General features: G+C 44.7%; 4 protein-coding genes and 1 long non-coding RNA gene across 18 annotated transcripts; 3 read left to right on the forward strand and 2 right to left on the reverse strand.

The window, feature by feature from the left end:
• The first annotated feature begins 902 nt into the window (after positions 1-902).
• Positions 903-63062, forward strand: SIN3A (SIN3 transcription regulator family member A). 4 transcript variants are annotated; one of them, XM_079914852.1, is made up of 21 exons: positions 903-1352; positions 18370-18591; positions 23881-24057; positions 28483-28589; positions 29263-29545; positions 30592-30843; positions 31419-31571; positions 31708-31866; positions 33772-33861; positions 36272-36390; positions 36968-37178; positions 37487-37603; positions 39969-40207; positions 41557-41740; positions 42807-43380; positions 45637-45806; positions 49848-50021; positions 54472-54564; positions 55483-55577; positions 57924-58131; positions 60442-63062. In XM_079914852.1, the coding sequence occupies exons 2-21, from the start codon at positions 18403-18405 to the stop codon at positions 60670-60672; spliced, it is 3825 nt and encodes a 1274-aa protein (XP_079770978.1). In that variant the 5' UTR covers positions 903-1352; positions 18370-18402; the 3' UTR covers positions 60673-63062. The 4 variants fall into 4 exon arrangements, with proteins under 4 accessions (XP_079770978.1, XP_079770977.1, XP_079770980.1 ...); XM_079914851.1 differs by having other exon boundaries at positions 903-1288; XM_079914854.1 differs by lacking the exon at positions 903-1352 and adding an exon at positions 15510-15528.
• A 619-nt stretch (positions 63063-63681) lies between these two features.
• Positions 63682-74887, forward strand: MAN2C1 (mannosidase alpha class 2C member 1). 4 transcript variants are annotated; one of them, XM_079914858.1, is made up of 26 exons: positions 63682-63982; positions 64237-64362; positions 64802-64925; positions 66081-66151; positions 67233-67410; positions 67724-67913; positions 69067-69173; positions 69356-69466; positions 69661-69753; positions 69881-69997; positions 70223-70318; positions 70415-70560; positions 70911-71034; positions 71395-71516; positions 71624-71709; positions 71826-71981; positions 72178-72288; positions 72432-72564; positions 72824-72928; positions 73030-73186; positions 73278-73421; positions 73809-73918; positions 74019-74098; positions 74233-74381; positions 74468-74577; positions 74650-74887. In XM_079914858.1, the coding sequence occupies exons 1-26, from the start codon at positions 63882-63884 to the stop codon at positions 74774-74776; spliced, it is 3174 nt and encodes a 1057-aa protein (XP_079770984.1). In that variant the 5' UTR covers positions 63682-63881; the 3' UTR covers positions 74777-74887. The 4 variants fall into 4 exon arrangements, with proteins under 4 accessions (XP_079770984.1, XP_079770983.1, XP_079770982.1 ...); XM_079914857.1 differs by having other exon boundaries at positions 72191-72288; positions 72470-72564; XM_079914856.1 differs by having other exon boundaries at positions 72191-72288; positions 72470-72564; positions 74019-74577; positions 74650-74790.
• A 343-nt stretch (positions 74888-75230) lies between these two features.
• On the reverse strand, positions 75231-82565 carry NEIL1 (nei like DNA glycosylase 1). Of its 8 annotated transcripts, XM_079913455.1 has the most exons (10): positions 82031-82460; positions 80085-80541; positions 78077-78196; positions 77917-77980; positions 77538-77637; positions 76984-77111; positions 76632-76659; positions 76386-76447; positions 76052-76217; positions 75652-75869 (listed from the first exon to the last, which is right to left on the reverse strand). In XM_079913455.1, exons 2-10 carry the CDS (start codon positions 80516-80518, stop codon positions 75799-75801), a joined length of 1173 nt encoding a protein of 390 aa, XP_079769581.1. In that variant the 5' UTR covers positions 80519-80541; positions 82031-82460; the 3' UTR covers positions 75652-75798. The 8 variants fall into 8 exon arrangements, with proteins under 8 accessions (XP_079769582.1, XP_079769580.1, XP_079769578.1 ...); XM_079913456.1 differs by having other exon boundaries at positions 75231-76217; positions 82379-82565; XM_079913454.1 differs by having other exon boundaries at positions 75231-76217; positions 76386-76555; positions 82379-82565.
• An 8480-nt stretch (positions 82566-91045) lies between these two features.
• Positions 91046-97688, reverse strand: COMMD4 (COMM domain containing 4). Its single transcript, XM_079913860.1, has 8 exons — positions 97629-97688; positions 93762-93833; positions 93493-93558; positions 93254-93293; positions 92842-92961; positions 92578-92658; positions 92092-92268; positions 91046-92003 (listed from the first exon to the last, which is right to left on the reverse strand). Exons 1-8 carry the CDS (start codon positions 97629-97631, stop codon positions 91963-91965), a joined length of 600 nt encoding a protein of 199 aa, XP_079769986.1. The 5' UTR covers positions 97632-97688; the 3' UTR covers positions 91046-91962.
• Positions 97689-97740: 52 nt separating this feature from the next.
• On the forward strand, positions 97741-101439 carry LOC307182521. The gene is made up of 3 exons (XR_013827189.1): positions 97741-97878; positions 100697-100810; positions 101094-101439. It is a non-coding gene; the product is annotated as an uncharacterized lncRNA (long non-coding RNA).
• The last annotated feature ends 39770 nt before the right edge of the window (positions 101440-141209 follow it).

Consider the following 141209-nt stretch of genomic DNA (forward strand, 5'->3'; position numbering starts at 1 on the left):
CTCATTTTGGTTATCTCCGCCCTCTTAGGACTTGCATATTCAGGTTTAGGGAGTGTCGGCGATAGAAGTATGCAGCCACCACTAGCTGCGGGCTGAACAACCCCTGGGGCTATTCCTCGATTTTGGTCTCCAGCCCTTAATCTTGTATTCTATACTTACTGAAAGGAGCTGTCGGCTGCTCCGTATATTTGTGTTTACAAGGAGGCAGTGTGCGGAAATGTAAATTGTAGAGAACTGGATGGGAATGATGAGGTTCTCTTTATCATTTTTTGTAAGGGGGTCCTGATGCTGCTGCCTCTCCCTTACAAATCCCAGGGCATCGAATTCCCGCTGCTGAGCTCCGCACCACCTCCTGTTTCAGGCCCTGGAACTCTCTGCGCTTCAGTCTCTAGTGTAAACATTCCACAAAAGGACTGCTAAGGTTCAGCCTCCTCGCGCAGGGCGGAGTCAGCTTCTTCCTAGACGGGCATCCTAGCCAATAGAGGCTCCTACCGGCGTCGAGATACCCAATCCGATGGTTGGGGGCGGGGCCTGGCCCGGCGGTGCGGTAGGAGGAGACTATCTCACGGACATTTTTACCCCACATCGGTTACTTACCTTCCTGGGGCAGCCAGAGAGCTAGGGGTAGCCTTCCAATGCAATGACTGGCGAGGGCGGGAGCGGAGTTGTTGGGCCTGTAGCTGAGAGGGCAAGGGGCGGGACATATGGAGTCCTCCAATGAGGCGTGAAGAGCTTCCCTGCCTCCTCCAATAGTGTTGCGGCTTGGGGGTGGGATTCAGCAATTCGTCTCCAATAGGCGGGGTTGAGTTAGGGAAGCTCCCCGCCAATAGGGGCGTGGAGAAGGTGAGCGGCTTTCCCCCCCCACTGCCCTCCCAGCCGGGGGGGAAGGGGCGGGTAGTCGGCAGCCAGGGTGCAGCGATTGGCTAAACCTTTGACAGGCGGATAGTACGGCCTGTGCGGAGCGAAGTTGAGTCTTCCCTCTGCGGGGCGGGCCGGGTGAGTGGGCGGGATTTCCCGGGTAACAGAGAAGCGGCCGCGGCGGTAGAGGCGGCGGAGACGGTTTCTCCATCTTCCCCCCCTCCCCTTCCCCCCTTGGAGTTTCCCTCCCTCCCTCCCTCCCTCCTTCCCAGTCTGGGCACTGGGGCCTGTGACCGCTTCGTTAGCGGAGAGGAGGCTGCCAGTCCGCTTTGGCGGGCCTGTGCCCCGCGCGTTTCTCGGGGCCTCCGTGCTGAGCCTGAGGCTCATGCTAGGAGGGACACGCAGTGAGAGCGGCCGAAGCAGCTTTGCGGTGAGAGCACGCCGGGCCGGGGTCGGGGCAGGGAGCCTGGTGGCGGGTAACGCCGGACTCGAGGGTGTGTATTTTTGGGGGGGACTGACCTCCTCGGCTTCCCGTAGAGCAGGCGGGCGGGAGGCGTGTGGATGTGTGAGGGGGGTGGGGGGCGGAGCGGGGTAGCTCTCGGTGCGGGAGGGGGAGGAGAGCGTAGTCCCGGTGCGCGCGGAGGGGGCGGGCTCTCGCGCCGCCGCTCAGGGGCGGGGCCGGCGCGCGCGTGCGATTGTGGAGAAAGGGGCGGGGCTGGGCCCTGTGCTAAGTGCTGTTTGCGGTCGACCACCCCTCCGGTCTTCCCGGGTTGGGCGGGGCCTCGGCTGGGCGGCCTTGCACTGGCCTGCTGGGGTGAAGGGACGGCCTGGGGGGTCTCCCGCTTGTGGCTTCGGGGCGCGGCAGGGAGGGGGCGTGAAGTCCGCCTTCCTCCGCCTTCCCGGGATCCGGTTGGCCGGAGGGGCAGTATGGAGCGGCGATGCCACTCCCCCTGGTCGTCCTCCCCCTTCCGCGGGTTTCCGCCTCCTTGGCAAGTGAGGCGGGGCTCGGGAAAGCCCGCTGTCCGGTCTGGCTGGGAGTCGCGGCGCCTAGATCTGCCCCGCCCTACGTCTCTTTGGGGTGGGAGGGGCCCCCAGACTGCAAACTGTGGAGATGTCAGGGCTTTCTCTTGTGGCTCAGCCATGCCTTTTGCCTGGGGCACGAGGGTCAGGTGCCAGAGCTGTTGTGTCTGCTTTTCTTGGTGCAGCATGGATGGCACCATGCAGCCTGGACAGTGGGATCGTGGTCCCCGCCCCTCCCCTCTCGGTTGTAATTATTGGGGCGAGGTGCTCAAGGTCCTTTCGTTGCAGTCTGCGGTCGAGTGCTGCTCGTGCTGAGACCGTGCTTCCGCAGCGGTGATGGTGGGGGGAGGGGCAGAGACTCATCAGAGACTAGAAATGTGGCCGGGGACAACCTTTCCTGGAGTTCCCTTGATGTTGGGTTACCGTGGCTGTACGGGGCGGGGTTTCCTCTGAGCCAATGGGATGGTGGGTAGTTAGACTTCGCCACTATTTCGGTGCCTTAGAACTTCAAACCCAGTTAGCCAAGAAAAGGATGTGCAAACTCCTCTTCCCAAGGCTGAAATTTAGAAAAGGAAGGGTTGGACTTACATTATATTAAAAAAATGATCTTTTATAGAAGATGGTGATTTTTTTTTTAAAACTCAGACTTTGAATGAAATACTCCAATTTCCTCAGTTTCTGCATTTTTGAATGCTTTAATTGTACTGGTGGTTCTGTTATTTAATTTCTCAAATAAATAAGTTGCAATTTAGGTAGCTTCAGGTGTTCTTGAAAAGTCTGCTTGTTTTATGTAATTCTGTTAGAACATCTAGACCACTTTCTATTTATATTCTATAAAACACTGTTCTTGCCCTATTTTTTTACAGAGAGTAGGGTGAAATCGAGGACTAGTGTAGCCTTGTGTATGTGACTTGTTGCCCTCCAACCTGTATTGGGAAATTGCCTTAGGACATTTCAAGTTTAATGAACCAGTTTAATTGAGGGTTTTGCTCTGAGTTGAGACATTATCTTTTCTTAAGAGAAATTACTTGTGTTTTCGATATTTTTCATGAGAAATTAAACAAGAAACAAATATGTTTATTTATGCACTAATATCTGAGCAAGCCCTCTGGCTAATTAGCTGAACTGAAGTTAAATTCTAGGTTTGTGCTTTGCTCAGTTGGGACTGAGAGCGTGGTGCCGTGTGCTATACTCATGTGAAGAGATTAAGCCTCACCTTCTTAGCTAAAGAAGTAGCAATGGCAACAGTAGCTTTTTAGTTTGGTTTATGGTGACTGTGGTAGAACTGGTGTGGAGGCAGAAAACCTGGGTGTTTTTCCTGATGCCATAAACTGACAAAGTTTGTGAAAAGAGTGGAGAATTTACCATTGGGAAAGTTTGGTCAACACATAATTGTACCTACCGTTTGCAATGCTGTGTGCTGGGAAACATAAAAGACCTAATTTATACCCTTAAAGAATATGTTGGGACTTCCCTGGTGGTGCAGTGGTTAAGAATCTGCCAGCCAATGCAGGCAACACGGGTTCGATCCCTGGTCCGGGAAGATCCCACATGCTGTGGAGCAACTAAGCACGTGCACCACAACTACTGAAGCCCGTGTGCCACAACTACTGAAACCTGCGAGCCACAACTACTGAGCCCACGTGCCACAACTACTGAAGCCTGCGTGTCTAGAGCCTGTGCTCCGCAACAAGAGAAGTCACCTCAATGAGAAGCCCGCGCACCACAACTAGAGAAAGCCTGCATGCAGCAACAAAGACCCAACGCAACCAAAAATAAATAAATAAATAATTTTAGTTATTTAAAAAAAAAAAAGAATATGGTGTCTGTTGGCGAACCAGAGTCAGAAGTCCCACATAGGCTTTAAGAATTCAAGTAAGAGCCTGGATATGCTGTATTAGGAAAGTTTTCATAAATGCTTGTTCTCTCTTCAAATATCAGTATCATATACTATAGTTTTGTCAGAGTCAGAGACCCTAGAGAGATTTGCATTTTGTAATTAAGATGTTTTCACCTAAAGAGTAAAAAAAAGCTTATTTTTTTTTATTTTTTAATTTTTTTGCGGTACGTGGGCCTCTCACTGTTGTGACCTCTCCCGTTGCGGAACACAGGCTCCGGACGCGCAGGCTCAGCGGCCATGGTTCACGGGCCCAGCCGCTCCTCGGCATGTGGGATCCTCCCGGACCGGGGCACGAACCCGTGTCCCCTGCATCGGCAGGCGGACTCTCAACCACTGCGTCACCAGGGAAGCCCCAAAATTTTATTTTTTTAAGGAAGGTGGTGTGTAGTAATTTGATAAAATTCCTGGCAAAGCATAGTCATGTTTACATCTTAAGTGCAAACAGACAAGATACTGGAGGGCTATTCGAGGCAGATATTAATGGCTGTGAATTTTAGTTGGAATTAAAAGATTATGTCCATGGCATTCAGTAATCTAGTGCAGTGCTTTCAAAGGCTTTCTTACTCTTCTGGATAACTCCATCAACCAAAAGTTTGTTAAGCTTTATTTTCTGTAGATTCTTATACAGATGATGTTAAATGCTTTTTCAAACTACACCCTCTGTCTCCTTGAATAATAATAAGAGAACTTAACATTTATCGAGCCCTTTACTACCCCCCAGGCACTGAGTTAAGTGTTATATATTTATTAATCTGTTTAATCTTCACTACAACCCTATGTAGTGGGTACTATGAAATCTATGTTTTAAAGGTGAGGAAACAGTGGGAAAGAGAAGTTAGACATATGCTAAGTGGCTAATCCAGAATTCGAACCCAGACATTCTGGTTCCAGAGTCCACACTCTTAATGCTATACTTCAGCTGCCTCTGGTCTAAGGGTAGTAAATGGAGAAGGAGCAGCGTGGGGTTTTTTTTTCCCCCACTTGTGGTAAAACATATATAATGTAAAATTTATGATTTTATCTATTTTTTAAATGTACAATTCAGTGATATTAAGTACATACACATTGTTGTGCAGTCATCACCATCATCCACATTTTGTTTATCTATTCATGTGTTGATAGACGTTTGGGTCGTTTCCACTTCTTGGCTATTGTGAGTAATGCGGCTGTGAACATGGGTGTATAAATATCTCTTCAAGTACTTGCTTTGAATTCTTTTGGATATATACCCAGAAGTGGAATTGCTAGGTCATATGGTAATTTTATGTTTAATTTTTGGAGGAAGCAGCAATGTGCTTTTTTTTTTAAATATTTATTTATTTGGTTGCATTGGGTCTTAGTTGTGGCACGCAGGATCTTTGTTGCCGCATGAGGGATCTTAAGTTGCGGCATGCAAACCCTTTGTTGCCGCATGTGGGATCTAGTTCCCTGATCAGGGATCAAACCCAGGCCCCCTGCATTGGGAGTGTGGAGTCTTAGCCACTGGACCACCAGGGAAGTCCCCAGCAATGTGCTTTTGAAAGCACATTGGGGGAAAAGATTGGGATTCAGGTTCTAAAGGTAAATTGAGTCAACATGCATTCTTTTTTAAAATTAATTTATTTGGCTGTGTTGGGTCTTAGTTGTAGCACGTGGGATCTTTCATTGTGGTGTGCAGGCTTCTCTCTGGTTGTGGTGCGCAGGCTCCAGAGCACGTGGGCTCAGTAGTTGCAGCGTGAGGGCTTATTTGCCCAGTGGCATGTGGGATCTTAGTTCCCTGACCAGGGATTGAATCCGCATCTCCTTTATTGGAAGGTGGATTCTTAACCACTTGACCACCAGCGAAGTCCCTCAGCATGCGTTCTTTTTTTTTTTCCTCTTAATTTATTTAATTAATTTATTCTTGGCTGCATTGGGTCTTCGTTGCTGTGCATGGGCTTTCTCTAGTTGCGGTGAGCGGGGGCTACTCTCCGTTGCGGTGCGCGGGCTTCTCATTGCAGTGGCTTCTCTTTGTTGCGGAGCACAGGCTCTTGGCGCGTGGGCTTCAGTAGTTGTGGCTCGCAGGCTCTAGAGCACAGGCTCAGTAGTTGTGGCGCATGGACTTAGTTGCTCTACGGCATGTGGGATCTTCCCCGACCAGGGCTTGAACCTGTGTCCCCTGCATTGGCAGGCAGATTCCTAACCATTGCGCCACCAGGGAAGCCCTCAACATGCATTCTTGACCACCTTTTTTTTTAATTGAAGTATAGTTGATGTACAATATTATGTAAGTTTCAGGTGTACAACAGAGTGATTCACAATTTTAAAGGTTATTGAGCATCTAAAATAGCTCTGGACTGACACAGGAAGAGTCTCTGTTCCCAAGAAGTTTACAGTCTTAGAAGGAAAGGTAAATATACATATAATATGATTTTACTACACATCAGTGTAGGTTGAGTGCATAAGAGTCAAGTGCAAAGAGCTGTAAGGAATTCAGAGGAGAGCCCACCTTTTGGTGGGAAGAGGAAGAGGGGACACTGAATGAGAAACAGGAGGGAGGAGTCTGAAATCATACATCTAGTTTAAGGGAGTTGTTAGGCTCAAAATACCCCCAGAGAGTGCTTTGGAATGTTAGAAGGGGTGGCATTGTATTGAAAATGGCACATGAATTGTCTCTCTTCCAGAGTTTGTGCATCCTGTTCTCTTCAGTTCGCAGATGTGATTGCTTCTACTGCTTTGGAAGGTAGTTAAGAATCACAGTGAAGAAATTATGGACTTGGCATAACTTGTTGCTGTTACTCTGTCAAGCTGAAGATATATTATTAATATGGTCAACTATTATTTCCTAATACTTCTTTTCTTTCACATGCCTTCCTGTTTCTGCTACTTTAATAAGTGAGTAGTAGAGGTAATACCTTAGGATTTTAATCTTTTTCTTGTTACAGTTTAAGTAATTAATTCTGGGTGTTTGTTTTTTGTTGAGGTTAAGGTCAAATAATGAAATTCATCTAGCAGCATACTTGGGTAGTCTGAATCAGGGTTCTGCCATTATTACATTATATTCTTTCCAAATGTCTCAAGGAGTTTTGTTTTTCTGACAGACATCTTTCTTTTTAAATATGAATTTTAATTGTCTTTATACAGTTATCTGTTCGATTGTCTTTTAACAACACATTACAAAAAAAACTTTGACTTTCTTTAGTTTTGTAACTTTCTTTTGGGATCTTTCTTCAAAAGACACGCCCCCCCCAAAAAACAAAACAAAACAAAACAAAAAATCACACAAAAGACATGCCCAGTGGGATTTGTTGTCAGTTATAACCAAATGCAGATTTTTTTTTTTTTTTGTCCTTGTATATTTGCAGGTCAACAACCTGATACTGGTTTTCATCAGGGAGAGCTATACAGTGGCTCACAGTTCATCTAGATTGGGACTTTACTTTCTTGATAGCCTCAGTGCCTAGGACAATGCTGGCACACAGGTGATAGATAAGTAGTTTACAGCCTGAACTCTGTTGGCATTTTAAAGTTTGCTAACTAGAGGATACCTCTGTTTAGTTGGCAGTTGGCTTCAAAATTAGTTAGGCGTTTATTGGTAGCAGTTCCTAACTGATACATCTCTTTTTTGCTCCTCCCTTCTTTTGCTTTTGTACTCCTCACCCCCTCTTCTGTGTGTGTGCCTGCATGTTACTTGTATTTATCAGCTTCGTGGCAATGGATGTTTCCTCAGTCCTGCTGGTATCCTCCAGGTGCCAGGCTTATTGACTTGCAGGCTGTTGAAGGATATATGGAGCCACAGTCTCTTGTCTGCAGCTCTGAAATGCAAGAATTTTTGTTTGTTTGTTTTTTGGTAAGTTTGGTTCCACAACTAATTTAGGGGGACAACCTGTTCTACGCTGTCCCACTTGGTACAGAAATGTGAACGTGCGTGATTATAGAGAGCTACTCTATGCGCCGTATTAGCTTTCCAAAATCTAAACAATACTGATAACTCTCAAATTTCTGTCTCTCCCTGGGGACCTCTCCTTTGTACTGTAGATGAACAAATCCAGTGGCCCACTTCATATTTCCTCTTGGATATCTAACAGGCATCTTTGACTTCTCTCTTTTTCACACGTGGTCTATCAGCAAATAAATACTATTTGCTCTCTATTCAAAATACTATCCAGAATTTGACCAACTTGATACCACCCCCTAGCCCCCAACTACAGCAGTGAGTGCCACTAACATCTCTAGCTTGGGTTATATCAGTAGCACCTTAACTGTTCTCTTTGCTTTGTTATTGCCCCTCTTCAGTCTGTTCTTAACATATTGATAGCAACCCAAGTGATTCTCTGCTTAAAACCCTCCAACGGCTTCCCATTTCAGTCTGAGTTCTTATTATGACCTACGAGAACAAACACGGTATGCTCCCTATCTACTACCCCCAACTCCATTACCTCTCTGACTTCATTTCCTACTAGTCTCTCTTTCCTCCATTCTGCTCCAACTACGTGGCCTTTTTGCTTTTCTCGGAAAATACCAAGCACATATGTATATCAGAGTCTTCGTGTTTGCTGTCCCCTCTGCCTATAATGGTTCTTCTACTGATTTCTACATGGGTAACTCCTTACTTCATTTACTCAAAAGTTACTTTATATTAGTGAGGCACTCTTTGGTCACCCTTGTCTAAAATTTCAAAAATCTTCTGCTTTTTCTTCTTAGCACTTGTCACTGTCTGATATTCTGAACACTGTTTATTATCTTGTTGTCTATTTCTCCCACTAAAATGTAAACTTCCTGAGGGAGGAGAGTTTTGTTTTATTTACATCTATATCCCTAGCTCCCAGAACAATTCCTGGCACATAGTATGTGCTCAGTAAATATTAGAGGATGCATGCATGTGTGAATGAATGATTTGGTTTCCATCACAGCAAAGCACTATGCTAAGCACGGTGGAGGATACAAAGATGGTTAAAAGTTTGTGTGCCCATGTCTGTGTAGGGGCAGAAATATAGCTAATAGGATAGAGGCGGTATGAGGTGAGTGACACATCTGTCATCTTAAGAACTACCTTGCGTTCTATTCTTTATAATGCTTTCTTTATAGCTTCGGCTAGTGTATCTTCTGTTACACTTAGTCTTGTTTTATACCATTCCTAGTTAGTTTATAGAAACCTTGTCACACAAACTAAATGTTAATGTCCTTGAGAATAGGTATACACCATGATTTCCTTCTTTTATATTCCCCTACTATTATACTTAATTTTTAAAAAACTTCAAAAAAATTTATTTATTTGGCTGCGCCAGTTCATAGTCGCAGCACATGAGATTTTTAGTTGTGGCATGCAGGATCTTTAGTTGTGGCATGCGGGATCTAGTTCCCTGACCAGGGATCGAACCCGGGCCCCCTGCATTGGGAGTGTGGAGTCTTAACCACTGGACCACCAGGGGAGTCCCTAAACGTTTCATTTTGAAATAATTTTAGGCTTAAAAGAAGTTGCAAAAAATAATACAAAGAATTGCCATAGTACAGTGATCAAATCAGAATGTGAACATTGATATAATTATTAATATCTTTTGAATTGAACCAGATATTTTCTTGTCCATATTCTACCTATAACATCAGTGTCAGTTAGACCCAATATTAGTTTTTGAGTTTCTTTTTGAGCAGTATTAACTACTTGTAAAGATTTATATTTAATGACTTTATTCTTTATTAGAGGTCTTCAGAAGAACGAAGAGAAAATTTACTTATTTTCTTTTTAATGGAATAAACTCATTTTAGTTATTACCGCTTATACATCTGACCTATATTGTAGGATATTGATGATCTTAGTTATCCTATATCTTGAAATGTTTTGGTCTTTTATCATCTTAGGAATTACTTTAGCATTACTCATCAATTATTCCCAACTGTGCTAAAAAAAAAAAACTAAAATAATAAGAAAATGGAAGAATGATGAATTGCCTAGAAGGATGATGCAGTAGTAAAATAAGTCATCACTACTTCAATTTTCTTACTGCTTTGCCCAAAGCATTACAGCATCTTTCAAGAAAGTGTACAAGAAGTTGGGGGATGCCATCTTAAACATTATGTAAGATGTTACACCATTTGGGGTGAAAAGGATATGAAAGTTCTTTATACTACTGTTTTTACAGTTTTTTTACATTTTCATTCAACATGTTTGATAACCCGTAATCTTTCGTTTTCCTCTAATAATGGCAAAGACAAGAAAACTAACAGGAAGACATTTCACAGTTATTAGAGGAACTAATAGATGAAAGCAGTGCAACTGATAGCAACACTGTAGGCTGTAATGATGATGGTAGAATTGATTGTATAAGCCAAGCTGCAGACTTTGAGTCTTCAGATGACAGTATCCTAGATGAATTTTCTCAAACTGAAGAATTTATGAGTGGACAATATACTTCTGAGGGCGGGGTGTGGGCGGGGAGTATGATGTCCTCATCGAGGAGTCATTCAACAGGAAGGACTTCAGAATGCAATATTTTCTTTCTTTCTTTCTTTCTTTCTTTCTTTCTTTGGCTGTGCCGGGTCTTAGTTGCAGCATGCGGGAATCTTCATTGTGGCATGCAGGATCTTCGTTGTGGCATGTGGGATCTAGTTCCCTGACTAGGGATGGAACCTGGGCCCCCTGCATTGGGAGTGTGGAGTCTTAGCCACTGGACCACCAGGGAAGTCCCCAGAGTGCAATATTTTCAAGAAGAATCCAAACCATTCCAATTTGCTAAAAGCATGTACAATGGTGTTCTTTCATCTTTTATGATGTTTTTATACCAAAACTTACTTGATGTGGTTTGTAAGTGGACAGATGCCAAAGACAGGTGTGTGTACGGAGGTGACTGGAAGGAAACATGTAGAAATGAAAAAGAAAAATCATTGGATTGATAGTTTAATTGGTATTTATTAGTCTAAAACTGAGAACGCTTGCATTTGTGGAGCGTAGAAGATGATCGTCCTGGGCTTCCCTGGTGGCGCAGTGGTTGGGAGTCCGCCTGCCGATGCAGGGGATGCGGGTTCGTGCCCGAGTCCAGGAAGATCCCACATGCCACGGAGCGGCTGGGCCTGTGAGCCATGGCTGCTGAGCCTGTGCGTCCGGAGCCTGTGCTCTGCAACGGGAGAGGCCACAACAGTGAGAGGCACCGCAAAAAAAAAAAAAAAAAAAAAAGATGATCGTCCTCTCTTCAGCAAAATTAAGAAGTAAGTTTTCAAAGTTGTGTTTGATCATGTGAGGGGGGGAAAAAAAAACCCAAGAGTGACAGTAAGCTAGAACTTTACTTGAGATTTACGTGAAATCTAGAATCAAAGTTTATAGAATGGCTATGTTCCAAGTTCATCCATGACAGTTGATGACTAGTCAGTTGCATTGTAAAGAATAGTGCCTGTTTTGGGTATTTATATCTTCAAAACCAGGAAAATACGGAATAAAAATTTGGATTTGCTGTTTAAATTCTTTTTTTTAATTAACTAATTAATTTATTTTAAAATTAATTAATTTATTTTTGGCTGTGTTGGGTCTTCATTGCTGTGCACAGGCTTTCTCTAGTTGTGGCGAGCGAGGGCTACTCTTCTTTGCGGTGTGCCGGCTTCTCATTGCGTTGGCTTCTCTTGTTGCGGAGCACAGGCTCTAGGCGTGTGGGCTTTGGTAGTTGTGGCGCACGGGCTTAGTTGCTCCGCGGCATGTGGGATCTTCCTGGACCAGGGATCGAACCCGTGTCCCCTGCATTGGCAGGCGGATTCTTAAACACTGCGCCACCAGGCAAGTCCTAAATTCTTACTAAAATTTCTAATAAAGGTATTTTTAGCCCAAATGATAAATGATAATGCAATGATAAGTTTTTGTGGTATACTGAGGGTTAAAGGTGAACCACATGTCGTAAAGAAAGCAGTGTTATTGTCTGCATATACAAAATAATTGTCCTGAGTCACCTTGTTAAAAATTGTTGTTACACTGTAGTATGACGTAACTCCACCAAAGTTCACAGAAGGTATATGTCAAATGGGATTGTCATTATATTATATCGTTTCTCAACCTTGGCACTACTGATATTTTGGGCTGAATGATTCTTTGTTGTGGGGGGCTATCCTGTACACTGTAGGATGTTTGGCAACATCCCTGGCCTCTATTCATGAGATGCCAGTAGCACCCCTCTCCTGGAATTGTGACAACCAAAAATGTCTTCCAACATTGCCAAATGCGCCCTGGGGGCAAAATCTCCCCAGGTTGGGGGACCACCTCATCAGAAGAATGTGAAACTACTTTCAGGGGAGGCTTGGGTATCAGATATTATGGTGTTTTGAGAAGAATGGGTTGTTAATTTTGTTGAGTGATTATTCTGAGTAGTATGGGAAATATAAATAGATTGACTTTTTCATTCTGGAACACTTTTTTCATTTTCTAGCAGATTTAAATCCAGAAGTGGATCTTTGGACAGATTTTGAAGTAGACTGTGGCAGGCAGTTTTACTGGGTTGAAATAATTACATTCACTTAATGCTTTGATAAAAATTTCTTTGCTTTTGAAGAGAAGCCTTCCATTTTTTCAAGAGTATTCATTGAAATAAACTGACCAGGGCACAATTTTATGTGATTTCATGTGATGTTGACCACCAGGAAGAGAATAATTTCAGATTTTTTTCTTATATAAATAAAAGAACTTTAAAGTGTGCCTAATTCAAGATAATATCAACACAAAATCAAGAGGCACTAAAGGGTCAACCATAAATTAAATGCATTTCAAAAAGAAAGCGTGTAGACTTAAAACCCTCTGTAATAAGGTGGTTTGTTCCATACACACTGTTACTTTGAACTTATCTTGACTGAAATAATTCTGTTGTTTCCATTTAAGCCAATTTGTGAAATTTAATTTAAATGAAAATATTCTTTAAAGTTAGATTTTCCATTTGGATTCTAATAATTATGGAGAGATGTCTGGATATTTAGGAGGCCAACTCTTTATTGTGATTAAAGACATTTAGGTTGTAAAACTAGAAAGTTGGTTTTTATTTTTCTTGTTCTGAAAGGATTAGCTTTTACCTCTGCCCTTCTAACATTTGTCCGAAACGTGTCACATTCGCTCGTCAGTTGTCTTGCCCTACTCCAGAATACTCCCCTGCAATATCAGAATTATCCTGCTCTAGTTACTTTATTTGGGAATTATGATTTCTTTGCCTGATGATTTGGAGCTATTCCCACTTTTTATTATAACGCATGGCCAGATGACTATGTAGTGTTCTGTGCCATTGTTTGTTCACATTAGTCTCTCTTTACTAGTTTCTGTCCCTCAAAGTGCCTTTATTTTTGGCTTTTTAAATTCCATCTTCTTAGACTAGTGTTTTGATAACAGGGTAAGCTTCAGATCTGAAACAGTTGGAGACTGTAGTGGCAGACGAAAATCATGTCAGCTGAAGCAGGACTTGAGAGTAGTTTTCTGTCTTGTGGCTCCATCATTTGGCATTCAGATACTTACATTTCTACTCCAGATTGATCATGTATTCCAAGGAGAAAGGGTCTATCTACCATCTTGTTCCTTTAACCAGCTATGTGACCTTGAAAACGTCACTTAATTTCTTTGAGTATTAGTTTGCCTCTAAATAGGAGGCTTCTGGGTGTGCTCATGTGACAGGACAGTTGTGAGGAGCACATCAACTGATAGCAGTTAGATATGGAAGACTTGATTGTTGTGGATCAGGAAATGTCCTATTCAGTGCTGGAGCCCCAACACTAAAGCACAGGGCCTGGCACTCGGGAATTATTTGTGGGGCGAATGAATTGGCAAAGATTTTAAATAGCTGTTTATTGCCTGTAAGTCCAAAGTTACTGTAATATTTTAATTTCATCCTGTATCCCCCATGCCCTAATTCATCCCTAATTTTCAAGATATAACTAAACATTTACCTTCTCCGTAGACTCTTTCTCACTGTACACACTTCTTCTCCCTTCCAAGTTTCTAGTGCTCATTAGTACCACTTGTGAACTAGTTTGTATTGTTAGCTTATCCTTCCAAGATTTGATATAATTTTATAGTTGACACCCATATATGCACACTACCTGGATTTTACCATTACCATTTTTACAGTACTTCCTTTATCATATCCATCTATCCATTCTTCCATCTATCAATCCAAACTGATTTCTTGATGGTATTCTAAGTACATTTCAGACATTAGTACACTTTCTTTTTTTCAGGCCCTTGAAAGTGAAAGCGTGGTGTCCTGGCCACTGGACCGCCAGAGAATTCCTTACACTTTCGTCTAAGTACCTGAGCATGCATTTCCTTATCTAGAGTTCAATGCTTGTTTCTAGCCTTTTCCTTTTGATGCAGATTTATATACAATGAAATGCACAAATCTTAAGAGTACATTGTGTATGTGTTGAGATCACCCTGTATATATTCTGTAGCTTATTCTTTTCACTTATTATGTCCAGGACAGCTTTCCTTGTAGATGAACCCTGATCTTTCTAATTGCTACATAGTTTTCCTAATATGGATGGATCAAGTTTATTTAGCTATTGATAGACATTTAAATTTTTTATACTTTGCTGCAGTAAATATATTTGGCAGATGTATAGTATAGAGACCTAGAAGTGGAGTTGCTAGGTGATTAAAGGGTATGCACATTTTCAATTTAATTAAAAAATTTAATAAAAGCCTGCAAGTTGCCAACCAAATAGTCTATAACAATTAAAACTTACACCAGTAGTGTTTCCCTGCATTCTCACCTACGCTGAATATCATCATTCTCTTAATTTTTGGCAGTTCCTTTGGGAAATCGTTTTACTTTATATTTCTTTGAATACTAGTGAGGCTGTATATGGTCTTTCCAACTAGTTTTTAAGCTTTTCTAGGGCAAGGGCTGAGATCATCTACCACCTTCATATCTGCTCCCTGAGTATTTGCTAACTGAATGGATGAGTGCTGCCAAAGCATTCCTGCTGTTGGGTTGAGGCTGAAGAAGGGATGAATGAGCTAAGTGTGTGAGACGTTAAAGCTGAAGTTGCTCAATGCATGTGTGTGTTAAATAAATAAAGGAACTCTTCTTTCCTCCTTGTTTTCTCCTCTTCTGTGTGAGGCAGGATAGTGAGGTAGTTAAGAATCCAGGCTCTGGGGACTTACCTGGTGGTCCAGTGATTAAGACTCCACGCACCCAATGCAGGGGGCCTGGGTTCGATCCCTGATCGGGGAACTAAGATCCCACATACCGCAACTAAGCCCACATGCGCTGCAGCTACTGAGCCTGTACGCTCTAGGGCCCTCGTACTGCAACTAGGGAAGCCCGCACGCCAAAACTAGAGAGCCCAAACACCACAATGAAGAGCCAGTGCAGCCAAAATAAATAAATTAATTAATTTTTTAAAAAGGATATACTTCTGTATTCAATTAAAAAAAAAAAAGAATCCAGGCTCTGGAGACAGATTTTGTGGATTCATATCCCAGCTTTGCCTTTTAGCTGTGCAACCTTGGGCAATTTTAATCTTTGTGTTTCAGTTTTCTCATTTATAACATAGAGAATAGTAGTACCTTGCTTATAGGGTTGTTGTAGGCATTAAATTATTATTGGTAAATTGTATAGAATGGTGCTTGGCATTCAGTATATGCTGTTATTATGTTAACTATGTTATCTTTCCCTTCTGCATGTACAGTATTTGAGCATCTGTGATGAGTGTCTGGAATGTGACAGTTGAAAAGGACTCTACCTTGAAGCTTATAGACTTGAGGCTTGTTTAGGGGAGTGGGAAGACACTTGACAGGCCTGGATGATAGGGTGGGGACTGAAAGGATGTAATTGGTAAGTTAAATTGTCCCCCCAGTGAGTAAGGAAGAATTTTGAAGGCGAAGTTAAGGAATTTAGGTTGTTATTGTTGTTTTGTTTTGGGGGGTTTTTTGTTTGTTTGTTTTTGGGTTTTGGGTTTTTTTGGCTGTGCTGCGCGGCTTGAGATCTTAGTTCCCCGACCAGGGATTGAACCCCAGACCCTCAGCAGTGAGAGTGCCGAACCTTAACCACTGGACCACCAGGGAATTCCTGGATTGTTTTCTTAAGTGATGGGAAGCCATCACTTAAGATGATGGATTTACAGCTGGATTGGATTTGCATTTGAGACCAACTTTTTTTTTTTTTAATATTTATTTATTATTTATTTATTTTGGCTGCGCTGGGTCTTAGTTGCAGCTTGCAGGATCTTCACTGCGGCATGCAGGATCCTTAGTTGCGGCACGCATGCAGGATCTAGTTCCCCAACCAGGGATCAAACCCAGGCCCCCTGCATTGGGAGCGCGGAGTCTTACCCACTGGACTACCAGGGAAGTCCTGAGGCTGACCATTTTGAAAGCAGTGTAGAGGGTAGACTAGATGGGAGAGAGGCTGGAGGGTGTTGGTAACAATTGAGGTAAGGGATGATAAGGTCTTGAAATGAGGGTGTGTCTGTATGGCTAGAGAAGAAGCAATTGATTTGAGAACCACTTCGGGAATAGAATTAAGAGTGGTTATTGTTAAAGAAGTAAAGTACAGTTCAGAGAAAGTGCAGACCCTGGGCGGTCTCTATAGTGTCATAGAGATGGTCTGGAAGGCAAACTCTGTAGAGGCAAATGAAGTTAAATACTTTATAGAATCACAGTCACTTTATAAAACAAATGATATTTTAATAGCTAAAAGATAGGACATGATCTCAGAGTAAAGCATAGTTCTTTAATACTTAACCTATGAAAAACTCACTGCAATCCCCTCTCCCCCCGCTCTTTTTCATTTTCCTATAGACTTCTCCACAGACCAGCATTTGGCAATCACTAGAGTAGTCTAATTACATCCTTTTGCAAGTAAGGAAGCAGGACCAAAGTTATACAGCTTCGAGTCAGAGTTTGGACTAGAATCCAGGTCTTGACAGGTACTTTAGTTTTTTTCCATAGTCCTATGCTGTGCTCTTCTGATCTAAATTTGGTTTTCCATTTATGAGGTATTGACTGGCTTTTGGTTCCAGAGATTAATCTCAGATGTGTTTAAGCATCTAAGTTTCAAGCCAGTGGAACCCAAAAACAAACTGTGATCTAGATCATGGGTATACATAGAAGTAGCAGCCAAAAAGTCTTTAAGACTTTTCAGTCTTGTCCATTTATTAGACTTATCCCCAAGTAGGTTGAGATTGAGTGTTCATAGAAATTTGGGAGACTTAGTCCTTTGATCTAAAGTTATAGTCAATAGGGACTTCCCTGGTGGTTCAGTGGTTAAGACTTTGCGCTTCCAATGCAGGGGGTGTGGGTTCGATCCCTTGTAGGGGAACTAAGATCCCACATGCCGCACAGCGTGGCTAAATAAATAAGTAAATAAATAAGTTATAGTCAACAGAAAGGATATTTATAGCTTGTGATTTACAGAAAGATAACATTGAAAATAGCTGGCTTGCAAATGAAACAGTTGTGCTCCTGTGTCAGAGTCTAACTTAGGTTTGTAAGGTGTGAGAAAAACCCAAGACACTATTTCAAGGCTGAGCATTCGAGTGGCAGGCAGGTTGAGGATGATGGCGAGGATGATGGCGAGGATGATGGTGAGGACGGAGAAGGGGTGAAGCAGCCTTGAGGAGTCCTTGTGAGGACTGCTTCCCCTCAGAGCATGCACGGTCCCAGGGAATGAAGAAAAAAGGTATGGGTGGATGTAGAAAGTAGGTAAAAGCCCCCCACCCCCAGTCTTAAAAAGAGCCTTACTTTAGGTGGAGAGGGAGTGGCTTGGAGATCTGTTACTGTATTTTTAATCTTACCACAGCAGTGGTGTCTTTTTAAAGTTTTTTTTGTGACCAAAAATTGGTAGGCCTTGGCCCTATTTTGTCTTCGGATGACTGGAGCATTCTTTCGTATTGATATGCTTATGTTAATGATACCGATGTTGGAAAAGCTCTGAGAAGACCCATCTGGATTCCTGGCCATAGTGTTTATTAGACTTTTTGTGTGCTGCAGGAAAGGAAGTGTTCCCCTACAGGGAGATGATTAAACTAAGGGATTCTGGAATCCCTTTAGGATTAAAGAATGTTAGAATCAGGAGAAACCTTAGCAATGGTCTATTTCAATCTTATTTTATTTTCGGAGAAACAAACTCACATGGAACGAGGAACTTGTTGAGGCGTACATAGTTTCTTAAATTGCCAAGTCTAGAACCATCGTCTTCTTACACCTGGCCTAGTGTTCTTACCATGATACCATTTAATTGTTGAAACAATTCATATTTTAAAAAGTAGACGGGAATTATAGTACTTGCTTTTGAGAGGAGTTAGGAAGAAACACTTGAATGTTTTTATAGCATGTGAATAATATAATTAATGTTAGGGATGATGACGCTTGACAAAACCAGAGAATGAAGAAAGGTGTATCTTTGTGTTTTTAAATTGGAGGTTATTTTTCAACTCTAGTACCAGAGTAATTCAAACTATGTTATTATTTAAATTTTGTCTTTCAGTTATAATAATCTGTCCACTGTTGGGAGTGTGTGCACCAGCGTGCACAAAACTACCCAGTGATTATCTCTAGGATGAAGTAGATAATCATTGATTCTGGGAGTTGAGCTTATACCAGTTTGGGTGACTGGTTGTACACATTGTATTGGAGTGCGAATTGGTTTGCATGTCATTGCTTTTCATTTCTGCAGGTTTTGTAGTGCATCCCTGAGCATGAGTGCAGAATGAAGCGACGTTTGGATGACCAGGAGTCACCGGTGTATGCGGCCCAGCAGCGTCGGATCCCTGGTAGCACAGAGGCTTTTCCTCACCAGCACCGGGTGCTTGCCCCTGCCCCTCCTGTGTATGAAGCGGTGTCTGAGACCATGCAGTCAGCCACAGGAATTCAGTACTCTGTGACACCCAGTTACCAGGTAAACTGGAGCCCGTCAAGGGACTAGGGGTGAAAGAGGAACACTGGTGATTTTACCCAATTAAAAAATTTTTATTAAACATTCAGATATTAAAAAACTTATTTATGGGGGCTTCCCTGGTGGTGCAGTGGTTGAGAGTCCGCCTGCCGATGCAGGGGACACGGGTTCGTGCCCCGGTCCGGGAAGATCCCACATGCCGCGGAGCGGCTGGGCCCATGAGCCATGGCCACTGAGCCTGCACGTCCAGAGTCTGTGCTCCGCAACGGGAGAGGCCACAACAGTGAGAGGCCCGCGTATCGCAAAAGCAACAACAACAAAAAAAAATTTATTTATGAGATATATGTAAGGTATAAAAAATAATGTAAACAGTGTACACTTGTGTATTTACCATGCACATTTTTAAAAAAAAAATGTTGTCATGACCTTTGAAGTTCACTGTCTCTCCCTGATCCCTTTTCCTTTTCCCTCCCTTTAGAGGTAGCCACTAATCTGAACTCTGGGTTTATTATTCCCTTGACTTTATTTCGTGTTTTAAAATCATTTATTTATTTTTGATTGATTGGAGTATAGTTGATTTATAATGTTGTGTTAGTTTCAGGTGTACAGCAAAGTGAATCAGTTATACATGTACATATATCCACTCTTTTTTAGGTTCTTTTCCCATCTAGGCCATTACAGAGTATTGAGTAGAACTCCCTGTGCTATATAAAATCATTTTGTTTATACCGCTAGACAATAAAGTTGTTTAGTTTGGGTATTTTTGAACTTGTATATAAATGAAAACATATATTTTCTTCTTTGACTCACTTTTTTTTTCACTCAGTGTGGTTCCTAAGACTTACCCATATTTAGTATGTGACCAATTGAGTGAGTCATTCTCATTTAGTTATGAATTATATTAATATATCCAATTAATTTATCCATTCTTCTGTTGATGGACTATCAGGCTGTTTCCAGACTTTTCCTGTTAGACAGGAACTGTGGTGAACGTTCTTAGGTTCTCCTAGTGCAGTGGTACTCACAGTGGCAATTCACAGTGACAAGACAAGCTTGCAACAGAATGTAAGTCAATGCACTACGTTTTTTATCAAGAGGGTTTTGCTATAGGAATTTAAAACGGCAGTGGAATTAAACAGTGTGCTTAGTTGTGAAGCACAACTGTGTGAAGTAGTTGGTTTACATCCTGGTGCAAGCTCTTTGTTTTTGCAGACCACTCAGTGGGTCTGAGGGCACGGTAGGAAGTTTCTTGAGTGCCTAGGAGACGGATTACTGGGTCATAGGGTGTGCACATCTTCACCCTTAGCAGGTAATGTCAAATTGTTTTTCAAAGCTGTACCAGTTTGTTGTTGTTGGGTTTCTTTTTGGTGCATTGGGTCTTTGTTGCTGCGCACGGGCTTTCTCTAGTTGTGGCGATCAGGGGCTACTCTTCGTCGTGGTGCACAGGCTTCTCATTGTGGTGGCTTCTCGTTGCGGAGCATGGGCTCTAGGTGCGCAGCCTTCAGTAGTTGTGGCACGTGGGCTCAGTAGTTGAGGCACGCGGGCGCTAGAGCATGCGGGCACCAGTAGTTGTGGCACGTGGGCTCAGTAGCTGTGGCTCTTGGGCTCTAGAGCGCAGGCTCAGTAGTTGTGGTGCACGGGCTTAGTTGCTCTGCGGCATGTGGGATCTTCCTGGACCAGGTATTGAACCCGTGTCCCCCTGCATTGGCAGGCAGATTCCCAACCACTGCACCACCAGGAAGTCCCAAAGCTGTACCAATTTATTTATATTTACATAGCACTCTATATTGCTATCATTGCATATCCTGATCAACAACTGATCATTCATCTCTTGTCTGTTCACTCTGTTCTGTAAAAATGGAAGAAATTTGTGTTTTGCCTTTTTTTTTTTTTTTTTTTTGCGGTACGCGGGCCTCTCACTGTTGTGGCCTCTCCCGTTGCGGAGCACAGGCTCCGGACGCACAGGCTCAGCGGCCATGGCTCACGGGCACAGCCACCCCGCGGCATGTGGGATCTTCCCGGACCAGGGCACGAACCCGTGTCCCCTGCATCGATAGGCGGACTCTCAACCACTGCGCCACCAGGGAAGCCCTGCCCTTTTTAATTATATGAAAATAAATATCACCATTTAAAGAAAAATGATATAATGTGACTTCTGACCCCTCAGACTTTATCCCACTGGTGCATTTCTCGGGTATCCAAAATTTTGTATGCATATACAAGCATATATTTATTTACCTGCCTAATTATTTAGATTCACTTCTCTCTTCTCATAATTTGGACCATACAGTGTATACTGTTCTACTGTTTGTTCTTTTCACTTAATATATAGTGGACAACTTTCCACTTGAATGTGTGTATAGATCCAAGTAAGTTTTTAAAAAATCATTGCATTTATAATATTCCATTCCAGGTCAGTCTGAACCATAATTTATTTAACTAGTCTGGAGAGGCCTTCTTCTACCTAAGTTATTAGTGACTTTTAAAAAGGTTTGGCTGGCACGGGAGTTTCCTGGTGGCCTAGTGGTTAGGATTCTGGGCTTTCACTGCTGTGAAAGCCTGGGTTCAGTCCCTGGTCAGGGAACTGAGATCCCGCAAGCCATGTGGTGTGGCCAGAAAAAATAAAGTAAAAATTAAAAAAATAAAAATAAAAAGATTTGGCTGGTACTGGGAACATAAATTGGCATAATCTTCCTTGAGAGCAATTTGACAGTTTGTGTCAGATTCTTTAGTTATTTTTTTACCTAGAAATGGAATTTCTAGGAATTTATTATAAGAAAACAATCAAGGAAGAGGGAAACCCAGGTGAAATAGGAAATGGTAATTCCTTAGGTGTCACTCTTCCTTTGGAGTCCCCCTTGAAGCAGTATAGTGCCTTCATATGGGACTGGGTGCAGCAGTCGGAGGACTGCTACAGATCAAATCGTTAGGTTAGGACTTAGAGGAAAGAAAAGTTGCGTGTTTCCCTTGGGTGATTACTTTTTTTTTTAAGATTTATTTATTTTTTTGGCTGCGTGTGGTACGCTGGATCTTTCATTGCAGTACATGGGCTCTTCGTTGCAGCGTGTGGGTTTTCTCTCTCTAGGTGAGGCGCACGAGCTCAGTAGTTGTGGCACACGGGCTTAGTTGCCCCGAGGCATGTGGGATCTTAGTTTCCTGACCAGGGATCAAACCTGCGTCCCCTGCATTGTAAGGTGGATTCTTTACCACTGGACCACCAGGGAAGTCCCTGGGTGATTACTTTTATCTGAACTAGTTCAGGACTTTTTCCTACACTGGGGATAGTTACATTTATTCCTAAACTGGAAGCTATAATGTGCTCTTATAAAACCAGCCATCTCAAATATTTATAAACTCCAATTAAGTCTTGTAAAAACCTGTCCAGCACATGCATGTTGGAATATAGAAGCTCAGAATAATAACTCTTCTTGCGAGAGATATATTAGAGCTTTTAGAATTGTCTAAATAGTTTCTTTTTACTCCTAAGGTTTATTGTTTCTGTGGATTTGTAAATAGTTGCTGTATTTCCCACCCTCCGCTCTGCCCAGGGTAATCTTTATAAATCTGTGGGGACTTGGGAAAAAAACATTCTCTCTTAAGTTGTAGTACACAGCTTACATTGGTTTTTTTTGTTTTTTGTGGTACGCGGGCCTCTCACTGTTGTGGCCTCTCCCGTTGTGGGGCACAGGCTCCAGACGCGCAGGCTCAGTGGCCATGGCTCACGGGCCCAGCCGCTCCACGGCACGTGGGATCCTCCCAGACCGGGGCACGAACCCGTGTCCCCTGCATCAGCAGGCGGACTCTCAACCACTGTGTCACCAGGGAAGCCCTGCAACTTACATTGTTTTAAGGTGTCATGTTATTCGGTCTCCTTGTTTTGGAGATGTGGCAACTCAGGTATATTGTCCTTAGTTGTCTTCTGCAGTGATTAACAGTTCTGAAATAGGAAAATTTTAAAAGCTTTGGAAATTTTATATAGCATTTCTTGCAACAGAAATAGAAGGAAAGGGGCTTGTGCTTTTATTTTACTCTTAAACTTATAAGAGGACAAGAGAGAATAAAAAAGAAATATGTTTGAGGCCAAACCACCAACGATTTGGAAGAAATTTTAAAATTTTAATTTTAGAAGTAGCAAATAAGGGAGTTCCCTGGTGGTCCAGTGGTTAGGACTCAGCGCTTTCACTGCCAGGGCCCAGGTTCAATCCCTGGTAGGGGTACTAAGATCCAGAAAGCCGTGCAGTGCGGCAAAAAAAAAAAAAAAAAAATTAGTAGCAGGTAAGGATAAGCAGCATAAATAAAACAAAATAAAAATCTTCTCTAATCCTACTACCACAAGATAAAATGCTAACATTTTACTATATATTTGTTGTCTAGGATTTAAAATCTTAATTGTATTTTTTTTCTGAGTGTTGACTAAGAATTTTTTTATTCTAGTATAGTTGATTTACAGTGTTGTGTTAGTTTCAGGTGTACAGCAAAGCGCTACAGAAAAATTATATATATATATATATATATATATATTCTTTTTAAAATTCTTTTCCATTATAGGTTATTAAAAGATACTGAGTATAATTCCCTGTGCCATACTGTAGGTCCTTGTTGGTTATCTGTTTTATATATAGTATGTGTACATATTAATTCCAAACTCCTAATTTATCCTTAGTGTATGTATTATATATACTGCTTTGTAATGTGCTTTTTAAAAAATTAAAAGTTTAAATCCATATGCAACACATAAGTACATTCAATTTATGGATTGTGAACATTTTTAAATGTTAAATGATATATATGCATCTATATCAGTGCTATTCAAACTGTGGTCCACAGATGGCTGATGTGAACACTTTCATACTAGTCTGTAATGAGATAAGTACAGAAATGAAGCATGTTTAGAAACTTTTATAGCAGTTGGACATTGTAATTTTATATTTGTAAAACCTAGTAATGAAAATTATGGGCTTATGTATTTTTTATCTCACTTTTCTAGTAATTCATTTTTATTGTATTTTATAAAAGTAGTGGTCCATGATGGATTGGAATTTAAGAAAAAAGAAAAACTTGTCCTTTACCACAGATAGTTTGAGATGTGCTGAGCTATATAATTTTTAATAGCTGCAGAATTCTGTTGTAATCTGGGTGGGCTATAATTTATTTCACCACTTCCCTTTTGTGGGAAATTTGAGTTTCTGATTATCTTTGTGTATGCAAAGATATGTGTGCATGTTCTTTAGAGGCATCTGGGGAAGAATGCGTAAAGCTTGAAGCTTCTTATCTGTATTTTGTCCATTCCAGGTTTCAGCCGTTCCACAGAGCTCCGGCAGTCATGGGCCCACCATAGCAGCAGTTCATAGCAGCCATCATCACCCAACAGCTGTGCAGCCCCATGGAGGCCAGGTGGTCCAGAGTCATGCTCATCCAGCTCCACCAGTTGCACCAGTGCAGGGGCAGCAGCAGTTTCAGAGGCTCAAGGTGGTATTCAACTCCTTCCATTTCTCTCTTAGCAAGTAACATTGGCTTCAGCCTATTGGTAGTGGTGTAACAACTTTTAACAGTAGATTGGGGGCGTTGAATCACAAGAAGTTTTACTTTGCTTTTGTTTTGAAACCTACTTAGATTTCCTGTCTTAGCACCAGTGCCTGATCCAGAAAATACATTCAAGAAATGTTTTTGGAATGTATGAATGCATGGTATTCAAACGTTCCAGGACTGAGGGGCTATTTTCATATGAAATAAAGTCCATTTTTTGGATGCCTCCTTCTGAACTCTTAGTTCTTAGCGTGGAATAAGGTTTTATTAACATACACATAGTTGGCTACAGTCCTGTATAGTTAATGGGCCCGGTATTATGGTTTAATCTTTTTATTCTTGTTTATGACTAGCTAAATTGGCTGGGATCATCAAGTCCATCCTTAGTAAAACACATGCTCCTTTGGGGGAACCTTTATGAAGTTTGGGAAAGGCTGTTATTGTGAATGAAGTGTCAGTGTTTTCATCTGATCTGCTGAGTATATGCTGTAGGTTTTTACCACTTTGAAATTCATGAGGCATCTGTGGAGAAGTGAAGCTTGTACGCCCAGCTAACCTTCTCTCTCTGTTGAGTGTTACTTTTCAAAACGTGTGATTGTGGTAACAAGTTTTCCAGATTTCATTTTCTTCTAGTTTTACATTTGTATAAAATTTAGAATCTAGTGCAAGAGATATAAAATTAAAGAACTATAAAGAGATAAGATGTTGGATCTTTATTTGGTCATACCAGGCTAATTATATCAAGTAGCTTGTAAGTAGGAATGAACAGTATATCCTTGAAGTATATATTTTTGTAGCAAATATTTCGGCCCTCTCTTTTCCTTGATACTTAATCTAGTTCTCCCTGACTCCTGCCCTCGTTGGTTTGGGTTCTCGGGAACTTCAAAATTGGCCTATGGAAATTAAATGTTACATAAATAAAAAGCACACCAAAGCTAAGCTATGTAGAGGGATTTTGTAAAAATTTACTCTGTCTATATTAGCTTAAGTAATTAAGAGTTGATTATACATAAGCATAGTTCTTAAAGAGAGTACAAATTATTTGGGCCTGTAACTTTACTCTGGGCTCTGTCTTTGGGAAAATATTTGTAAGTTATATTGATGTTTTCCTTAAAACATTTTTACTCTCTGCTTGTAGAGTGATGGCTGTGTACCAAAATGTATTATTGCTATGGACTTAGCACTTCACCAAGTCCTGAAAATATTTTTTTTTAAGTTGGTTTGGTGTGACTTAATTCCATATTAATACTGTATTCAGCACTTAATACCTTAATGTTGCAAAAGAGCTTATAAACTTACTGTTAAAACTAACAAAAAAATATATTTATTTCTATATCCCTTTTCCAGTCAGTCCTATCAAAGGTATAACACCTATTTTATTCTCTTTCCTCACTTGTGTATAAGTATATAGAGTGTGCTTTGTATGTTTTACAGAAGCTGTCAAGGAAGCATGAAAGGGCTTTAGAGTTGGGGTTATAGAGTGAGTCAGGTAGAGTTAGGTCTTTTTGCTCTGTTCTTTAGTCACAAGCTCTTGAGTGTGATTCCTGGGCATAATAACTTGTTGAATTTCCTTTCTAATGAGGAGAGGTAAAATGCTTTCTTGTGCCTCCATGTAATTTCATTCAGTATTCTCACATTGTTTGCCGTTTTTGGATCAGTCTTAAAATGCTTTATAAGCATTTGAATCAACTTCAATAAATCATTTATATTCTATAATAAGGAAGTGTTCAGTGAGAATACTTAGGTTATTTCAAGCATCAACATTGTCTGTACTTTCTTTGTCTTTGGCAGATTGATGACAAGGAAGATTTGAATAATTTGAGGCATGTTTGGTGTGATTTCGTTATTTGTTGAATGCCAGTAGCATACATATTTGGCACATATTTAGCAAGTCCTCTTTAGAGTTGTTTGTGTTTGTCTCCCCAACAAGACTGTGGACTTTAGGAGGTTAGGGACCTTACTGATAAACGCCTGTTGAAATGAGCCAGGAAAATTCATCAGCAGAATTTGAGCCTCCCCAAGTGCCTCCTTAAACTTGCAGCTTTCAAATGACTAGTTCCAAGTTGTTTTTTTCTAAGCTGTGATTCCTAGAACGTATATGTGCTTTTATAAAGAGTTGTACTACACTTCAGGTAACTAGAGGATTTCCTCACTGTTCTTACATGCAGGTTTCTATTTATAATGTAGGTGTCGTGCTGGCTTTTTTAAGTGTAGTGTTATTTTATAACTAATATTTAAACAGTGGTTCATTATGACCTGTACCTTTTTCCTCCAAACACACACACATCACATATAATTTCCTTCCTTCAGGTTTCAGCACTTTTTCCCTCTGTGTATTAATTATGTTACACCATAGAGTGCTTTTTTTTGTTTTTAATTTTTTTGTGTATTTATTTTTGATAACTCCTCTGTTGTGACTGTGAATGCTATTCTTAAATATCTTCCATAGTCTTTGTTTCTTCTGCAAACTTAGTTTTAAGTTCCATCAATTTGGTCATTAATGAACCATTTCAATATGGAAAATTCTGAATATGAATTAAATAATCCATTGAATTTCAACAAAAATTGTCAAGTTATTTCTAAACTACCAAAAGACCAACTATCAAATGAGTGGGTATTGACCAAGTATACACTTTTTTCTCTAGCAACACTGAAATGCTCTGATTAACCATGGCCATAGTGGAAGTTTGGGCAACTCTTGGAATACTGTTTAATGGCTTATTTGAACATAAATGTTCTATTTCACGATATATCACAAGAGTAGTGCTTATCAAATCAGATGTTTACTTGTGAAACTTTCCTAAACTTGATGTTTTATATAATTAAAATAATCCCAGAGTATGTAAGGTACACCTAGTAGGCAGTTCCCTTGGATATCTCCTGAGTAACTAACACTTAAGCTGTCCTAAATCACATTCATAACTTCCTAGCCTTTCAAACTTGTTCCGCTTTGTGAATGCCCAAATAATTTATAATTTAGTGAATGCTCCCTCTGCCTTATCTCCCATATCCAATCAGTCAGTCCCCAAACCCTGTTACTTCTATCTCCTAAAAAGCTTTTCTGTCCATTTCTCTCTTTTCCTTTGGTCAGTACTATAATGTATGCCACTCGTGTTCACACATGAGTTAGCCTTATACAATGACTGGTTTTACCTCCTTTTAATCTATTCTGCCTTGCACCAACTCGTTCTCAACACTGTAACCAAATTGAGTACACTAAAGTGCAGATGATAAAAATCTAAATTGCTTTTTAAAAAATTATTTATTTTTGGCTGAGTTGGGTCTTCTTTGCTGCGTGTGGGCTTTTTCTAGTTGTGGCGAGCGGGGGCTGCTCTTCGTTGTGTGGGCTTCTCATTGCGGTGGCTTCTCTTGTTGCAGAGCATGGGCTCTAGGCGCACGGGCTTCAGTAGTTGTGGCATGCGGGCTTCAGTAGTTGTGGCTCGCTGGCTTTAGAGCACAGGCTCAGTAGTTGTGGCGCACGGGCTTAGTTGCTCCACAGCATGTGGGATCTTCCCAGACCAGGGCTCAGACCCGTGTCCTCTGCATTGGCAGGCGGATTCTTAACCACTGCGCCACCAGGGAAGACCTAAATTGCTTTTTAACAAGATTTACAAGACCTTTCAGGGTCTAGGTCCTGCATCCTCTCCTGTGTTATCTCTTGTCACTCTTCCTACCACCATTTCTCCTTTTCACCACAGATCCTCTAGCCAAACTGAACTGTTTTCAGTTTTCCAAATGTACCAGATGGTGTCCAGTCTGGGATGCTGCTTCCTCTGACTTTCTTCATGGGTCTTCACTTTTGCTAATTAGTACTCATCCTTAGGACTTGGTTTAGACACCACTTCTGGGGGAATCCCTCCCTATGTCCCCATAGGGTTTTTTTTTTTAGTGTGTGAAGGGGTGCCCTTCCCATGTGCTCTCTGGGCATTTGGTGATTGCCCACTTGCCCCACTGTGTTATGATTTCCAACTGGATGTGAAATGAATTTCTGTAGAGCAGGGACTGTGGCTTATTTGTCATACTCCTTAGTACCTCTCATTGGGCCTGGCCTGGCATGTTGTTGCTGCTTAGTAGATATTTGTGAAATGAATCAATAAACGAATAAGTGAATGATGTATTAATGTGACTGTTCTTCACTAATAATGCTATGCACAATTATCCAAAGCAAGGCTTCAGGTTTTATGAGTTGATTTTTATTTTAAGCTTGAGTTTTATTACTGGTAACATACTAATTTTTAATATTTTTATGTATGTTTACTATATATTTCTATTTCATTTACTATGCTGATTTTATTTAGGCATAAATCATTTTTTAAAAAATAATTCTTGACTTTCTTTTTATAACCTTGAGATTTATCCCTGCCTCAGGTGGAGGATGCACTATCCTATCTTGACCAAGTGAAGCTGCAATTTGGTAGTCAGCCTCAGGTCTACAATGATTTCCTTGACATCATGAAGGAATTTAAATCTCAGAGGTAAAAGATATACACGGTTGTACTCAAGCTTTGTGCTTGTTATGTTGATTTTGGAAGGAGGATATAGCTTATTCTTATCTGCTGAAAGATAAAGGATGCTCTTTTGGGGGGGTTTATGCTTTTATTTTCATGGGTCGTGCTTTTATATACTGCTTTATGAAAATTGCAGGCCCTAGACCTTTGTTTTCTGCATACTGGTAAATTTTTCTTAAGTAAAATTTTTCTTAGTACTTCACCTCAATCAGGGAAGTAAACTGGTAATGATTAGGCTACTTGCTTTTTGGATTGATTTAAGATACACTAATATTGTGGCATGGTTCATTATTATAAAAGAGTAACTGGTCTGAACAATGTAGATAGATACATTATGATTTATACTGGTGTATCAGAGGTTGTATCTTCCACGGGAATTGAAGTTTTAGACTTACTGCCTGAGTATCTGCTTGATAGGACTGTTACCATGCGTGATTGTATATTCTGTTTAAATTGTGACCAAACCTCTTTGATTATGAAGCTAAATGACTTTGGAATTTCAGAGTTCTTTGTGTGTTGTTAATTTTGTAATATTCAGGTTGATTTTTAGTTTCCTGTGTAGAGAACCTAGTGGAATGTGATTTTTTTCTTGCTAGGGTGCTTGTTAAGCTTGCCACTTTAATATTTGTTTTTCCATCAGCATCGACACTCCAGGAGTGATTAGTCGTGTGTCCCAGCTGTTCAAAGGCCACCCTGACTTGATCATGGGCTTCAATACCTTCTTGCCTCCTGGCTACAAGATTGAGGTGCAAACCAATGACATGGTGAATGTGACAACTCCTGGCCAGGTTCATCAGATTCCAACCCATGGCATCCAGCCCCAGCCTCAACCACCACCCCAACATCCTTCCCAGCCTTCAGCCCAGTCAGCCCCAGCTCCTGCCCAGCCAGCTCCTCAGCCCCCACCTGCCAAAGTCAGCAAGGTGAGCACTTGGAAAACTCTGCACCGCGTGAAATCCATCCCTAGAAAGCACCCTCCTTTGACATTTTCCCTTAGTATAAGACTTAGATAGATCACACAAGTTAAAATTTCATCGGAGGAGATGCAGTAGTCGCATCCCTGTAAAGTGGTTCACATTTACATACCACATATTTATGTATCTGTTTAAATCAACACATCAACAACCTACAAGGACTCTTTTGCCCCCAACTTCTGCTTTTTGAACCATGAGCGTCCCAACAGATGGCAGCTTTGTGTAGTAGTACTTGGATAGCACAGGCAGAAATGGTCATCTTATGATCAGATTACACTGTTTTCCGCACGGTCATCATTTTACAAAAGTTACTCCATTTACCAGATTAGGTCGTATCAAGCTAAGCAGAAGATCTTGTTGATGACGATGATGATGGGGTGTTCTTAGTCTAGAAATGTATTGATACCGTAGTCATTAATCACATATGTCTATGTTTAAATTTAAATTAATTAAAATAAATTTTGTTTTTCGGTTGCACCAGCTACATTTCAAGTGCTCAGTAGCCTCGTGTGGCTAGTGGCTATTGTGCAGGATAGTGCAAATAAGGAACATTTCCATCACCTCAGAGTTTTCTATTGGGCAGAGCTGGTTTAGAAGACTTTTTTTATGTGAAGTTAACTGCAACAATTGAATTGTCTTTTTTGATATTAAAGATCTATGTAGAATGAGGGTTTTTTTCCTATTCTATTTGCACCTGTTCAGCAAGTGAGCTTAAAAATTGCATATGAAAATTCTTCCTTGTAGTTGGAGACATAGCCCACTTTTAAGGTTGTGTTTAGAAAACTGGAGACTGGAACTTTTATATTAGAATATGTGAACCCTCTACACTTTCCACCCCTACCCAGTGTGATTTGAGTTGGGCTAAAGTGGCCTGGCCAGAGTGAATAAAGTATTATATATGTTGATCAGGCACCTTGTTTCTCTTTACTTTGACCTTTCTTTCATATGTTAAACCATCTGTGTTCCTGAGGAGAATAACGACTTTTTCCTTTTAGCCTTCCCAACTACAAGCACATACTCCAGCCAGTCAGCAGACTCCCCCACTCCCACCATATGCGTCCCCACGTTCTCCACCTGTCCAGCCTCATACACCAGTGACAATCTCGTTGGGAACAGCCCCGCCCTTGCAGAACAATCAACCTGTGGAGTTTAACCATGCCATCAACTATGTCAATAAGATCAAGAACAGGTTCCAGGGCCAACCAGACATCTACAAAGCGTTCCTGGAGATTTTGCACACGTACCAGGTAAGACAGTTGCCCTTTCAACCTGTCTTAACCAGGTTGCTCTCCGGGGATGGCTAGTCCAAGAAGACTTGAATAACCATTATTGTGTCCACTGATTCTTACTGGAAATTAACCAGTTAGAAACTGTGATGTGTGTTTATAAAGCCAGTGTGATTTACCTGACTTTAATTGCCTTGTAGCAGCCGGTCAGGATTTTTAAAGTCACTGCTCTGTGAAATGAATGCTTATTTATCTGGAAAGTTTAAAGAATGATTTAGGTAATATAGTTAACCTACAATAGAAGGAGGAATTTCTCTAATACTTTGTGTTTTATCAGTTGGTAGTGGTCCCCTGAGCATTCACATATACTGCCCTGGTTTTCAAAAGGAATTGTCAGCCACCATCTTCCACTCCTTTCTCAACTACAAAGTTTGAAGCCAAAACAGGTGCTGAGAACATAGACTTTCCTCTTAAGTGCAGCCCAAATAGATAACATACAAAGCCCCTACCAGACATCTCAGAAAGTGTGCAAAAGTGAGTCACTCAAAACAGTGGCCTTCTAATATGATCTCTTCCCATTTGCAATTTCCCATCAGAAAGAGCAGCGGAATGCCAAGGAAGCTGGAGGAAACTACACTCCAGCGTTGACTGAGCAGGAGGTGTATGCCCAGGTGGCTCGCCTTTTTAAAAATCAGGAAGACCTGTTATCAGAGTTTGGACAGTTCCTACCAGATGCCAACAGCTCTGTGGTAAGTTTTATTTAGAACTACACTGTTGAGAATGGTTATCTTAGATAAGTTAGGAAGCTGGAATCAGGAGACTTTTTCTAAATGAAACTTACTTGCTTTAATAAGAGCATTCATCTCTTTCATGTGTCTTAATTAGCTTTTAAGCAAAACAACTGCTGAGAAGGTCGATTCTGTGAGAAATGACCATGGAGGCACTGTGAAGAAACCTCAACTGAACAACAAGCCGCAGAGGCCCAGCCAGAATGGCTGCCAGATCCGCAGGCACTCTGGAACGGGAGCCACCCCTCCAGTGAAGGTAAGAAGGGCACAGCTGCTCATTTTGACTTTGCGGGGCAATACTAGTGGACAGTGCTCAAGGGTTGACAGTTGGATCCTGGGTATTGGGAGTTAGTTGGTGTATGTCACAGAAACTCAATGCAAAGCTTTTTATCTGGCTTGTGAAGGAATGTTAGAATAGTGCTAATTGCTCAGATTACTGTACTTTTGAGTTCTTACTGGTTTTCTTTATATTTTCCCTCTTCTTTGCTGGTAGCTCGAATCTGTTTTTTTTGTTTCCTGCCAAGGATTTCTGAGACTTAATTAATTTTTCCTGCCTTGTGCTAAGAAAGAAGATTTTTAAGTTTGATAATTGTTTCCTAAACAAGTCAGTAGTCTCTGAGGTCCTCTTGTGAAAAGCACATATGCTCTGTGGGATCTCTTTGGTCTAGAGGCCTATCCTGTCCATGGTTCTTTGTTGGGTTACCAGATCTTATCTGTATCATCTTAATCTCCAAGGAAGGACCTTTGGGCTGCAGCAGAGGGCAGGAGTCTTCAATTCCTGTTAGTGACCTATCACGTGATGTTTCTTGTTAGAGTAAACACTGATGGTCTGCCTACAGAAAGCTGAGCCCACTCCCTTCCTCTTTGACGTGGGGCAGCTGTGCTAGGGAGTGGGCTAGGTGTATGTATTGAATGTTGCTTCAGTGAATCCTAAAGCTGTATATAACGCTGAAGAGATGTGTTGGCAGAATTTAGTTAAAAAATAGCAAAAGCTAGTGGAATTTCTTATGGTAAGAAGTGACTGGTAAATAAGCAAATGACCACAAAGACTGACCTGTTAGGTGTTGTTGACACTTTTGAAGTACTACTGAAGAACTATTTTTCAGTGTTTATAATGGTTTCTCCTTTTGAAAGCAAGTTGAACATAGTAATAGATTATATTTCTTCACTTTAGTAAGGAGTGTTACAGGAGTAGCAGGAATCAGGTCAGCAGATAGAGGCCAATGTTAGTCTCCTCCCACGCTGGATTACCCACAGGTGGAAACCCTATATTGGGAGATTAGGATTCCCTATCTACCTTCTCCTTATGCAGTGTAAGCAGAGGCTATGGCTCCTAAGAGAGTGTACTGCAACGTGGCGAAGGTAAACGTGCTGCTTCTCCAAACATTTATGCATTTCTTCACAGGTAGTTGAGAGGTGGCTTTTTTAAAGTAAAATTTTTGCCTGGTAGTTACGTATGGCCAATGCATATGCTTTGAAAGAGCAATCTTAAGTTGGTCTGAGTGGATATTGCTCACAAGGTGGTTATTCCTCCTGTTAGGAAAATAAACTTTTGTTTCATGAATTTTTAAATTGAACGATTAAAAGGTAAAGGTTAAAGATTGATTTCTGTGTATTCCAGCTATTTTTACAGTCTCTTCTGCCTCCACAGCTAGGAAGACAAGGCAATGGCGTTAGGTTCCAAATAAAGTTACTTTTGGCCCATGGAAAAAAGTGAGGATATTAATTCTAACGTCACAGTAATGCTGTGACCATTTATAGAGAGAGTATTTGGGAAGTAGAATGATCTGTGAACCTCTGGGAAAAAAACTGACAGGCAATTTAAAATAGAGAATCTAAAATAGAGGAGTGGAAATTTTTTAGGATGTAAAGCAAGTCAGTGGCTTGAATTCTCTCATTTGTTGCAAATTAGTAATCAGTGGTGGTCAGTGATGGAACCTTAGAACAGAGACGAAAATAAAATTCAGAGAGGGAATTCCCTGGTGGTCCAATGGTTAGGACTCTGGTCTCTCACTGCCAGGGGCCCAGGTTCAATCCCTGGTTGGGGAACTAAGATCCCATAAAGCCAAGAGGCTCAGCCAAAAAAACAAAAAGAAGAAAATAAAACCCAGAGAAACCCATGCTTTGAATCTTACATGTTTGTGTTTTTCCTTTTTTGCAGAAGAAACCCAAACTGCTCAGCCTCAAGGATTCTTCTATGGCAGATGCCAGCAAACATGGTGTAGGAACGGAATCATTATTTTTTGATAAGGTGAGTAATGAGTGAATTGGATTTAAAATTAGCTACTAATGCCGAAAGAAAATCACCCTGTCCCTAAGAAGATTTTGTTTTAGAGGCATCAAGCTGATTAGGACTTTCTACTTTTTAATATAGTTTTCAAATTGTAGGTCCTTTCAGTCTATGAGAACTATTAGCACAGCTGGAGAAATGGTAGCATTGTTTGCTTCAGTTTTGTGAAGTAGCTACCACAAAATACAGCATTTGCTATGGTGGAAGAAAGCTTTAAAAGAAATGCATGATATTACTCTCAAAAGATATCTGGGGGCTTCCCTGGTGGCGCAGTGGTTGAGAGTCCGCCTGCCGATGCAGGGGACACGGGTTCGTGCCCTGGTCCGGGAAGATCCCACATGCCGCGGAGCGGCTGGGCCCGTGAGCCATGGCCGCTGAGCCTGCGCGTCCAGAGCCTGTGCTCCGCAACGGAAGAGGCCACAACAGTGAGAGGCCCGCGTACAGCAAAAAAAAAAAAAAAAAAAAGATATCTGGAACTCCCTGCTGTAGCTATCCAGATCTGTATAGTGGGGAGTGTCAGTGCACCAATTGTTGAGGACTTAAGTTGACTTTTAACCTTCTGATTGCTTGTGATACTTATTTGTGGTATCGCATATTGGGTTCATGGGAATTCTGATTTAACTGTATGTTTTCAGAGCTCCCCAGGTGATTCTAATGAGCAGCCAGAGTTGAGATTACTGGTCTGAACGGTGTTGTGTGGTATGTGCCTGACTTCCTCCTTGGGGTCAACTTGATTAGCAGACTACTTTCATCATGGTAGCTGGCAAACATCAGACTTCTCACTGGCAGGAACCAGCCTGGATTGATCTGGTGGTGACTTAACCTGTCTTGCACCTCTGGGGTTTTTTTTTGTTTTTTTTTTTTGCGGTACGCGGGCCTCTCACTGTTGTGGCCTCTCCCGTTGTGGAGCACAGGCTCCGGATGCGCAGGCTCAGCGGCCATGGCTCGCGGGCCCAGCCGCTCCGCGGCATGTGGGATCTTCCCAGACCGGGGCATGAACCCATGTCCCCTGCATCGGCAGGCGGACTCTCAACCACTGTGCCACCAGGGAAGCCCCTCACCTCTGTGTTTTTGCAAAAGGGCAAATGATTTAGCATCTCCATGATTGGTGCCTCCCGATTGTTCTCTGCCTGTGTGAGCTGTGCTGCAAAACAGTTAAGCATCCCTGGCTCTGACTTGAACCATTTCTGAGGGCAGCCCGGTCATTGGTGCTTTTGAGACAAATGTAGAAGTCCAGGTCACAACCAACAAATGGTAAGGAAAGGGTGAGGGATGGGGGACCGAGTAAGTTAATTTTTAAAAGAGTGGTGGTATTTTTTTTGGTCATTTTTGAAGTACTTATTTCTTAGAGATACATACTGAAGTGTGTGTAGATGAAAAGTCTGGAGTTTGCTTTAAAATTCAGTGGTGGGGGAAATGGGCATAGATGAAACAAAATTTACTATGTATTGATCATTGCGGCTAGGTGAGTACAAGAGGTTCGTTAGACTATTCTGTCTGCTTTTGTATATGTTTACAAGTTAATAAAAATTAAAAGTAAATATTCGTCATTTGCTCTGAAGGTACACATTCGGTATAGTGTCTACTGATGGATCGTTATGAAAAGTATATGGGAGCCTGGAGAAGGGGTTTTTGATAAACTGCTTGGCTTGGTGTGAGGGTCTCCACCCCCCACAATACTAAGTACATATCTATATATGAAATTAAAGTCCAGATTGCTCATCTCGCCAGGCTAGTATTACTTTGTCTATGCCATTTTTTTAAGCATTTTGGATATTAAAATTCTCAATATTATAAATGGAGAAAGGAAAAGAATCAGGTCAGAGGACAAAAAGTACCTTATTTTAAAAGGTCATTATTCAAGATTACCAGAGTTCGAAAAGAGTGTTGTCAAAGATTCTTTCTGTACATACCTGTTAGGAGAGGCAATAAAAGCTTGGGTAACTCTGATATGGTCCAGAGAATCAGGCATGTGAGACGGTGAATGTCTTCTTTACTCCAGGATCTCTTTTTCAGAATTTTTATTATGGAAAACTTTAAACATGTAAAATTAAAGTGAACAGTAAAATGACTCCTCATGCCACCGCCATCTAACCTCAGCGGTTCTCAATTCCTACCCCGTGTACTTGTTTCATGTGTACTCTTATTTGGGGACAAATCTCAGATAATGTATTATTTCATCCATAAGTATTTTACTGTTTCCTTTTTAAATGATACCTTTTTTCAAGCATAAGCATTAACACATCTAAGAAAACCAACATTGATTCCTTAATATTGTCAAATACAGTTCAAATTTCCCCAGTCTTTTAAAAGCAATCCAGGATCTCTTGATTCCTTGCTTAATTATTTTTCTTTCGGCTGTCTCCATAAGGTCCGAAAGGCTCTGCGGAGTGCAGAGGCCTATGAAAATTTCCTGCGCTGTCTTGTTATCTTTAACCAGGAGGTGATCTCTCGGGCGGAGCTTGTGCAGTTAGTCTCTCCGTTCCTGGGGTAAGTGGAGTCAGGAGCTTAGCCCTGATGTGTGATATGGAGGTGAAATAAAACTTAGTTTGTGGGAGTATGTGATAGGCAAAATTAATTTGATTGTGGTGGGTCAGTTGACTCATAAAATGTCGGTGTCAAGAGAGTCCTCTGGGAAGTCTTCTAGTTCAACTTCGGAGATGAAAAAATAGGCAGAGAGGACATTGGCCAAGACTAGTGGTCTCCTGATCCCCTGACCAATGTTGGAGGTTTTATAGAGACCAATCTCTTCCAGGGTTCTAGAATCTTGACTTTGACAACCTAAGAATTATCTGAACATTGAAGCAATATTCCTGATTAGAAAATGGCTTGTTATTGCCTGGTACAGTTCTTCCATCACCACCTTAATTGGTCTTAGAGCACTTTATAAGAAAAGGAGAAGCCAGGTATTCAGAAGTACTGCTTCTTAGGCAGGAAATAATAATTGTCATTGGAATTTGTCCAATGGTAGTAGAGTTCTGAGCCAACACCAGATAGTGGTAGTCACACCTCAGGATTACTGCATCATGCTTCTAATTGCTCACCAATTTTTGGTTTGATTCTTCAGGAAATTCCCAGAATTGTTTAATTGGTTTAAAAACTTTCTGGGCTATAAGGAGTCTGTACATCTGGAAACCTTTCCAAAGGAACGAGCCACAGAGGGCATTGCCATGGAGATAGATTATGCCTCTTGTAAACGGTTGGGCTCCAGCTATCGAGCCCTGCCAAAGAGTTACCAGCAGCCCAAGTGTACAGGACGGACTCCTCTCTGTAAAGAGGTAAGACCTCCCTGAGAAAGGATCAGCCCTGAATCCGCAGCTTCCTCCAGAAGGGAGTGGTACCTGGGATGGAGAATTTACATGAATGAGGAAATCAAAATGCTTTTCTGTCTTTTTTCAAAAGAAAATGTTTTATACCTTTATTGAGGGCCTTTTTCTTACTATCTTTTTAAACTTGCTAAAGGTGAAAATTGTAATGTTAACTGTTTCTTCCCTCCCCTAAAGTGTTGTCTTTTTTTATTGAGAACGCTGAATCACCTGAAAACTTTGTTACACTTTTGTTTCAATTTCTCTTCTTTTACCCAAAGGTTTTAAATGATACCTGGGTTTCCTTCCCCTCCTGGTCTGAGGACTCTACCTTTGTTAGTTCCAAGAAAACTCAGTATGAAGAACATATCTATCGTTGTGAAGATGAACGTTTTGAGGTACAAGCTCCTTTATCATTTGAAATTTGGGGAAATGGGTGATTTGGAACAAGAGGATATCTTAAATACCTACCTGGGAGGGTTGGTTTTTTAAGACAAAGGAGCAAGAGGCTCACGTTCTTCTGTGGTAAATGCTTATTGTATTTACCATGTTTTACGACTTTGTCAAATATATTAGTAATATTTTTATGACAAATGTTACTTACCCTTTGTAACTGAAATTATCCATTGATGGCTGAATAATACTCCTTTGAATTTTCAATAGCGTTTTAAAGGTTATTGTGTCTACATGGTATGTAAAATCAGTATCTTAAGACCTAGTGGGCTTTCTTGCAGCTGTTTTAAATTATTTATCTTAAAGTGTGTATTATTTTTAGCAGGTATCTTAAAATGGTTAGCAAACCAGCTCTTCTGTGAGAACTGGAACTCCTCTTTCATATTTCTGATATTGATTTGGCTCCATTTGAAAGAAAGTTGAGTTAGGGACTTTATTTTAAAGTAGTTGGGAAAGGAAGAGCTGGAGTGAAGAAATGAGCTGGTAGACAGCCCCAGTACCAGGAGTGGGAGTACTGAAAATGGACTCAATTCTCAGTGTCTAGTTCACTGATAGCAACAAAAATGGAATGTTAACTGTGTCTTGAGAGGTAAAATTACGTGCATCCTATTTAATGTATTTATTATATAAAACCGACTGCCCCTGCTCATTCATACGGATGGGAGATATTTTGCTCCTTTTTTCATCCATACTGATTTAGCTCTCTGCCAGTTATCCCCCTTCATACTTGCTTCATCTGTTTCTGGCATGTTTTGAATGAAGAGCCCCATGTTGCTTGGCCACTGGCAGGTGGTTGGCCATCTCTGCCCCAGCGTTTATGAGGAGCTTCAACCATTTGCAGAAAACTCAGTCGTGACAGATGTTAACTTCTATAGAAAGTTTTATCAAGCTAAAGAAAGCATTTCTTTTTTACCTATGTTTAGTAAGTTTAGATGATGTGTGAGAAAGCAGAGACTGGCCTCTGTTTTTGACAGGATATTCCTATTCTTGACTAGTATGCCTGCAAATGAGAGGCAACAGCCTCATTTCCCACTTGCAGAGAGTTAAGACGCAAGAAATGTGTGTGTGTGCACATGCACATACTTAGGATTGGATGGGATGGACTAGTTTGAATCCTTTATACATCAGTATAGGTTAACATTCCTGCAATACAGACAACCCCCAAATCTCAGTGGCTTATAAAAATAGATTTATTTCTTCATCATACTACATGTGCATGATGTTTAGCAGGAGATTCTGCTCATCAGAATTACTTGGGGACCTAGGCTGACAGAGTGCCACCATCTTGAACAGTGCCAGTGACTAGAGGGAAAAAGAGCTCAGATGGATCTTGCACCCTTAAATGCTCTAGCCTAGACGTAATAGACATTACTTTGACTCACCTGTGCAAAACTCATTTGCTAGAACTAGTTGCATGGCCCTATCTAATCACAAGGGAGCCAGGAAGTTCAATCCATCATTTATCCATAACTGGGGAAAAGTGGGGGGACAACCAGAAATATTTGACAAAATGACTGCCATAGTCCTGAAACTACAAAAATTAGGAAACACACAGACATTTGGTCATAGACCTTTGAGACTGCTCATTTATTTCATTTTCTTTTTCTCATCTGGAGAATTTTGTGTTAAGCCTTGGAAAAAAGTTAACTCAAAGGTTGCTAGTCATATCCTTAACCAGGTCAGGGCTAAGCCCTTGCCAGAAAATAAAATGCCAGAAATTCAGTAAGAATTTAAATGGTTACCCACAGATACGACATTGAAGTCCATAAGGAATGATAGCCACTGCTCTTATTATTACTAGATGGGGAACAAGGCTATTAAATATTTAAACATTTCAAGTTACCCTGAAAAACCTTACTCATGAGACTGATTGGTAATCTTGAATGGTCTTTTTGGGATTTCGTTGTAGTGGTTGTTATTGTTTGTAACATCTTAGTAATTCATGAAAGTTCAAGGTTGTTTCCTATTAGGTCCCTCTGGTGTGGGGGCCGGGGGCCAGTAGTCCTAAGTAAAGCACACTGGTGGTGGTACAAGTATTAACTACCGCTTAGCCATCATTTATTGGATGTTTGTTGCATGCCTGGCGTCATGCTAAATCCTTTACATGGATTGTACTGTTAAATCCAGAAAACAACCTTATGAGAGTAGGTGGTGTTATCCCTGTTTTACCTATAAGGACACAGTTTTATATGGCTATGGTATGGCAGAGCCAGGGTTCAAATCCAAGGAGTTTGACTTCTTCTACCATATACGCCTGACAGCTATTCTGTTCTGGTTGGGGTCCTGAACATGCTTTGTCTTTTTCTTTAGCTTGATGTAGTTTTAGAGACTAATCTGGCAACGATCCGGGTTTTGGAAGCAATACAGAAGAAGCTTTCCCGCTTGTCTGCTGAGGAACAAGCCAAATTTCGCTTGGACAACACCCTCGGGGGCACATCAGAAGTCATCCATCGAAAAGCCCTCCAAAGGATATATGCTGATAAAGCAGCTGACATCATTGATGGTCTGAGGAAGAACCCCTCCATTGCCGTCCCAATTGTCCTTAAAAGGTACCTGAGTGAATATGCCCTTCATGCTTCAGTGTGCTCCTTGACAGACTAGTGTCCCATTAAATAAGATTCTCCTTTTCGACTTGGTTATCCCATGAGACCTCCATTTCTCCCCAACCCTGGTTGTGGGAAATCAGGTGGAGTGTGGGGTAGTGGAGCTTCCCGATAGGCTTCTGTGTAGCCAGCAGTGGAGAACAAACCTTTAAAGTCCATAGTGGAATGCTCTGTGTGTTTGAGGTAATATTTTAAAATAGAGAAAAGAACAAAGAAGAAAACAGCCACCCATGTTCCTGTCACTCAGTACTAACCAATGTTCACATCTTTGTTTTTTAATAAGAAAAATCACGTTGTCTTTGTAAAATTGATATGTGTTATTAAAAAAGACTTAGCTTGCCATTTTTACCAAGAATGTCTTCTTTCTCATAACAAAACTTCAGCCTGAGGTATAGAGGGGCTGTTGAACCCACCTAAGGCTGGGTATCATGGAGGAGGCCAGGGCTGAGCCCCAGGCTCCTCCAAGCACATGGCACTCTGTACTACACTATGAATCCCAGCTAAGATTCATAGGGGCCTCTGTCTGTATCACCTGGTGAAAACTTACCTGCTGCACAATGCACAAGTGCCCAGATTTTATTGTTCCTCCCTAGTCTTCTCCTCAAGAGCTGGCACAAGCTGTTCCTCTCCTTGCCAGTAGCATTTAACTTTTGTCTTTGAGATGGAGGATATTCTGCAGTTCTAGTGCTGGTTTTGATTTTACTCTCCTCTCTTCTAGAGTATCAGGATCAGTCGTTCTCATTAGAACTTCCAAACTGTGGCCAGAGGAACGTTATTATGCAAGTTCTCTGCTCTTAGACTTTTGCATTTACATTAGCATAATAAATGTTCTCAGAAGTCCTGAGCAAAGAAACTCGTTTCACTTTGTTTTAGCTGGCCAAGGAAGAGAACCTCCTTTTCTAGGGTATTCTGTGGAATGTTGTTTGAGAAATAACTATTCTTGGCAAGATTTCTGACTTTGGGACAAATTACTTCCCCAAAGTAAGTCTTGAATGAGTAAGTTTCTCATGTATCAGAGTTCAAGACTGGTTTGAATAAAATTTACCCCAAAGTAAACAGTTGCCAACAGTTTTGGCAGATCTGCTATATCTTTTGACCTTCGAAATAAAATAAACCTGACGTATTTCTTGCTTCTAAACCCTTATGAGATTAGGTGCTGTTACCCCTATTTTACTGATAAAGAGACAGTCTTATATGGCTAATACAGCAGAGCCAGGATTCCAGTATGACTCCCTGCCTTAAAATTCCCTCATCTCGATTCCCATGTCTTGTTTTTCCACCTTCCACTCCACTAGGTTGAAAATGAAAGAGGAAGAATGGCGAGAAGCTCAGAGAGGCTTTAACAAGGTGTGGAGAGAGCAAAATGAGAAATACTACTTGAAATCTCTGGACCACCAAGGCATCAACTTTAAACAAAATGACACCAAGGTCCTGAGGTCTAAGAGCTTACTCAACGAGATTGAGAGTATCTATGATGAGGTGAGCTGGAGGTCTCTACATCTGTGCGACGTCCCCAGTCTGTATGTTCAGCGTAGCTTTGACTGCTGCAGATTACCTTTGTTATATGAATGTGAGACCCTCCAAAACTTGTTGATTCTTGCTTCATAGCATAGACTTCTATTCTCGATTCTACCATTTTAAATCTAAGCCTCACTAAGCTGTTTTACTAGTTTCCCATCCTGGTTTCAGTTCATGCCCACTACCCCCCTCTCCCACTTCTCTCCCTATCTGTTTCCTTCCAACAGTACCTTATATTCCTTCAGGTAGCCCATCTCAACTTCCCACAGCTTAAAATACTATCATTGATCCCCAGACTTTTTTTTTTTTGGCCGCACTGTGTGGCTTGTGGGATTTTAGTTCCTCGAAGCTGGGCCCTCCACACTGAGTGTGTGGAGTCCTAACCACTGGACCGCCAGAGAACTCCCCCTAGACTCTTCCTAATCCTTGTTTATTCGGCATCCTTACCAGGATTATATAGAGTACTGGGAGCTAGGATACAGAGATGAATAAGAAATTAATCCTGCTTTCTTTGAGCTCACAGTCTTAGGGGATGGATAGAAACAAATACAGTGTGATTGAGAATTCCTAGAAATGGTGTGATCTTGAATTTGAAAAAACTTTGTATTATGAAACTATCAAACATACACAAAAGGGGAGAGAATAGTAAAATGATCTCTTACATAAACTTAATCACCTCTATTTTGCCAATTTTGTTATATCTGCCACCATCCATACTCCCACCCCAGAAGGATTTTAAAGTAAATCCTAGACTTCATATCGTATCCTCCATAAATACTAATCCGGAATTTTAAAAGATGATCCCAGTTCTGTCCCATTGTCTCTTATAAGTCTTCAGTGTCTGGAAGGCACCGATCATTTTGTTATCAAACCACATCTCGCACATCATCTTTTTGTTTCTGGAAGTTTTGGGTTAGAAAATAATGGCCACTGTGGTTAATAGAAAGTACTGCTGGTGTAGTCTCATAGGTCTGTTTGTTGTTCCTGTATGTACATCGCGTAATACTTTGTCTCTCTCTCCTGTTAGAGGCAAGAGCAGGCTACGGAAGAAAATGCTGGTGTACCTGTTGGCCCACACCTCTCACTTGCCTACGAAGACAAACAGATTCTGGAAGATGCTGCTGCTCTGATTATCCACCATGTGAAGAGGCAGACAGGCATTCAGAAGGAGGACAAATATAAAATCAAGCAAATCATGCATCATTTTATTCCAGATCTGCTCTTTGCTCAGAGAGGTGATCTCTCGGATGTAGAGGAAGAGGAAGAAGAAGAGATGGATGTAGATGAAGCCACAGGGGCGGCTAAGAAGCACAATGGTGTTGGGGGCAGTCCCCCTAAGTCCAAGCTACTGTTCAGTAACACAGCAGCTCAGAAGTTAAGAGGGATGGATGAAGTATACAACCTCTTCTATGTTAATAATAACTGGTATATCTTTATGCGACTGCACCAGATACTCTGCTTGAGGCTGCTGCGGATTTGTTCCCAGGCTGAACGGCAAATTGAAGAAGAAAACCGAGAGAGAGAGTGGGAACGGGAAGTGTTGGGCATAAAGCGAGACAAGAGTGACAGCCCCGCCATCCAGCTACGTCTCAAAGAACCTAGTGAGTGCTTAGATTGTCAGTCTACAGAAGATGTGAGGGGTTGGGGACCTCAGGGCCTAGTTAGACTCAGGACTGCTTTCTTTTATACATAGAGCACAGGCAGGCCTTAGAGGCTGGCTAGGTTCAAATCCTAGCACCGCAGTTTACTGGTTGTGTGACCTTACTTAAACTCTGTGAACCTGTTTACCTGTAAAATGGAGGTACTACTTGTCTCTTGGGGTTGTTGGGACAATTGGAGAAAATATGAGAAGCACCCTGTGCACTGCTTGGATCATGGACACTCAATAGCTGGTACTATGGACACCAGGGAAGTGGGTGTCAGTTACTGTCAGTTTCCCAAATGGCAGATCTCTGGGTTATTGCAAAGTGTTTGAAAGGACAGAGACGTGACTCAAACGTCATAGTTGGTTTCATTCCATGACAGAACATAAATTCCTAGTTGTTCATGCCTGAGACAGATGCAAAAGAGGAGATGGGGACTCAAGAGATGGTTTGAGACAGCAGAACAGGCAGAGCAGGAATGAAGATAGAAGACTCAGGAAAAGGAAAATAAATGAGGATTAAGGAAGCCACCATATCCTCTAAGTAATTCTATGCTGCTTGCTTCTAGATATCTCTTCAGGTCATAAGTTAGGTACTTAAGCTGTGAGCCAAAAGCTTTTTTGTGAAGCCTTTCTTCTGTGCTCTTTAGGAAATAGCCAATCTTTGGAGTGAATTATCCTTTCTTTTCTTTTCTTTCCTTTTTTTTTTTTAAAAAAAAAACCGTTACTGGTGTAAGAAGCCCATTTGAAGCCCTGGCCTTCTATCTGTTGAAGAGCTAATGAACCTGGGAATTAATTCTAAAAGCCTTTATCTGGATTAATACTAGCTTGAGAGACTTCAGTATAGTGATTCCATCTGCTTGGGTAGAAATGAGACAGAAGATGACCTAATCCTGGCTTGACCGTTGACTTAACCTGGTTTGAGGCTTACAGTTTGTTCTTGAGTAATAATGTCAAGCCTCACACTGATCGTGGGTCATGTGGTTTGCGCTAATAGCACTCAGCTTTATTCTGACATGAAAGCATTTTTTCATGGCAGTAGCACAGCCCGTTCCTATGCTGTGGATCCGAACAAGGTAATGTTCTGTAATGAAACTCAAGCCAGTTGCTTCTTTTAAACAGTAGTTGTCCTGTTTAACCTGTCTTGAATGAATCCATCACACTTCAGATAAATGGAAATGGACTCAGCTTTTGCTCTCAGCCTTTTTTCCCCTATATTTTACAAAGAGGTAACTAAATGTCAAAGACAAAGAGTTCTTGTTGTAATTTTTTTTCATTTCAGTGAACTTTTTATTGAAGTGCAAAACATAGACAGAAAAGTATACACATCCGAATTGTGTAGCTCAGCGAATTTTTACAAAGCAAACACACCTGATAACCAGCACCCTGATCAAGAAACAGAACATAACCGGTAGCCCCGTCGTGCCACAGTCTTGATTGCCAGCGCTGGAGATCAGAGTTGCCTGTTTTTGAGCTTTATGTAAATGGGTCTTATTTTAGTAAACTAAAGGCGGAGTCCTTTCACCTTTCCTTGTGCACACTGCTAGTTGCCAGACATCTCTGTAACAACTGATAAGATTCCAGCTGGTGGTTGAAGTGATTCATATGCAGCAAGTACAAATCATTTAATGTAATTTGTGAAGTACAATATTGGGAATCCATTTTTAAACAAAAGGACTTTGACAAATGCAGATCACTTCATTATTCATAGAGGATTTAATTTGCACTCCTCTTTTTCTGTTCCCGAGAGGTTTCCTAGTGCTAGAGTATGGTTCCGCCTGCCTTTTCTCTTCAGCCCTTGATGCTCCGTTGAAAGAGCTGTATGAGCAGGCGACCTGTGTGAGGGATGCTCTTTGTAGGCTGCGAGAGCAGGTTCCTGTCTTAGCAGGGGAGCCAAGAACTTTTTGACGAAACTTCTTCCCTGGGATATTTTGCTCTCCTGTCACGCATAACCAGGCCATACTGTAAATAAGTGTTTTTCAGGCACAGTCAGTCGGAGTGTTAGAAGCCGCTGTTAAAGTTGCAGAGTCACTCTCCTTTAATAGACAGTGCTGGGGGTTGTAGCCACCTGTCAGATCTCATCTCTCTGCAGCAGACTAAACACCTAGGTTTGTTCTGTTAAGAGCTCTTTAGGCCAGCTGTGGGATTTGCCCTGCCTTCTCTTCCAGTCTTTTCTTAGCAGGGTAAGGCCTCATCTCTCCCATCTCTCCCACAGTGGACGTTGATGTAGAAGATTATTACCCAGCTTTCCTGGATATGGTGCGGAGCCTGCTGGATGGCAACATAGACTCTTCACAGTATGAAGATTCGCTAAGAGAGATGTTTACCATTCATGCCTACATTGCCTTTACCATGGACAAACTCATCCAGAGCATTGTCAGACAGGTGAGGGCATGGCGGAGGCTAGGGTTGGTGAGGGAGAAAGTCTACAGATGGATTCAGGAAAGAGAAAAGGCAAGATTTCTGTTGGGAAAGCAGTCAGTTTCCTCATATAATGATGTTTATGAACGCATGGTTCTGTAGAGGGGAGGGAGAGGTTAATGTGATGTGATGTCGGATTTCTCCTGTTAACAGAGTGGGAGTACTTCAGCCATGTGGTTGACTCCTTTGCTTTGCTCAGCGTGCCCTGGGAGTATGAGCCTACCTGAGACGTGATGTTTTACCCCCAGCACTGGTCCTGACCCCCTGCCCTACCCTCCCAGCTCTTACGTCAGGTACCAGGCGTGAGCTCAGTTTCCTCTTCTTTAGGTGTTGGTAATTCTATGGACTTTCCGTATTTAACATTTGAAATTCTTTTTACAGGAAGGGTTTCATACAACATCTTTTATACTCTGTCCACCTCACTATCTGAGATTCCCTCTGAGTTAGATTTGTAGTTGGTTTTTTGGTTTATTCTTGTGGCACCCTAGAAGTTTGTAAATATGTTGTTCTTTACAACAATAATTTTATAGCAAATAACATGTAATAGGTTTCCATTCCTTTGCCTTTAGTTCTGAACTTTTGAAGGGATCGGAGTCTGTTGATAGTGCACCACTTTCTTTAAAGTGGAAACTTTTTTTTTTTTTTGTGATACACGGGCCTCTCACTGTTGTGGCCTCTCCCATTGCGGAGCACAGGCTCCGGATGCACAGACTCAGCGGCCATGGCTCACGGGCCCAGCCGCTCCGCGGCACGTGGGATCTTCCCGGATTGGGGCACGAACCCGTGTCCCCTGCATCGGCAGGCGGACTCTCAGCCACTGCGCCACCAGGGAAGCCCAAAGTGAAAACTTTTAAAAAGACAATTCTAATTCTAGAGTCCACACCGCTACCGTGGAAAGAAAAGCTTGTTCAGTGTTTTCCTCAGATAAAATATGGAATCCTTCGCAAAGTACTCATGCTTTTACCTTGAATTTAGAAGGATGCATGGCTCTGCACCCCTCTCACGGGATCTACTCAGAGTCAAGGAATGTTGCTTCACATAACTGAATCTTGGCATCTTCACAAAAGTTGTAAGGCAGAGAGCTGAAAGTTGAAGTGGTTATTAGGCCTTCCCTTAAGGGGTCTTAATGGTGATGGACAGAAATCTTTACATGTATACAATCAGCTATGGTCATAATTTTTTTTTTTTTTTTTGCTATACGCGGGCCTCTCACTGTTGTGGCCTCTCCCGTTGCGGAGCACAGGCTCCAGACATGCAGGCTCAGCGGCCATGGCTCACGGGCCCAGCCACCCCACGGCACGTGGGATCCTCCCAGACCGGGGCACGAACCTGTGTCGCCTGCATCGGCAGGCGGACTCTCAACCACTGCGCCACCAGGGAAGCCCTGGTCATAATTTTTGAGAGACTAATGCCTGTTAATGTCCCCTAGATTTACATAAAAGACTTCAGTTACCATGTGCTTATGTTTCTGTTTACAAGTTTGCTGTTGCTACAGCTAGAAATAAAGTCTTTCATACTACCAGTACAACTTTAAAAATCTAATACAACAAGGCTCAGCGGCCATGGCTCACAGGCCCAGCCGCTCTGAGGCATGTGGGAACTTCCCAGACCGGGGCACGAACCCGTGTCCCCTGCATCGGCAGGCGGACTCTCAACCACTGCGCCACCAGGGAAGCCCGCAAGGTTGGTTTTTTAAATAGATATAATTAGTCTATTTACTAGAAGCACCTGGTTATGATTTTGAGTCAATAATACATAAGGTCCGATCTTTTTTTATGGAGACAGGTTTTATCCAGAAATCTGAATCCATTGTTTTTAAAATACGTTTATGCTCCTCAGCTTAACTCCTGAATTGGAGGCATAACATTTCTTACTCTCCTTATCTCCTTTGCTGTTCTCCAGAGTTCATTGCTGACTGGAGGTAGAACATATATTTCAAGGTCAAACCATATATTTATCTTACTTTTCTAGACTAGTTTAAGAGGGTTTTGTCTTAAGAATACAATAGGCAGTCTCACAGACATCTGGTGTGGGACTCAAAATATGGCCAGACCATCTAGGGGTTAGACTGGGGAGGTTTTTTTTTTCCCTCTCCTGCATGCCTCCTTTCTGGACATCTCCCCCATCCTCATGCTTCTCTCTTCAGATGAACACTCAGCACGTATTCAAGGCTTCTCCAGCACCTGAGGCTTTCACTTGCCACGGCAGTGCCTCTGGCCCTGGCATTACCAACCATCCAGGTGCTCCTCTGTAAAAAGTCTACCAGACACACTCATTGTGTCATTTCAATTTAGCAGGAGAGAGAATCTAACCAGCCTAGTGTGGGGATGAGAGTTGCCTAGTTGTCCCTGGATTTATAATGCTGCCCTTTCCAAAGACTAGAAGGGGCCAGATATCCAAGGAGAGGGTGCGGATAGGGAGTCGGTGACGTGGTCTCCTTTTACAGGAAGGTATAAAGAAGTATCTACATGATAGAGACCATGCTTTGGACGTGCACTGCTTTTTTTCTCTCTTAAACACTGTATTTTAAGCCTTCCCCCGTATTAGCAAGTTATCATAAGCATTATTTTAATGGTCACATTAAAAGCCGTTGTATAGACTAATTGTAATTTAACGACCTCCAGTTGCTGGCCTTTCTACCACCATCAGGTCACTCACCCTTCTGACCTTGCACCTTGTCCATTTATCTACAAATACACATACTTGTCACTTAAGAGTTTTTTAAATGTTAAAAATAAGTAGTTGTCATAGTTACTAGCACTTCAAAAAGAGTGTATCTTCCTAAAAATAGAATGGCTTAGTGGTTATGAGAATTTTAAAGTAAAATAGACAAATTGATACTGCAATTAACATTTTGCTTTCTTGTATCTGTTTTTCACATTCTCTGGCATTTTAATGGGTAAAGTTTCATTTGAGAGAATCTTTATTTCACAGTAGATATATCGTCATGACCTATGAGAATAGAATCTCTGAAAGATTCAACTTTCTAGTCATCAGATAGTTTAATAAGATAGTTTCAGAAGTTACCAGTAGTCAGTCGTGATTGACCTGTGTTGAAAATGAGTTAATTTACCTACAATTTTAAATACTATACTTTTATTATCAGATGTGGAAAAATAGAGGATGTGTTAGAAAGAATATTAGTCCTAACTCAGCTCCTTCAGCTGAGCACCCATGACAGATTAATTCAGTAACAGCTTCCTCAGTGCCTATTGAGTTTCAGACTTTGTACTAGGGCTGTGAATGTAGACATGGATCTTGCTTTCATGGTTCTCCGAAGTCCCTCTCCTCACCTTAGCACACGTGAGTTTTCTTATCTAACATGTAAATTTGTCTCATATATCAATATAGTAGGGTACCCTTCTCCAGCCTGCTTCCCAGGGTAGTTGTGTGGATCAACTGAGAATACGTATGAAAGGAAATTGTAAATGGTAAAGAAGTGCCATAAAATTAGGAAGCCATGGAAATTTTCTTTCATGTAAAAAAATTTTTCTTAAGTTCCTTAGAACTTTAAGTGAGCAGCACATTAACCTGAGTTGCTTATGGTTTTGCTTTTAAATATATATGAACATTTTATTCATGGACCAGAGATATGGTTGAAGATTTTGGCTTGGTTATTCTCCAAGAAAATAAGATAGTGGTTTTGTATGATTAATGTTCTAAAATGATCAACCAGAAAACCCTTCTTTTTTTTTCTTTTTGCGGTACGCGGGCCTCTCACTGTTGTGGCCTCTCCCGTTGCAGAGCACGGGCTCTGGACGCGCAGGCTCATCGGCCATGGCTCACGGGCCCAGCCGCTCCGCGGCATGTGGGATCTTCCCGGACCGGGGCATGAACCCGTATGCCCTGCATCGGCAGGCAGACTCTCAACCACTGCGCCACCAGGGAGGCCCTGGAAAAAACCTTTTTGAGCTGAGTGATTGGAACCACCAAAGGGAGGCTGAGTGTGTGACAGGGAGAACTATATTTTTGGTTCCCTGATGACTTGCCTTTGCTTGACTCCAGCTGCAGCACATCGTGAGTGATGAGATCTGTGTACAAGTGACTGACCTGTACCTGGCGGAAAACAATAATGGGGCCACTGGAGGCCAGCTGAATACACAGACCTCAAGGAGCCTCCTGGAGTCAACATATCAGCGGAAGGCTGAGCAGCTCATGTCAGATGAGAATTGCTTTAAGGTGAGAGGTACTCAGGTAGTCAGGGACCATGCTGACGACAGTGTGAGCTGTTGGGGCTCTCTCCACCAGAAGTCAAAGCCATACCAGGGTACTTTGACCCAGTGATTCCACTCCTAGACCTCCTTGGAGAGCCTGTGAACTCACTGGAATAAATGCAAAAAAACATGGAAAAGTAAAGTCTCTTGTGGGTAGTCTGTTTCTTGCCTTTTAAAAAAATTAGCTCTTACATATGATTTTTATAATTTTGTATTCTTCTTCGCTGAACATTTATTTGGGTATTAAATGCTTCGTAAATATTATTGTTTAAAAGTGTAATCCATGGTCGTTGTAGAAAAGATAGGAAACGCAGAGAAAAGAAAAACTAGTCACCTACAGTTCTTCCCAGAAATAATCATTGATGACATTTCTAAACTTTTCTATGCTAATATGTATTTTGAAAAAGATTATACTGGGCAAAATGTTCTGGAACTTATTTCGCTCAATTAGCAACACCTCTGGGTCTTCAGCATCTTTTTATGACTATTTGATATTTAATTTTATAGAAAATTATGCCTGTCTAGTTGGACATTTAGGTTGTTTCCGGTTTTCTACCATTATAATAGCTAATTAGAAAAGCAAATAGCTGGAAACAGTCTAGGTGTCCAACCCTTTACGGGAATGGTTAATGGCAGCCTATTGTGTGAATGCTGGATGGCATATTTTGCAGCTCTTAAAAGTTAATTATAAATTATAAAAATACTGAAACAAATAAAGGACACAAAATTACGTGTGTTATGATTGCATCTATGTAATAAACGTGTATAGTTGAACAAAGCCTGTATGTATTAATGTAAGCACAGGTTTAGGTGGCCCAGAATAAGGTTTGTAGTTGGCCTAGCAGAGAGAGCTAAGCTAAATAAAAGTTTGACCTTGGTGGGCATGTTCCATGTACTTTAATGATCTGACCCTCAAATTGTTCACTTCTATTTTCAGCTATTTCTTTAGTTTCTGATCTATCACCTGTACTGTTGGCTTAATTTAGAATCAAAGACCTGGAAATGAGTTTTCTAGTTCAGTCACAGATCTAATGTTCTACTATCCGAGGACTTTCCCACTACAGAAGAGATTTCCTAAGCCTTTCAGAGTTTTAAATCTATAAATGTTTATTATGAGTTTAGTGGGTGTTTACTTTCATGGTGGACAGAATTATCATCCCCATCTACAATGAGTTAACAGTGTATTAAATTGTGTGGTGAGGGCCTATGAAGGAATGGGTAGACTCACCCAGTAGATAAGAATAGTTGTCAGAATAGCAGAGGGAATAGCAGGAACAGAAGGCTTGGTAACCAGGAAGATCGTGTCATCACAGTGACCTTTTTCTTTCAAATGTTTATATAGAGAATAAAAGTCCATATAGTATTAGCATTAAGCTAAGAATAAGCAGCCCTTCAAATCCTCTGCCCAGCCCCACCTCCCGCCTCCTCTCCCTTCATTTTTTTTCTATGCATATTCTACAGTGCTTTTTTAAAAATCAGGCATGTTTAGCTCTCTGTGTATCCATTCAGACCCTTTTCTGTGCATTTGCATATATTGACACATAGATGTTTATATAGAAATTAATGATTAGATTTAGATTGGATTAGCGTATTTTACATCTGGCTTTTTTTTTTTTTTTTTTTACATGTCTTAGAATTTGCTCTATTTTGGTTTACATAGATCCAGCTCATTTTTTCAACTGCTGTGTCATACATAATAGTATGAATGTACCATAGTTTTTTGCGGGTTTTTTTGTTTGTTTGTTTTTGGGGGTTTGTTTTTGGCTATGCCACGTGGCCTGTGGGATATTAGTTCCCCCACCAGGGATGGAACCTGGGCCCCCAGCAGTGAAAGCGCCAAGTCCTTAACCACTGGACTGCCGGGGAATTCCCTGTACTATAGTTTTTTTTAAAAAAATCATTGCCTGATGGGTAAACGTTTTAAACTATTTCCATTTTTTACTATCTCAAATAGTGCTTCATTGAACCGCATTTTGTATCCTTGCGTGCACGTGGTAGTGTTTGTTTAGGGTAGAGGCAGAGAAATGAAATTACTAGGTTAAATGGTATGCATATTTTAAAATTTAAACTTTAATGGGTATTCCCATTTCACTCTCCAAAGTGACTGGCTATACCAGTGTGCACTTTGATAAGAGCATTTATTTCCCCATTCTTAGTCAACACTTAGTATTATCAAACTTATTTTTGCCAATTAGATGATTAGAAAAATATTTTAATTCACATTTCCCTGGTCGCTACTGTTTCCTGTTTTTCTCTTCTGTGTATTGCCTACTCGCATCCTTCACCTTTTGCGGGGGAGAGGGGTCGTAGTTTTTTTTGTTTGTTTTTTTGTTTTTTTTTTTTTTTTCAGTACACGGGCCTCTCACTGTTGTGGCCTCTCCCGTTGCGGAGCATAGGCTCCGGACACGCAGGCTCAGCGGCCATGGCTCACGGGCCCAGCCGCTCCACAGCACGTGGGATCTTCTTGGACTAGGCATGAACCCGTGTCCCCTGCATCGGCAGGCGGACTCTCAACCACTGTGCCACCAGGGAAGCCCTGTAGTTCTTTTTATGTACTTTTTCAAATATGATTTTCTTTGTCATGATTTCTCTGAAATCGATTGGTCTTCCTCTATGTCCTGTCCTTCAGTGCTCAGCTGAGTGTCACTTCAGTGAAGTGAAATCTTTCTCATCTCACTGAGGGGGGATAACATATTGTGCATGTTTCTAGAGTAGTACCTTTGTAGTTATTTTGTTGTAATGTAAATATAGCTATTTGTATCCCTTTTCCTTCACTAAATTGAGCTCCTCCAAGCAAGAAACCATGTTCTCTTCTGCGTGTGCCTCTGCCTAATAAATGGCAAACATTCAGTGACTGTGTGTTAGTTGAATGAAGCCTAGGAGATTGGTAGAGGAGGCATGGAGAGGAGGTGGGGGTGTCCAAATGGTAGAGGATCTTCACAGCCATAACTAAGGAAAAGGTATGAATTTTGTTGTGGTTGGCGAGCAGTGAAGCATTTTTAAGGACTAAATATTCCACTGGCTTTGAGCTTTCAGGAAGATTAGTAACACTGAGTAACGAGGAGGGGAGGAATCAGAGTCATGTTTACAACTGGAGGCAGTTACCAAATTTGGGTGATGTATGTGGGCAATCTAATAATAAAGTTAGTCAAGACTTGGAGAGTGGTTGCAGAGGTCAGAGAGTTGGGGTGAACACATGGTAAAGGACCTAACAAGACAGGTGTCAGGCGAGGAGCCTGTTGGGATGAAATTGAGTTCAGTTTTAGGCATGTAGAGGAGACTTGTCTTCTCAATATTACTTTGAAGAGTGGTTTCTTTACAGCAGTGGGACAAATCTCGACACTCTAGGTTTTTTCATCCTAAATCCAGGGAGGTTTAGCAAACTCCTAGGAGCAGTTTTTTTCATATCTATTTTGGAAGTAACTATGTTTGTATGTGTGTATGTTATGTTCTTGTTACTTTTTAAATTTTACTAGCAAATAGGAATTCTTCTTCTCCAGAAGAACTGTGAACCAGAACTGGTTTCTGGTCCTGTTTGCTTACTGACTAGCTGTGTGGCCTTGAGAAATCAGAACTTCCTGAATTTTAGGTTTTTCCCTATGTAAAATGAAGAATGTTGAAATAAATGATTCTCAAGCTTTCTTCTAATCGCTGATCTTCACCATTGATTCCTATAGTGATCTGGTCTGCAGCGAGCCCTTAGGATCAGGGCATTGAGAATCCTGGGATTCCAAAAGGGGAGATCTGTGTGCCATCACCATTTGATACTTCTTCTGTGCAAAATGTGACTTGGTTTTGCCTCTATCAGTGTACTGCTTTTAAATATGATTTTTTTTTAAAAAATCACACAAGTAGTATTAGCAGAACTCAGTTTCAAATATGATTGGTACCATTGCAGCAGATCACTTCTTATGTTGATGTTTTGTGTTCCTTACCTCATGGTATGTGTGATTTCTTGGGTAGTCTTTATTGTGGTGGAAATGTGATTGCTGTTTTCTGTTTGATGTTTTCCATTTCACTTTGGTATGAGAAGTTTCCTTTTTTTTTTTAAAACACTGTAGGCTTGTTTACATCTTTGTATCAAGTCCCATAAATGGGATTATCAAGTGAAATGGCATTGACATTTTATGGTTCTGACTTTTGAGCACTCTCTGATATTGATTACTGTTTTAGCTAATTCAAGAAGTAAGAAACATGAAATGGTGCTTCTTGCTCTAACATTTCATTTTGCTGGTAGCAAGATTGGACCTTTGCCTTTTTATCACCTGCTAAGCTTTTGAGTTATCTTCCTCATCTCTTCAATTGGAGCAAAATTTTTTTTATAACTTTATTGCCTCCCCACCTCTCAACCCTTGAGAATCTGTTTACAGCTTTGGAGATGGTCTTTTGTTTACATTCAGGTTTCTTATTTGCAGCTTATGTTCATTCAGAGCCAAGGCCAGGTTCAGCTGACCATCGAGCTTTTGGACACGGAAGAGGAGAACTCGGATGACCCTGTAGAAGCAGAGGTATGGATGAGTATACTGCAGAAACTGGGGAGAGTATGTCATGTTCTGAGAGTCTGCCCAGTGAGTGTCTTCTAGAAGCCCAACCAGTGTTAGCCTGTTTAAGGGTCAGGACCTGACACTTAAGTACAGGTCATTTCAGCCATATCTTCAGCTGAAGAAAAGGACTGCCTGGTGGTAAGATATTTAGGATTGATGGCAGTCTCATCTAGCTTTCAGGAAAGCCCTCTCCTCTGAGGAAGTCTCATGGTTGGCAGCTTTCTTGTTTTTCTCCTAAAGCACAAGAAACAACAAATGAGGTGCCATCTGCCCGGTATCATCTTGACCCTTTGTGTCATGTTTACTTTTTATTGGGATAGATGGAGCCAGGAGTTCTCAACCCCACGGGGTAGACAGAGTGAGTTGGTTATCATAGTTGGGTCTAGCGGGTAATATTAATGAGAAATGCAAGCCACATGTATGTATGGTGCTGAGGGCATATGGAGGGGAGGAGATTGTTGTTTTATGGGAATATTGGCTCGTGGTTGCCAAATCTTAAATTTTTTTAAAAGAGATGCCAGAAATTTAGATTTTGATGTGAAAGATACTGATTTTCAAACATTTGCCACTATACATTTTGTTCTTTAACAAAACCCTCTGTAGGGAAATAAAACTTGTCAGTGAGCCAGCTTCTAACCATTTATGACTTCTGGTAACTGTTAAGTATCTCAGAGAAACTTTCGGTTTTGCATTCTCACAGATTTTTTTAAGCTGTGTTTTAATACCAAGTAACAAGCATGTCATTATGGAAAGAGATTTTTTTGATCTTGTATTTAAATATTTCAGACATTTTAGTCATAGAATTTGCTAGACAACCTGATGAGGTTGGAGTTCAGTTTTTGTGCTCTCTCCCCCACCCCCATTTTGTGTTTACAATCCTAGCGCTGGTCAGACTATGTGGAGCGATACATGAATTCTGATACTACCTCTCCTGAGCTTCGTGAGCACCTGGCACGGAAACCAGTGTTTCTCCCACGGTGAGTGAACCAACTCATGTATCGGCAGCATAACACTAATGCACAGTCCAGGAACGAGGAGTTAGATGACTTTCAGTTTCTTGGTTTTCACTTATTCTGTTGTTCTGTCTACTGAGGATGCTAATTCAGGGTTTGTATGGTGTTACACCATGAGCTTACCTGGAGCACGTGCCAAAGCATCAGGGAGGCAAGAGTTTTAGGAGTCAGTAGTAACTTCCCTTCAGGAATGTGTGTCAGAGTCTCCAGGGTTTGATGATTCACTTGGAGGACTCAAGGACTCAGCATGTAGGCATACCCACAGGGATGGTTTACTGTAGCGAAAGGATACAAAGCTACATCAGCAAAGGGAGAAGGTGCCTGTGACAAAATCAGAGGATGCCAGGCGCAAGCTTCTAAGGGGCTGTGACTTCCCCTGGAGGCACAAGGACACTCTTCATTCCTCCAGCAGCAAATTATGACAATATGTTTGAGATGCTGCCTACCAGAGAAGCTCATTGGAGACTTGGTACTGGGGGTTTTATTGGGTGCTGCTCCTGCAGGCACCCTCTGCCTAGCTTGTACCAAAATTCCAGACTTCCAGAAGGAAAGCAGGTTTTCAGCATAAACCATTTATTTTGTACAAACAGTTTAGGTACAGTGAGGCACTCTTATCATTCAGGGAATGGGGGAAACTCTCCCAAAATCCAAGATGCCAGAACCCAGCCAAGGGACAACCTTGTAAGCACGGTTTGCAAAGGATAGCAGTCTTAGGCCTGCTATGTTAACTCTCTTCATGGAATTTTAAAAATTTCCTGGGCTTCCCTGGTGGCGCAGTGGTTGAGAGTCTGCCTGCCGATGCAGGGGACGCGGGTTCGTGCCCCGGACCAGGAAGATCCCACATGCCGCGGAGCAACTGGGCCTGTGAGCCATGGCCGCTGAGCCTGCGAATCTGGAGCCTGTGCTCTGCAACAGTAGAGGCCACAACAGTGAGAGGCTCGCGTACTGAAAAAAAAAAAAAAATTTCCTCCCCATATATGGGCAAATTGTATGCTGGACCTCTGTCTGAGGATGAAGACAGAGTTTCAGAAGTAGAAAATAGATTTTGCTGTAGTAGATTGGCTTTTTTAAAAGAGATGTGAACTAACGGCCTTATCAATAATAAGAGATGTTATTGTTTCATCAAGGACATTCTTAAGTCAGAGCAGCTTTCCTTTTTGAATTGCCGGTGTGTGGCCAGAGAAAGTACAAAGATATCTAAGGACAGATCGGTGCCATCACCAATTGGTTTTTTTCTAATAGTCACTATTATTTTTGCACTGCCAATGCTAATGTTAATACTGTTTTTTTTTTTTTTAAAGAAAGAAAGACACTGTTTTAGTATTATTATGACAGTACTTTTGATCTTACAACTTCCTAAAAAGCATCGTGGGGGCCCCAATAGTCCTTGGACCAAAGAACTGCTGTCCTACGGAAATGTGTGTACACAAAGATATTCACTGAAGCAACGTTTTTTTTGTTTTGTTTTGTTTTGTTTGCGGTACGCGGGCCTCTCACTGTTGTGGCCGCCCCCGCTGCGGAGCACAGGCTCTGGACGCGCAGGCTCAGCGGCCATGGCTCATGGGCCCAGCCGCTCCGCGGCATGTGGGATCTTCCTGGACCGGGGCACGAACCTGCGTCCCCTGAATCGGCAGGCGGACTCTCAACCACTGCGCCACCAGGGAAGCCCTGAAGCAATGTTTTTAATAGCAAAGTGTAGGAAACAGTAGAACTGTCTAGCTGACAACCTTTCTCTGCTTGTGTTGGAGGGAATTAAGCCTGCCAAGGCATCCACTAATGTGAATTATCTTCTTTCCTAGATGTGTAGAATAGCACTAGTTATGTACCATCTGTGGGAGAATTGAAAAAAATAGACATTTAAGTAATTTTCTGTGCTCTGTGGTTCAGATGAAGGACCTGATTAATTCCTGTTAAGGAATTGTTCAATTAAGACACATTCCTCTGTAGCAGTTAAAGAGAATGACACAAATCTATCTGTAGTGAAATGAAAAAATCTTCATGACATTAAGTGAAAAGTTGAGAGAGACCTAGAAGATTTTAAATGAAAACTGCTAACAGTGGCTACCTGTGGCAAGGCAAGTGGGATTTCGAGAATTGGGGTAGGGGGTTAGTTGGCAATTTCTTTTTATTCTTTATATCTCTGCAGTTGAAAAAAAATTTTTTTTAACAATAAAACCACTGGACATTTAAAAAATGTATGTAATTAAAATTGTGATACGTGCTGTGAAGGCAAATAAAAAACTTTTGGGGCAGTCATGGGAACCTGCACCTGGAGGAGCTCTCATCCTGCAGGGCTTTGCTGCTTTGTAGGAATCTGCGGCGGATCCGGAAGTGTCAGCGTGGTCGAGAACAGCAGGAAAAGGAAGGGAAGGAAGGGAACAGCAAGAAGACCATGGAGAATGCGGATAGCCTGGATAAGCTGGAGTGTAGGTTCAAGCTGAATTCCTATAAGATGGTATATGTGATCAAGTCAGAGGACTACATGTATCGGAGGACTGCCTTGCTCCGGGCTCATCAGGTGAGAACCAGTAACTGGAATTTCTCCACATTTCTCCCTCCTCAGCCAGGACCAGGCCTGCCCCAGAGGCTTCTGGTTGTTTCTCTCCCTTTGTGAAAATCTCTTGGATTTGAGAATTGTTGAGTAAGGATGCCGTAACAAAGTCCCACAGACTGCGTGGCTTAAACAACAGAAATTTATTGTCCTACAGTTCTAGAGGTTGGAAGTCCAAGGTCGAAGTGTTGGCAGAGTTGCTTTGAACCTTCTGAGGGCTGTGAGGGAAAAACTATTCCTTGCCTTTCCTAGCCTCTGGTGGTTTGCTGGCAATCATTGGCATTGCTTGGCTTGCATATTTCTGCCTTCATTTTTACATGGCATTCTCCCTAAATGCATGTCTGTGTCCACATTTCCCCCTTTTAAAGAATGCCAGCCATGTGGGATTATGGGTCCACCCTACAACAGACAGTATGAGCTCACCTTAACTAATTACATCTGCAACAACGTTATTTCCAAATAACATCACATTCTGGGGGGTGGAAGCTAGGATTTCAACATATGAATTTGTGGGGACACAATTCAGTTGATAACAGCTGGTCGCACCTTCCAGTGAAGCTACTCCTAGCATTTACATTTCAGGTAGTATTGCTTGTGTGAATCCTGTCTGTTTTCACATGCTACCTGAATTGTGAAAGTCCTAGTGCAGTTATGTACCAAGGTATTATGCCAGGCCCTGGGACTACAACCGTGAGGTAGAGCATATAAGGTAGTGTGATGATGTGCACTACCAAGGAGAGAAACTAGGTGAAGTGATCAAGGGTAACTGGCAGGCAGGGCCCTGCTTTTGTTGGGGAAGACCTCTCTAAAGAGGTGACGCTTGAGGCCTAAACAATGACAAGGATCCAACCTGGTGCAGAGTTGGGGGTTGGTACTTTTTAGGCAAAGGAAACAAGCAAGCACAAGGCTGGGAAGGAGGAAAGGACTTGGCATTTTCAAGAAAATGAAAACATCAATGTGGCTTGCGCCATAGGGAAAGTAGGGTGCATGAAGTTGGGAGGGTGGGCAGAGGCTACATTACTTATTCTCTTAGGCTGCGATTTGGATTTTGTTTGAGGTACATTGAGACATCGTTGACAAAGACATAGACTGATGAGAGCGAGTGAGGGCACCAAGTTGGAAGGGCAGAGACCACTCGAAAGACTGCTTTCATTCATATGAGATGTGATGTCTATCCAGACTACCAGGGTTGTAGAGGAATTATAATTAGATTGGAGGGACTTCCCTGGTGGTCCAGGGGTTAAGATTCCACGCTTCCAATGCAAGAGGCGTGGGTTCAATCCCTGGTCGGGGAACTAGGATCCCATATGCTGCGTAGCACAGCCAAAAAAAAAAAAAAGATTGGACATATAACTGTCAGGATGTGGTAATGTTTGGATGTAGGGAGGTTAAGAGAAAGGGGAACATTAAGGATGATGCCTGGTGGTTTTTGTTTTTTGGTTTTGTTTCTTTGCTCATTTTGCTTGAGTAAATGGGAAGTTTAGGGGTACATCTGTTAATAGGAAGGGGTTACCAGGTTTGGGAGGCAGATGAAAAGACTACAGAACATTCAAGTGGGAACCATAGGTTGGGCGATTTTTAATGTACTTCTCTCATGGTGCTGTGTGTTGTATGCCTGCATGTTTCTGATTCAAATGATTTGGGGAGCTGGGCAACACCTAATTTATCTTTGTATCCCCTTCTCTGCCTTGCTTGTGGGCACTAATAAATATTTACCAGATGTATAGGTAGGAACAAAAACCTCCACTGAAGATCTGCTATGCCCAGCACTGTGCTGGGCAGGGTGGGGTAATAGCGGGAAGGGAGAGTGGGTTTTAAGCCCTTTACCTTGTTTTACTTAGAAGTGGATTGCCACGCTGACAGAAATGACTAACGGCCTCAACTCAGTGTCTCACTCCGGGTATGTTAGAATCAGCTGGGTTGCTGGTTTAAAACTGCGGATTGATCAAGTTGTTCTCTCCCCACCCCCGCCCCCCTATGTGATAATGATGCAGGAGGCTAAAATCGAGAAGCACTGAGCTAGTTCTGCCCAGACCCTGTGTTGGTATTTCTTTGGGAGCTTTTTGAATTCCAACTCCTTAATGTGTTCTAGGTTCTTAATCTTCAATTCTTTTCTTTAAACAGACTCCTAATTTTTTTTTTTTTTAACTTATCAGTGGTATCAGCACTGATAAGCCCACATCTTTCTTCTGGCACTTTAGGAGAAAATTGGGCTTTGTATTTGAAGGTTTTTAGTCCTAGTTCATGGGTTTTTTTCTTCTTCATTCTATTTTGCAGTCCCATGAGCGGGTAAGCAAGCGGCTACATCAGAGGTTCCAGGCCTGGGTAGATAAATGGACCAAGGAGCATGTGCCCCGTGAAATGGCAGCGGAGACCAGCAAGTGGCTCATGGGTGAGGGGCTGGAGGGCCTGGTGCCCTGCACCACCACCTGTGACACAGAGACCCTGCACTTTGTGAGCATTAACAAGTACCGTGTCAAATATGGCACAGTGTTCAAAGCCCCATAACTGCAGAGCCAGAGCAGATAACTTGAGGGGTGTGTGTGTGTTGGGGGGGGCACGTGTACTCGCACACACTGAAGAAACAAGGAAGATGCCTTTCAAGCCTCACTGGGCCTCTCTGGGACATGGCCACCTGATCTGTGTGTGGCTGGTGCAACCTGGCACCAAGTGGGCTACATATAAGGAACGTGGATACCTTACAAAGCTGGAGCTGGAACTTTTCCCAGGGGTTTTGGGCATTACCCTGCCCTGGAGGGGAAGAAATCCATGCAAGCACAGGGATATGCAGCTTGCTTGCACACACCAGCAGAGCTAAGACTGCAGCCTCCTGGGGCCTGACCTTCAGTGAGGGAACCGGATGCTGTTCACACCGTGATTGGATGGGCGAGCATTGACTGACAGACTGGGGAAGGACTCAATGCTTAGATGGATTGTAACTCTGATGGTCACTGCTCCTTTCCTCTTCCCCCCCAAAAGGAAAAAAAACTGTATTGGATTTTTTTTTCCTGGTCACTTGAGCACATCTAGATCACCCATTAAGATTTTCTCTGGGACCTGCAGTTTGGCTTTGGGATTGATCATCTTGTGGATTTGATTCCTGACGAATCCCTTGCTGCCCACCCGTTATTCTCTCCTCTGGTTCTCAACCTCAACAAGTTCAAATCAGTCGTCCTTTTTAGCTCCCGTGGAACTGTTTTGTACCTGCTTCTTTACTAGTCTACCCTAGTGCCATCCACCAGCTTTACTCACTCACACACACACACACACACAAACACACACACAGTTTTAACTTGGTTTTTCTTTTTTTTTTTGTAAATAATGTACATACTGTCAATTTTTTATTAAAAGAAATATGCTTTGATGTGCTAGCATAACTGCTCTAGCTTCTTGTGTACCATAGTTCTATGTGGCTTCAGATTTAGTACCTATGAACAGATGTACAAGACATTTATTACACTTTTTACCAAAGGGAGTTACCGTTGTAGTACTTTTGTGTAAAACTTGTCTTCCCCTTGCCCCAACTTTTTTTTTTTTTTTTTTTTGTAAATAAATAAAGCTTGGTTCTTACTTAAGGAATAAACTCTCAACCCAAGTCCCTTGTCCTCACCAGAGAACTACTGTGAAGCAGGGATTTTGGCTTCAGTTCCTTATCTACGGTACAAACAGGATTTTGCTTTAAATAGTTAGCAGTCAGTTGTATGTGTTCCAAATCAAAATATCTTAAATTTTTTAAATAGAATTATTCATTCTTTTAGTACGTGTTTTCCCCCCTTATTTCAGCTGTTTGGAAATATTTTATATTTGGGTAAGTTGTGCAGCTATGTAGTTTGTACTTTTCTGTATTTTTTCTTATCCTTATTGGAAATGGGAGTGAACAGCTTAAATACCAAACCAGTGTTTGAAAGAAGTGTGTACAGAGTGTGTGGTATAAATGGGGCTGGGAGGGAGATTCAATACATTTCGTTAGCAACTGCAAATGGAATATATACATATATATTTTTTTAAATTACATAAATTTAAACTGGCAGATATTTAAACTTGACTGATTAGGATTTTTATATGTGGTCAGCCTGGACTTTCTGAACAAAGACCAACTGAGCCCCTCCCAGTACTCTGGTGAATTTTTCTCCAGCAACCATTACCCTAGTCATAGCTGTAAAGTAACCAGCAGTGATTTGTGTGGTTTTGTTTGCTTTTTAATTAAAAATTCCCAACATCACCACCACAAAACCACAAATTTTTTGGCTCTGGACTTTCATAACACATGGTAGACTTTTCCGATTTTAGAGTTTTTTGTTGGGTGTGGTGGGGAGCAGTGGAGGGATGGGACAACTACAGGAGACTCAGAGCCCAAAAGTGTAGGGTGGCAAAAGAACCTTGTGGGAGGAGATTCTCTGGTGAAGCTGGGGCCAATGCCTGACTTGGGAGATGGAGTGATACTGACTGGGGGGGAAGATCTTCAGGTTTTCCCAGCAATAACTCACCTCTGCTTGCTTAAGACCATGTTGAATTGGAATTACGGCCGGGGTGGGTTGGGGGGGAACTGATGGGACCTGACCAGGGGCAGCCCCAGCTGTTGCTGTCTCTGCATAGGGTTACGCCCAGAGCAGCTGCTTGCAGGTCAGGATAGGGTTTCAGGGCCAATAGAGGAGAAAACCCCATCCTACCAGTGCAACCAAAAGAAGGGGGAGCTTCACTGACAGCCAGGGTTTCACAAACAGCATTTATATCCCTCCTGCCATCTGAGCTCCAAGCTCAACTCAGCCTGTCTTATAGCAGGAAGTTATATTTTAAATCTCGTTCGGTATTCTGTACTTAATCACCTTTCCCTATGATTTGCATTTGAAATGTTGTAAACTTGGTCAGTATTTCTATTAAAATATCAGGGCTCATGTTGTGTATATACTTTTCTTCCTAATGATTTTATAGACAAGGACTTCATAGCATTCCCAGGAGGGGGGAACAAGCTGCCAACAGATTACCAGAGAAACGTGAGGATGAAATTGGAGGTGTTTCTGGCATTATGGCTCCTCTGAACTCTTCAGTCCCGTGTAGGGAAATACATTATTCTGTTAGGATCATGAATTCTATGTCTGTGATCTGCAATCTCAAATCAAAATCTTCGGAGTTTCTGGCGATGGGCAGCACTTAGCCATATACATAAAATAAAACATGTAGTAGAGGAAGCTGAGGTTACTGGGGTGCAAAGCTCTATTTAACGCATGTCTGCCGATTGGCTTTAAAGCACCGGTCCTGGCGCCCCGGCTCTTGCCACGTTAAGCGGACACGGGTGTTCGAGATAGCCAGAGGGCGGGCTGGGACCAGAGGGCAAGGAGGTTCCCGCTTGCAGCTTCTGAGACTAGGTGACCTGCGTCGGCAGCAACCCAGGCTCCCACCCGTCGTGCCTAACGGCTTGTGTCTGTCCCAGGCCTTTTGCAGAATCAAAGCGTCAAGCTTCCTATTTTATTTAGGGATTTGCCCTAAACGGCCACCAGCTCGGACGAGATAAGAGGAGAGCATCGGAAGTGCGGCTTTTAGCTTTCAGCTCCCTGCTCAAAGTTCAGAGCAGCGAGACTTCACAGAGCCGCTGGTGTTCCAAGAAAAGCTGTCCGGGCCTGGAAGGCGCCCTTCGGACGCCGGAACCTTTGGTTCCAGGCCGTGGACCGCGCCGGCAGGGTTTGGGGCCTTCCGGGGAGAGGAGAGAGCGCGCGGCGATGGCGGCGGCGCCGGCCCTGAAGCACTGGCGCACTACGCTGGAGCGGGTGGAGAAATTCGTGTCGCCGCTCTACTTTACCGACTGTAATCTCCGCGGCAGGTGTGGCCACCTCGTCCATGACGCCGGCCGGCCGCATCCACGCGTCTCTAGCCTTCCCGTCCGGGGGGAAACCCAAGCTTCGGCCACCTGGGCCGAGGGACAAAGTGCCCGCCGCGGAAAGGGCTGGGGCCCAGGAGGAGGGATGGGGGGAGACTGAGCTGTGAGGCAGCCCTCCCGGCGGTGGATCGAGGGAATGCGAGTCCCCACCCGCCGGCTGGCCCAGTGGCGCGTGCCCACCTGCCCCTCCCGCCCAGGCTCTTCGGAGACAGCTGCCCAGTGGCCGAGCTCTCCAGCTTCTTGACGCCCGAAAGGCTTCCCTACCAGGAGGCAGTCCAGCAGGATTTCCGCCCCGCGCAGGTCGGCGACAGCTTCGGACCGACGTGGGTAACGCTCCAGAGGGAGGGCGGGGCCGACAGGGCCCCGCTCCCGGCTTACTCGCCTCCCCTAAGGGCCACACCTCCATTGTCGGCCCTGTGCCCTAGACCGTCACTTGGGGCAGAGCAGCACCCTCTGCTGGGAGCAGATCCCTGATCCCTCAAGACTTAATGGGAGAATTTTCATTTCCCCCCCTTCTCCCAGTCCCTGGACATCCCTTAGGCAGGACACTCTAGGACAAATCACAGACCCCTGATTCTCTGCCTCTTTCCCTCACCTTGCTGTACACCCCGTTGCTCCTTGCTTGTGGATCAAAGCTGAATACCTTGTGATGCTGCAGATACTTGGTGAAAGTCTCAAGCCCCTGCTGACCCTTAGTCCAAGGAAGTATGTCGAAAGGAAAGGGCTTTGACCCCTAGGCCCATCTTAGTGGTTCTGTTGCAGATGGTGGACCTGTTGGTTCCGGGTGGAGCTGACCATCCCAGAGGCATGGGTGGGTCAGGAAGTTCACCTTCGCTGGGAAAGTGATGGAGAAGGCCTGGTGTGGCGTGATGGGGAACCTGTCCAGGTGAGGAGCCCTGCCCTAGGTCAGGTATGGCCACATTTCAGCCCTGGTCTCTGGAGAAGCCACAGCTGAGTGGCTATGCCTGCAGGGTGGTATCAGGATTTCAGGACTGGACAGGTTGTTGCTTGGGCCCCGGTGTAATTGTTCCTTCTCATGTTTGAGAGGATCGCTGAGGGTCTCAACATAATTAATACTAAACCAACCCTGCCACTGACTGGTCACCCTCCCATTCTGGGATGAAACTAGTTATTAATCAAGTACAATAATAGGTACAGCAGATCCATTTATTAACCCTTTACTAGGTGCCAGACTAGTGACTTTGCAGACTATATCACTTTCTATTTTTAGTTTTAAATAAACTGGTTTTTATTATATGGAATATGTGCTTATGGCAGTCGGGGAGGGAGACTTCGAAACAGTTCTGGATAATATAAAGTTTAAAAAGTCCTCTTCACCTGAAATAATGGATATCTCCCTGCTACCTCACCCACAGTTCCCCAGATATAACCACTATTAAGTACCTTGTTTATGCATCCAACCTTAACAGGTTTAACCTTTAAAATCCTATGTGGTAGGTCTTTATGGCCATTTACAGACTAAGAAACAGATATATAGATGTTAACACACTTGTTCAGGTTCACACAGCTTCCATTTCAGTTTGACTAACCCTCAGTCTCAGGTCAGGACTGTTGTTCTTCCTGTACAGAAAGATGGCAGACCCCTCCCTCCCTCCCTTCACTGGCTCAGCAGGATGTCTCCTGAGTGCCCTCTCTGGCAGGTCCCTGTGCTAAGCACTGGGGATATAGTGGGGAATGAGGTAAACCTGTCCCTGACTTCAGAGAGTTTCCCTTCAGATGCTTATTCAGGGGTACAGAGGCCACCAGAAGCCACCAAGGACCTGATACCTCCCCAAGACTCCACAAGACCAGTGGCTTTTCTGCTGGCAGATAGGTGCCATTTGGTGGTCATGGCACTGACTGCCATGGGGGTTGGGGCACCTGCTACCAGAGGTCCCTGATTTGTCAATCTTGGCCTTGTCTGGGAGAGAGGAGCCAGTGCTAGGGACCCGGTAGAGGGGCCTGGCCTCCCTCAGCTTATACTTCATCTGAGCTGTTCACAAGCCTCAGGTCCTGTCTCTTTCACTGCACTCCCCACCAGGGTTTGACCAAAGAGGGGGAGAAGACCAGCTATGTCCTGACTGAAAAGCTGGGGGAAGAAGACCCCCGGAGGTGAGTGAGTCCCTGTGCTGTGGTTGACCAGTGCTGTAGGGGAGGGAGCATCAGTGGGCAAGGAGGAGCTGAGGCCCAGAGCCATCTGAGAAACACACCCACTTTCAATACAACCATCTTCAACTCTCATAGTTTATTTTTGAAAAGCAGGATTTCTCTGGCTATAAAGATAGTGTTTTCGTTCTTGGGTTAAATACAGAAAAGCACAAAGAAGTAAATAACTCCCATTATCCCATCACTTAGTGATGTCCATTATTAACATCTCAGCATTCTTCTCGGGAATTCTTTCAAATGTAGTTTTTACTAGTTGAGGTTGTATTTCTTTGATATTTTGAATCCTGATTTTTAAAAAATCCATATTATAACATGCATTTTATGACACTATCAAAAACTCTTCTTAGGTATTATATTTATTGAACATTGTGTATCTGATGTTTCCAGGCACTGGGACTGATGGTGAATGATGTGATTCTTGACAGCAAGGGCGACTCACATATACTTAATAATTGCAAAACTGATGAGGGCTTTGAAAGAAAAAACTTTCAACATAAGAAATTTGTTCTAGACTAGGGAGAGGGATAAGAGGAGAGTCATGGAAGGCTTCCCGAAGGAAGTCATGTTTGCTCTCTGAAGACTGAGTAGAACAGCACCACAGCCCACCATGCTCTCCAAACAGTGGCCTGCCCATATTGGCCGATGGATCTTTGTTCTGAAAGACTGGACCTGGGAGATCCAAACATGTTTTTAATGTGCAAAGAGGGTTCTGAGACCAAGGCAGTGCATTGTAAAGACAGCTTTGGAAATAAAAGTCTAAACAACAGTATAATTCACATGGTTCCAAACTTGGCTACTTATTCACCCCAACCAAGGCAGAACACTCATCAGCAGAATTTGGTGTAGTCTGTTGTTTCTACCATGACCCTCTCTTACACGCACCTGACATAACTGTGAGATCCTCTGGGTGGTAGATCCTGGGGGTGAATAGGGAGGGGTCTGCTGGATGCCTCTTTGGTCCTCCCTCCCCAAGCCCCAGAGTCCTCTGCCAGTCCCTTGGCCTGAGGCTGCCTCCCCGCATTTGTAGCCTGACCCTCTATGTGGAAGTAGCCTGCAATGGGCTCCTGGGGGCCGGGAAGGGAACCATGATCGCAGCCCCTGACCCAGAGAAGATGTTCCAGGTGAGCCGGGCTGAGCTGGCCGTGTTCCACCGGGATGTCCACAAGCTCCTGGTGGATCTGGAGCTGCTGCTGGGGATGGCCAAGGTACTCGACACCCCTGCGCCACCTGCTCACACTCTAGAGCCCTGTTCCATCCAGGCAGGCTGTTTCTTGGGTCAGATAGTTGGAGCTCTGGGAATCCAGAATAGGGAGGATGTTTCATGCCTGCCTGAGTGTTGAGAGGATTTCCCTGTGTAAAGGGGAGGAAGGAGACAGTGCTGAGCAGGGGGGCCAGCAGGAGCACAGGGTTGGAGGTAGGGAGGAGCTCTGCTGAGAACCCGTGGGAGATCAGCTGGGGTCTAATTTTGGAGACTCTGCTTGCTTGAGATGGGGATTAAGGGACAGAACCCTGCTGCAGGGCCTCGGGGAGGACAACCAGCGCAGCTACCAGGCCCTGTACACAGCCAACCAGATGGTGAACATATGTGACCCCGCCCAGCCGGAGACCTTCCCAGTGGCCCAGGCCCTGGCCTCCAAGTTCTTTGGCCAACGTGGGGGTGAAAGCCAGCATACCATCCATGCCCTGGGGCACTGCCACATTGATACAGGTAGGGCAGCAGTTGTCTGGGCTGGTTCGGGGAGGCAGGAGTGGCCTCGAAGACCTGGCTGTGCCCTGGAAGCACTGTGTGATCCACATCGAGTTCTTGCCCCTCTTGGACCCCAGTTTTCCCTGGGGAAAGGGGAATGGGCTGTAGGCTCTGCTGGATGTGGCTTCGTTTATTCTTTCAACAAAATCTGATGCCCCGTGTGGCCCCATGCTAGATATTGGGAGGCTAGGACTACAGAGACTGGTGATCACAAAATAGGCAGACACAGTTGCTGCCAGGATGGAGGGAAGGATCGGGGGCTGGGGAGCGCAGAAGAGGCATTTAACCCAGCTGGGTCTGGGGGATTCAAGAAAGGTTTCTCAGAGGAGATGACCTTTGAACAGAGTGAGGATGAGTAAGAATTTGACAAGTGCCCAAGTCCTCAGATAGGAGTGATGTGGAAGTAGTTGAGATGGGGACTCAAGCCCAGGGGGAGGTTTCCTGGGGAGGATCAGGAGGTCAGTTTTGAACCTGGTTAAGTCTGCAGTGTCTGTGAGGCTTATGGGAAATTACATTTTTAAAAAACTCCCCAAAGTATTGATTCTGATGCAGCTAAAGTTTCTGAACCACAGAACAAGGGCTTTCTCTGCTGTGCCAAAGCATGGGATGTAGAGTTCTGGGCTGGTAAAGAAGGAACTGAGGCCTAGAGGTTGCAAGAGGCTGTAGTGCCTCACGCGGGACAGCTGGCCCAGGCAGGTCCATCTCAGGAAGCTGTGCCCTCTGTTCCAGGCTGTCCTTCAATGTGCGTGCAGGGGAAGGGCCAACCCCCACTGCCTCTTACAGGATCCTCTCAGGGGTGTCTGAACCTCAGAGTAAGGCTATTCCAGGGACTGGGGCCTCCATTTCCTGATGTAAAATTGATCCGATAGGCCCAGCCAACCTCCTTTCCCCAGTCCCTACTCCTACCTTGCAAGAGTGATGTAAAGTGACAGCTCAGGAGAGATGCCACAGGACTTTGCAGGGAAAGGGCCTGGGATGGACGGAAGGCTAGGATGACCCTCTGGAGGCCCAGGCTGGGCGTGGTTGGATGCTGGGGGGCAGGGGTGCGGCTGGAGATCTGTGAGGAGCTGGGGACCTTGCTGCTCTCTTATCCTCCACCCTCCTCCCCGTCTAGCCTGGCTCTGGCCCTTCAAGGAGACCGTGCGGAAATGTGCCCGGAGCTGGGTGACAGTCGTTCAGCTCATGGAGCGGAATCCTGAGTTCATCTTTGCCTGCTCCCAGGTCAGAGGGACGGCTGTGCGGTGGTACCTGGAGCCCAATGGGGGCTAGTGTGAGGTTCCGAGGGCTTCTGGGGCCTGAGGGGCAGGGCTACTCACCCTCAGCCACCCACTGGGCCCCAGGTGCTCAGCCCTGGATGGGGTTCTTGTCCCCCTGGCCCAGCTCCTGCCTCGTCTGCCCCACAGGCACAGCAGCTCGCGTGGGTGAAGAGCCACTACCCTGGCCTGCATGCCCGGCTCCAGGAGTTCGCCTGCCGTGGGCAATTTGTGCCCGTCGGGGGCACCTGGGTGGAGATGGTAAGTGCAGTCCACAGCCCTGGCCCCAGAAACCTCCCCTCTGGCAGACAGACAGGTGGGCCTGTGAGGAGATGGACACTCCCTGGGCACTGACTATAACCCAGTGTCACAGCCCTGGCTGCTCCTGTCCGGGTGGTTGGCCTGAGCTCCACCTGGTGCTGACCCCGGCTGCCTCCCTGTTCCCTCACTGCCAGGATGGGAACCTTCCCAGTGGAGAGGCCATGGTGAGGCAGTTCCTGCAGGGACAGAGCTTCTTCCTGCAGGAGTTTGGGAAGATGTGCTCTGAGGTAGGCTGGGAGCCGGCTGCGCCTGCAGGCGCATGGGGCTGGAGCTTGCCCTTGAGTGATGAGGGGCAGAGGCTGTGGCCGTGCTGCCGAGCCGTGGTTCCCGTGCCCAGAGGCCCTTTCCCTGCAGTTCTGGCTGCCAGACACATTCGGCTACTCAGCGCAGCTCCCACAGATCATGCGCAGCTGTGGCATCAGGCACTTCCTCACCCAAAAACTGAGCTGGAACCTGGTGAACAACTTCCCGGTGAGCAGGCCCCAGGGAACCAGGCTCAGAGTGGGCCTGGGTCCCACCTAGCCCATACATCTCCGTCCAGGCTTACTGAGGGGCCCTGGACAAGCCACCCAACCCCGACCCAGAGAAGGCATGCCTCCCCCAGGGTCACACAACAGGAGGGGCAGGTCTAGGAGGCCCGGCTCTGCCTCAGCCCTGACTCTGCCCTCTCTCTTCTACCTGTTTCCCTGCCTGCAGCACCATACCTTTTTCTGGGAGGGGCTGGATGGCTCCCAGGTGCTGGCCCACTTCCCGCCTGGTGACTCATATGGGATGCAGGGCAGTGTGGAGGAGGTGAGAGGGCACCTAGTGGCCAAGGTCGGGGATGGGAGGCAGGCTGGAGAGGGCTGGGTGTCCTGTTCTAAGCTGACCCTGAGCCCACCTGTGCAGGTGCTGAAGACTGTGGCCAAAAACCGGGACAAGGGGCGTACCAACCACAGTGCCTTCCTCTTTGGCTTTGGGGATGGGGGTGGTGGCCCCACCCAGACCATGGTGGACCGCTTGAAGCGGCTGTGCAATACAGATGGGCTGCCCAGGTCAGGCCTGGGCTCACTCAGCCCTACCCTCCACCCTTGCCCTTAGTCCCTTCTGCTCAAATATTGCGCCCGACACCTCCCCTAAACCTTGTCCCCCTCCAATCCCAGACCATGGGCTCCTCCCAACTTCTACCCTGGTGGTAGGGTGAGGGGAAAGCTAAAGGTGGGACGGGGCTTAAACCTACTAGAGAGAAAACTCTCCTGGGGTGTCCAGAACTGGCTTTGTGTGGACAGGGAGCTTTCTGGGCGTGGCTCCTTTCTGTCGGGACTGGGTCTCTTGTCACCCTTGCATGGAAGAAGGGTGAATCACACGGCCAAGCTGGGAGACCCAGGCTTGCAGTCTCCCTCAGGGTGCAGTTCTCTTCTCCGGAGCGACTCTTCTCGGCGCTAGAGGGCCACTCGGAGCAGCTGTGCACGTGGGTCGGAGAGCTCTTCCTGGAGCTACATAATGGCACCTACACCACCCATGCCCAGGTCAGGAGCTGGTTGCTGAGCCAAATGGGGAGGGCGTGCCCTTGAGAGGCCCAGAGGGTCAGAGGAGGAAGCAGGGGACAGAGCCCAGCCCAGACCTGGGGGAAGAGGCTTGTGTTCCACGGAGGAGCCGAGAGGAGAGAAGTGCAAGAGCCGGGTGGTCAGGAGCCTGGAGGAGGCAGGACTGAGCATCCCTGAGGGAGGAAGGGCTTGGGCTGAGGGGGGAGGAGGGAGGCATCTGGGGTAGATAACTCACAAGAGGCCCTGGGGAGCCACCAGGGGTTCTGAGCAAGGGAAGGCTTTGGAAGGTGTCCTGGGATGCTTGAACAGACTCTAGACTGATTCTCCCTACCCTGGGCTCAGATCAAGAAGGGGAACCGGGAGTGTGAGCGGATCCTGCATGACGTGGAGCTGCTCAGCAGCCTGGCCCTGGCCCGCAGTGCCCAGTTCCTCTACCCGGCCGCCCAGCTACAGGACCTCTGGAGGTCAGTCTGTCTTCTGCCCCCCTGCCACCCACTAACCTCACCCCAGACACCTCTGCGGCTGCCCCTCCCTCCCAGCCTTCCGCAGCCCTGCCCTTGGCCCCCCGCAGGCTCCTGCTTCTGAACCAGTTCCACGATGTGGTGACTGGAAGCTGCATCCAGCTGGTGGCAGAGGAAGCCATGTGCCACTACGAAGGTGAGGCTGACAACATTTCCGCTGCTCTCCAGCACCCAGGGCAGAGTGTCTCCTGTGGGACATTCAGGGGTCACCCAGACCCACTGCCCACCCATGACCAGCCAGTCTCTCCCCAGACATCCGTTCCCGTGGCAACACGCTGCTCAGCGCTGCAGCCGCAGCCCTTTGTGCTGGGGAGCCAGGTCCTGAGGGCCTCCTCATTGTCAACACACTGCCCTGGAAGCGCACTGAAGTGCTGGCCCTGCCCAGGCCTGGTGGGGCCCACTGCCTAGGTATGAGCTGGGGAGAAGGGTGGCTACTGTAGCAGGAGGGATCAAGGCCAAATCGAGAGTTGGGGACATTCCCCTGGAGATCTCTGCCCCGGGTTGCCCCAGGCTAGAGAGTACTAGTAATGCTCACCCCCTCCAGCCCCCCACCCCGCCCCGAGTATGGTTCCTGGAAGGTGAAGGAGGCTGTGCTGATGCCCAGGCCTCATCCCCAGCTCTGGTGACAGTGCCCAGCATGGGCTATGCTCCCGCTCCCACCCCCACCTCGCTGCAGCCCCTGCTGCCCCAGCAGCCTGTGTTTGTAGTGCAGGAGGTGAGTGCTGGCACATCGCCGTGGGCGGGGGCTGGCTGTCCTGGGCTGTCCCTGACAACGTGGGGGTTCTGAGCTCCCCAACCTGGAGCAGGTGGCAAGGCAGGGCTGGGGCTGGGGTTGGGCGGGCTGTTGGTGGCGGGAAGCCTCTGCAGACTTAGCCTCAAGGCCCCCTCCCACCAAGACTGACGGTTCTGTGACTCTGGACAACGGCATCATCCGGGTGAGGCTGGACCCAACTGGCCGCCTGACGTCTCTGGTGCTGGTGGCCTCTGGCAGGTGCTAACCCCTCACTGCCCTCTCCCAGTGCCTGGCAGGGGACCCCAGACCTCTCATTCCCTCTGTCCCCTGGCCACAGCTGACCACAGTAGCCCACAGGTGGCTCAGGACTGGGACCCACACATGGAATGGGGCCGGCTGGGTTAGGAGTCTCCTGTCCTCTGGGCCTACTCACCCTACCTCCCACCCCACCCACCTCACTCAGCTGGAGAGACTGCGGTCATACAGTTATAAAGCGCCAGTCTCCATGTCCTTCCAGGGAGGCCATTGCTGAGGGTGCCGTGGGGAACCAGTTTGTGCTGTTCGATGATGTCCCCCTGTACTGGGACGCGTGGGACGTCATGGACTACCACCTAGAAACACGGTGCGGGGTGGGCAGGACTCGGGGGCGGCGTGGGATAGGAGAGTATTGGGCCCCCTCCGCCAGGCCGTCCTGGCTCAGCGCCTCCCTCCCCTGTTCCCCAGGAAGCCAGTGCTGGGCCAGGCAGGGACCTTGGCCGTGGGCACTCAGGGTGGCGTGCGGGGCAGCGCCTGGTTTCTGCTGCAGATCAGCCCCAATAGTCAGCTCAGCCAAGAGGTGGTGCTGGACGTCGGCTGCCCCTATGTCCGCTTCCACACCGAGGTAGCAGGGGGCAGGGCGGTGGGTATCTTCCCTGGGTGTGGCCGGCGAGGAGGGGTCCCTCCCCTTGCACCTCTACCTCCACCCCCGACAGGTGCACTGGCACGAGGCCCACAAGTTCCTGAAGGTGGAGTTCCCTGCCCGTGTGCGGAGCCCCCAGGCCACCTTTGAGGTCCAGTTCGGACATCTGCAGCGGCCCACCCACTACAACACCTCTTGGGACTGGGCCCGATTTGAGGTCTGACGTGGAGTGGTGTGGGGCGGGGTGTGGTGGAGGGTTTGGATCCTCCCTGGCTGGGGAGAGACTCGTTGTGTGGTATGGGGTGAGGAGGAGGAAGATGATGGTCAGCATTTGCTGGTTCCTGACACGTATGCCAGGCATGGTGCTAAATGCTTTCTGTTTAGTCTGATATTCATGCCCATTTGGTGGGGTAAGTACCCTTATCCCCCTTTCCCAGATGAGGAGCCGGGGCTTAGACAGGTTGTGTGGTGTGCGCAGGGCCTCCTGTAGTGAGAGCTGGCATTCAATCGTGTGGTCCCAGAGCTTCCCTCAGTCTACTGACAGGAGCTCTGGAGCACGAGGAGGCGGCGGGGCCACCAAGTGGGTCTCCGATCTACCCTCCAGGTGTGGGCCCACCGCTGGATCGATCTGTCAGAGCACGGCTTTGGGCTGGCTCTGCTCAATGACTGCAAGTATGGCGCGTCAGTGCGAGGCAGCGTCCTCAGCCTCTCCCTGTGAGTGGGGTGCCTCCCAGGGACGGGTATGGGAGCGCGGTCTTCCCAGGACAGAACTTCGGCGGCTCCAGCCTGGCCCTTACCACCCTCCCCACCCCAGCTTGCGGGCGCCCAAGTCCCCTGACGCCACGGTTGACATGGGGCGCCACGAGTTCACCTACGCGCTGATGCCGCATGAGGGTGAGTGCTGCGGCCCCGATACCTCTCTGCCCCTCTCAGCCTCGGTTGCACCAACGGTAAGTGGGGAGCACTCCAGCAGTCCCACGCCCCTACCCTCATTTTCCACCACGCGTCCCTTTCCGGTCTGCGCCCAGGGTCCTTCCAAGACGCTGGCGTTATTCCCGCTGCCTACAGCCTCAACTTCCCCCTGTTGGCGCTGCCCGCCCCAGGCCCGGCACCCGCCGCCGCCTGGAGCGCCTTTTCAGTGTCCTCGCCCGCAGTCGTGTTGGAGACCGTCAAGCAGGCAAGGGCCGGTGGGGTGCGGGGAGCGGGCCGGGGTCCCGAGCTGGGCCCGCCCTCGGCCCCGCCCACCACCACCTCCCTCCGTAGGCGGAGACCAGCCTCCAGGGCCGCAAGCTGGTCCTGAGGCTGTACGAGGCCCACGGCAGCCACGTGGACTGCTGGCTGCACATGTCGCTGCCGGTTCAGGAGGCCGTCCTGTGAGTGGGGGCGCGGGGTGGGAGTGGGAGTCCTGCCCTCGCGGGGCCCTCATGGTCCCTCCTGTTCTCCAGCTGTGACCTCCTGGAGCGCCGTGACCCTGCTGGCCCCCTGCCCCTTCGGGACAGCCGCCTGAAGCTCACCTTTTCTCCCTTCCAAGTGCAGTCCCTGTTGCTCGTGCTGCAGCCCGCACCGAGCTGAGATGAGTCCCTGAGCGTGGGGTTTTGTTTGTGGAAGGCTTTGGGGGCTCCTCATTTCTGCCTCTCAAGCCTGAAGCAAGGATAGTTACCTCTTGAACAATAAACGCTTGGCTTAGGAACCCTGCTGGTAGCCCCTGCTCAGTCCCCTCAGGTCCCAAACTCAGGCATTGAGGGGGGAAGTTTTTACCCCAGGCATCTGGGGACAGGGGCAAGATCTAAGGTTATCTGTGCGCGCAAGGTCTGGATTGCAGGCCCCATGACAGAGACGGGGGATATCGGTGACCATAAGCTGACTGTAAGACCACGATATAAGATGCTCTTCTGGGACTTCCCTGGCGGTCCAGTGGTTAAGACTCTGAGCTTCCAATGCAGGGGACGGGTCGGGAAACTAAGATCCCGCATGCCATGTGGTGCGGCCGGTGGGGTGGGGGGAAAAGAAGCAGCAGCAGCTCTTCCCCTGTGTCCACAGGCAGAGGGCCTGGGGCTGGGGAGGAGGCCTGGTGGGTGGGTTCTGGCTGGTCCCCACTAGGAGGGGAGCATTGACTAGTCTGGACTAGGCTAGGGGAGCAGCCACATGAGGAATCCTGGACTGGAGGAGCTGTAGAGCCTGGGCTGCCCCGGGGGACGGGGTGGGTCTCTGCACCACCTTTGAAGGGCTGTCCCTGCAGAGGCAGACTGTCCTGAGAGCCAGGGCCTTGAGGCCTGGGATGGGGCTCAGTCTGCCATGCTGAGGCAGTGGCCCTCCTGTCCCCAGGGCTGGGCACCAGGCCCTCCACATTCGGCTTTCCCAGACCTTCTGCAGCCAACCCAAGAAGTTCAAGGTTTATCAGTTTACTAAAAATTACAGCCTTTTTCACGTGGGCTTAAAAAATGGGGACAATGGGTACAATTAAAAACATCATAGTTGTACAGGGAATGGCCACAGGGCCAGGGGCAGCCAGTCCCCTGCAACTTCCAGGAAGCCACACAGGCCCAGATCCAGGGCAGCAGGAAGGGGTGGATGCAAGCAAGGAGACCCTCCTGCTAAGAGACTGAGGTCTCCTCAGGCTCCGAGGATGGGGTGTCAGCCTTGATCTTTTGGGGTCTGCGGCGGCCTGTGGGGAGGACAGGTGAGGTGGCAGCTCGGACCCCAGGCTGAGGACTCTGTCCCAACAGCCTCCCTGCCACCTTTGTCGACGTGTTCCTCCCACCCGCACTGCCATCCCTTCCTCTCCTGGAGAGCCCGTTTTGGTGGTGCCCCTTCCCTCCCTAGAGGAAGATGCTGAGGAAGGCCCACCTGAGGTCGCTGGTTGCCTCCTCCTCTTCCCTTTCTCAGGGACGCAGGGGGCTTCTGGGTCCCGTTGGAGGCTGGTCCCCTCGGGCTGCTGGGCCGCAGTCTGCTCAGGAAGGCCTCTCCGTGCCCTTCGTGTCCTTGAAGGGGCCTTGTTTGGAGATGGAGGATTCTGGGTGGAGAAGACACGGGTCCCTGAAGAGCTCAGCAAGTCACAGGTTGGTTAGGACCCACCATTGCCCTCCATTGTCAAGGGAAGGAGCTGCCCAAGAGCCTGGCCTGGGAGGTACAGCCAGGACAGGAGAGGGTACAGGGAGGGGGTAGGAGCAGGGAGACATACCTCCACTTGGTCCTCAGAACCCCTCTGTGCTCCCTTGGATTTCTTCTTGCGGGACTTGCCCCCTGCAGGATACTGTTGCTGATGGGGTTGGAGGGTCTTGTGGCCGCAGCCCCCTTTCTCTAGACTCCCATGCTCCCACTCTGGAGTGCCTCCGAGGGTTGGGGTGGGGACTGGGATGGAGAAGGGTGCTGTAGCCCTTGCAGGCAACTAGTCCTTTTCCCTCTCATTACATTAGGCATAGCTTACCTTTGGGCGCCAAGGGTCCAGGATCCCCCTAAAATGGAATCAGGAGAATTCAGGAGTCAATCTGGCAGGGGTAGTTTTCCTTGGAGAGGCAGAACTCACACCTGTCCTTCCAGATCAGTGAAGCCCCTCCCCTAGGAAGCCTCTCTGACCGTCCCCTCCCCCCAGGTCAGAGCCAACAGCAAGGTAACCCTGCCCTGGGCTGCTCCACTAGCTGGGACCCTGGGACTCCGAGGAGGGGAGGGGCATAGCACAGGGAAAGCTTAGATCCTCAGGAACAGTGCAACCCCAGGTCTTTCCATCCCACCAGCTTCCTTAGGGCTCCATTTGCCTGTGTGAGCATTAGAGCCCAAACCTGGAACCAGATGGTGCGGCCATGCCGGTCCCGCAGGGAGCTCATGCCTGGCGTGCCATAACACCGCAGCCAGGCTCGGAAGGCAGCAAAGTCCTCCTCCGTGCTCTCCGGCCCATAGCCTTTGCCCCCTGTGGGACAGAGGAGCCAGGCGGAGGTCAGAGGGCTGACTTAGGCTGGGAGCGGGGGGAGCCCAGTTAGACCTGGCTCAGACCTCAGCTTTACAAGCTGATGGACTGAGTCAGGGGGCCAAGGCTCTCCCTCCTCCAGCTGTGTGACCTCAGGCTGGTGTCTTCCCCACTCTGGGCCATGGCTTTCCCATCCTGGAGTTGAGTTAAGAATCCTTGCCCTGCCTGCCTCATGGGGCAGCTCAGGGGACATAGACACCCGACACGTGAAGATCAGTGAAGGAGGCCTAGTCCATTTAGGAACGACTAGGTTGACAAACTTCCATTCCCCAGGCAGGGAACCAGGCCCAGAGAGGGGCAGGAACTGTCCCAGGTTACACGATATGCCAAAGCAGACCTAGCTGGCCATCTTTGCCTCCCAGGCCTCACCCAGCTGGACCACTTCCTTGGGCACTGAGTGGCACAGCTCCAGTAGGTCTGGGTTCTGCAGCTTGGCCCTGATCTTCTGGCTCAGGGTCAGCTCCGGGCTCTGGAGAAGAGGCAGGGGTAGGACCTGGATGTCAGTATGAGGCAGGGCCACTCAGAAGGCAGCTGACCCCTTGAGGAACAGACCCCTTCTGAGCTTGGCAGGACTCAGACAGTTCATCTGCCCCCCATCACCTCCCCCACGCACACACATTGTAGAGATGGGGAAACAGGCTGGAAACCGAGAAGGGACCTGCTTGAGTTAAGCTGGAGACGCCTGACCCAGCCCAGACCCTTGTCGGCCTGCACTAATAGGTGCGTGCATCCCCCCCTGCAGCCTCACCGGCCTGCGCTGCTGCAGTGCCTCCAGAACCGTGCGGGCCTTCTCGAAGGGGGGTATCCTCAGCCTGCAGTGAGGTGGAGAGAGGGCGCCACGCTAAGCAGTGGGGAATGTGGGCACACCCAGCCACCCCAGCCCTCGTGCCCAGGGCCTGCCTGCTGACCGGTATAGGATCTCTGCCCGCAGATAGTTGCCAATGCCATTGAAGAACCTCTGGTCCAAGAGGGCCTCACAAATGGGCCGGTCAAAGGCCTTGTCTGCTAGGTTTCGTAACACATTCTCCCTGGAGGGACACAGTCTGGGCACATGAGACCCATTCTGCCCACCCCACCCCTCCCTGCCTCACAATGGGTTAGGGGAGAGGAGCTGGGGGAACCCATTCCTGGGTGCAAGGGAAGGAAATGGGGAGTCCCAGTTCCCCTCTTCCCAGCCTCAGTGGTGTTTTGGCAGTGGGAACCTCAGTTTTCTGTTAAATGGGAACAACAGTGTGGGATTTTAATGCATTACAAAAGGTTAAAAAATACCAGTCAAAAGCAGCCTGTTCAAGAAAACACATGAGTCTAGGTATGTGGTGTGTATATCACCAAAGTGCCTCAGACTCAAGACATTTTTGGGAACAAGGTGACCACAGGACCTCAGGTGTGACCGCAGTCTGGAACTCCCTGTCTAGGACTTCTGGTTGGCTGGATATGAAGGTTTGATATCGGCGGGGTCAGGTCTTTTCAAGAAGCTGAAGATCTTCCAGGAAGCTGGTACTGGCACTGTTTATTTAGCAGGAGTGAGGGGGCAAGCCTTGGCTGGTGAGCGCCCCAGCAGCTCCCACCCCACCTCCGAGGGTCATGGGTCTCTCTTCACCACCATGAAGGGTACATGTATCTTGTTTCTTTGTGGAAAAGGATCATGGCAAGACTGACTCAGTGATGGGCGTGAGAAGCAAGTGAAATAGGGGGCCAGAAGACAGAGTTTTGGGGTAAAGGTAAGAGTGGAAGGTTGGCCTGGGTGTTCAGATCCCTGAGGGGGGCGGATCCCCACAGGCTCCGCAGCTGGAGGACAAAACAAGCCGAAACGCTCATTTTGTGAGAGAAGCTTCAGCTGGCAAAGGGTTAACTCGTGGCATAACTCCCCAGAGGAGGTGAAGTGGGAGAAATCCAAGACAACACAGACACTTCCTTAGGGGTGCACTTGGGGGCATACCTGGGAAGGCCAGCAGTCTGCTGCCTTCTGTGGCACCAGAGACGCCCTGACCCACCCCAAGGGGCAGCCGAAGGCGTGCCTTCCCCAAGAAAGGATTTGCCAAGTCCACTCCAAGCCTTTGTGTTTGTGATTCTTGTCAGATTGCTTTTACTTTAGAGCTTTGCACAGCTGGCTCCTTCTCATCAGGCAGGCCTCAGCTCACACGTCACCTGGGGTGGCCTTTCCTAATGCACCCTCCTCCTCCCCCCACCTCCACAGCTCAAAGTCATTCTCTACCTCTTGGATTTTTCTTCAGGCATGTGTCTATTTGAATTAATCTAGTCCCCTTTTTCCCCCTGCCCTACCTGAACTAGCTCTGTGGGAGCAGGGACCACATCCCTCTTGATCACTGCTGAACCCCCAACACTTAGAGTTGGCCTGGCACGAAGCAGAGACTCATACATGTTTTATCTTTAGAGGAGGGGAAGTGGCTGACACTGTGCCATCTTATGTGACCTGGATCACATCCCAGGTGGAGCCGTTACCCCTCCCTCAGGCAGAAGACGGGCACAGAGACCACGGGACACAGACCAGTGGGTAGGCAGAATATGGGAGACCACAGTCTGATTCAGAAACCACATTAGGCAGTCCTCTCCCCACTCCCTTGAAGCAATTCCTTCCTGTTCAGCCTCCTTTCTTAGGTTGTTAGAGCCTCTCCACCTTTCTTCTTAGCCTCTTGAGGGTGCCAAAAGACAGAGTGGGATGCTGACCTGAGACCCAGCTCTCACACTAACTGGCCATGTCCTCATCCACCTCTTGCTCCCACCCTCTACCACGTCAGTTTTGGGTTTCCACATCCATTAGCTCAGGGAACTGTCCCCAGGAAAGCACACTGTCTTGGTCTACAGGTGAAGGGGCTGGAACTCACTTCTTGGCCACCAAGGCACTAACGGCCAGGAGCCCAGGGCTGTATTCATCACACCTGGTGCGGGCCCTACCTGAACTGCTCGTACTCCAGCAAGACACACGGCCCGCGGCCTGGCTGCCACTTGCCCCCGAGGTCCCAGCGGCCAAAGCGGCGGACGTCCACGAAGCAGAGGGCAAGTCGGGGGCCAGGGGGAGCCGTGTAAAAGCGCAGATGGGCATGGGATGGCAGCGCATCGCTGGGCACCAGCTGGAAGGAGCCGGTCATGCCAAAGCGGAAGACAAGGGCCAGTGGCCCTCGTGGGGGCTGAGCCCCAGGCAGGGGGCTCAGTGTCAGGCGCAGCTCCTTGCCTCGGGCTAAAGCTGAGATGTGGTAGGCGCTGCTCTCAAAGGGCACCTCAGGGTTGCGGCTGACAGGTGACTTCTCCACACACCCGCCAAACACCAGCTCGCTGCATGCCTCGTTCACAAAGTGACTGGCCAGATGTAGCTCAGGGCCCTCAGGCATTCTGTGGGAGGGGTGGCCAGGCCCTGTGGGGGAAGATGACAGCAGGTTGGGCCAGGTGTGCATCCAGTGAGGTAGCAATTATCACTCCCAGTTTTCAGAGGGTCAGAGGGGGCCATGGTCAACTGATAATTGGCAGGAAGTCAGCTGGCTTGGCCACAGCCCCTGCTCCACAACCCTTCCCCCGCCCCCGGCCGAAAATGCTGAGAAAGCTCAGACTAGGGAAACGTGACTCCCTTGCTCATTAACGCGTTCCATGGGCTTCCATGAACCCTTCCTGATTTTAGAATAACGTCCAGATCCTTCCCGGGCCCACGCTGTCATCTCATTTCCTCCCACGCTCCCTCTGACTCACTTGCTTCAAGCACACTGCTCTTCTTTCCCCCACGCCTTCGCCCCTGCTGTCCCCCTCAGTCTGGGAACATCCAAGAGAGGACCTCCCTGACCACCCTATCCAAGGCAGCATCGTACCCCCCCGACCCCCTACACGTTTTCCTTCCTTCGTGGCACTCCCAGAACCTGAAATTATTTTATCATCTCTTCTCTGCCTCTACCTCCACTCCCACCCCAGAGTGGAAGCTCTGCTTGCTCATCACCCCACCGCTTGGAATCAGGCCCGCATCGGTTGTCACAATGACTGAGGGAATGAGCCTGGAAGAGAAGAGCTGGGAAAACGGTTGCTCAGAGGCTCAGCCGGCATTGTGGAGGCCTGCCACCACCCACTGGTCAGGACCATAGCGAGGACAAGGAAGAGGGAATGCAGGTGTCTCCAGGTACATCAGCGCTGGAGTCAGGTACACACGACTTCGAGGGAGGAGATAGGGGAGTCAGAAGGGCTCCCCAAGCTCTAGCCCATGGTCCAGGGGGTAATAGGAAACGCCCCGGTCAGCGGTCAGCGCCTCGGGCCGAGAGAGGCGTAGTCCCCTTCCTCACCCTCGCTGGCGTAGAGAGGAGAGTTTGCCACTTTCCTCTTCGCCAGATCGACGGCGAAGGTATGTGTTGGGCAGAGGGGGACATTTAGCCAGGGCAGACTCCTTTGCCCTCCCCCCCGCCCCCGCCGCAACCTCAGCGCCGCCCCGGACCTGGCACCCGAAAGGGTTCGTTTTGCTGGAAAAGGTGAATTTCCAGGTTCTTAATTTCGCGAGGGGCGGACGCTCTATGGCTCGCCTCCCACCCACCCCCATCCTCCACCCCCGCTGTCTGTCCTCGGTTAACCCTGGCTCCCTTCCTCCCCAAGGCCCCCAAACCCGTCCTCTCCTCAGCTCTGCTGCACACCCACCCCGACCCCGGGCCCACTCGCAGGCTACCTGCGCCCGTCGCCGCTCCCGCCAGCCTGCAGGCACTATGGGGTTAAGGCCGGGGGCGGAGCGGCGCCTGGGAGCACACTGGGAGCTGCGGTCGCTGCTCCAGCGCCTGATGGGAAGTGTAGTTCCTCAGGTAGGTGGCAAAGACTGTTCCGGGTGGGGTCCCCGAGCTGGGGGGCTTGGGGTGTGGGAAAGGCTTTGGGGCGGTCACCTGGCTGGGGGGTGGCGGAAGAACCTGGCTTCCCGCTGCCCGGCGCCGGCGGGATCCGGCGTCAGGTCTGAGGTCCCGGGTTGCAGCTGTCTCTGTGGCTGTGAAAAGCCACCCGGCTAATCCGGGACCGGGTCGGCGCTCCCAGCAGGAAACAGAAGCACCGTCCCAAAGCAGAGGCGCCTGCAGCTGTGCGCAGAGCGCGAACAGGTGCGCGATAAATGCAGGCTCTGGGGACCCGGTGGTGGCTCTAAGTTTCAACGCTAGTCAGACATAACAAGTAAACATCATCACCACGGGCGATGAAGCGTAGCCAAGCAGCCAAAGGCAGGAGCCGAGAGCGGAACCTACTTCCGTTGTGGAGGAGGGTCTCTCTGCGATGACATTTAGGCTGAAACCTCAGAAGGAGCCATCCGGAAAAGAGAGGGGACGAGTCGCTACGGCGGGCGGAAAGAACTGCCAATGCAAAGGCTTGGAGGCTGGAAAGCAAGCGATTGGCCCACGCAAAGAAGGTGGCTGGGGGTAGTGCTGAGAGGTGAGGACAGACACACAAGCAAGAGCTGGTCTGGTCTGGTCCGACCTCTGGAGGCCTCTGTAAGGAGCTGGCCTTTCATCCTAAGTGTAGCAGGCACTGGTCCCTGACCCACAGCCAGGATTCATACTACTTCTCCTTCCTCCCCCCTTAATCTATTTATTCATTTATTTTGACAGTATTTAAAATGAGACAATGCCTTTATCGAGCTAGTAAAGTTAACAACTTTTTAAAAAATATGTTTATTTATTATTTATTTTGGCTGCACCGGGTCCTAGTTGTAGCATGCTGGATTTAGTTCCCTGACCAGGGATCGACTCCAGCTCGGAGTCTTAGCCACTGCACCACCAGGGAAGTCCCAACAATAACTTGTTAATATTACCTAATACATAGCCCACATTCAGATTTCCCTAACTGTCCGCAAAATGTCTTTGATAGCTAGTTTGTTCAAATCAGAGACCAAATAAGGATTCTGTGTCTCTTCAGTCACTTTAATCTAGATGGAACCACCCTCCCCACCTCTTACCCACCTCACCTCCTTTTTTTTTGGTCTTCATGATACTGACCTTTCTGAAGATTCCAAGCCAATTGTCCTTTGAGATGCCCCATCACATTCTGGATGTGTCTGATGTTTCCTTGGGTGTCGTTAACTTGTTCCTCTATCTCTAGTTTTCCCTGCACACCAGAAATTAGATCTAAAGCTTGGAAATACATATGTCTCCTGGGTGCTGCTCTGTACTCCAAACTGCATCACATTAGGAGGCGCCCAACATCTGGTTGTCTCACTTTAGTGAGGCTGAAATTGATCACTGGTGAGGCCCTGACAGCCAGACTTCTGTGTTGTAAAGGTATGTTTCACACCTTGTGACCACTAAGTAATCTATGGGGTGATTTCTTTGTTTTGTTGGTCTATTTTTGTTTGTTTAAATTAAGTTAAAATGTACATACAGTAAAATTCATCTCTTTTAGAATGTGAGTTTCTTGTTTTGTTTGTTTTTGGTAGGTTTTTTTTTTTTTTTTGGTGGCGCCTTACACCATGCAGGATCTTAGTTCCCCAGTCGGGATTGGACCCGTGGCCCCCTGCATTGGAAGCGTGGAGTCTTAACCACTGGACCGCCAAGGAAGTCCCTAGAGTGTGAGGTTTTTGTTTTTTTTTTTTTGCGTTACGCGGGCCTCTCACTGTTGTGGCCTCTCCCATTGCGGAGCACAGGCTCCGGACGCGCAGGCTCAGCGGCCATGGCTCACGGGTCCAGACACTCCATGGCATGTGGGATCTTCCCGGACCGGGGCACGAACCCGTGTCCCCTGCATCGGCAGGCGGACTCTCAACCACTGTGCCACCAGGGAAGCCCTAGAGTGTGAGTTTTGACAAATTCATACACTCATAATCATCACCACAATCAAGAGATAATACATTTCTGTCACCCCCCTAAAATTTGCCCGTGCACCTTTTTAGTCAACTCTTACACCATACTCTCTGGCAACCACTGATCTGTTTTCCGCCCCTATAGTTTTTTGCCAATATCATACACTGGCATATCTCATTTATTGCACTCCACTTTGTTGCACTTAACAGATATTGCTTTCTTTTTTTTACAAATTGAAGGTTTGTGGCAATCCTCCATTGTCAGATGATGGTTAGCATTTTTTAAGCAATAAAGTATTTTTAAAATTTATTTTATTGAAGTATAGTTGATTTACAATGTTGTATTAGTTTCTGCTGTACAGCAAAGTGATTCAGTTATACATTTATATATATATTCTTTTTCATATTCTTTTCCATTATGGTTTATTACAAGATATTGAATATAATTCCCTGTGCTATACAGTAGAACCTTGTTGTTTATCCATTCTATATATAATGGTTTGCATCTGCCAATCCCAAACTCCCAATCCATCCCTCGCCCACACCCCCAGCAATAAAGTATTTTTTAATTAGGGTTTGTACATTGTTTTTTTAGACACAGTGCTATTGCACACTTAATAGACTACAGTATAGTGTAAACAAAACTTTTCTATGCACTGGGAAACCAAAAAGTTCATGTGACTCACCTTATTGCCATACTTGCTTTACTGCAGTGTTCTGGAACCAAACCTGCAGTTAACTCCGAGGTATGCCTGTACATGGAACCTTCAGCCCGTAGCCTCGTGCATCTGCTTTCTTCCTCATAGCATAATGCATTTGAGAACCATCCACGTTGTTATGCTTATCAATCAGTTCATTCCTTTTTTTTTTTTTTTTTTGCGGTACGCGGGCCTCTCGCTGTTGTGGCCTCTCCCGTTGCGGAGCACAGGCTCCGGATGCGCAGGCCCAGCGGCCATGGCTCACGGGCCCAGCCACTCCGCGGCATGTGGGATCTTCCCGGACCAGGGCACGAACCCGTGTCCCCTGCATCGGCAGGAGGACTCTCAACCACTGCGCCACCAGGGAAGCCCCTAGTTCATTCCTTTTTATTGCTGAGTAGTATTCCACTGTGTAGATGTACCAGCATGTTTATCCACTCACCAGCTGAGGGACATTGGGTTGTTTACATGTGGTGATTCTTTAGCACCACGCAAATACCCAGTTTCACATCAACCTTTCACCTAATGGCTTTATCATCACTGGTGATCCTTGCCTCAATCAAATATTTAATTGGGAGTTACAAAATGGTGATTTTCTGATTCTGTCATTCCTTCTACATTAGCTGGAATTCTTCTGTAAAGAAGAGATTTACTTCATTGACTAGGGTTATTTGGGTATTCTGAAATACTAAAAAGACAGGATAAATTCTGAAACCCTTCTCTTTAATTATCAATTTTTAGACTAAGAATTCGGTGCAATAATATCCAATGGTGACAAATTAGAATTGATTTGGGGGGATTATCTTTTATGGACTCATAGATTTTTTTCCACATTTAATATCTTTAAATTTGTTGCGATCTTTATCTTTTACCCCACTTACTGAAAGAGTACTATATTAGTCTTTGGGGCTATACAAACAGGGATATACAATTCCCATCTTTAAAAAAGGCTGGTAAAAGGCGGGTAGTAAATACAAAATTAATGCAATGCTACAATAGCAATGAGAGGAGATTCTACGGGATTCTGTGACAACACAGAAGAGGGAATGCTGCCTAGCAAACCAAGTTCATATTATACATTTGATGAGACTTGGAAATTTCTTTGTGACTTTTTTGTCTGCCACTTTATTTGTGCTTTGTTTATTCCCTGTTTTTCGTTTTGTCTTCTTTTCCTTGCCCTCCTGTGGGCTACTTGAACATCTTTTAGAATTCCAGTTTGACTTACCTATATTGTTTTTGAGTGTGTTATATTGCATACCCTTTGAAGTGGTTGCTGTAGGTGTTACACTATACACGTGTACGTACTTGTCACAGTTCACTGGTGTCGACATTTTATCAATTTGAGTATAGAGAAACCTTACTTCCCTTTGCCCTCCCGTGTTTATAATAACCTTAAATATCTGTTCTACATACATTGAGAACCACATCTAACAGTATTTTGTTTTGCTTCAACTGTCGAACATATTTCAAAATACTCAAGAGAAGGAAAGTCTACTGCATCCACGTTTTTAGTCTTTCCATTGTTCTTCCTTCCTGATGTTTCAAGATTTCTTCTTCTATCATTTCCTTTCTGTTTGGAGATCCTCCTTTAGCCTTTTTTTAAAAAAAATTTTATTTTATATTGGAGGATAGTTGATTTACAATGTTGTGTTAGCTTCAGGTGTACAGCAGAGTGATTCAGCTATACATATACATATATCTATTCTTTTTCAGATTCCTTTCCCATATAGGTTATTACAGAGTATTGAGTAGACTTCCCTGTGCTATACAGTAGGTCCTTGTTGATTATCTATTTTATAAATAGTAGTGTGTATATGTTAATCCTGACCTCCCAGTTTATCCCTCCCCCCCCACCTTTCCCCTTTGGTAACCATAAGTTTGTTTTCCACATCTGTGACTCTGTTTCTGTTTTGTAAATAAGTTCATTTGTATCATATTTTAGATTCCACATATAAGTAATATCATATGACACTTGTCTTTCTTTGTCTGACTTACTTCACTTAGTATGATAATCTCTAGGTTGATCCATGTTGCTACAAATGGCATTATTTCATTCTTTTTTTATGGGTGAGTAATATTCCACTGTATATAGGTACTGCACCTTCTTTATCCGTTGATGGACACTTAGGTTGTTTCCATGACGTGGCTATTGTAAATAGTGCCGCAGTGAACACTGAGGTGCATGTATCTTTTTGAATCATGGTTTTCTCTGGATATGTGCCCAGGAATGGGATTGCTGGATCATATGATAGCTCTGTTTTTAATTTTTTAAGGAACTTCCACACTGTTCTCCATAGTGGCTGTACCGATTTACATTCCCACCAACAGTGTAGGAAGGTTCCCTTTTCTCCACACCCTCTCCATCATTTATTGTTTGTAGACTTTTTGATGATGGCCATTCTAACTGGTGTGGAGTGATACCTCACTGTACTTTTGATTTGCATTTCTCTAATAGCGACGTTGAGCATCGCTTTTCATGTGCTTTTTGGCCATCTGTGTGTCTTCTTTGGAAAAATGTCTATTTAGATCTTCTGCCCATTTTTTCATCGGGTTGTTTGTTTTTTTTTAACAATTTTTTTTAATATATTTATTTACTTTATTATTTTATTTTTTTGGCTGCATTGGGTCTTTGTTGCTGCGCACCAGCTTTCTCTAGTTGCATCGAGTAGGGGCTACTCTTCACTGCGGTGCGCCGGCTCCTCGTTGCAGTGGATTTTCTTGTTGCGGAGCATGGGCTCCAGGTGCGCAGGCTTCAGTAGTTGTGGCTCGCAGGCTCTAGAGCACAGGCTCAGTAGTTGTGGCGCACAGGCCCAGTTGCTCCGCGGCATGTGGGATCTTCCCGGACCAGGGCTTGAACCCATGTCCCCTGCATTGGCAGGCAGACTCCCAACCACTGTGCCACCAGGGAAGCCCTGTTTGTTTTTTTGATATTGAACTGCATGAGTTGTTTATATGTTTTGGAGATTAATCGCTTGTCAGTCACATCGTTTGCAAATATTTTCTCCCATGCTGTGGGTTGTCTTTTTGTTTTGTTTATGGTTTCCTTTTAGCCTTTTTATTTTTAGATTAGGTCTGCTGGTGACAAATTATATTAGTTATCCTTCATCTGTGAATGTCTTGATTTCCCCCTTTACTCTTTTTTAAAATGCCTTACAATTTTGTCACTTTTCAAATTGAAGTATAGTTGATTTACAATACTATATTAGTTTCAGGTGTACAACATAGTGATCCAATATTTTTATAATTATACTCCATTTAAAGTTATTATCAAACATTGACTATATATCCTGTGCTGTACATATGTCCTTGAAGCTTATTTATTTTACACATAGTAGTTTGTACCTCTTAATCCTCTATTCCTATCTTGCCCCTCCCCCTTCTGTCTCCCCACTGGTAACCACTAGTTTATTCTCTATATCTGTGAGTCTATTTGTTTTGTTATATTCATTCATTTCATTCATTAGATTTCACATATAAGTGATATCATACACTATTTGTCTTTCTCTAACTTATTTCACTAAGCATAATACCCTCCAGGTCCATCCATGTTTTTGTAAATAGCAAAATTTAATTATTTCTTATGGCTGAGTGATATCATATATATATATATATATATATATATACACACATACACACACACACACACACACACACACACACACACACACACTATGAACATTGGGGTGCATGTATGTTTTTGAATTAGTGTCTTTGTCTTCTTCAGATAAATACCCAGAAGTAGGAATGCTGGATTACATTGTAGTTCTATTGCTAGTTTTTTGAGGAACCTCCATACTGCTTTCACAGTGGCTACACCAATTTACATTCAGACCAACAATGTACAAGGGTTCCCCTTTCTCCACATCCTTACCAACATTTGTTATTTGTGGTCTTTTTGATGATAGTCATTCTGACAGGTATGAGGTGATATCTCATTGTGGTTGTGATTTGCATTTCTCTAATAATTGGTGATGCTGGGCATCTTTTCATATGCCTGTTGGCCATCTATATGTCTTCTTTGGAAAAATATCTTTTCAGGTCTTCTGCCCAGTTTTTAATTGGGTTGCTTGTTTTTTTTTGATATTGAATTGTATGAGCTATTTATATATTTTGAATATTAACCCCTTATCGGTCATATCATTTGCAAATATTTTCTCCCATTCTGTAGATTGTCTTTTCATTTTGTCAGTGGTTTCCTTTGCTGTGCCAAAGCTTTATGTTTAATTAGGTGCAATTTGTTTAATTTTGCTTTTGTTTCCTTTGCCTTAGGAGACAGATCCAAAAAAATATTGCTACAATTTATGTCAGAGTGTTCTGCCTACATTTTCTTCGAGTTTTATGGTATCCAGTCTTACATTTAGGTCTTTAATCCATTTTGAGTTTATTTTTGTATATGGTGTGAGAAAAATGTTCTAATTTCATTCTTTTACTCCCCCTTTACTCTTGAGGTGATTTTCGCTGAATATAAAATTCTGGGTTGACACTTCTTTTCTTTCAGGGCCCGAAACGTGTTGCGCTTTTTGTTTCTGGCCTTTGTGGTTTCTGATGAGATATTCAGTCATTCGAATTGTTTCCCCCCTATATGTAAGGTGTCATCACTCTCTTGCTGCTTTCAAAATTTTTTTTCTTTAGTTCTCAGAAGTTTGATTATGACGTACCTTGACATAGATTTCTTTGGGTTCAACCTGTGTGGAGTTCATTCAGTTTCTTGGCTCTGTAGGTTTGTGTCTTTTGCCATATTTTGGAAAATTTTAGCCATTATTTCTTAGAATACTTTTTCTGTCCTACCTTCTTTCTCCTCACCTTCTGGGACTCTGACAACACAAATACTAGATTTTTTGTTATAGTCCTACAGGTCCCTGAAACTCTGTTTTATTGTTTTGTTGTTGTTGTTGTTTGTTTTCCAAACTATTTTCTCTCTGTTATTCAGGCTGGGTAAATTCTATTGATTTAGCTTCCAATCCACTGATTCTTTCTTCTGTTGTTAAGTCTACCCACTGAGATTTTTACTTGGGTTATTGTAGTTTTCAGTTCTAAAATTTTTATCTGGTTCTTTATATCTTCTGTTTCTCTGCTGAGACTTGAGGCATTTTTATGATAGCTGTTTTAAAATCCTTAGCATAGAATTCTAACAGCTGAGTCATATTGGTGTTGGCATTTGTTGTCTTTTTTCATTCACGTTGAGATTTTCTTGGTTCTTGGTACAACGATTTTTTAAATTGAATCCTAGACATTTTGGGTATTATGAGACTGCATCTTATTTAAATCTTCTCTTTTAGCAGGGCTCCTCTGACACAGTACCAGTGGGGAAAGGGGTATGCCACCTCCTTATTGCTGGATGGGGTGGGAGTCTAGGCTTCCACTCAGCCTTTGCAGTCAGGGGTCGAAGAAGGGCTGCAGTTCTGCAGGGTGTGGCTGGAGTACAGCTGTTACTGTCTGTAACTTTTTCTGTCCTGCTGGACTGTCCTTTTCCCGGTCCTTTGCCTAGAGAGAGTAGGCTTTTGTTGGGCCTTCCTTTGTCTGTGTGTTGTTTCTAGGTGGATGGCTTCTCCAGCTCCCAGCTTGGGATACATGAAGCAAAAAGAAAATCTAAGGAATTCTCTGCTGTGTTGTTCTTCAGGTCTTGAGGTCTAGCCAGTCTGCCTTCTTCTCGTCACCTTTCATAGTCTTATGTTTGTTTTATATATAACGTCTAAGGTTTTTAGCTGAACTTAGTGGAAGGAACAGAGAAAAGCCCATCTGCTCCATTTCTCCAGAAGCAGAAGCCAGGAGGGGAGTGAGTCCTTATATCTTTGATGCTTAAATTGTCCCATCTTTAGCCAGTGGGATGAGCTGGCTCCTGTTGACATTACTTATTATTCTTTGATAGCTTCCTTGGATCCCGAGATGTTCTAGGCTTACCTTGTATTCTCCCTGCCCCACACCTGGAATCAGTCTGTTCTACAAGGGACCCTAGCTGGCCTAAGCCAGTCCTGGGAGGCCATTTGTCTTAGTCTGTTCAGGCTGCTATAACAAAACACCATGGACTGGGTGGCTTAAAAAACAGACATTTAGGGACTTCCCTGGTGGCGCAGTGGTTAAGAATCCGCCTGCCAATGCACGGGACATGGGTTTGAGCCCTGGTCCAGGAAGATTCCACATGCCGCAGAGCAGCAAAGCCCGTGTGCTACAACTACTGAGCCTGCACTCTAGAGCTCGTGAGCCACAACTACTGAGCCTGCGTGCCCTGGAGCCTGTGCTCCGAAACAAGAGAAGCCACTGTAATGAGAAACCTGTGCACCGCAACAAAGAGTAGCCTCCGCTCTCCACAACTAGAGAAAGCCTGCACACAGCAGTGAAGACCCAACACAGCCAAAAAATAAATAAATAAATTTATTTTTTTTTAAAAAAATCCAAAAAACCAGACATTTATTTCTCGTAGTTCTAGAGGCTGGGACGTCCAAGTTCGAGTCAGAATCAGTTCTTGGTGAGGGCTCTCTCCTGCCTTGTTAGACAGCTGTCTTCTCCCTATGTTCTCATATGGCCTTTCCACGGTATAGAGAGTCTGTCTTCCTTTTCTTATAAGAGTGCTAATCATCACAAGGGTCCCAGTCTCATGACTTCATCTGAACTTAATTATTCCCCAAAGCCCCACCTCCTAAAACCATCTCACTGGGAGTGGGGGCTTAGACATATGAATTTGGCAGGGGGTGGGGAATGGGTGCATCACAAACGAACATTCAGCCCATTATCCCATTCCACTTGCCAGTGAGTGGTTCCGGCATGGGCCTTCTCTCTTCCTAAAGAAGATGACAGAGAGGCAAGGGCTCTCTCCTTTCTCTACCTGGGGTATCTGGTGTTGGGGCCAACCACTTGCTGCCAGCCTAAGGACAGGGCCAGCACAGAGAGGGCAGAGTCAAGAGCATCATAGGACTGGGAACCTGATTTTCCTGTCTACAGACAAGCTGTTTCATTTTGGCTCTCGTTCTGCCTCAACCCTGACCTGCCTCAATCAGCAGCTGAGCAAAGAAAAAAGAAAACGTGCAATAGGTCAGGGAGGTCAGTATGTCACTTGGTCTCTCTCCTGAAAACCTCTGATCTGAACCCAAAAGAAATCCATGCACACACTTCTTTACACCTCTGTTTATTCTTCCTTCTCATGAAAACCACTGACATGTGCCTTTCATGGGGGAGGGAAGACAATGCTGCAAGAGTGTTCAGGATCCCTAGGCTGAATTCTCAGGTGGTAACCTAGGAAGCCAGACATGCAGGAGGCCAGGCCCCTAGGGTGCTGGAGCTGGGCAGCCCCTGAAGAGAAGTTCGGAGGGCAGCTCCACATGGGCCCCGTGAGCTCTTCTTCTCAGCCCAGGGAGCTCATCAGGGTCTGGGCCTGCTTCAGTTCTGCAGGGGCAAGAGGTAGGTAGGCAGGCGGCAATTAGGCAGGATCTGGGAGGGCCCCTTACCCTCCAGGTATACAGCTGAGCCTCACCTGCCAGGAGGACCTGGAACTTGTCTGCTGAGAGGGACATGGTAACAGGCTGGGCCGGGGCACCCGAGGCAGCTGCCACCTCCAGCCGCAGGTGCACCATGGGCTCTTCCACGGACCGCAGCAGGCTAGAACTCAGGGTGTAGTCCACCCGCCAGCCCACGCCTGTCAGCCTGTTCACTGCAAGACCGAAAGGGGCTCAGGGTCACAGACAGGGGAGCCAGGCAGCCCTAGCCCATACCTTGGTTCAGCCCTGAACCCTTCAGGGCTATGTGGCCTTTGAGAAGCTCTCATCCCTCTGATCCAGGAGCTCAGATTACCCATAGCAGATCTCAGAGGAAAGAAACCGGGGCTGGTGTCAGGAATCCCAGCTCTGTGACTGCTCGACATGTGATGTGGTTAAGTCTCCTTTCTGAGGACAAACACCTCCCAAGCCACATGCACCTTCTAGAATGGAGCCCAGCCCCCACCCGGGCACCCCACACTCACCTCGCAAGCTGCAGGCCCGCAGGTGCTCCTGCAGGGAGCTTTGCTTCTCTTCATAACAGCGACACAGGCTGGCTGCATGCTCTGGGGGCCGAAGGGAGGTCCCCTGAGCTAGCAGGTGGGTGCTGGGGCTTAGGCCACTCAAAGGGCAGGTCTCAGGCTCCTGGCCCAGAGAGGGCAAGGTGCATCTCAGGGTCACACAGCCTGACCTTTGCCTGGCACCCCTTGGCCCACAGGTTACCCACCTGCCTGCCCTCATCCCTGTACCTTTGGGCAGCCCCAGCTGCTGCAGTTCACTGGACAAGGACTCGCCATCCACGCTATGCTTGGCCGCACTGGAGAGGATGAAACTCAGCACTGCCACTGTGGCCTTCACATCACCCGACTCTGGGGGGAGCCGTGGGTGGAATGGGGGGTGTCACTGTGGCCCCAGCCACCTCCTTGACACCCCACTATCTTCAGCTCAGAGCCTCCAGGCCTCCTTGAGCCATGAGCACCGCTACTGCCCCACTGGGAGTGGGCAGAGGACCCTAGGGCTGGCAATGTCTTTCTTCCCTCATGCTCCTCTGCTGAGGCAGGTGGGTCAGAGTGGGCTGTTGGGAGGAGGGGCCTCTGTGCCGGGCCCCAGGCTGAATACCCGGGTTTGCCCAAAGGTCTGCGGACCCAGTGGGGTACTCACCAAACCTGGCATCAGCGGTGAGCTTCAGGATCTTCTCATACTGTGGAGAAAGGAGGCCCTCAAGGGGTGCCGGACCCCCGCTCACTAGCCCCCAACCCCTGGCCTGGATCCTGTGGTAAGGACACGAGGTATCTAGGGAGGGTGGGAGCTGATCACCCGTCTCCCTGGGTCTGGTGCACTTTCAGGGCAGTGGGGGTCACAGGGTCATGGGACAGTGGGGTGCGGGGCCCTGCACTCACGTCAATCCCCTGTCCCAGAAGGTCCTTCAGCACCTGGCTACACAGCAGCCTCAGCTTCACGGAGGACTGGAGGGGAAGGCCTTACATCAGCCAGACTGACCCACCTCACCCCTCCATGCTGGTGGGCTGGCTCAGAGAAGGCTGGCCACATACTTGACCAGTCACACAGCATGTTCGGACAGCCCGAGAGCGCTGAGGCCCCAGCCCAAGAGTGACCTCCCCACCCTCCACCCTCAGAGCCCCCACCCCCAAGACCCCATGCACTCAACGATTTTGGCCAGCGTGCTGATCTCTGCCAGGACCCAGTCAGGACAGTCCAGGTCACCACAGAACCGGAACCTCTGCAAGGGAGTAAGGTAGGTGGTCAGGCTGGAGGGCCGGCTGACGTATGGCCAGGTGTCTCCCACGCCACTGCTCCTCAGGGTTCTTGCTGCCTGTCCAAGATGCGTGCCCTCCGGCCCACGTCTTCTCCCCCAGTACCAGGCTGTTTGGAGAACCCTCTGCCTGACTCACACTGCCACCAAACCTTGTTCTCATGGCTGTCCCAGCAGACATGACTGGGCACCTTCTCCGTGGGAGAGCCCACTCTAGGCGCTGGGGGTGCAGCATGGAACACAACAAAGTACCTGGCCTCAGGGTGCGCGTGACCATCTCACCTTCTCCTCCTTTCCCTCCCCAGCTCCAGCCATACTGGCCTCCCTGCTGCTCCTGTTGCAGATTAAACGTGGCTTGCTCTCTCACTTCACTCAGGTCTCTGCTCAAATGACACCTCTTCTGATGGACTTTCTCTGACTTTGCTTTCTTAAATAGCCCCTCACACAAGGAAATTTTTGGGGTCAGTGGATGTATTCATTATCTTGATCATGGTAATGTTTTCATGAGCATATATGCATCGAAACTTATTGAACCATATATTTGCACACACATGGTTTGTTTTATGTCGATATTATCTCAAGGAAGCTGTTAAAAAAAAATAAAACAGCTCTTCACCATCATGCTTTAGCTGTTTATCTTTCCTTCTTGATCTCCATGGCATTTATCACAGAATATATCACGTTTTATTACTTATTCAAGGCCCATCTCCTCTGTCAGGATGCAAACCCACCTGGTTAACCACATCTTGACAATATCGTCCACCCCCCGATCAACTGTCCTTTGTCCTGTTTCTGTGGCAAAGCTCTAACGCACAGCAATATACATGTTCATCTTCCCACGCCTCTGTCTGGGCTGCTTACAGATGATGGGAACAAAACCCGCAAACTGGGTACACGGTCAGTCCACGTTCTCCTGATTCTGCTGGGCCCTCAGTGCAGCCCCATAATCCCATGTCCTCTACTTGGCCCCATCGTTCACCTTATCAATCACTTCAGACCTGCTCCATGACCCTTCAACCTCCAATCCTTTTCACCTGTCATCCCCCTGATCACACCTGACTCCACTGCCCTGGGGCTTCTACATGGGCCTCCAATGAAGTTCTCTAGCCATGGTCACAAATGACTTTCTTCACTAAATCTAGTCTTCCTCTTCCTTAACTCCTCAGCAGCATCTGACACAAACACATCCTTCTTCCTGAAGCCACATACTCTTCTGGATTTCTCCCTATGGCCTAGCCTCTGTCTCATTTTCTGGCTCACCCTCCTCTCCCCAGCCCCAAATGGTGATCCCTGCAGACTGCCTACTGTCATTATTCTGGGGCAGGGGACTAGGACTGCTGGTGAGGTGGTGGGAGTGTTAAGGACAGCCTTGTACTTCTTCTATTTCAGGAGTTTTTACCCATTTTGTGGCATCGACTCATCAGGCATCTGGTGAAGTCTATAGGCTTTTCCCAAAATGATGTTTTTAGATGTACAAAATACACAGGAGGGTCTTCCCTGGTGGTCCAGTGGTAAAGAATCTGCCTTCCAATGCAGGGGATGTGGGTTCGATCCCTGGTCAGGGAACTAAGATCCCACATGCCGCGGGGCAACTAAGCCCACGTGCCGTAACTAAAGAGCCCTGTGTCACAAACTACAGAGCCCACGTGCTCTGGAGGCCACACAACAACTAGAGAAGAGAAAACCCGCACGCCACGACTAGAGAGAAGCCCGCGCACTGCGAGCAGCTCTGCAACGAAAGATCCCACATGCCGCAACGAGGACCCGACTCAGCCAAATAAATATTTTTTTAAATACATAGGAAAAACTCCATAGTAAAAGGAACTGATTAAAAGTTATCAAAATAGGGAGTTCCCTGGTGGCCTAGTGGTTAGGATTCTGGGCTTTCACTGCCATGGCCCTGGGTTCAACCCCTGGTCAGGGAACGTAGATCCTGCAAGCCGCGTCGAGTGGCAAAAAAAAAAAAAAAGTTATCAAAGTATTCAAAACAAATTGGTGATGTGACATATGTTTCAAGTCAAATAATGACAGTAATTTAGAAATGAGCATAAACAATATGTAAACAATGCCAACAGCTGTAATGTGATATGAAAATATCTGATTTCTATTAGTGACAGTCAGAGGTGCTGCGAATCATAGTGGGTTGCCAACACTCATAATTGAAGAAAATACTAAATTTCAGTTTGAGGTCAGCCAAAATTGAGAGGTAATATTTCTCCTAACTTCATGGGTCCCTGACTTCTACCCACAGAAGTCTTCTACCATCATCTCTGTATTATTTACTTTTTTACCATAAGCACGTGTTCCTTGTGCAATTTCTTAAAACGCTGGCTTTTATCTAAGTTCTGTCCTAGGTCCTCTCTTCCCAACTAATATTCTGGCTGAGACAGGTTACACATTTCAGGGTTCAATGATCATCTTTGTGCTGATGACTCCCAAATTTATAACTGCCATTGTAGATTCTCTTCTGAGCTCCAGACACTTAAATCTAGACTGTCTCCTAGCCAGCTGCACCTGGCAGCTCAGACGCCTCACTCAGCGCGTATCAAAGTAACTGGTTCTCTTCCAGCTGAAACCTGCCCCCACCCCAGTGAGCACCACCACCTGGGAACCACGCCCAGACCCCTCCCTCTCCTTTTTCCCTCATGCATTTAGTCCCTGAGCCCTGCTGATTTCCCCCACTTCTATCTCCACTCTCTCCACCATATCTCAAGTCACTACCATCTCCTGGGGGGCCTGCTGCCCCTGGCTGGGCTCTCTGTTCCTCTCTTGCTCCCTCCACAAGTCAGCTGAAAGGCTCTTCCTAGCTTCCCAGCACCCTCTTCTTAAAGTCCAACCTCCTCTATGTGGCTCTCAAGACCCAGCAAGCTTTGGTCTATGCTTACCTGTCGAGCTTCATCTTTCACTAGCCTGCAGTTTCTACTCTTCCAGGTGATGAAATGCATTCATTCCTAGGGAGCCATGCTCCCTCTCACCTGAAGCCTTTGAATGCTGTTCCCTGTCTGAAGATACAGCCTCCCACCAGCCCCGCTCCATGCCTCCTAACCCCTGATACGCAAACTGCACTGCACCCAGCTAGCTTTCTTCCCTGCTCCCAGGCCCTCATATGATGTCATCCTTGGGTCGCCTCCCTGACACTATGCACAAGGTGAGTTTGGTCCCTTCCCCTCAAGTCTTAACTATGACTGCCCATTCAAACTTCCAGCTTGGCCCTTCCCTCCTGCAGCCAAAGTCTCAGTGCCTGGCACAGTGCATGGTATACAGCAGGCATTCACAACCTGTTGAAGGAATGAATGGATGTATGAGTTGGGAAATCCCAACCCCAAATCTACTCCTTTCTGGCTCTGGGAAGAGCGAAGGGCCTTCCTAACAGTGCAGAAGACTGAGCTTAACTGTAAGCAAGTTTTTCTCCAGGTCCCACAGGAGCGCTGGGAAGTGGGCACCTTTGGGAGGGCCTCTTGGGGCAGAGGAAGGCCTGGAGGGACAAGCCCCAGCTCGTGTCCCGGGGGTGCGCGGGCCCTTCCTTTCCGTCAAGGCACTCCTAGCCTGCCGGCCCGCCCTGCCCTACCCATCCTGCAGGGAGGAGGGTGAAGGGAGGCTTTTTTCTACCAGAGCCTCGGCCCTCACGACTGCACCCGGCAGACTTCCCATCTCCTCGCACCCGGCGCCCCACCCTTCCCGCAGCCACGGCGGTGAGATTTGGGGTCTCTTACTCTGCCCGCCCCCAGCACCCACTGCCTCGCATCACCCCTCATCCCTCACCATCGCGCCAGGAAGCCCGCGCCCAAGACTTCCACTTTCCGGTCGCGCCGGGTCAGGTGATGTGGCGGTCACGTGACGCTGGGGCGCGGGGGCGGAGGCCTCCTCGGATCGGGGCGGGAGCAAGTCGGCCAGCTCCGAGCTGTTGGGGCGGAATACCGGGTCCCTTTCTCAGTCCCCAGAACCTTTCCCTGGAAAGGGCCAGCGCCAACCCCCAGGTTAACTGAGAACAGAACCAAAGCAGTAGGAAGAGGTAGTAGAAACCGTTTAATTTGTTCGCCTTAAGGGAGCGGGAGCCTTCCGTTCTGCCGGGGTATTCAGGTCGTCTCCGTGTTTTGCGTCAGTAGGCAATGCCATTACATACAGCTGTGGGCTGTGGCAAAAGACGTATTTTAAAAATTTATTGGAATAGAATGCACATACAGGAAATTGTACGTAGTGTAAACACAGAGCTTAATGAATTTTCTTTTTTAAATTAATTTATTTATTGGCTGCGTTGCGTCTTCCATTGCTGTGCGCGGGCTTTCTCTAGTTGCGGCGAGTAGGGTCTGCTCTTTGTTGTAGTGCGCGGGCTTCTCATTGCGATGGCTTCTCTTGCTCCAGAGCACAGGCTCTAGGCACGCGGGCTTCAGGAGTTGTGCCTCGTGGGCTCAGTAGTTGTGGCTTGCGGGCTCTAGAGCGCAGGCTCAGTAGTGTGGCGCACGTGCAGAGCTACTCCGCAGCATGTGGGATCTTCCCGGACCAGGGATGGAACCCGTGTCCCCTGCATTGGCAGGCGGATTCTTAACCACTGCACCACCAAGGAAGCCCCTTAATGAATTTTCATAAACCATACACCCCATGTAACCAGCACCCAAATAAGGAAACATTACCAGTACCCCAGATATCTCCTTCAAGTGCCTAGGTATTTTATTTCATTTTGATGAATCCCTTAAGGTGCCTAGCAAAAAGGCCTGGAACAGTTGACACCCTCAGGAGAACTGTTTTGCAGCTTCACCAACATCAGATGTTTGTCTTAATTTTTCCCAACTTAATGGGAGAAAAATAGGTTGCTTTAAATTGCATTAGTCTGCTTACTTGTGAGTTTGAGCTAATGGCTTGTCTAGGAAAACTAAGTTTCCCATGTTCACTTGAAGAGGAAAAAACAAAAAAACCCAAAATAGCAACAACAAAAATACACTAGAGAATAGACTAATAACCAAAGAAGAAATTGAACAGTTTGAGATCTGTCTTCAATTCCATGCCCCTCACCCATACACTAGGCCCTGCTTGTTTTATTGTTGCAGGCTTTCAAAGTACAGATGGAGCCTATGGCAATTAAACTGCTCCCTAAATAGAAAGAGATGGAACGCTAATTCCTGCTAAAATTGATCTCACTTATAAAGAGCTTTCTAAAAATCATAAACATCATCATGTTGAAGTCAAGAGTGTGTTACAGTACACCATATCAATAAAAAATTTTAAGAGTATAAGAATAGTTCCATTTGTATTTCATCATCTCAGTAGGTTAAAGAAAAGAACTGATACATTTGGGAAACCATTTTTTTTATTAAAAAGAAAAAAAATAGTAATAGATGAAAACTGCCTTAAGTTGATAGAGTATTTGAAAAACAAAACCGCAAACATCAAAAAGACATATTATTTAAATTTGGAAATAAGGCAAAAAGGTGGGTGGCCTGTCCTTTTAATGTCATACTGGAGCATTGGCTCACAGATTTGTTTCACAAATAAAGATGATTTGCCTATTTAGGGCAGTGGTTCTCGGACTTTACAGCGTATCAGGATCATCTGCTGGGCTTGTTAAAACAGTGTTGGGCCCCACCCCCAGAGTTTTTAATTAAATAGGTCTTGGGTGGGACTTGAAAATCTGCATTTCCAACAAGTTCCAGGTGTGCTGAGATTTCCAGTTTGGGGACTACACTTTGAAAACCACTCATGTAGGAAAATGTACCTGAGAAATTATGTTAACTCACAGATTTCTGTCCAATAGAAAAGTTAACCCCAAAGATTAGAGTTTTATTGCCCCATGGGAAATTAGCAGGTTTTGTCTCTAACTTAGCACACACTTCAAAGTGCCTTTGCCAGTGCACTAGAAATACTTCTCAGAATGTTCTTCGAGTTAGCTTTACCATCTTACTGTTCCCTCATTAATTGAATAAAATATTTGACATGCATTCCTTCACTTGTATGAAAGTCACGTTTTTCATTTTTTCAAATTAAACTTTGATAGAGTATACTTGTGTACTAGTCCTGGACAGGAGTATACAGATACTAGTGTATATGTTTTTAAATATTTTATTTATTTAGCTGCGCAAGGTCTTAGTTGCGGCACAATGGGATCTTCCTTGCCACGTGCGGGATCTTCAGTTGCAGCATATGGGATCTAGTTCCCTGACCGGGGACCGAACCAGGGCCCCCTGCATTAGGAAGTCTTAGCGACTGGACCACCAGGGAAGTCCCACTAGTGTATATTTTAATACTAGACGTATTCCTGTTAAAGTCAGAATCAGTAATGCACTCTCATTGTGACCCAACATTGTCCTAGAGGTGTTAAGGCCAGGGGTTCTCAACTGGGGGTGATTTTGTATTCCGGGGGGATATTTGGCAATGTCTGGAGATACTCTTAGTTGTCACAACTAGGGAGTGTTGCTGACGTCCAGAGGGCAGAGGGCAGAAGCCAGGGATACTGCTAAACATCCTACAAGGTGTAGGACGGTCCCCAGTAACAAAGAATTAAAAGGTGGTCGGTGGCTAGTGGAATGTGCTGGAGCACTGTATGTAGACCAGGCTCTCCAGGCCCACCTGGTGCAGAGGAGTCAACGGTCCACAGGTGAGCGCCTGCTCGTCCCAGCCCCACACACCTCACAGGTGGAGAGAGGAAGGCTTCGTAAGGAGGTGGAGGCAAGCAGGGGAGCCCAGGCCTCATCTGTCTGACTTCCTCCCTGCCTGAGAGAAAGCCCCAGGTCAGCGCTGGGAGGGTCAGCCCAAGTTACTGAGCCCATAAGGCGAGAGCCCTGACCAGAGCCCTGGGACCCTGGGCTAGTTGAAGACCCTATCCTTTTGCCCCACAGATCATCATGGGAGTCCGGTCCAGCCTCTGGCCAGGATGTGATTTTTTGGCTTCTAATGCCCAGGCCCTCACCTTTCTCTCTTGCCTGCCACACTCGTGCAGCCCCACAGCGGAGGTGAGTGTCTCCTTGAGGGGGTCTGAGGGGCTGGGGGTGCAGGCCCATGGTCCAGGGTCAGTTCCTCGGGCTGGACCAGGCGGCCAGTCCCAGACAAGTCCCTGTGCATCTTCACCCTCAGCCAGGACTTCCCACACCGCACAGTACAGCCACAGCTGCGGGCAAGGGGGGGACCCAAGGACTGACCTCCTTGAGACTGGCAACCTCCTAGCGGCCCTGCAGCAGCTCTGCCCCCACCCAGACCCCACCTCAAGCCCCGTGTCCATCCGGTCTGCCTCCCCAGGCTTCAGAAAACATTGGGCTTTGGGGACTTCCCTGGTGGCGAAATGGTTAAGAATCCGCCTGCCAGTTCAGGGAACATAGGTTCGAGCCCTGGTCCGGGAAGATCCCACATGACGCGGAGCAACTAAGCCCATGCGCCACAACTACTGAGCCTGCGCTCTAGAGCCCGTGAGCCACAACTACTGAAGCCCACACGCCTGGAGCCCATGCTCTGCAACAAGAGAAGCCACCCAATGAGAAGCCCGTGCACCGCAACGAAGAGTAGCCCCCGCTCACCGCAACTAGAGAAAGCCTGCGCGCAGCAACGAAGACCCGATGCAGCCAAAAATAAATAAATAATTTTTAAAAAGCCAACAAACATTGGGCTTTGTACCCGCTACTCCTCACACTAGGTTCCCTGTCCAGGAGGCTGCTGAAAGGGGAACTGGTCGCACCTGTTGGAGAAAGGTCTTAGGAAATCACCTTCTTTGGGATTAGTTCCACCTTCATTCACTCATTTACCAAATACTCACTGTCTCTTTCTCTATGTCAGGCTCTGGGGTGATAGGTCAAGCAGGGTGCCCACCCTGAGGAGTTCCCCCAACTCTGTTGGTTGTTTTATTTTTTTTAATATTTATTTATTTGACTGTGCCGGGTCTTAGTTGTGGCGCACGGGACTTTTTGTTGCAGCATGCGGGATCTGGTCCCCTGACCAGGGAATGAACCCAGGCCCCCCGCATTGGGAGCGTGGAGGCTTAACCACTGGACCACCAGGGAAGTCCCTTCCCTCTCTGTTTAGAGACAGACAGACAGGCAGACTCATATGTCTTCTGATTGTATGGGCACCCAGGGTTGAGAAGAGGAAGGCCTCATTCACAGGAGGTGATGGTAGGTGTGAATGTGGAAGGGGTGTGGGCGACCATAGGGCAAGGGTGTCCAGGCAGAGCCCAGCTTTTGAAACTGGGTTGGGGACAGGCCCTGCTCTATCTGGAAGGCTTCCTGACCCTGCCAACTGCAGGCCCTGGCTGGATCACAGGTAATGGTTTCATGTTGATTTTTCAAAATGATAGTTGGTACATTTGAATTATATAACTAAACATTATTGCAATAAAAATCACAAAATAGAAGTTAAAGAAACAAACAAAAATCAGTAAACCCCTTCTCTCCCCAAATAACTACTCTAACAGCCCTTTCTGACTTTTTTCCCATGCATACGCAACTCTGACCCAGTAAGAAATGTACATTTGGTCTTCACCGTGGGTTCCTGACACAGAGCTCCTAAATCCCTTGGAGTTTCCTGGGCAATAGGAGCCTCTTTTGTTCTAAAGAGGTGACTCTGGGTGGGCTCCTGGGTAGCTCCAGGATGGGGGCTGGTCGCCAGGAAGACCAAGCCATGATTAGAAGCTTGGAGAGGGGCTGCAGAGTGAATTAACTGTTGATTCTGCCTACATGATGAAGCCTCTATAATGATCTTTGAACCACACCCCAACTCCACGGGGACAGAAGCTCCTGTGCTTGGGAACCCCCAGCCTTTGCCCTATGTGTCTCTTCATCTGGCTGTTTATCTGTGTCCTTTATCATATCCTTTAATGAGCCATTCGCAGTTTCACTGTACCGGCCGTGCGTACTTAGACATGCATGGCTTAATCTTTGAGACAAGCATATGCTACTGGCAGGATTAGAGCTGGAATTACCGTGGGTGCTGGCACCAGACTTGCCCTCCAATGGATCCTCGCGAAAGGATTTACATATCCTTTATTATATAGTAAATTGGTGAGCGTAAGTGTTTGCCTAGCTTCTGTGAGCTGTTGTAGCAAATTATCTAACCCAAGGAAGGGGTGGTGAGGACCCTGATTTGCAGTCAAGTTGGACCGACCGGGGGACCGACTACTTGGCGATTGGTGTCTGAAGTAAGGGGCAGTCTTGTGGGACTGAGCCTTATCCTGTGTGGTCTGATGCTATCTTCCGGTAGACAGTGTCAGAACTGAATTGAATTGCAGAACACTCAGCTGGAGAATTGGTTGGTGTGGGGAGAAACCCACACGTTTGATGTCAGAGTATTCAGTGTGGAAGAATAGCGTTTTTCCTTTTAGCAAATGTGAAAATAAGCTTTATAAAATAGTATCCTCTCCTATATTCTGTTTTGGAACCTAATTTTTCACTCAGTGGTGACTAGTGGCAAGCTTTGAATAGGCCAGGAATTGTGCGGGCCCTGCCCTGGGTTCCAGCAGCGGTGAGATCACTGGAAGAGGAGCCTAACCAGGCTGCTGGGTGACCTTGGGTAAGTCTCTGCTCTCCTCAGAGCCTCGATTTTCTTGGTCAAATTAAGGGTGTGGGTAGTACTGGATCAGTGTCTGAAAGTCAGAGCTGCCACCTAAAGCTGGGCATGCTGTGCACTGCACAGCTCCAGGGGGAGGAGGAGGGGTATTCTTGTCATAATCTGTGTGAATGGCGTGCCCAGAGTTGAGTGATGAATGGGCCCTGCCCGAAATGTGGTGTGTGAACCTGTTGGTACACAAGATGATTTTAGGTGGCATGCAAATGCATTCAGTTTTATAGTTACCTTCTATTTGTAGTAAATGATACCGATTTTCCACTTGAAGAGCTTATTAAACCACATTTGTTGTTTTTTGTTTGTTTTGGCTGTGCTGTGTGGCTTGCGGGATCTTAGCTTCCCAACCAGGGATCAAACCCGGGCCCTCGGTAGTGAAAGCGCTGAGTCCTAACCACTGTACTGCCAGGGAATTCCCTCCCCAGAGTTTCTGATTCAGTAGATCTGAGGTGGAGCCTGATAATGTGCATTTCTAACAAGTTCCCAGGTGGTGTTGCTGCTGCTGGTTCAGGGACCACACTTTGAGAATCACTTACCAAATTGCCTTTTTATTATTTTTTTATATGATAAAATATAATAAAAATAGATTTATTATAAGGAATTGGTTCACAAGATTATGGAGGCTGACAAGTCCCAAGATCTACAGAGTGAGTCAGCAAGTTGGAGACCCAGGTGATGTGATGGTGTTGTTCCAATATTAGGATGGCAGGCTTCAGACCAAGGAAGAGCTGAGGTTTCAGTTTGAGTCTGATGGCAGGAAAAAGTCAGTGTCCCAGCTTGAAGGCAGTCAGGCAGGAGGAATTCTCTCTTTCTGGGAGAGGATCATCCTTTCTGTTATCAGGCCTTCAGTGGGTTGGATGAGCCCTCCCCGCTTCCAACCCCAGCCCACCCCGACCCACCCATATTAGGGAGGGCTTTACTCAGACTATTGATTTAAATGTTAACCTCACCCCAAAACACTCTCACAGAAACACCCAGAAAAATGTTTGACCAAATATCTGCAAATTGCCTTTTTAAATACATTTGTTTAGGTTTTAAAAATGAGTAGATGTTCAACATCACTAACCATTAGGGAAATGCAAATTCAGACCATGGTAAGAGAACACTACATACTTATTAGAACAGCTGAACTAAAAAGTAGTGAACTAAAAAGTAGTGACAATATCAATACAGATGAAACTGGATCTCTCATATGTTGCTGATAGGAATATAAAATGGTACAAACACTCTGGGAAATAGTTTGACAGTTTCTTTTAAAAACTAAACATATACCTAATATGACCTAGCAATTGTACTCCTGGTTATTTATCACAGAAAGATAAAAACTTATGCCTGCACAAAACCCTATATATGATTGTTCATGGCAGATTTATTTGTAAGAGCCCCAAACTGGAAACAGCCCAATATCCCTCGAATGATGGTGAAGCAAACTGTTTTATATCCATACTGCAAACTACTATTGTTGACCTTAGAAATAAAGTTATTTTACGAGCAAAAATGGGTTTGTTTGGAAATGGCAGAGGAATTGCAATTCTGGATAAGCAAGCTACAGCAAAAGTCATAAGCAAGTCCAACAAACAAAGGAGAGGAACATTATAGAGTAAAAGGAGGAAGTTAAGAGGGTTTGTTCTGAATGAAAGTCCGTTGGAGAAAAGTGAGAGTTCAGGGTGATGGTGGTTTCTGTTTGGCTGAGTTGGGGAGGTAGTCAATGTCTTGTAGAAGATGCAATGTACATCTTTTCCTGTTGGGGTCTGTAATTGACAATTCTTCCTGTAATTGACATGGAGTGGTACTGCACAAGAGCTCCCCCTTCTGGCCTTCTGACTCCATTTTTAGAGATTTCCCTTTATTTTCACACTATTCAGCAATAAATAGGGACAAGCTATTGATACAGGCAACAACTTGGATGGGTCTCAAGGGTATTGTGCTGAATAGAAAAAAAAGCCAATCTCAAAAGGTCAATAGCATATGATTCCGTTTATATAGCAGTCTTGAAATGACAAAATTATAGAGATGGAAAGCAGATCAGTGGTTGCCAGGGGATAGGGATGGTGGGAGGGTGGAAGGTAAGGTGTGACTACAAACCAGTAGCAGAGGGAGCTCTATGTATTGATGGAATAGTTCTGAATCTTGATCATAGGTGGTTACACGAATCTACATGTGATAAAATGACATAGAGCTATACATTTGGTATTGTTTTGATATTGGACTATACTTATATGTAACCATTGGGGGAAACAGAGTGAAGGGTACACAGAACCTCGCTGCAATATCTTCGAAATCCCTGAATCTATAATGATTTCAAATAAGTTTAAAAATGAAAAAGAATTGATTTAAATGAAAATATTAAGTAAAAAAAAATCAACAGTACACAGGTCTGGCAAAAATTGACATAGTAGATGACTGAGCATCTCAAATCCATCCAATGTACAATTGCCCCCCAGCAGGCCACCTGCAGGAGGCTGGGGCTTTGGACTCTTCTGCTTGGCATTGAGGTAGGGTTGCTAGGTAAAATACAGAATGCACAGTGAAATTTAGAATTCTAATAAACAAGGAATATTTTTTTTTAGTATAACTGTGTCCCATGCATTATTTGGGACATACTTAAGCTAAAATAAATTATTCCTCTAAATTCTTAAATGTGTTTAATGTGATTTTTTTTTTATGCCCTTGTCTCCTAATTCTAATATCTCAGCCATTTATGAATCTGCTTGTGTGGACTGGCTTTTCTCTTAATCTTAGGATACATTTTCTTGCTGCTTCACATGTCTAGTAAATTTTATTTATTTATTTATTTGTTTGTTTTATAGTGGTTGCGCCGGGTCTTAGTTACAGCACTTGGGCTCCTTAGTTGCAGCATGTGGGCTCCTTAGTTGTGGTTCGCCAGCTCCTTAATTGTAGCATGTGAACTCTTAGTTGCAGCATGCATGTGGGATCTACTTCCCTGACCAGGGATTGAACCTGGGCCCCCTGCATTGGGAGCATGGGGTCTTAATCACTGCGCCACCAAGGAAGTCCCATAAATATTTTTTTATATGCTGGACATTGAACATACATTGTAGAGATTTGGATTGTGTTATTGTACTCTAAATAGTGCTGAGTTTTGTTCTGGCCAGCAATTAAATTACTAATGGATTAACTTGACCATGTATGTCAAGACTTGGTTTTAGGTTTTGTTAGGGTGTGTCTTTTCCCATTTTTTCCTTATGCCTAGGGAATCTTCCTCACTCCCAAAGCATAGCCTTTGAGGCCCTCATGTCAGTTTCTGGGAATGTCCTTCCTTGATTCTTTGGGAAAGTAGTTATATGATCTCCACCTAATTTACTGCAGCAAATGTCATGTCCAGGCTTCAAGGAGCCATTCCAGCAGCATGTTAGAGCTCCAGGTGTTGTTGACAGGGCATTAAATTCTTAGTCACGGGAGAGTGCTCCCAGGTCAATAAATTCTCATGTATACAACCTTTTATTCTACTCTTGGCCCAACACCCTTGTCTTCTCTTATACCTCCTCTCCCAAATTCTTCCAGTATATATTAGCTCCTGCAACTCTTTTGGTGAATAAACTGTTTCGCCCAGAGCAGGATTGTACTTGTGATCTTGGGCTGTGATGATGACTGACCCTAGTTATTGGTCTGGTGGCAATGTGGGGCAGCAATGAGAAGGGCACACTTTATCATTCTGTAAGGTACCCACCTCAGGGAAGTTCTTCACCTAGTCTCCAGGCAGCAGGAGGCTGTTCTGCTTTTAAGGGTTTGGGATGGGGGGCTGCTTCTAGCCTAGCACGTTCAGGGAAAACTGGAGGTTCAAAGTTCTCGAGTGTATCCATTCAAATTTTCCCATACCAGGTATCTGGATCCCATTACTTTTCTATCAGGGACCCTGCATTTAGGATAGGAGATCAATTACGGTTGATCATGCTGTCTCCTTTGCAGTTCTGCCATCCTTATGATTCAATTCTGCGTCTGATTTTCTGCCTATTCTACTTTCCAGGGGCAGGAGAAGAGGGTTTCCTTAAATCCTGTCTTTGAAGAGCCTCTCGCTGGACAAAATATAATATTTCAAGCATCAAAAAGAGCTGCAATGAATTGAAACACATCAACTGTGTTAAGCTATGAGAGCTCTGAGTTGATAGTTATCTAGGTCAAGCCTGTCGTTCTATTTATTTAGAAGACATAAGTTGATCATCTTTGGAGGTTGTTAGTGATTCAACTTTTATTCTAAACCTGGTAAGGGAAAGAATCAAGTTTTTTTTTTGCCTTTCTTTTTTTAAAAATTAATTAATTAATTTATTTTTGGCTGCATTGAGTCTTCGTTACTGCATGAGGCTTTCTCTAGTTGCAGTGAGCGGGGGTTACTCTTTGTTGCGGTGTGCGGGCTTCTCATTGTGGTGGCTTCTCTTGTTGCAGAGCACGGGCTCTAGGCACGCGGGCTTTAATAGTTGTGGCACGCAGGCTTTAGTAGTTGTGGCTCATGGGCTCTAGAGCGCAGGCTCAGTAGTTGTGGAGCACAGGCTTAGGTGCTCCACGGCACGTGGGATCTTCCTGGAACCAGGGCTCAAACCCGTGTCCCCTTCATTGGCAGATGGATTCTTAACCACTGCGCCACCAGGAAGTCCTTTCTTTCTTTTTTTTTTTTTTTTTTGCAATACGCGGGCCTCTCACTGTTGTGGCCTCTCCCGTTGCGGAGCACAGGCTCCGGACGCGCAGGCTCAGCGGCCATGGCTCACGGGCCCAGCCACTCCGTGGCATGTGGGATCTTCCCTGACTGGGGCACGAACCCGTGTCCCCTGCATCGGCAGGCGGACTCTCAACCACTGCACCACCAGGGAAGCCCCTTTCTGCCTTTCTTAAACAAACTATAGTGTTACCAAATATAAGAGTTGAGAAGGGAAAATTCTTTTTCATTGTGGTAAAATACAGTAACATAAAACTTACCATTTTTAAAGTATATAATTCTGTGGTATTAAATACCATCACGTTGTTGTGCACCCATCATCAGCATCCATCCCCATGACCCTGTTCATCTTACAAAACAAACTCTCTACCCATTAAACAAAATCTCCCCATTCTCCCCTTCCCCCAGCCCCTATCAACCACCATTCTACTTTCTGTCTTTATAATTTTTACTACTCTAAGTGTTGCCGAGTCCAAGCTTGTGCTGCTTGCTGCACGACAGGTCAGTAAATCAAGAGACAGGTTGTTGGGGCAAGGAATAGTGACTTTATTTGGAAAGCCAGCAGACTGAGAAGATGGCGGACTAGTGTCCCAAAGAACCATCTTACCCAGATTTGGACGCTAGTTTCTTTCACAGAATGAAGAGGGAGAGGTGAGGAGGTAAAGTAAAAGGGTGATGAGTTGTTGCAGATATTTCCTGATTCTGGCCAGGTGCCTGAGGGGAATGGCTTCTTTACTGCAGCCATTCACAGGTGAGTCTGATCAGAATGTTTTCTGTGAGATAAACAAAGGTATTTTAGCTTAATGTTCATTGCATGGGAGGCAGGGTTCCCCGTGATGCGCCATTATGTATACTTTAAGCTATAGGCAACATCCCTTTAGTGATTAACTTGTAGCAAAAGCAATAGAACACAAAGTGAAAGAAACTTTTACAAAGTAAAAGAAACAGATCCAATATGGAGTCAGATTTGTTTTCCCTATTATGTAAGTATCTCATGTAAGTGGAATCATACAGTATTTGCCTTTTTGTGACTGGCTTATTTCACTTAGCATAATGTCCTCAAGTTTCACCCACATTGTAGCATATTGCAGAATTTCCTTCCTTTTTTTTTTAACATCTTTATTGGAGTATAATTGCTTTACAATGGTGTGCTAGTTTCTGCTTTACAACAAAGTGAATCAGCTATACATGTACATATATCCCCATATCTCTTCCCTCTTGCATCTACCTCCCTCCCACCCTCCCTATCTCACCCCTCTAGGTGGTCACATAGCACCAAGCTGATCTCTCTGTGCTATGCGGCTGCTTCCCACTAGCTATCAGTTTTACATTTCGTAGCGTATATATGTACATGCCACTCTCTCACTTTGTCCCAGTTTACCCTTCCCCCTCCCCGTGTCCTCAAGTGCATTCTCTAGTAGGTCTACATATTTATTCCTGTCCTTCCCCTAGATTCTTCATGACCATTTTTTTTCTTTAGATTCCATATATGTGTTAGCATACGGTATGTGGTTTTCTCTTTCTGACTTACTTCACTCTGTATGACAGACTCTAGGTCCATCCACCTCAATACAAGTAAACCAATTTCGTTTCTTTTTATGACTGAGTAATATTCCATTGTATATATGTGCCACATCTTCTTTATCCATTCACCTCTTGATGGACACTTAGGTTGCTTCCATGTCCTGGCTATTGTAAGTAGAACTGCAATGAACATTATGGTACATGACACTTTTTGTTTTTGTTTTTGCGGCACGCGGGCCTCTCACTGCTGTGGCCTCTCCCGTTGTGGAGCACAGCCTCCGGACGCGCAGGCCCAGCAGCCATGGCTCACGGGCCCAGCCGCTCCGCGACATGTGGGATCTTCCCGGACCGGGGCACGAACCCGTGTCCCCTGCATTGGCAGGCGGACTCCCAACCACTGCGCCACCAGGGAAGCCCATGACTCTTTTTGAATTATGGTTTTCTCAGGGTATATGCCCAGTAGTGGGATTGCTGGGACGTATGGTAGTTCTATTTTTAGTTTTTTAAGGAACCTCCATACTGTTCTCCACAGTGACTGTATCAATTTACATTCCCACCAACAGTGCAAGAGTGTTCCCTTTTCTCCACACCCGCTCCAGCATTTATTGTTTGTAGATTTTTTGATGATGGCCATTCTGACTGGTGTGAGGTGATATCTTATTGTAGTTTTGATTTGAATTTCTCTAATGATTAATGATGTTGAGCATCCTTTCATGTGTTTGTTGGCAATCTGTATGTCTTCTTTGGAGAAATGTCTGTTTAGGTCTTCTGCCCATTATTGGATTGGGGTGTTTGTTTTTTTTTTTATATTGAGCTGCATGAGCTGCTTGTAAATTTTGGAGATTAATCCTTTGTCCGTTGCTTCCTTTGTAAATATTTTCTCCCATTCTGTGGTTTGTCTTGTTTATGGTTTTCCTTTGCTGTGAAAAGGTTTTAAGTTTCATTAGGTTCTATTTGTTTATTTTTATCTCCGTTTCTCTAGGAGGTGGGTCACAAAGGATCTTGGTGTGATTTATGTCATAGAGTGCTCTGCCTATGTTTTCCTCTAAGAGTTTTATAGTGCCTGGCCTTACATTTAGGTCTTTAATCCATTTGGAGTTTATTTTTGTGTATGGTGTTAGCAGGTGTTCTAATTTCATTCTTTTACATGTAGCTGTCCAGTTTTCCCAGCACCACTTATGGAAGAGACTGTCTTTTCTCATTCTTGCCTCCTTTATCAAAAATAAGGTGACCATATGTGCGTGGGTTTATCTCTGGGCTTTCTATCCTGTTCCATTGATCTATATTTCTGTTTTTGTGCCAGTACCATATTGTCTTGATTACTGTAGCTTTGTAGTACAGTCTGAAGTCAGGGAGCCTGATTCCTCCAGCTCTGTTTTTCTTTCTCAAGATTGCTTTGGCTATTCGGGGTCTTTTGTGTTTCCATACAAATTGTGAAATTTTTTGTTCTAGTTCTGTGAAAAATGCCATTGGTAGTTTGATAGGGATTGCATTGAATCTGTAGCTTGCTTTGGGTGGTATAGTTATTTTCACAATGTTGATTCTTCCAATCCAAGAACATGGTATATCTCTCCATCTGTTTGTATCATCTTTAATTTCTTTCATCAGTGTCTTATAGTTTTCTGCATACAGGTCTTTTGTCTCCTTAGGTAGGTTTTTTTGTTTTGTTTTGTTTTGTTTTGTTTTTTGCAGTACGTGGGCCTCTCACTGTTGTGGCCTTTCCCGTTGTGGAGCACAGGCTCCAGACGCGCAGGCTCAGTGGCCATGGCTCACGGGCCCAGCCGCTCCGCGGCATGTGGGATCTTCCTGGGCCGGGGCACGAACTCGTGTCCCCTGCATCGGCAGGTGGACTCTCAACCACTGCGCCACCAGGGAAGCCCACCTGAGGTAGGTTTATTCCCAGGTATTTTATTCTTTTTGTTGCAGTGGTAAATGTGAGTGTTTCCTTAATTTCTCTTTCAGGTTTTTCATTATTAGTGTATAGGAATGCAAGAGATTTCTGTCCATTAATTTTGTATCCTGCTACTTTACTGAATTCATTGATTAGCTCTAGTAGTTTTCTGGTAGCATGTTTAGGATTCTCTATGTATAGTATCATGTCATCTGCAAACAGTGACAGCATTACTTCTTTTCTGATTTGTATTCCTTTTATTTCTTTTTCTTATATGATAGCTGTGGCTAAAACTTCCAAAACTATGTTGAATAATAGTGGTGAGAGTGGGCAACCTTGTCTTGTTCCTGATCTTAGAGGAAATGGTTTCAGTTTTTCACCATTGAGGATGATGTTGGCTGTGGGTTTGTCATATATGGCCTTTATTATGTTAAGGTAAGTTCCCTCTATGCCTATATTCTGGAGGGTTTTTTATCATAAATGGGTGTTGAATTTTGTTGAAAGCTTTTTCTGCATCTATTGAGATGATCATATGGTTTTTATTCTTCAGTTTGTTAATATGGTGTTTCACATTGATTGATTTGCGTATATTGAAGAATCCTTGCATTCCTGGGTTAAAACCCACTTGATCATGGTGTATGATCCTTTTAATGCGCTGTTGGATTCTGTTTACTAGTATTTTGTTGAGGATTTTTGCCTCTATGTTCATCAGTGATATTGGCCTGTAGTTTTCTTTCTTTGTGACATCTTTGTCTGGTTTTGGTATCAGGGTGATGGTGGTCTCTTAGAATTAGTTTGGGAGTGTTCCTCCCTCTGCTATAGTTTGGAAGAGTTTGAGAAGGTTAGGTGTTAGCTCTTCTCTAAATGTTTGATAGAATTCACCTGTGAAGCCATCTGGTCCTGGGCTTTTGCTTGTTGGAAGATTTTTTTTTTTTTTTTTTGCGGTACACGGGCCTCTCACTGTTGTGGCCTCTCCCGTTGTGGAGCACAGGCTCCGGAGGCACAGGCTCAGTGGCCATGGCTCACGGGCCCAGCCGCTCCGCGGCATGTGGGATCTTCCCGAACCGGGGCACGAACCCGTGTCCCCTGCATCGGCAGGCGGACTCTCAACCACTGCGCCACCAGGGAAGCCCTGTTCGAAGATTTTTAATCACATTTTCAATTTCAGTGCTTGTGATTGGTCTGTTTATATTTTCTACTTCTTCCTGGTTCAGTCTCGGAAGGTTGTGCTTTTCTAAGAATTTGCCTATTTCTTCCAGGTTGTCCATTTTATTGGCATATAGTTTCTTGTAGTAATCTCTCATGATCCTTTGTATTTCTGCAGTGTCAGTTGTTACTAACTCTATTGATTTGAGTCTTCTCCCTTTTCTTCTCAGTGCGTCTGGCTAATGGTTTATCAATTTTATTTATCTCCTCAAAGAACCAGCTTTAAGTTTTATTGGTCTTTGCTGTTGTTTCCTTCATTTGTTTTGCATTTATTTCTGATCTGATCTTTATGATTTCTTTCCTTCTGCTAACTTTGGCGGGTTTTTTGTCCTTCTTTCTCTAATTGCTTTAGGTGCAAGGTTAGGTGGTTTATTTGAGATGTTTCTTATTTCTTAAGGTAGGATTGTATAGCTATAAACTTCCCCCTTAGAACTGCTTTTGCTGCATCCCATAGGTTTTGGGTTGTCCTATTTTCATTATCATTTGTTTCTAGGTATTTTTTGATTCCCTCTTTGATTTCTTCAGTGATCTCTTCGTTATTAGGTAATGTATTGTTTAGCCTCCATGTGTTTGTATTTTTTACAGATTTTTTCCTGTAATTGATGTCTAGTCTCATAGCATTGTGGTCGGAAAAGATACTTGATACAATTTCAATTTTCTTAAATTTACCAAGGCTTGATTTGTGGCCCAAGATATGATCTATCCTGGAGAATGTTCCATGAGCACTTGAGAAGAAAGTGTATTCTGGCTTTTATTGGATGTAATGCCCTATAAATATCAATTAAGTTCATCTTGTTTAATGTATCATTTAAAGCTTGTGTTTCCTTATTTATTTTCATTTTGGATGATCTGTCCATTGGTGAAAGTGGGGTGTTAAAGTCCCCTACTATGGTTGTGTTACTATTGATTTCCCCTTTTATGGCTGTTAGCATTTGCCTTATGTATTGAGGTGCTCCTATGTTGGGTGCATAAATATTTACAATTGTTATATCTTCTTCTTGGATTGATCCCTTGATCATTATGTACTGTCCTTCTTTTTCTCTTATAATAGTCTTTGTTTTAAAGTCTATTTTGTCCGATAAGAGAATTGCTACTCCAGCTTTCTTTTGATTTCCACTTGCATGGAATATCTTTTTCCATCCCCTCACTTTCAGTCTGTATGTGTCCCTAGGTCTGAAGTGGGTCTCTTGTAGACAGCATATATGTGGGACTTGTTTTTGTATCCATTCAGCCAGTCTATGTCTTTTCGTTGGAGCATTTAATCCATTTACATTTAAGGTAGTTATCAATATGTATGTTCCTATTACCATTTTCTTAATTGTTTTGCGTTTTTTATTGTAGGTCTTTTCCTTCTCTTGTGTTTCCTGCCCAGAGAAGTTCCTTTAGCATTTGTTGTAAAGCTGGTTTGGTGGTGCTGAATTCTTTTAGCTTTTGCTTATCTGTAAAGGTTTTAATTTCTCCATCGAATCTGAATGAGATCCTTGCTGGGTAGAGTAATCTTGGTTGTAAGTTTTTCCCTTTCATCATTTTAACTATGTCCTGCCACTCCCACCTGGCTTGCAGAATTTCTGCCGAAAGATCAGCTGTTAACCTTCTGGGGATTCCCTTGTGTGTTATTTGTTTTTTTTTTTTTTTTCCCTTGCTGCTTTTAATATTTTTTATTTGTATTTAATTCTTGATAATTTGATTAATATGTGTCTTGGCATGTTTCTCCTTGGATTTATCCTGTATGGGACTCTCTGCACTTCCTGGACTTGATTAACTATTTCCTTTGCCATATTAGGAAAGTTTTCAACTATAATCTCTTCAAATATTTTCTCAGTCCGTTTCTTTTTCTCGTCTTCTTCTGGGACCCCTATAATTCGAATGTTGGTGCATTTAATGTTGTCCCAGAGGTCTCTGAGACTGTCCTCAATTCTTTTCATTCTTTTTTCTTTATTCTGCTCTGCAGTAGTTATTTCCACTATTTTATCTTCCAGGTCATTTATCCGTTCTTCTGCCTCAGTTATTCTGCTACTGATTCCTTCTAGAGTATTTTTAATTTCATTTATTGTGTTGTTCATCACTGTTTGTTTATTCTTTAGTTCTTCTAAGTCCTTGCTAAATGCTTCTTGTACTTTCTCCATTCTATTTCCAAGATTTTGGATCATCTTTACTATCATTATTCTGAATTCTTTTTCAGGTAGACTGCCTATTTCCTCTTCATTTGTTTGGTCTGGTGGGTTTTTACCTTGCTCCTTCATCTGCTGTGTGTTTCTCTGTCTTCTCATTTTGCTTACCTTACTGTGTTTGGGGGCTTCTTTTCACAGGCTGCAGGTTCGTAGTTCCTGTTGTCTTTGGTGACCCCAGTGGCTAAGGTTGTTTCAGTGGGTTGTGTAGGCTTCCTGGTGGAGGGGACTAGTGCCTGTGTTCTGGTGGATGAGGCTGTATCTTGTCTTTCTGGTGGGCAGGTCCGTGTCTGGCCGTGTGTTTTGGGGTGTCTGTGACCTTATTATGATTTTAGGGAGACTCTCTGCTAATGGGTGGGGTTGTATTCCTGTCTTGCTAGTTGTTTGGAATAGGGTGTCCAGCACTGTAGTTTGCTGGTCGTTGAGTGGAGCTGGGTCGTGGCCTTGAGATGGAGATCTCTGGGAGATTTTTGCTGTTTTATATTACATGGAGCTGGGAGGTGTCTGGTGGACCAGTGTCCTGAACTCAGCTCTCCCACCTCAGAGGCACAGTCCTGACACCCGGTCAGAGCACCAAGACCCTGTCATCTACACAGAAAAAGAGAAAAAGGAAAAAAAAAAAAAAAAAATATATATATATATATATATATATATATATATATATATATATAATCGTTGCTCCCAAAGTCCACCGCCTGAGTTTTGGGATGATTCATTGTCTATTCAGGTATTCCAGAGATGCAGGGTACATCAAGTTGATTGCGGGGATTTAATCCCCTGCTCCTGAGGCTGCTGGGAGAGGTTTCCCTTTCTCTTGTTTGTTCGCACAGCTCCTGGGGTTCAGGTTTGGATTTGGCCCCGCCTCTGCGTGTAGGTTGCCTGAGGGCGTCTGTTTTTTGCTCAGACAGGACGGGGTTAAAGGAGCAGCTGATTCGGGGGCTCTGGCTCACTCAGGCCGGGGGCAAGGAGGGGTATGGTTGCGGGGCGAGCCTGTGGCGGCAGAGGCCGGCGTGACGTTGCACCAGCCTGAGGCGCGCTGTGCGTTCTCCTGGGGAAGTTGTCCCTGGATCCCGGGACCCTGGCAGTGGCGGGATGCACAGGCTCTTGGGAGAGGAGGTGTGGATAGTGACCTGTGCTTGCTCACAGGCTTCTTGGTGGCGGCAGCAGCAGCCTTAGCGTCTCATGCCTGTCTCTGGTGTCCGCACTGATAGCCGCGGCTCGCGCCCGTCTCTGGAGCTCGTTTAGGCTGTGCTATTAATCCCCTCTCCTCGCGCACTGTGAAACAAAGAGGCGAGAAAAAGTCTCTTGCCTCTTTGGCTGTTCCAGACCTCTTCCCGGACATACTCCCGGCTAGCCGTGGCGCACTAGCCCCCTTCAGGCTGTGTTCACGCAGCCAACACCAGTCCTCTCTCTGGGGTCTGACCTCCGAAGCCGGAGCCTCAGCTCCCAGCCCCCACCTGTCCCGGCAAGTGAGCAGACAAGCCTCTCGGGCTGGTGAGTGCTGGTCGGCACCGATCCTCTGTGCGGGAATCTCTCCGCTTTGCCATCCGCACCCCTGTTGCTGCGCTCTCCTCCGTGGCTCCGAAGCTTCCCCCCTCCGCCACCCACCGTCTCCGCCCGCGAAGGGGCTTCTGGTGTGTGGAAACCTTTCCTCCTTCACATCTCCCTCCCACTGGTGCAGGTCCCATTCCTATTTTTTTTTGTCTCTGTTTTTTCTCTTTTCTTTTGCTGTACTCAGGTGCATGGGGAGTTTCTTGCCTTTTGGGAGGTCTGAGGTCTTCTGCCAGCATTCAGTAGGTGTTCTGTAGGAGTTGTTCCTCATGTAGATGTACTTCTGATGTATTTGTGGGGAGGAAGGTGATCTCCGCTTCTTACTCTTCCACCGTCTTTCTTTCCTTCCTTTTTGAGGCTGAATAATATTCCATTGTATGCATATACCAATTTTTCTTATTTATCCATCCGTCAATGGACACTTAGGTTGCTTTCACATTTTAGCTATTGTTTAATAGCAGCATTATTCACATGGGTGTACAAATATCTCTTTGAGAACCTGCTTTAAATTCTTTTGTGTATATACCCAGAAGTAGAATTGCTGAGTCATGTGGTAATTCCATTTTTAGTATTTTGAGGAACCACCATACTATTTTCCACAGTGGCTGTACCATTTTACATTCCCACCAACAGTGCACAAGGGCTCCAAATTCTTCACATCCTAAAAGGGAACTCTCCTACATTGTTGGTGGGAATGTAAACTGGTGTAGCCACTATGGAAAACAGTATGGAGGTTCCTTAAAAAAACTAAAAAAAAGAGTTGCCATATGATCCATCAATCCCACTCCTGGGCATATATCCAGAGAAAACTCTAATTCAAAAAGATACATGCACGCCAGTGTTCATAGCAGCACTATTTACAATAGCCAAGACATGGAAGCAACCTAAATGTCCATCAACAGATGAACGGATAAAGAAGATGCGGTATATATATACTATGGAATACTACTCAGCCATACAAAGGAATGAAATAATGCCATTTGCAGCAACATGGATAGCCCTAGAGATTATCATACTAAATGAAGTAAGTCAGAAAGAAAAATGTCATATGATATCACTTGTATGTGGAATGTAAAATATGATACAAATGAACTTATTTAACAAAACAGAAACAGACTCACAGGCATAGAAAACAAACATGATTACCAAAGGGGACAAAGTGGGGTAGGGATAAATTAGGAGTTTGGTATTAGCAGATACAAACTACTATATATTAAATAGATAAACAACACTGTATAGCACTACTATACTGTTCCCTACAGGGAATGATATTCAATATCCTGTAATAAGCCATAATGGAAAAGAATATGAAAAAGAATATATATGCATGTATAAGTGAATCACTTTGCTGTACAGCAGAAACTAACACGACTTTGGGACTTCCCTTGTGGTGCAATGGTTAAGAATCCACCTGTCAATGCAGGGATTTGAGCCCTGGTCGGGAAGATCCCACATGCTATGGAGCACCTAAGCCCATGTGCCACAACTACTGAGCCTGAGCTCTAGAGCCTATGAGCCACAACTACTGAGCCCACACACCTAGAGCCTGTGCTCTGCAGCAAGAGAAGCCACAGCAATGGGAAGCTGCTTGCCGCAACTAGAGAAAGCCCGTGCACAGCAATGATGACCCAATGCAGCCATAAATAAATAAATACATTTATAAAAAAACTAACACAACTTTATAAATCAACTATACTTCAATAAAAAAATTCTCCACATCCTTGCCAACACTTGTTGTATTTTTTTTTTTTTTTGCAGTACGCGGGCCTCTCACTGTTGTGGCCTCTCCCGTTGCGGAGCACAGGCTCCGGACGAGCAGGCTCAGTGGCCATGGCTCACGGGCCCAGCCGCTCTGCGGCATGTGGGATCTTCCCGGACTGGGGCATGAACCTGTGTCCCCTGCATCGGCAGGCGGACTCTCAACCACTGCGCCACCAGGGAAGCCCCTGTATTTTTTTTTTAATATAGCCATCCTAATGGGTGTGAGGTAGTATCTCATTATAGTTTTGATTTGTGTTTCACTAATGATTAGTGAGGTTGAGCATCTTTCATATGCTTGTTGGCCAGTTGTATATGTTCTCTGGAGAAATGTCTATTCAGTTCCTTTGCCCATTTCCAAATCCGGCTGTTGTTGTTGCTTTTGGGAAGTTTTCTATATATTCTGGATATTAATCCCTCATCACATGTATGATTTGCAAATATTTTCTCCCATTCTGTGGTTTGCCTTTTTATTCTGTGGATAGTGTCCTCTGACACTTTTAATTTTCATGAAGTTCAACTTGTCTATTTTTTCTTTTGTTACTTGTACCTTTGGCGTCATATCTAAGAAATCATTGCCAAATCCAATGTTGTGAAACTTCTATGTTGTCTTCTAAGAGTTTATTGTTTTAGGTCTTACATTTATGTCCTTGATCTATTTTTAGCTAACTTCATTTTTTGCATATGGACATCTAATTTTCCCAGCACTATTTGTCGAAAAGACTGTCTTTTCCCCATTGAATAGTCTTGGCTCCCATGTTAAAAATCATTTTACCATATGTGAAAGGATTTATTTCTGGGTTTTCTATTCTATTCCAGTAGTCTATATGTCTGTCTTTATGCCAGTACTACCCTGTTTTGATTACTGTAGCTTTATAGTAGGTTTTGAAATCAGAGTGTGAATCTTCCAACTTTGTTCTTCTTTTTCAAGATTGTCTTGGTTATTTGGGGTTCCTTGAGATTCTATACGAATTTTAGGATGGGTTTTTCTATCTCTGCAAAAAAAGTCATTGAAATTTTGATAGGGATTGCATTGAATCTGTAGATCACTTTGGGTAGTATTGACATTTTAACAATACGAAGTCTTCCAATCCATGAATATGGAATGTGTTTTTATTTATTTATATCTCTTTAAGTTCTTTCAGCAGTGTTTTGTATGTTTCATTGTACAAGTCTTTCACCTCCTTGGTTAAATCGAGTTCTAAGTATTTTATCCTTTTTGGTGCTACTGTAAATGGAATTGCTTTTATAATTTTCTTTTCAGATTGCACATTGCATATAGAAATGCAACTGATTTTATGCATTGACTTAGTATCCTGCTACTTTGCTGAATTCGTTTATTAGTTCTAACAGGTTTTTTGGTGGAAGCTTTAGGATTTTCAACTTATAAGATTATTTGCAAAGAGAGATAATGGTACTTCTTCCTTTCCAACTTAGATGCCTTTTATTTTTTTTTCTTGTCAAATTGCTCTGCCTAGAACTTCTAGTACTATGTTGAGTAGAAGTGGTGAAAGTGAGCATCCTTGCCTTATTCTTACAGGAAAAGCTTTCAGTCTCTTACCATTGAGTATTATGTTTGCTGTGGGTTTTTCATATATGGCTTTTGTTATGTGTAAATACTTTCCCTCTATTCCCATTTTCTTAAGTGTTTCTATTATGAAAGCGTGTTTGAACTTTGTCTAATGCTTTTATGTTTTCTGTTTATTTTTGCATCAATTAAGATGATCGTGTGGTTTTTCTCCCTTCATTCTATTGATGTGGCTTATTGATTGATTTTATATGTTGAATGATCCTTGCATTCCATGAGTAAATCCTTTGTGGTCTTAGTGTATAATTCTTTCAGTATGCTGCTGAATTCTGTTTGCTAGTGTTTTGTTGAGGATTTTTTTAAAATAAATTTGTTTATTTTATTTATTTCTTATTTTTGGATGCACTGGGTCTTAGTTGCTGCGCACGGGCTTGCCACTCTTCGTTACGGTTGTGGGCTTCTCATTGCGGTGGCTTCTTTTGTTGCAGAGCACAGGCTCTAGGCGCACAGGCTTCAGTAGTTGTGGCTCGCGGGCTTTAGTAGTTGTGGCTTGCAGGCTCTAGAGCACAGGCTCAGTAGTTGCAGTGCACGGGCTTAGTTGCTTCACGGCATGTGGGATCTTCCTGGACCAGGGCTCGAACCCATGTCCCCTGCATTGGCAGGCAGATTCTTATCCACTGCGCCACCAGGGAAGCCCCTTGTTGAGGATTTTTGCATCAGTGTTCACAAGCAATTCCACTTCTGGGTCTGTGGTTTTTTATAGTGTCTTTTGTATCAAGGTAATGCTGGCCTCAGAATGAGTTAGGAAGTATCCCTCCTGTTCAATTTTTTGGAAAAGTTTGAGAAAGATTGACATTAGTTCTTCTTTACATGTTTGGGAGCATTCACCAGTGAATCCATCAGGTCCAAGGCTTTTCTTTGTTGGTAGATTTTTGATTCCTGATTCAATCCCCTTACTAGTTGTAGGTCTGTTCAGATTTTCTATTTCTTAATGATTTAATCTTGGTAGGTTTTGTGTTTCTAGGAAATTTTCCATTTCATCTAGGTTATCCAATTTTTTGACATACAATTTTTCATAATAGCTTTATAATCTTTTTATTTCTGCAGAATTAGTAATGTTACCACTTTCGTTTCCAATTTTAGTAATTTGAGTCTTTTTTTCTTCGTCCACTAGCTAAAGGTTTGTCAATTTTGTTGATTATTTTGAGGAATCAACTTTTTGGTTTCATCGATTTTTCTCTATTGTTTTTCTAATCTGTATTTCAGTTATTTTAACAGCAGGGAAGGGTCGGGGGAAGGGATAGTTAGGGAGTTTGGGATTGACACGTACACGCTGCTATATTTAAAATGGATAACCAACAAAGACCTACTGTATAGCACAGGGAGCTCTGCTCAATATTACGTAGCAACCTACATAGGAAAAGAATTTGAAAAAGAATAGACACAAGTATATGTATAACTGAATCACTTTGCTGTACACCTGAAACTACCAAAACATTGTTAATCAACTATACTCCAATATAAAATAAAAAGTTAAAAAATATATTTTTCCCTAGAAAAAAATCTAGTTGAAATTAGATTCTGGTCCTAATTATATCACCTGCTGAATTCTGTGATCTTGGGCAAAACTCCAGACCTGGAACTAGTGTATTTCAGTTATTTCTGCTCCATCTTTATTTTTCTTTTCCTTCCTTTCTTCCTTCTATTTAGTTTGTTCTTTTTCTAGTTTCTTACGTTGTAAAGTTAGGTTATTGATTTGAGATCTTTCTTGTTTGTTTGTTTTTGTTTTTTGTTTTCTGGCTGCATGGCATGTGGGATCTTAGTTCCAGTGGAAGCTTGGAGTCTTAACCACTGGATTGCCAGGGAAGTCCATTTTTCTTGTTTTTTATTTTTTTTAATATTTATTTATTTATTTTTGGCTGCATTGGGTCTTAGTTGTGGCATGTGGGCTCTTCATTGTGGTGCACAGGCGTCTCTCTAGTTGTGGCGCACAGGCTCTAGAGCACGCAGGCTCAGTATTTGCAGCACGTGGGCTCTCTAGTTGTGATGCATGGGCTCAGTAGTTGCAGTGCATGGACTTAGTTGCCCCACAGCATGTGGGATCTTAGTTCCCTGACCAGAGACCGAACCCGTGTCCCTTGCATTGGAAGGCAGATTCTTAATCCCTGGACCACCAGGGAAGTCCCATAAATTTTTATAATTGTTATATCTTTTCGCTGTATTGAATGTTTTATTAACATATAATGTCCTTCTTTGCTTCTTGTAAACTTGTTTTATTTAAAGTCTATTTTGTCTGATATTTGTATAGCCAGTCCCGCTCTCTTTTGTTTACTATTTGCACAAAATATCTTTTTCCATCTTTTTACTTTCAACCTGTTTGTGTCTTTGAATTTCAAGTGAGTCCCTTGTATAATTGGGCCATGTGTTTTTTTCCCAATCTTCCAATCTGTCTTTTCATTGGAGAATTTAATCTACTTACATTTAAAGTAATTACTGATAAGGAGGGACTTACTTCTGTTATTGTGTTATTTGTTTTCTATATGCCCTAAGCCTTTTTGTCCCTCATTTCCTGAATTCCTGTCTTTTGTTCTTTAGTCAAATTTTGGAGCGAAATGTTTAAATTCCTTTCTCATTTCCTTTTGTGTATATACTTTAGCTATTTTCTTTGTGAAAACCATGGGGATTATATTTAACATCATAAAGTTATAACACTCTAACTTGAATTTGTACAAGGTTAACCTCAATAACATGCAAAATCTCTGTTTTTTAAAAAAATTATTTATTATTTTATTTATTTTTCGCTGTGCTGGGTCTTCGTTTCTGTGTGCGGGCTTTCTCTAGTTGTGGCAAGTGGGGACTACTCTTCCTTGTGGTATGCAGGCTTCTCACTGCAGTGGCTTCTCTTGTTGCCAAGCACGGCCTCTAGAGTGCAGGCTCAGTAGTCGTGGTGCATGGACTTAGTTGCTCCGCAGCATGTGGGATCTTCCCAGACCAGGGCTTGAACCCATGTTCCCTGCATTGGCAGGTGGATTTTTAACCACTGCGCCACCAGGGAAGCCCAAAATCTCTTTTCTTTTACAGCTCTGTCCCTACCTCTTTTGGTTGTTGTCACAAAATGACATCTGTGTACGTTGTGTGCCCCAAAACAAAAAGCTAATAATTCTTTTAAATACATTAGTCTATTAAATCTTGTACAAAACAAGAAGTGCAGTTGCAAACCACTGTTACAATAATACTAGGTTTTATAATTGCCTATATATTTACTTATATTGTGATCTTTATTTATCCATATGGCTTTGAGTTACTGTCTAGTGTCTTTTCATTTCACTTTGCAGGACTCTCTTGAGCATTTCTTGAGCAAGCCAGGTCTAGCAGTCACAAACTCCCTCAGCTTTTGTTTATCTGGGATTGTCATGATTTGTCCCTCCCTTTTTTTCCTCTCTCTCTTTTTTCTGCTGTGCTGCACAGCTTGCAGGATCTCAGTTCCCCAACCAGGAATTGAACCTGGGCCACGGTAGTGAAAGCCCAGAATCCTAACCACTAGACCACCAGGGAACTCCCTCTCCTTCCCTTTTGAAGGACCATTTTTGTGGATATAGGATTCTTCATTGACAGTTTTTTTTTTCTTTTAGCACTTTGAGTATATTGGCCGACTGTCTTCTTTGGCTCCAATTCTTCTTCTTTTTTTAAAAAAATTATTTAATTACTTTATTTTATTTTTTAATTTTTGGCTACGTTGGGTCTTTGTTGCTGCACGTGGGCTTTCTCTAGTTGCGGCAAGCAGGGGCTACTCTTTGTTGCAATGCTCAGGCTTCTCATTGTGGTGACTTCTCTTGTGTGGAGCACAGGCTCTAGACAGGTAGGCCTCATTAGCTGCAGCACGCGGGCTCAGTAGTTGTGGCTCACGGGCTCTAGAGCACAGGCTCAGTAGTTATGGCACACGGGGCTTAGTTGCTCCGTGGCATGTGGGATCTTCCCAGACCAGGGCTCTAACCCGTGTCCCCTGCATTGCCAGGCGGATTCTTAACAACTGTGCCACCAGGGAAGCCCATTGGCTCCAATTTTTCTGATGAGAAATCTTCAGATAATCTTTTTGAGAATCCCATGTATTTATTTGCATCTCTTTTGCAGTTTTCAGGATTCACTTTGTCTTTTGAAATTTGGTTATAATATGTCTCCATGTGGGTCTTTGAGTTCATCTTACTTGAAGTTCATTGAGCTTCATGGACACTTATATTCATGTCTTTCATCAAATTTGTGAAGCTTTCAGTCATTATTTCTCCAAATATTCTCTTGGCTATTTTGCCTCCCTCTTCTCCTTCTTTGACTCCCACAATATATATGATATCCACTTGATGGTATCTCATGGGTCCTTTGGGCTATGTTCACTTTTCTTCATATTTTTTTCTTTCTGTTCCTCAGCCTTGATAATTTCCTTTGTCCTATCTTCAAGTTCACAAGTTTTTTCTTCTGCCTGTTCAAATCTGCCTTTGAATTGCTCTAGTGAATTTTTCATTTCGGCTTTTTTACTTACAGCTCCAGAATTTCTTCTTGGCTCCTTTTTAGGTTTTCTATCTCTTTATTGATATTTCCATTTTATTCACACATCATTTTCTTGACTTCCTCCCATCTTCCTTTGTTCTTTGAGCATCTTTAAGACAGTTGTTTTAAAGTCTTTGTCTAGTATATTTGCCATTATGTCTTTCTTAGAGATAGTTTCTGTTGAGTTCTTTTTTCTCCTTTGAATGGGTCATACTTTCCAGTTTCTTTTTATGCATTGCAATTTTTTTGTTGTTGAACACTGAACATTTGAATCTAATAATGTGGTAACCCTGGAAATCGGATTCTTTCCCTTCCTCAGAGCTGTTTTTTGTTTTTGATTTTCTTTATTGTGTGTATGGCTTTTTAAAAAATTGATGTAGCCTGTCTCTGTGCTGAGGATCAGCCTGAGGTATACATTTAATGTCTTCTTAGGTCTTTTCTGAGCCTTTCCTTGGACATGCATAGTAACTTCCTAATTTTCCCCGTATATGCAGTTGTTTTTGAGCAGCCTAGTTTTCTAGTTGTTTTTGAATGTCTGGCTCCTAAAAGGGGAAAAATGAAAAATGAAGAGAGTTAAAATGGTGCTAGCCTTCTGTATCTCTTGGAAGTCACTTCATCAGATGGGTGGGGTTGCAACAATGGGGGGAGGTGCAACAACAATGGCTGCCCACTTCTCTTTCTGCACCTCTGTGGTCAGAAGCAGCAATCAGCAATCATAAAAGATCTCCAGGAATTCCCTGGTGGTCCAGTGGTTAGGACTCTGTGATTTCACTGCCAAGGGCCCAGGTTAAATCCCTGGTCAGGGAAGTAAGCTGCATGGCATGGCCAAAAGAAAAAAAATAATCTCCAACATTCGGAGGTCAGGGTCCTTTTACCCATCCTAGCTCCCACTAGGTCCATTATATTATTTTCTTCCTTTTGTTCATATTTGAAAATTTTAAAACAAAAAGAGGGTTTTTGAAAATTTTTAAATTAGTTTTTGAAAAACAGACACAAGAAACACATTAGTCAAATATAATAAAATGATATTTTAAGACTCTTCATTTGAACATCCATCTGAAAAAAAAAGACAAAAATTGGACTTTGAATGATGGACTGACTGGACATTTGATGATCTTAAGGAATTATTATTCATTTTACTTTTCAGGTCTCATAATAGTCCCAGGCTTTTGTTAAAAAAAAAATCCTTATCTTGAAGATATACAAACTGAATTATCTATAGGTGATGTTATATGAAGTTTAGGGTTTGATTAAAATAATCCAGTATAAGCAGAGTGTGGAGAGTATAGAGGAAGCAGGAATGTCTCTATGTCAATAATTATTGAAGATGAATAATGGGGTTATTATATTTTCTTCTATATAGATAGAAAATTTCCATTAAAATGGGGTAAAAATATTCATTTAGATGTACATGTGTGTGAATTTATAAATAAATCTTTATATCTATCTATCTATCTATCTATCTATCTATCTATCTCTTTATTTCCTATTCCATACCTGACCTTCAACTTGGATAGGTTTCCTTCTGCCTGAAAGTACCTCTTAGGTCTGCTAGTGACAGATTATCTCAGTTTTTATATGTCTGCAAGTATCTTCATCTTGCCTCCTTTTCTGACATATATTTTTGCTATGTCTTGAATGTGAAGCTGCAGTCATTTTCTTTTACCCCATTGAAGGTGTCATTCTATGGTCTTCTGGTTCCTGCTGTTTCTGTTGAGAAGTCAGCTTTCAACCTCATTCTTGCTCCTTTGAAGGCAAGCTGACTTTTTTCCTCAAATTCTTCTAAGGTTTAAAAAAATGTGTCTTTGATTTTCTGATGTTTTACCATAATTTAGCTAGGTGTATAATTAATTTTATTTATCCTGCTTGGAATTTGTACGACTTCATTATTTGAAAAACATTCTCAGTCATTATTTTTAAAATATTGCTTCAACCTCATTACCTCTTTCCCCTCTTTGACTCCAACTGAAGGCATATTTGATCTACTCAGTGTATCCTCTGTATCTCCTACTCTCCCTTCTGCATATTTTATTCTTTTGTCTCTTCATGTTTAATTCGAATATTTTCTTCTGACCTATCTACCAGCTCACTAATTCTCTCTTCATTTTTGTCTAATTGACTGTGAAAACCATCCATGGGGTTATTAATTATTGTGCTTTTCTACTTCACATTTTTTTCCAATCTACTGTGCCATTTTTTTTTGTAGTTTTGTAGTTTTTGAAGTTTTCTCAGTCTTTTATCTCCTTGAACATAGTAAGCATGGTTATTTTTTAGTCTGTGTCTGTTTCTGTTGATTCCAATATCTGGAATCTCTGGGGGTGTTTCTTTTTTCTTTTCTCTCTCTTTTTTTTTTAAACCATGCTGACTGGCTTGTTTTATTAGAGAAGAGGATGTGGAGTTAACAATGTGAAGACAGTTGGTACCGATCTCGGAGAGACAGCAGTGAGTGTTGCTGAAGAGAGATCTTAGTTCCCTGCCCAGGAATTGAACCTGGGTAGCCTGGATGAAAACCAGGAATCCTAGCCAGTAGCCCACCAGAGGCTAGAGGCTAGAAGCAAAGTTCCCCTGGCTCTTACCCCATTGAAAGCAAGAATGTTTCAGCGAGGCACAAACTGTAAGAACAGGTACAAAGTTTATTATTAGAGACACAGCACAACAAGTGGGAGAGCACACAGAGAAACAGTTTGTTCATTTAAGAAGAAGCAGGCAGAAATACACACCTGAAGAGAAAGGGTATGGGCGTCCTTCCTAATGAGGAGGAGCGCAGTAAAGAGGTGATTCAAATCACTTAAATAGGGCAGTTCTTCTGAGTGTTTGTTTACCTTTGGCCAATTATCTTGTTTCCTTTTTCACACCTGACTGGTCCTAGGACCCTTTCCAACTTGCGTGCACAACTTTTTGCTAAGATGGATTCCATTGCAGAGGCCTGTGGCTGTATGGCCACACTTATTATGGGGTGGCACCCTCTCCCTTTTTGACCCCCAAGGAGCCTTCCTGTGCATGTGCAGACAGGGAAGTTTTCCTTGACCTCAGGAGCGGTCATCTTATTTCTTTACTTCAGCAGAGCTCAGCGTCTGCCACTAGCTTTGTCCTTGGACCGTCTGGGTGAGAACAAAGCTTCAATTTTACTCCACTTGACAAACACCAGCTGTCCAGCCCAGGGGCCCATCTATCTCCTACCTCAGTATCTGAGGTTGGGAAAAACATCCTCCCCTCCCCATACATGCCCATTGCTACAAATAAAAAATAACCAACTATGAGGGAGCAGCTGAGACAGTGACCGGGCTTCAGGGGAAGGAGACATGGAAGTCAAGGGCAGCAGAAGAGACCATGCATGAGCTGGGAGGGCCCAGAGGCAGCAGCTGCATGAATAACATGAGTACAAGTCTCTGTATCTTCCACATAGGTCTGCATAAGTACGGAGAGATAAGTTGTCCCTTTCCCCCACCTTCTCTCCCTTCTGCTTCATGCTGCTTGCTGCAATCCCAGCTCCTTTTTCCACATGAGGGCAAAAGGGAGGGGAATGACGAGTACGTCATCGCTAAATTGCAGTCAGACTCATATCCATGATCTGGATCTTCCATGCTATTACAAGATTCTCCAATGTCCACTGAGTGCCTAGGGGTAATTCTTTTTTTAAAAAATTTTATTGAAGCATAGTTGATTTAAAATGTTGTGTTAATTTCTTATGTACAGCAAAGTGACTCAGTTATACATATGTTACAGACCAGGGTTCTTGGCCTCCTTAATCAATAGAAATTGATTAGAGGACAGACAAGAAATTCAAGTAAGGCTTTATTGGGGCCCCTGCTGTAGCAGAGGGGAGCAAGAACAAGTAACAGTTTCCCTTGCTAGCTCCCTCCCTCAAGGTGGTGTGAGCTGATTCCTTATATGGGGTGAGGGTAGGGGTATGTCCAGGGTTCTGGCCGGTGGGGTGGCTTAGATGGTGTGCCCGGCCCTTAGGTGGTGCTGTGTGCTGGGGGCATGCGCAGTACCCTGCCTTTGCCCCGGGCTCTTTAGAAGGGCCACTTGGGCTTTTTGGTCTCTTTGTATCTTGTTGTCCAGAATTTGCCCCAACTGCGCATGCACACAGTTATTTTTAGTCCCTTATAGTTTCTTTGTATTTTGTTGCTCAAGGTGATGTTTGACCAGGTGCAAGCACTGCAGCACTGTGGCACTGCAGCAAAGGGTCCCGGGTCCCAGCCTGTCTCATTTCCCCCAAGGGACTCTACACCTTTTTTCTTAAGGGGTAAGGGGCTGAAGGTCTCTTCTTCTGAAACTCTTCCTCCTGGATGGCCTGCAGACCCTAGCCTACCCTAGAGGTGTTGAAGTCCCTCGCTGATTGTTTCATGGACTTGTAGGGACCTGGGCCACTCTCCGCTGGAATGGGTTGAATGCCTTGAGCCGTCATGAGCCTTACTTCAGACTGTTGGAGCCTAGAAGACACAACCTTAACCAGAAGGTTAAACAAACAAGGGCTAAAAAGGGGAAGAACAACAATAGCCATTAAAGGGCCTAGAAAGGGAAGGAACCAGGTTAACTTTGGGAGGGCTTCCTTAACTGTTGACCAGACAGCTGAGGTGGTATCACCCCTGCCAAAATTGTGAAGCCACTTTGCTCGGGCATATATTTCCTTAATATTAACTTCTACCTGTCCTGTCGCATTGACCCAGGTGCAGCAGAAAGTATTAGTTATCACACAGACTATCTGTCAGCGGTGCCTGACTTTTGAATAGATATCTCAGATCTTCCACTGGCTCACAGTGTATTGTTCTTCTGTTGTGACCTGCGGGGCTTCTGGAGGTAAAAGCTTTAGTGGACAAATGTACCCAACTAGATATCCTTTGAGTTTGACAGCAGTGGGAGTGGCTAAAATTACTTTATAGGGGACCTTCCATTTTGACAATAGTTGGTCTTCAGGGATCCAACTTTCCAGGTTTTACGCACTTGGTCCCTGGGGTTTATTTGTGAAGGAACTGCTCCTTCCTCTGTATTTTTAGTGGGAGCTGGCCGTACTTTGTGGGCACAGTCCTGGATTGCCTTCTGAACTTGTCCTAGGTTAATAGTATATCTCAGGCCTGGTTTACTTCCTCACCCAGTACAATGTCAGTAGTAAGAAAAGGCCTCCCATAGGTCGTTTCAAATGGCTTAAGCCTCAGACCACTCCTGGGGGCTACACGGACCCTGAGGGGTGCAGTAGGAAGCCAGCTGGTCCAGGGTTCATGAGTGTCTTGGCAGAGCTTTGCTAAGGTTTTCTTTAAAGTATGGTTCATTTTCTCTACCTTCCCTTTCTCTACCTTTCCTTGGCACTGGGGGTGCCAAGAGATGTGTAGCTTGTAATCTATCTGTAGGGCCACTGTGAACCCCTGTGTGATTATGGTTATAAAGGGGCTGTTATCACTCTGCAGGGACTTTGGAAGTCCAAACCAAGGAATTATTTCTTTTAAAAGGGACATACAGACTGCCATAGTCTTTTCAGATCGGGTAGGGGAAGGCTTCAGCCCATCCTGTGAAAGTATCAACAAACACCAGAAGATATTTATATCCTCATCGTGGGGACATTGGGTGAAATCTAACTGCCAGCCTTCCCCCGGGTATGTCCCTCGGCATTGAATTGGCCTGAGTAACGAAGGGGGGATTGGGTGGGTCTGTGGGTTATTACAGGCACATAAATCACAGGCAAGTGTTAGTGTTCTTTTAAGCCCCTTCCCTGAAAAAGCCTTTCGCATCAAGTCCCATAGCGCATCCTCCCATAGTGGGTGGCATCATGTAAGCTCTTAGTGAGTTTCCACTGTTGGGCCTCAGGGATTAGAACCTTATCCTCCTTTTTATACCAGCCAGTGCTTCCTTTCTCATAGTTCCATTTCTCAGCATTTTCTTGTTCCTGTGGGGAATACTGGGGAAGGCTAGGGAGTTCAGGGGGCCATAATTTGTTCAGGTTCCTGAAATCAAGCTGCCTGTTTTGCAATTTGATCAGCTTTGCTCTTCCCTTGGCTCACAGAAAATCCACCCCTCTGATGGACCCTACAGTGGGCTACTGCTACCTGGGTCGGGAGCTGCACTGCTTCTGAAAGAGCCAGAATCAAATCTTTATGTTTTATGGGGGAATTTCTAGTGGTTAACGTTCCTCTTTCTTTCCAAATGGCAGCGTGAGCCTGTAGCACATGGAACCCATAATTAGAGTCAGTAAAAATATTTAATTTCTTATCCTTCCCTAATTGCAAAGCTCTCATCAACGCAATTAGTTCAGCCTTCTGGGCTGACATCTGGGGTGGCAGGGCCTTGGCTTCTATAACTTCATCTAGACCAACTATGGCAAACCCCACCTTTCGGGTTCCCATTTCTACAAAACTGCTCCCATCAGTAAACCATTCGACCTCAGGGCTGTCAAGAGGCTCATCTAGAAGATCAGACCTGCTGGAGTAAGTTTGTTCTGTGGTCTCAATACACAGATGCACTGAGTCTCCACTCTCGACTGCTGGAAACAGAGTTGCTGGGTTCTTCAGGGTTTGGCATACCTTTAAGGGAATGTCAGGGGTACCCATTAGGAGGGCCTGGTATCTTGTTAACCTTCCGCCAGCCAACCAATGATGTCCCTTGGCTTCCAGCACAGATTGTACCTCATGAGGGGTTAACACATCTAAGTGTTGTCCCAGGATGAGTTTGGAAGCCTCATTAACCCACAGGGCTGTGGCTGCTACTGCCCACAGGCAGCTTGGCCATCCCAGGGCCACTGAATCCAGTTGTTTTGAAAAGTAAGCCACTGGTCTTTGATCTAGTCCCAGCTTTTGGGTCAGGACTCCTAGTGCTGTCCCTGACCTCTTGTGAACGTATAGGGTGAAGGGCCTGTCCAGATTTGGAAGCCCCAATGCTGGTGCTCTGCTCAACTCAGGCTTTTGAGTCTCAAAGGCCTGTTGGTAGTCCTTATTCCATTGAAGGGGTTCCCTTTCTTCTCCCTTCAGAGCCTCATATAGAGGTTTGGCTATAAGGCCATAATTTGGAATCCAGGTACAACAGAACTCAGCCATCCTGAGAAAGCCTCGGAGTTGCCTCTGTGGTTGGAGATGGTAATGCACTAATTGCTGTTTTTCGATCTATGGCCAGGGCTCATGCCCCTGGGCTCAAAAGAAATCCTAAATATTGAATCTGTTGCTGTGAGATCTGAGCCCTGGTTGAAGAGACTTTATATCCCCTTTTTGCCAGAAAATTTGGGACCCTAACAGTATTTTGATCTGAATCTTGTTTGGTCTCACTATTTATCAATAAATCACATCAACATATTGCAGCAGAGTTCCCTTCTCAAGGCCCAGTTTCCTCAGTTCTCTTGTTAACATGTTTCCCAAAAGATGGCGGCTGTCCTGAAAACCCCGAGGAAGCACTGTCCAGGTATACTGGGTAGCCTCCAGGGTGTCAGCGTCCATCCAACTCAAAGGCAAAAAGGATGTAGGGGAATACAGAAAAACGCATCTGTGAGGTCCAAAACAGAAATACTGAGCGCTCCCCGGCACATGGGCGAGGGTGTATGGGTTTGGCACCAGTGGGTGAATAGGGATGGCTGCCTCATTCACTGCTCGTAAGCTGGTAAGTCTTGCACAAACAGATATTCCCCGTTAGGCTTCTGAATGGGGAGGATGGGGGTAATGCAAGGGGATTGGTAGGGCCTAATGTGTCAGTGTTTTAGGAATTTGCTGAGCAGCAGTTGGGTTCCCCTCAGGGCTTCAGGCTTTAAAGGATATTGCCTTTTCCAGGAGTATTTTTCCCCAGGGCTTAAACTTTTATTTTATTGGGGGAACGCGTTTTGCCCTTTCTGGCACTGATGTATTCCAAATTTCAGGATCTACTCATTCTCTAACACCTTGGGGGATGTTTTGAGGAGAATTATAATGACCAGCAGGTGGGTCATCTGGGGCTACTAATAGATGGCATTCTCTGTTTGAATTCTCTACCTCGTTGGATTTCACCCTGTCCTAAGAATATACTAGCTCCTAACTTATTTAGCACATCTCTCCCGAGGAGAGGGACAGGGCATCCTGGCATACACAAAAAGGAGTAAGTAATATTAATGGACCCGATTCTGCAGGCAAGGGGAGATGTAAATCGCCTTACTTTTGGCTGTCCATCATCTCCCATCCCAGTACACTCGGTTGGAGAGGGGGACAGCTGGCCAAGTCAGAACAGAGCAGGCGGCTCCAGTGTCTACAAGAAATTTAGTTCTTCTACCTGCCACATCAAGGGTCACCTGAGGCTCCGCTGGAGTAATGAGGATCGATCGAGTGCGATCTGGAGCCGGGCAGGTGCTCAGTCTGTGTGTGGGAATCTCTCATCAGAGAGATTCACAAGGAACTGGGGCCAGTCAGAGTTGCCCCTCGGGCATCCCACTAGAGGGCGCTCAGGACATTCCCCCTCCCAGTGCCCCCCTTCCGAAAAAAGGCACACTGGTTCGGGCCCAGGCAGCTTCTTGGTGGTCTGTCCAGTCTTCTCGGCCCTCCAGGGTCCCCTCGAGGTGGTGGGTGGATCAGAGCAGCCTAAAGCTGCATTTTCTTTATTAGCCTCTTACCGTTATTGGCCTCCTCCGTTAAGTCTCGGTTGTTCTAGACCTTGAAGGCCTCCTCTACCAAGGTTGACAACGGGGTTTGGGGCCCAGCCTCAAGCTTTTCTAATTTTCTCTGGATATCAGGAGTAGCCTGAGTGATAAAACGCATGGCCAAGAGTGTCCTTCCTTCTGAGGACTCAGGGTCTGTATTGGTGTTCTTCCGGAATGCGTCTGTCACCCAGCTCAGGAAGACTGCCAGGTTTTCATCTTTTTCCTGTGTAACCTCTAGGACCTTATCATAATTTACAGGCTTCACCCTACACCTTTTCATTCCTTCTGATAGACAAGTGATGTAATGTCTCATCCTACCCCGGCCTAGATGATCTTCATCGTCCCACTGGGGATCGTGTTCTGGGATTGTGTTCTCACCTGCCTGATAAATATGGTGTAGATTGGTTGCCAGTAGGCCATCTCCATGTTCCTTGGCCTTCCTCAGTATATGCTCCTTTTCATCTGGGGTGTGACAGTGGGCCAGAATAACCATGATGTCCTGCCAGGTGAGAGAGAATGTCAACCCCAACCTGATAAATTCATCCCTAAAATTGTCAGGGTTCTCTGAGAACCTGCCAAACATCTCCTTACAGATTCCTGTCTCCCACTGAGAAGGGGACATGCACTCTAGTAATCCCTCTGTCCTGAAGGGGGTAAAGGCCTTGTGGGGCAGAGGTAGGGGCTAACGTTGAACCTGATTCGGAGTGACAGGAAGTTCCACTACAGGTTACCCTGGAGGGACTAGTCTCTCCCTCCTGGGGCAATGGAAGATATAAAGGGACATAGCGAGGCAGAGTTTGGGATTGGTCAGAGGGACCCAGAGAAGTAGGTGGCTCCGGGGAAGTAGGTGGGGCTTGATTTCCCCCCTGAGAGTTGGGGAAGGTTAGAATGGGGTCATCTAAAACATCAGGAGTGTTTTCTGATTCCCCAGGCTTTTGATTACAGGAGCTGCATAGAGCTGGGTAAAGGATCATGAACGCTTGAACGCAGGGAACCCCAGTGCATCTTCCCATCTTGTGACAGTAAAGATCCAATTGCAAGATGGTATTATAATTTAGAGACCCATTTTCAGGCCATTTTTCTCCATTCCCCAGCTTATATAAGGGCCAGGTAATGTTACAGTAGAGTTTGGTTTTCCCTTTTCATCCCATCAATTTTGAAAATTTTCCAATTTTTTTTTTGGTGTATTTTTAAAAACTTAAATAAAATTTATTTTTTTGTACAGCAGGTCCTTATTAGTTATCCATTTTATACATATTAGTGTATACATGTCAATCCCAATCTCCCAGTTCATCCCACCACACCCCCTCCCCACCACTTTCCCCCATGGTGTCCATATGTTAGTCCTCTACATCTGTGTCTCAATTTCTGCCCTGCAAACTGGTTCATCTGTACCATTTTTCTAGGTTCCACATATACGTGTTAATATATGATATTTGTTTTTCTCTTTCTGACTTACTTCACTCTGTATGACAGTCTCTAGATCAATCCACGTCTCTACAAATGACCCAATTTCGTTCCTTTTTATGGCTGAGTAATATTCCATTGTATATATGTACCACATCTTATTTATCCATTCATCTGTCGATGGGCATTTAGGTTGCTTCCATGTCCTGGCTATTGTAAATAGTGCTGCAGTAAACATTGGGGTGCATGTGTCTTTTTTTTTTTCTTTTTTAAAATAAATTTATTTATTTATTTATTTTTGGCTGTGTTGGGTCTTCGTTGCTGTGCATGGGCTTTCTCTAGTTGCAGTGAGCAGGGGCTACTCTTCATTGCAGTGTGCGGGCTTCTCATTGCCATGGCTTCTCTTGTTGCGGAGCACGGGCTCTAGGCGCACAGGCTTCAGTAGTTGTGGCATGTAGGCTCAGTAGTTGTGGCTCGCGGGCTCTAGAGCTCAGGTTCAGTAGTTGTGGCGCACAGGCTTAGTTGCTCCGCAGCATGTGGGATCTTCCCGGGCCAGGGCTCAAACCCATGTCCCCTGCGTTGGCAGGCGGATTCTTAACCACTGCGCCACCAGGGAAGCCCTGCATGTGTCTTTTTGAATTATGGTTTTCTCTGGGTATGTGCCCAGTAGTGGGATTGCTGAGTCATATGGCAATTCTATTTTTAGTTTTTTAAGGAACCTCCATACTGTTCTCCATAGTGGCTCTATCAATTTACATTCCCACCAACAGTGCAAGAGGGTTCCCTTTTCTCCACACCCTCTCCAGTGTTTGTTGTTCGTAGATTTTCTGATGATGCCCATGCTACCTGGTGTGAGGTGATACCTCATTGTAGTTTTAATTTGCATTTCTCTAATAATTAGTGATGTTGAGCAGCTTTTCATGTGCTTCTTGGCCATCTGTATGTCTTCTTTGGAGAAATGTCTATTTAGGTCTTCTGCGCATTTTTGGATTGGGGTGTTTGTTTTTTTTAATATTGAGCTGCATGAGCTGTTTATATATTTTGGAGATTAATCCTTTGTCCGTTGATTCGTTTGCAAATATTTTCTCCCATTCTGAGGGTTGTCTTTTTGTCTCGTTGGTAGTTTCCTTTGCTGTGCAAAAGCTTTTGAGTTTCATTAGGTCCTATTTGTTTATTTTTGTTTTTATTTCCATTACTCTAGGAGATGGATGAAAAAAGATCTTGCTGTGATTTATGTCAAAGTGTGTTCTTCCTATGTTTTCCTCTAAGAGTTTTATAGTGTCTGGTCTTACATTTAGGTCTCTAATCCATTTTGAGTTTATTTTTGTGTATGGTGTTAGGGAGTGTTCTAATTTCATTCTTTTACATGTAGCTGTCCAGTTTTCCTAGCACCACTTATGGAAGAGACTGTCTTTCTTCCATTGTATATCCTTGCCTCCTTTGTCATAGATCAGTTCACCATAGGTGTGTGGGTTTACCTCTGGACTTTCTATCCTGTTCCGTTGATCTATATTTCTGCTTTTGTGCCAGTACCATATTGTCTTGATTACTGTAGCTTTGTAGTATAGTCTGAAGTCAGGGAGCCTGATTCCTCCAGCTCCGTTTTTTTCCCTCATGACTGCTTTGGCTATTCGGGGTCTTTTGTGTCTCTATACAAATTTTAAGATTTTTTGTTCTAGCTCTGTAAAAAATGCCATTGGTAATTTGATAGGGATTGCATTGAATCTGTAGATTGCTTTGGGTAGTGTAGTCATTTTCACGATGTTGATTCTTCCAATCCAAGAACATGTATATCTCTCCATCTGTTTGTATCATCTTTAATTTCTTTCATCAGTGTCTTATAGTTTTCTGCATACAGGTCTTTTGTCCCTAGGTAGGTTTATTCCTAGGTAGTTTCTTCTTTTTGTTGCAATGGTAAATGGGAGTGTTTCTTTAATTTCTCTTTCAGATGTTTCATCATTAGTGTACAGGAATGCAAGAGATTTCTGTCCATTAATTTTGTATCCTGCAACTTTACCAGTTTTATTCATTAGCTGTAGTAGTTTTCTGGTGGCATCTTTAGGATTCTCTCTGTATAGTATCATGTCATCTGCAAACAGTGACAGTTTTACTTCTTCTTCTCCAATTTGTATTCCTTTTATTTCTTTTTCTTCTCTGATTGCTGTGGCTAGGACTTCCAAAACTATGTTGAATAATAGTGGTGAGAGTGGGCAACCTTGTCTTGTTGCTGATCTTAGAGGAAATGCTTTCAGTTTTTCACCATTGAGAATGGTGTTTGCTGTGGGCTTGTCGTATACACCCTTTATTATGTTGAGGTAGGTTCCCTCTATGCCCACTTTCTGGAGAGTTTTTATCATAAATGGTGTTGAATTTTGTCAAAAGCTTTTTCTGCATCTATTGAGATGATCATATGGGTTTTATTCTTCAGTTTGTTAATATGGTGTATCACATTGATTGATTTGCGTATATTGAAGAATCCTTGCATCCCTGGGATAAATCCCACTTGATCATGGTGTATGATGCTTTTAATATGTTGTTGGATTCTGTTTGCTAGTATTTTGTTGAGGATTTTTGCATTATATTTATCAGTGATATTAATCTGTTGTTTTCTTTTTTTATAGTATCTTTGTCTGATTTTGGTATCAGGGTGATGGTGGCCTCATAGAATGACTTTGGGAATTTTCCTTCCTCTGCAATTTTTTGAAAGAATTTGAGAAGGATGGGTGTTAGCTCTTCTGTAAATGTTTGATAGAATTCACCTGTGAAGCCATCTGGTTCTGGACTTTTGTTTGTTGGAAGATTTTTAATCACAGTTTCAATTTCAGTGCTTGTGATTGGTCTGTTCATATTTTCTATTTCTTCCTGGTTCAGTCTTGGAAGGTTATACCTTTCTGAGAATTTGTCCATTTCTTCCAGGTTGTCCATTTTATTGGCATAGAGTTGCTTGTAGAGATGAAGCGGTGTCTTTTGTAACTTCTCCTTTTTCATTTCTAATTTTATTGATTTGAGTCCTCTCCCTCTTTTTCTTGATGAGTCTGGCTAATGGTTTATCAATTTTGTTTATCTTCTCAAAGAACCAGCTTTTAGTTTTATTGATCTTTGCTATTGTTTTCTTTGTCTCTATTTCATTTATTTCTGCTCTGATCTTTATGATTTCCTTCCTTCTACTAACTTTGGGTTTTGTTTGTTCTTCTTTCTCTAGTTCCTTTAGGTGTAAGGTTAGATTGTTTATTTGAGATATTTGTTGTTTTTTGAGGTAGGATAGTATTGCTATAAACTTCCCTCTTAGAACTGCTTTTGCTGCATCCCATAGGTTTTGGATTGTCGTGTTTTCATTGTCATTTGTCTCTAGGTATTTTTTGATTTCCTCTTTGGTTTCTTCAGTGATCTCTTGGTTATTTAGTAACGTATTGCTTAGCCTCTATGTGTTTGTGTTTTTTACGTTTTTTTCCCTGTAATTGATATCTAGTCTCATAGCATTGTGGTCAGAAAAGATGCTTGATATGATTTCAATTTTCTTAAATTTACTGAGGCTTGATTTGTGACCCAAGATGTGATCTATCCTGGAGAATGTTCCATGCACACTTGAGAAGAAAGTGTAATCTGCTGTTTTTGGATGGAATGTCCTATAAATATCAATTAAATCTATCTGGTCTATTGTGACATTTAAAGCTTGTGTTTCCTTATTAATTTTCCATCTGGATGATCTGTCCATTGGCATAAGTGAGATGTTAAAGTCCCCCACTATTATTGTGTTACTGTTTATTTCCTCTTTTAGAGCTGTTAGCAGCTGCCTTATGTATTGAGGTGCTCCTATGTTGGGTGCATATATATTCATAATTGTTATATCTTCTTCTTGGATTGATCCCTTGATCATTATGTAGTGTCCTTCCTGTCTCTTGTAACATTCTTTATTTTAAAATCTATTTTATCTGATATGAGTATTGCTACTCCAGCTTTCTTTTGATTTCCATTTGCATGGAATATCTTTTCCCATCCCCTCACTTTCAGTCTGTATGTGTCCCTAGATCTGAAGTGGGTCTCTTGTAGACCGCATATATGTGGGTCTTGTTTTTGTATGCATTCAGCAAGCCTATGTCTTTTGGGTAGAGCATTTAATCCATTCACGTTTAAGGTAATTATCAATATATATGTTCCTATTACCATTTTCTTAATTGTTTTGGGTTTGTTTTTGTAGGTCTTTTTCTTCTTTTGTGTTTCCCACTTAGAGAAGTTCCTTTAGCATTTGTTGTAGAGCTGGTTTGGTGGTGCTGAATTCTCTTAGCTTTTGCTTGTCTGTAAAGTTTTTGATTTCTCCATCGAATCTGAATAAGATCCTTGCTGAGCAGAATAATCTTGGTTTTAGGTTCTTCCCTTTCATCACTTTAAATATGTCATGCCACTCCCTTCTGACTTGCAGAGTTTCTGCTGAGAAATCATCTGTTAACCTTATGGGAGCTCCCTGGTATGTTATTTGTCATTTTTCCCTTGCTGCTTTCAGTGAGTTTTCCTTCTCTTTAATTTTTTAGTCAGTTTGCTTACTATGTGTCTCAGCATGTTTCTCCTTGGGTTTGATTTGATTTGATTACTATGTGTCTCAGCATGTTTCTCCTTGGGTTTGTCCTGTATGGGACTGTCTGCACTTCCTGGACGTGGGTGGATATTTCCTTTCCCATGTTAAGGAAGTTTTTGACTGTAATCTCTTCAAATATTTTCTAGAGTCCTTTCTCTCTGTCTTCCTCTTCTGGGACCCCTATAATGTGAATGTTGTTATGTTTAATGTTGTCCCAGAGATCTCTTAGGCTGTCTTCATTTCTTTTCATTCTTTTTTCTTTATTGTGTTCCGTGGCAGTGAATTCCACCATTCTGTCTTCCAGGTCACTTATCCGTTCTTTTGCCTCAGTTATTCTGCTATTGATTCCTTCTAGGGTATTTTTCACTTCAGTTATTGTATTGTTCATCTCTGTTTGTTTGTTCTTTAATTCTTCTAGGTCTTTGTTAAACATTTCTTGCATATTTTTGATCTTTGCCTCCATTCTTTTTCCGAGGTCCTGGATCATCTCCACTATCATTATTCTGAATTCTTTTTCTGGAAGGTTGCCTATCTCCAATTCATTTAGTTGTTTTTCTGGGGTTTTATCTTGTTCCTTCATCTGGTACGTAGCCCGCTGCCTTTTCATCTTGTCTGTCTTTCTGTGATGTGTTTTTGTTCCACAGGCTGCAGGACTGTAATTCTTCTTGCTTATGCTGTCTGCCCTCTGGTGGATGAAGCTATACAAGAGGCTTGTGCAAGTTTCTTGATGGGAGAGACTGGTGGTGGGTAGAGCTGGCTGTTTCTCTGGTGGGCAGAGCTGAGTAAAACTTTACTCCATTTGTCTCCTGATGGGTGGAGCTGGGTTCCTTCTCTGTTGGTTGTTTGGCCTGAGGTGACCCAACACTGGAGCCTACCTGGGCTCTTTGCTGGGGCTAATGGCGGACTCTGGGAGGGCTCACGCCAAGGAGTACTTCCCAGAACTTCTGCTGCCAGTGTCCTTGTCCCCACGGTGAGACACAGCCACCCCCCACCTCTGCAGGAGACCCTCCAACACCAGCAGGTAGGTCTTGTTCAGTCCTATGGGGTCACTGCTCCTTCCCCTGGGTCCCGACGCGCACACTACTTTGTGTGTGCCCTCCAAGAGTGGAGTCTCTGTTTCCACCAGTCCTGTCAAAGTCCTGCAATCAAATCCCACTGGCCTTCATCGTCTGATTCTCTAGGAATTCCTCCTCCCATTGCCGGACCCCCAGGTTGGGAAGCCTGACGTGGGGCTCCGAACCTTCATTCCAGTGGGTGGACTTCTGTGGTATAAGTGTTCTCCAGTTTGTGACTCACCCACCCAGCAGTTATGGGATTTGATTCTATTGTGCTTGCGCCCCTCCTACCGTCTCATTTTGGCTCTCCTTTGTCTCTGGATGTGGGGTATCCTCCTTGGTGAGTTCCAGTGTCTTCCTGTCAATGACCACTCAGCAGTTAGTTGTGATTCTGGTGCTCTCGCAAGAGGGAGTGAGAGCACGTCTTTCTACTCCGCCATCTTGAACCAATCGAAAATTTCCCAATTTTTAAGGATACACTCCAGAGATGTTTCTTCTGGCTTAGAAGAGGATCGTCCCACGTTGAGTAAGCTTCAACCAAGAGCACTTTTAGAAATGAAGTCCAACATCCCAGAGACATTTTACCAGGAAGCTTTTGTCAGAAGGGGGTCGGAGTGTCCTCTGAAATCCCTCTTGCCTAATGGGATTTTGAGTGTCCTCTACTCTCCCATCACCTAACCAGTCCCTCAAGCAAGGGGTCCCCAATAAGGGACATTTGAACCAGTTCCAGTGCATTGCCGGGGCTCTCCCTTGAGGGGGATCTGTTGTCTATAAGCTTATGTCCTATAACAAGGTTCCCTATGTTAGGGTATATTCCTCCAAATTGAGCATCTATAAAGACTAGGATGTGGACTGCTTGGAGTTGGCCAGCCTAATAGGTAGTTTGTAAAAAGGTATGGGCTGCCAAGACCTGGAGTGAAGGGAGTCCTAGAGGTGCAGAAAGGAACTCCTGGAAGAATTGGAGTTGGGCACAACGGAAGATGCCATGGGGGTCAGGACCTGAGGACTTAGAGGTTGGAGTATTCCCACAGGGGATTTTTTGGACATAGAGTAAGGTGAGAGACTAGACAGCAGAAGAGCCCCAAACCCTTTCCCCTATCTGTTTGGTGGCTATGATAAAATTGAGGAGAGTCTGATGATTCTATCTGACACAGGCAGCAGCAAGTTTGGACAGTGTTTCCCATGTAATTTAACATACCAAATGAACCCAATTAGTTTAGGATCTCTCTTTGGGGTGCTCCAGGGGCTGTTTGAAGCATCCAAAAGTTAGCTGGAGGTCAAAAGAACTTTAATTAGAATTTCACATTTGGGAAGTCTGTCAAAACTTTTGAGAAGTTTTAAAACACC

The sequence above is a fragment of the Stenella coeruleoalba genome (genome assembly GCF_951394435.1).
Source record: "Stenella coeruleoalba genome assembly, chromosome: 2".
In the NCBI taxonomy this organism is placed as follows: Eukaryota; Metazoa; Chordata; class Mammalia; order Artiodactyla; family Delphinidae; genus Stenella; species Stenella coeruleoalba.

Excerpts from the sequence above, each read along its gene's own strand:
- SIN3A (XM_079914852.1), top strand. The coding sequence starts at position 18,403 with ATGAAGCGACGTTTGGATGACCAGGAGTCACCGGTGTATGCGGCCCAG. Across the intron at positions 31,867-33,771 it reads GAGCCACCCCTCCAGTGAAG|AAGAAACCCAAACTGCTCAG; the intron begins GTAAGAAGGGCA and ends CCTTTTTTGCAG. Across the intron at positions 33,862-36,271 it reads AATCATTATTTTTTGATAAG|GTCCGAAAGGCTCTGCGGAG; the intron begins GTGAGTAATGAG and ends TGTCTCCATAAG.
- NEIL1 (XM_079913454.1), bottom strand. The coding sequence starts at position 80,518 with ATGCCTGAGGGCCCTGAGCTACATCTGGCCAGTCACTTTGTGAACGAG. Across the intron at positions 76,660-76,983 it reads GCCGCACCATCTGGTTCCAG|GGGGATCCTGGACCCTTGGC; the intron begins GTTTGGGCTCTA and ends ATTCCATTTTAG. Across the intron at positions 76,556-76,631 it reads TGGACCCTTGGCGCCCAAAG|TCCCCACCCCAACCCTCGGA; the intron begins GTAAGCTATGCC and ends TCTCCATCCCAG.
- MAN2C1 (XM_079914855.1), top strand. The coding sequence starts at position 63,882 with ATGGCGGCGGCGCCGGCCCTGAAGCACTGGCGCACTACGCTGGAGCGG. Across the intron at positions 69,998-70,222 it reads ACCTGGTGAACAACTTCCCG|CACCATACCTTTTTCTGGGA; the intron begins GTGAGCAGGCCC and ends CCCTGCCTGCAG. Across the intron at positions 73,187-73,277 it reads ATGTCCGCTTCCACACCGAG|GTGCACTGGCACGAGGCCCA; the intron begins GTAGCAGGGGGC and ends CACCCCCGACAG.
- COMMD4 (XM_079913860.1), bottom strand. Across the intron at positions 93,559-93,761 it reads TCAGCACGCTGGCCAAAATC|TCCTCCGTGAAGCTGAGGCT; the intron begins GTTGAGTGCATG and ends CTTCCCCTCCAG. Across the intron at positions 93,294-93,492 it reads TTCTGGGACAGGGGATTGAC|TATGAGAAGATCCTGAAGCT; the intron begins GTGAGTGCAGGG and ends CTTTCTCCACAG.